This window comes from Callorhinus ursinus, unplaced genomic scaffold (genome assembly GCF_003265705.2).
Source record: "Callorhinus ursinus isolate GAN/ISIS: 27379988/994484 unplaced genomic scaffold, GSC_fseal_2.0 scaffold1, whole genome shotgun sequence".
NCBI classification, from domain to species: domain Eukaryota; kingdom Metazoa; phylum Chordata; class Mammalia; order Carnivora; family Otariidae; genus Callorhinus; species Callorhinus ursinus.
The window spans coordinates 31,962,555-32,106,733 of record NW_027397063.1 but is presented as its reverse complement, the minus strand read 5'-3'; the positions used below and the strand labels follow the sequence as shown (position 1 = coordinate 32,106,733).

At 35.9% G+C, this 144,179-nt stretch overlaps 3 protein-coding genes across 9 annotated transcripts; 1 reads left to right on the top strand and 2 right to left on the bottom strand.

The window, feature by feature from the left end:
• Positions 1-28,212: 28,212 nt before the first annotated feature.
• Positions 28,213-35,212, bottom strand: CUNH3orf38 (chromosome unknown C3orf38 homolog). Of its 2 annotated transcripts, none has more exons than XM_025873018.2 (3): positions 34,772-35,212; positions 32,061-32,299; positions 28,213-30,490 (listed from the first exon to the last, which is right to left on the bottom strand). In XM_025873018.2, the coding sequence occupies exons 1-3, from the start codon at positions 34,896-34,898 to the stop codon at positions 29,936-29,938; spliced, it is 921 nt and encodes a 306-aa protein (XP_025728803.1). In that variant the 5' UTR covers positions 34,899-35,212; the 3' UTR covers positions 28,213-29,935. The 2 variants fall into 2 exon arrangements, with proteins under 2 accessions (XP_025728803.1, XP_025728797.1); XM_025873012.2 differs by having other exon boundaries at positions 28,213-30,493; positions 34,772-35,204.
• A 4,609-nt stretch (positions 35,213-39,821) lies between these two features.
• ZNF654 (zinc finger protein 654) lies at positions 39,822-123,138 on the bottom strand. Of its 5 annotated transcripts, none has more exons than XM_073892164.1 (9): positions 122,702-123,138; positions 98,551-98,696; positions 76,090-76,171; positions 62,070-62,247; positions 59,310-59,512; positions 58,517-58,656; positions 48,704-48,845; positions 42,984-45,327; positions 39,822-42,387 (listed from the first exon to the last, which is right to left on the bottom strand). In XM_073892164.1, the coding sequence occupies exons 1-9, from the start codon at positions 122,888-122,890 to the stop codon at positions 42,380-42,382; spliced, it is 3,432 nt and encodes a 1,143-aa protein (XP_073748265.1). In that variant the 5' UTR covers positions 122,891-123,138; the 3' UTR covers positions 39,822-42,379. The 5 variants fall into 5 exon arrangements, with proteins under 5 accessions (XP_073748265.1, XP_025728780.1, XP_073748277.1 ...); XM_025872995.2 differs by having other exon boundaries at positions 62,112-62,247; XM_073892176.1 differs by lacking the exons at positions 62,070-62,247; positions 98,551-98,696; positions 122,702-123,138.
• A 104-nt stretch (positions 123,139-123,242) lies between these two features.
• CGGBP1 (CGG triplet repeat binding protein 1) lies at positions 123,243-129,764 on the top strand. Of its 2 annotated transcripts, none has more exons than XM_025873033.2 (3): positions 123,243-123,394; positions 123,999-124,202; positions 126,172-129,764. In XM_025873033.2, the coding sequence occupies exon 3, from the start codon at positions 126,190-126,192 to the stop codon at positions 126,691-126,693; it is 504 nt and encodes a 167-aa protein (XP_025728818.1). In that variant the 5' UTR covers positions 123,243-123,394; positions 123,999-124,202; positions 126,172-126,189; the 3' UTR covers positions 126,694-129,764. The 2 variants fall into 2 exon arrangements, with proteins under 2 accessions (XP_025728818.1, XP_025728826.1); XM_025873041.2 differs by lacking the exon at positions 123,243-123,394 and adding an exon at positions 123,407-123,835.
• The last annotated feature ends 14,415 nt before the right edge of the window (positions 129,765-144,179 follow it).

Below are 144,179 nucleotides of genomic sequence, written 5' to 3'. Positions count from 1 at the left end.
TATATTTTTTTATTTTCCCTTCAGTACATTTATCTTGCATGATAATATGTATTCATATATCTTTTAAATGTCACTCTATCCCAGTAGGTAGGTATCAAGTCATTTTTTCTCTCTCTGCTTATCCAGGAGGAGTGCCTGACATAGAGCAAGCACTTCAGTGTTTGTGGCATGAAGGAACAGCTAGATTTGCACATGAATTCATGAATGGTTTTTACAACAGATTTCATTCTTAGATGGAACCCGCAAACTGTGGTGGTATTTGCTATTATTTTACATGCTCTAATGGGTTTTTCAAGAGCACTACATATATTGAAATTGGTCCGTTTAGCATTACATGGATTCCTAGTTGTAGTAAGGAGGATCAGTTAAAAGCATCTTATTACGTGTGAATCTTTAAGGGTACCAGATGCACAGAAATTCTAATGTTCCCACCAAAAAGGTGTGCCACCATACTTACGAACTTAGACTGGAAAATGGAAGCACTTGTTTATGATAAGATGTTCTAAAATGAAAAGGAAAATTCATTCAGGCAGTGGAAATCCATGTTCCTATTTGAGAACTCATTTCTCTGGTATGGCAAGGTGATTCTGTGTTGCAACATCTCCACACTGTGGCCAGATCAAGAATAGCTTACTACTATGTGGGAGTGCAGGCCTTTCAGGTCTTAAGTAAGGGTGATGTACCCAAGTGTGCATTCAACACTAAATGGAACTAACTTGAATAGTTTCCTGAAAGTTAATCTTAGTCCAGAATTTTATTAGTATCCCTTAATCAGCATGGCTTAATGTCACACTGGCACAGTTAACTGTGGTTGCTTTCTAATGGTTCACTCCTCTCTTTCATGCTACACATGTCCCAAAGCAATTAAAAAAAAAAAAAAACCCTCAAATATATGATTTAGAGGGAAAACTAGAAATTACGCTATACCTTTCTCTATGTTAGCAGTAAGTTCCTTTATTAATCATTACCCCTTTCCCCAAAATTTATCTAATATACAACAACCTGGGATGCTAACCTGAGTTAAGCTTAAATTTTATGTTTTTTAAAATTTTTGTGCCATTAAATTATTTAAGATATATTGTTTTCATATCTACTCACTTCAAAGTGCCTTTGTGTACCACCCTTTCTTTCTACTATTGAATGAGAGTAAAAAATATTTCCTAAAGGAAGGAAAAAGGGAGAAAAATCTAGCTAAATTTCCCAATCCTCTTTGGTCAAGCCTTTTTGACAACAATAAAAAAAAAAAATTTTTTTTTTTGGTTGAGTAAACCCTCAAAGCAACTGGCCCTTGATAATGTGTTTGACTGCTTTCTTAAAAAAGTATATTAATCTATAAAATGCTTCGATTGGGTTTATCTGTTAGTAATTTTACCATGGAATCAAGAAAAGGCATTTTGTCAACTAAAATCATTCATTTTTCCTTCATCCAACACCAACAACTTTCTATTTTAGATTCTGTAGAAGGCACAGCAAAGATTTTCCCCAAGTAGGTACTACCTAGAAGAAAGGAACAGTCTTATCACCTCCTTTTGTTTTCTCATTAGCTCCTAATTTAGCTTGATGTCCATAGTGGACATCTAGTAATATTTAGAATGACTGAAAGATGCAAGAAATTTTTTATCACTTTATTATGTCTTGGTCCTTGTAACTGCATAATTCTGAATTGTGTATGATGTGTTAACATGCCATGTGACTCTTACCTAGTCCCCTAATTTTTCTGGGCTTTTCATTATTCTCATGTGTCAAATGATGAAGGTTGATTTTATCTAAGGCCTTTTCCACGTTTAAGATCCTATGATGACTCTGCATTTGAAAATAATAATTGAACAAATATAAATTTTTAAACCAGATGCCAAATATTTAGGATTTACTATTTATACTAAGTATAAAGAAATACTTTAAGGAGAAAGCAATTGTTGAGTCTGTAAAGATATGAATTAGGCCATACAAATATTCTAGATAAAAGACTTGAGAACATGGAATTTCAAAATTATATTTTTATATCTGAGGGACACGATATGTCATGTGTTGATAGATTGACTAGTTAAAAAGAAAAAACAAATTAATTCCCTTAATTCAATTGATGTAACTGAAATAAGTGAACATAATAAGCATTATCACTGAAATCACTACAACAAGCCATTTTTAAAACTTAAGGGCTTTGGAAGATGCCTCTGTCATTGGGAAAAATTAACCTAGACTGTTTCACTACACTTCATTTGTCCTGTAACTATTTCTGAAAACTATTGTTGGTAAATGCCCTAAAGATGAGAAAATCCTTAGAGGAGTAATAAATAGGAAGGAAAGTAAGAAATAATCAAAGAATTGGAACCAAATGTCAAAATCAATTAAAATAGCATTAGAAATTTTACGTGTTTAAAATTAAGTTATAATCAGAACTTCATTAGAGTTTTTTTCCTATACATAAATTTCCTTTTTTATTGAAGTACAGTTGACGTACAAGGTTATATTAGTTTCAGATGTATGACATAGTGATTTGACGATTCTATACATTACACAATGTTCACCATGGTAAGTATAGTTACCATCTGTCACCATACAAAGATATTAAAATACTATTGACTACATTCTCTATGCTGTACTTTTCATCCCTGTGACTTGTCCATTTTATAACTGGAAATTTGTACCTCTTAGCCTCTTCACCTATTTTGCCCATATACCCTCCTCCTCTCTGGAAACGACCAATTTATTCTCTGCATTTATGAATATGTTCCTGTTTTTGTTTGTTTGTTTTGTGTATTAGATTCTACATGTAAGTGAAATCATATGGTATTTCTCTGATTTATTTCACTTAGCATAATATGCAATAGGTCCGTTCATGTTGTGAATGGCAAGATTTCATTGTGTTTTTTTTTATGGCTGAGTAATATTCCATTGTACATATATATATACCACATCTTTACTCATTCATCTATCGATAGACACTTAGGTTGATTCAATGTCCTGGCTATTGTAAATAATGCTGTGATAAACATAGGGGTGCCTCTTATCTTTTTGAATTAATGTTTCCATTTTCTTTAGGTAAATATCCAGCAGTGGAATTACTGGATCATATAATATTTCTATTTGTAATCTTTTGAGGAACTTCCATACTATTTTGGCTGCACCAATTTACATTCCCACCAACAGTGCATGAGGGTTCCCTTTTGTCCACATTCTCACCAACGCTTGTTATTTCTTATCTTTTTGATACAAGCCATTCTGACAGGTGTGAGGTGATATCTCATTGAGGTTTTGATTTGCATTGATGATTAGTGAAGTTGAACACCTTTTCATGTGTCTGTTGGCCAACTCTATGTCTTCTTCAGACAAATGTCTATTCAGTTTCTCTGCCCATTTTTAAATCAAAGTATTTGGGGCTTTCTGGTGTGGAGTTGTAGGAGTTCTTTATATATTTTGGATATTAACTGCTTATCAGATATTCACAAATATCATCTCCCATTCAGTAGGTTGCCTTTTCATTTTGTTGATGGTTTCCTTCACCATGCAAAAGCTTTATAGTTTGGGGGTGCCTGGGTGCCTCAATCGGTTAAGCGTCTGCCTTCAGCTCAGGTCATGATCCTGGGGGTCCTGGGATCAAGCCCCACATTGTGTTCCCTGCTCAGTGGGGATTCTGCTTCTCCGTCTCCCTCTGCCCCTCCCCCCACTTATGCTCTCTCTCTCACGCTCTCTCTCTAATAAATAAAATCTTTTTTAAAAAGAGTTTTATAGTTTGATGTGGTCCCAATAGTGTATTTTTGCTTTTGTGTTTCCCTTGCAGGAGCATATCTAGTAAAAAGGTAGATGTCCAAGAGATTACTGCCTATGTTTTAGGAGTTTTACGGTTTCAGGTCTTATATTTAGGTCTTTAATTCATTATACTTTTGTATATGGAGTGAGAAAATGATCCAGTTTCATTTCACTTGCACATAGCTGTCCAGTTTTTCCAACACCATTTATGGAAGAGACTATCTTTTCCCCATTGTATATTCTTGCCTCCTTTGTCACAGATTAATTGACCATATAATTTGGGGTTTATCTGGACTTTCTCTTATGTTCTATTGATCTATGTGTCTATTTTTGTGTCAGTACCATATTGTATTGATTATTATAGCTTTGTACTATAGCTTGAAATCTGGGATTGTGAGACCTCCGGCTTTGTTCTTCTTTTCTCAAGATTGCTTTGACCATTTGGTGTCTTACATGGTTCTATACAAATTTTAGGATTATTTGTTCTAGTTGTATAAAATATACTATTGGTATTTATCTTGATAGAGATTGCATTGAATCTATAGATACTTTGGGTGATATATGAACATTTTCACAACATTAATTCTTCCAATCCATGAACATGGTATATCTTTCCATTTGTTTTTGTTGTCTTCAATTTCCTTCTTTAATGTACAGGTTTTTCACCTTGCTTAAACTTACTCCAGATACTTTACTCTTTTTTTTTTTTTTTGGTATTTTTTTTTAATGAAATTGTAGATGATATTGTTTTCTTAATTTCTCCTTCTGCTACTTTTTTATTAGTGTATAAAAACAGATACTGTATATTAATTTTGTATCCTACAACTTTGCCGAATTCATTTATTAGTTCTAAGTTTTTTGGTGGAGTCCATAGGGTTTTCTATATATGTTATCATGTCATCTGCAAATAGTGACAGTTTATCTCTTCCTTACTGATTTGTATGCTTTTTATTTCTTTGTCTCATCTGATTGCTGTGAGTAGGACTTCCAGCAGTATATTGAATAAAGGTGATGAGAGTGGACATCCTTGTTTTGTTCCTGATCTTAGAGGAAAAAATTTCAGTTTTTCATCATTTATTTTTAAACGATGTTTAAGCAAATTGTTTTTAAACAACACATTACATTTGTAGTCATTTTTTAAATTCACTTTCTCAATAGACACAAATGACCTTTGAATCATCTAATTCAGTTCTAGTTCCCTCACCACACTTCAACATGATACTGTGACCACCTACTTCTTTTTTTAGCACTCATTACACAACTCTTCCAAGTTCTCCTCTAGCATCCTAAAAATAGTCATTCCAGAAGACTGTTTCCACCAATATTTTCTTTGTTTCCTTTGGATAGAATCATAACTGCATGTCTTCTAATGTCATCATGGAGCAGATACATGCTTAGGGTGCTTAGCTGCCTTCTCAGTATCTCTATAGGAAATATGTAAAAGTCAATGTATTTAAAACTGAACTTTATTTTCAAAACCAGTACATTCTTCTGATATTTCTATTTCTATTCATGCCATAACAATACTTCCATCTAACATCAAAAGATTGCAGTTATCTGTGAATCTTCCAAGGCATCTCCACACCCCATGCTCCATCAGACTCTGAATCTTTTAATTCTTGTCTCAATATTCTTTCTCATACCCATCTTTTCTTTCCCACTTCAAGTGCCAGTGTCATAGCTATAGGTACATCTCCATCATGTCTTGCCTGGAATATTGCAGTGGTCTCTTAAATATCACCTATCAGATTCATCATTTTTACATTCTCAGTCTTGGTTTATTATGGACCATTTTAGTATTTCTAAAGCACACACCAAATTTACAGTTCCCTGCTTAAAAGCTATAAATATCTTCCCATTGTATATGAACAAAATAGAAACCCTAATGGTCAAAGATTTTTCCTGAAGCATCCTAAGTTACATTTCCTTCTGGTGTCTGTTTCCATGTTCAAGTGGAATCAAGCCATCCTCAGTTCTCTGAGTTTGCTCCCAGTTCCAGGACAGAAGCTTTCAGTGTTATCCTCCTCTGTGGTGCCCTCTTCATTTCCATCTCTGACTTTCATCCCTTTGCTTCTTTGGCTAGCTTGTTACCTTCCTTGATTGCCTCCCATCAAAGTTTTTAGTCCTTCAAAAAACACATATTTTTAAAATATTTCAAAATATAAGAAGGTATAGAGAGGAATGTAACAAATAAAAAATTAAAAACATACTTGAAGACCTCAATGTACCCTTCCCAATGGAATTCTCCCTCTTTCACAGAGGTAATAGAGGTAATCATGACCATAATTTTGTTACTTTTCATTCGTGTGCATTTTTTTTAAGATTTTATTTATTTGAGAGAAAGAGAGCAGAGTGAGAGAGCAAGAGAGAGAGAGAGAGCACGAGCAGGGGCAGGCAGACGGAGAAGCAGACTCCCTGCTGAGCAGGGATTCCCAATGAGGGGCTAGATCCCAGGACCAGGGATCATGACCTGAGCCAAAGGCAGGCACTTAAGCGACTGAGCCACCCAGGCATCCTATTCATGTGCATTCTTTATAATTTTTCTATATATGTATGTAATTCTTAACAATATATAATATAGATTTCATTTTTCAAAATGTACCGAAAAGATGTCATGCTGAATATCTTATCCTTTGACTTAAGAGTATTTGGGTGGAATATTTACAATAACATGGTTGGAGTTAGAGAGTACGACACTAAGTGAAATTAAGTCAGTCAGAAAAAGACAAATACCATATGATTTCACTCATAATGGAATTTAAGAAACAAAACAAATGAGTAAAGGGAAAAGAGAAAGAGAGAAATCAAGAAACAGACTCTTAATTATAGAGAACAAACTGATGGTTACCAGAAAGGAGGGGGGTGGGATATGTAAATAGATGATGGGGATTAAGGAGTACGCTTGTGATGAACACCGGGTGAGTTATAGAATTGTTGAATCACTATATTGTACACCTGAAATTAATATTACATGGTATGTGAACTAATTGGAATTAAAATAAAAACTTAAAAAAATTTTTTTAAAGTATTTGAATGAGGGTGCTCAATATTTAGCCTTGCTGATACATATAATTCTAATTAATTTACTGATTCAAATATTCCATGATAACATACAATTTTTAATCTATTCTACATGGTGATAGACATTTAAATTGCTTCCACTTCTTTATACTATTACAAGTGATGTCACTAAAACCACCTCCTTATACTTATATTCGAGTTTTTTCTGAATTTATGTATCTAGAAGTTAAATTACAGAGTAGTAGAATTTGTTCCAATATTTACTCCCAGCATTGTACCCATTGCTCCACATTCTCACTGAAATTTGGTATTTTCAGGGCTTTTTAATTTTTGTTAAGCTGAGAGATATGACTTGTTTCTTATTGTAGTTTTAATTTGTACTCTCCAGATTATATATGAACTTAAGTTTACTAGTCACTTGTCTTTCTTCTAAAAATTGCCTATTCATCTATTTTACCAATTTTTCAATTAAATTGTCTCTTCCTTACATATATTTTAATATACATTTTAAAATTCTGTATGCTAAAAAAATAAATAAATAAAATTCTGTATGCTAGACTTAATCACTCTTATACTTTCAAATATCTTTGCTCAATTTTGTCTTATCTTTCTAGGCTTTATGTTTTCATTAGACAAACAGAATTGTTTCCCTCATTTTGTTTATTAAACCGCATGGAAGTGACTTCTGCAGGAGGTAGAATGGTCATTTGTTTCTGTATGGATCACCAGTAGTACTAATAGCTAAAAAAGTTTTTTTTATCAAGTCTCACCATCTTTTTCTTTTAATTGGCAATTTAATCCATTTACATTTACTATGGCTACTAATATATTTGGACTTATTCCTAACATTTTATTTTAATTTTCTAATTGTCCTGCTTTTAAAATGAATTTAACTTCATTTTTCTCTTAACTTCATGTTTCCCCTTCATTTTACTGTCTAAAAATTGTAAAATTAATTGATTTTCGTGGTCACCTTTAAAATTGTAACATACATGACTGCATAAATTCTAAAGTTAATATCTCTACCCTCCTCCTAAGCAATTAAAGAATTTTAAATGTCTTGTTGGCCATATTTCCAGAAAAGAAACTCTAAATAGTACTTGCTACTTCTTTTGTAGTTTCTACCTTAAACTTCCTAAGAGTATGGTTATTTGATTACATAGTATCCAATAGATTGTAAATTCTTTTAGAATATATATATATCTTCCTCATTTTTTCTCCCCCATAGTGCCTTTGAAGAATGCTTGCATAAAGAAAATGTCCATAACACATGGCTGTTGAAGACTTACGGCTGGCTGTCCTAATTTCTCCAGGAGGATGACAAATCTGTAAAGTATCAAGCTTTGGGTGATATGAAAATAAAAGGGATTAACAGATTAGGTTGCTGTCATTAAGATATTACTTATTATAGTTACCTAGAGTAAAAGAAGTAGGAGAGTAAGATGTCATAGACTTCAAGGGAATTAAAGGTTCATGGAAATTTGCGAAAAGATATAATAAGAGGAAAAAAAACTCTAAACTTTTTTTTTAAATTTACAGTGAAAATGGTCACTGATGACCTTGTGAGAGGAATTTTTGGTGGAATAGTTTGAGCAGAAGACAACTTGTAGTAGGTTGAGAAGTAAATAGGAGATAAGGGAGAAAAGGAAACAGATACAGAATGATTTCTAGAAGTTTGGGTGTGACAGGAAAGAAATAAGGAGGTGGAATTGACAATATCTAATAGATTTATTTTTAGATGTTGAACACATGGAGTTTAGTAATCAGCATCTTTTATGGAATTCTCTGAGCAGAAAAGATAATTTGAAGTTACTTATATGCATATTATATCTGGCTTACTTGCTGTTACCATGAAAGTCATGTCTTTTCATCTTTGCAGACTCTATATATCTAACATTGATAATGTTCGATTATGTATTTGATGAGGGAACCTAGCTAGGAGGACAGTGACCTCCCCCTTACCAAATATATTCTGAGAAATGTGAGTGACAACCTGTATGAAATGCTGTAGAAGTAATTTCTGCATTACTTTTTAGGGTGGAATACATAATCTTTAAGATCTCTCCAAACTCTAAACCATATAATTATATGATGAAATGCATTATTTATATTCAATGGAATTTTAATTAAAGATATTTAAATTACCAAGATAAATTTCTCACTGAAATCACAAGTAGTAGAAAAACATAAACAAATATCTATTCATATGTAAATGCTAGACATATTTAATGTCATTAACTAAAGTCTATTTATATACTACAATTATTATATTAGAAATACAGGTTTCAAATTATTAAACCAAATCTTATAATCACTATAGTCACCACAGAGAATTTACTGCACAAAAAATCATCTTTCAATATCAGAAGCACTATATACCTGCATTACATACTGTTGAAAAATATATCCCACATTCACGGAACACAATAAAATTCATAGTGAAAACATAAAATAAATGTTATTGAATATATCGACAATATTTACAAATGCCCACTTTGTGGTTCAAGGACACGACTCTCTTTAAAGAACATAACAAGGATATTGCATTTCCCATGAAGCACAGAAAACATCTAGACCCGAGATGATGGTTGGATTTTACCTGTTTTTCTAATGCCAATTGATTAGGAATGGTGCCTGGAAAAATGTATTCAAGAATGTGTGACCTCCTTTGAGCTCAGTGGGAAAGAATGAGAAGATTGATTGCTGGTGTCTGCGATGGTTTGGTGGTGAAGGACAGAGGAGGAGTTTGGATCAAGTATTTGCCATCGCTTTTCAGAACTTTAAACATTTACATTCTGCAAACCTTTTCCCCCCACCTCCACCACCTTGACTAGCTAAAAAATCGCTACTCTTTCTTATTTAAATTGCTAGCCATTCTTCCAGAATACATCCTCTTCCAGCCAAGTAATGCTTATTTTTGGTGGGCAAAATCATTTCTGTTCAGATTTGCGTAAGACAGTGTGGCATTCCAGAATTTCCTTCCACAGAGAGCCATCATCCATCATCAGTAGAATATTAATGAAGAGGGAATGCAAGGTCAACCCAGAAAACATTAATTTGGAAAAGAGAAACCAGAATAATGTGAATAACAACAGTGCCAAAAAGAAAAAAAAAAAAAAAAGACAGAAAGAAAAAGAAAGAAAGAAAAAAGAAATGCTGATTCAGTATCCCTTCCCCGTCTGGGTCTAATGCTGCCCTCCTGAGTGGTGGGTAAAACTCTCCTTGCTGCAGTCATCAGCACAGCTATTAACTCCAAGTGCTGGCTTCCACCCCCATACCCCCCTAGTCCTTGCACACTACCCCCTGCTGGCAGTGATGATCCCCCGTCACAATCATAGTCATTCCTTATGGTGGATCTATCAGTCAAAAGAGAACATGGGAAATCTGGTTCAGAAAGACACAGCACTATGACCTCACTGATATGAGGAATTCTTAATCTCAGGAAACAAACTGAGGGTTGCTGGAGTGGTGGGGGGTGGGAAGGATGGCGTGGCTGGGTGATAGACATTGGGGAGGGTATGTGCTATGGTGAGCGCTGTGAATTGTGTAAGACTGTTGAATCACAGACCTGTAATTCTGAAACAAATAATACATTATATGTTAAAAAAAAAAAAGATGAAGATAGTAGGAAGGGAAGAATGAAGGGGAGTAAGTCAGAGGGGGAGATGAACCATGAGAGAGGTTGGACTCTGAAAAACAAACTGAGGGTTCTAGAGGGGAGGAGGGTAGGGGGATGGGTTAGCCTGGTGATGGGTATTAAAGAGGGCACGTTCTGCGTGGAGCACTGGGTGTTATGAACAAACAATGAATCATGGAACCCTACATCAAAAACTAATGATGTAATATATGATGATTAACATAACAATAAAAAATTTAAAATAAAAAAACTGATGATGTAATGTATGGTGATTAACATAACAATAAAAAATTTAAAGAAAGACACAGCACTTTATGGAAAGATTTACCACTGTGCTTCTTTAAATAAATAGATTCCTCTAGTGCACTGAACATCTTATTTTAGGGGTGCCTGGGTGGTTCAGTCGGTTAAGTATCTGCCTTTGGCTTAGGTCATGATCCCAGGGTCCTGGGATCCAGTCCCTGCTCCGCAGGAAGCCTGCTTCTCCCTCTCCCTCTGGCTGCCGCTCCTTCTGCTTGTGTTCTCTCTCTCTCTGTCAAATAAATAGATAAAATCTTTTTAAAAAATCTTTTATTTACTAATTATACACAATTCCCAGGAACTCACATTGATAAACAAGAAATTGGACAATAAGGCAATTCTTAGATGACTGTAAAAGCAAGGCCAAGGCTTTCCAAAGGAAGGTTGACTGATCCCTCAAGGCCCGTGAAGCTCTCTGTACTTAGGTAAATAGAACACCCTCTTTTGTAATTGTCCCTTTGGGCCTGTGCTATGACTGTTCTCTCTTCACACTCTTGTTTGAGTCTAACTTGAGGATTTTGCTTTCTCCGCAGCCTCCTCAAATAGAAGTTGCTTCCTCTCTCACACTTTTACCAGACGGCATGAAGGTGACCATTCTTCCTCACTCCTTCCTGAAAATACTCGGCTCTGAATCTCCTGTCATCGGATGATGCCAACCAACACCGTCCTTGTTGCAAGTATCGACAGGTCCTAGGTCACTTGGTTTCATTAAGGATTTTAAATCCTAGTTCATAGCTATTTCACTAACGTCGCTCCTGTGATTTCATAGATGATCACTTTGATAACCAAGAGCCTTGTTCTCCTCTACTCTGGGGACTGGATCCCACCCTCCCTCCTCATCTGCTATGGGCTGAGGTGTGTCCTCCACAAATTCATATGCTGAAGCACTATCCCTAAGGTGATGGTGGTATTTGGAGATGAGTCATTTAGGAGGTTATAAGGTTTAGATGAGGTCATGAAGGTGCCGCCCCATGATGGGATGGGTGCCTTTATAAGAAGACACCAGAAAGCTTGCTTCCTCTCTTTCTCCACCCACATACATCAAGGAAAGGCTGTGTGAGGACACAGCAAGAAGGTGGCCATCTGCCCTGACCCTGCTGGTACTTTGGTCTTGGACTTCCAGTTTCCAGAACTATGAGAAACAAATTTCTGCTGTTGAAGCCCCCCGAGCTGCAGTATTTTGTTTGGCGGCCGGAGCTAAGACATCATCTGCGCCCATCAGCATATTTTATTACCTAGGACTACATCCACTGCTTAATAACAATATCGGGTATCCCATTTTTCAACTACTGCCTCTTATATTTCCAACTCACTCCCTTCAATGCTGTGATTCCCCACATCCTTAGGCCTATAGTCCATAAATCCAACAACCTTTTCACTGTCAAGTTTAGTTTTTAGTCCCTTATTTTCTTCCTTGCAACTAATCGAATGTTCATTGTCTGTCACAATATAATTACTCTCTTGTGTAAATCAAGTCTCTTACCATTCCTTTCACTGTACTGTTCTAGCAAAACCCCAAACCCAATTAAATTCAACTCTATGAGCATACTCTTCACCTGCACTCAAGAAGAGGAACATGGAGGAGTAAAGTGTCACCATCTCTCACTTTGAATTTCTCTTCATGAACCTCAAGTGGGCCTAAAATGTTACCAAGAAATTCTACTGCATTTCTCTAATCTGGGTACATTTCTGCTCTCCCAGGCAACTATCCCACATCTCTTCTTCCCTCTTTTCAAAGACCTAACACTGACTTCCCTCCTAACTCCCAACTAATGACCTTGCTTCCTATTTTAATAAAAGATAAATAAATGAATAAAAGCAATCAGAAAATATTTTCATTCTCCCACTACCACCACACCCCCCATGCCTTCCGCACCTACATACTCGTACCTTCCTTCCTCTTGCTAGGACGCCAATAGCTGGCATCTACGTAGCCCTGACTGGTCGCTAGAAATTATCGTAAGCACTTTACATAAACCAACCCATGTAAACTCCATGACAACCCTATAAGTCAGGGACCATCGTTACCCTCATTTCACAAATGAGAGACCCGCGGCAGAGAGACGTAGGGGCAACTCGGCCCCTGGTCACAAAGCCAGTGACTGGACAAGCTTGTTCTCTCGTGGCCTTCACTGTGTTGCTTCCCGTGCTGCTGCATTTGTATGAATGAGTGGTCTGTGCTCCCTTCTAAGACCAAGCCTGCTCCTGTGCTGCAGATCCCATCCCCACTTGCCTATTCGGGGACATCACACCAGGAGTTAACCCCAATCTCCTGATGGCCCCTAGATCATTACCAGGAGAGAAATTTTCTCTCATCTTTAAAAACCCTCCCATAACCCCACATCACTCTCAAACTACTACCTCATGTCTGTGCTCCCTTTTAGACCATAATTCTTGTAAAAGACTGTTCATTGCTCCAATATCTTGCATTCTCTGTTGAACTCATACAATCCCGGCTCCTACCCCGTCACTAAGACTAAAAGTGGCCCTAGTCGATGACTTACCATTTAAACATTCGCTCACTCCTTCCTCCTTGAAACATTTCTTCAAGGGGCTTTAGAACATCACCCTCCTTTGGTTTTCTTAGCATTTAACTGGCTACTGTTTCTCTTTTTTTTTTTAAGATTTTATTTATTTATTTGAGAGAGAGAGAAGGAGAGAGAGAGAGCACATGAGAGGGGGAAGAGTCAGAGGGAGAAGCAGACTCCCCGCTGAGCAGGGAGCCCGATGCGGGACTCGATCCCGGGACTCCAGGATCATGACCTGAGCGGAAGGCAGTTGCTTAACCAACTGAGCCACCCAGGCGCCCATGGCCACTGTTTCTCTATTTCTCTTACTGACTCCTCATTTCTCTAACCTCTTAACATTGGAGGGACACAGAAGTCAGCCCTCAGACTTCCTCAGGACCTAAGTTCATGCCCTGATGGTCTCAGCCATTATCATGGTACTAGATAACATCGTTATGCTAATGATTTCCAAATGTATACCTTTGGTTGGAGTCTGTTCCCCAAACACAGACCTTGGGCCTTCTTGACAGCTTTCAGATGCTACTTGAGAAACTCAAGGGATATCATTATTTCATTGTCAACTGCAAACTTGATATCTCCATGTAGATCTGTAATAAACAGCTCAAATTAGCACATCCAAACACAAACTCCTAGTCTTTCTCCACATCACTCCTACCCCAGTTGTGCTCCTCTTGCAATTTCTTGTGTCTTAATTCATTGTAACTGCATCCTTCCAGGTGCTCAGGCCAGAAACTCTGGAGCCACCATTCTCTCTTCTCTTTGCCTTGCCATCAGGAAATTCTGTCAGGTCTCCCTTCCCACAAGATCTTAAGTCTGACTGGTTCTTACAGTCCCCACTGCTGCCGCCTTGGTTTAAGCTTCCATCTTCTCTCACCTGGTTTCCTGCAAAGAGCTTCCTAACTGGTCTCATTGCCTCTACCGACCCTTGTGTCCCCGCTCCTTCTCATGGCCAGGATCCTTTCAAAAATCAGATCATACTACTCTGTTCAGAATCCTCCAATGGCTTCATATTGTAATTAGTGTATAAACCGTGGTTCTTATAATGAACTAGAAGGCCCTGGCTTTGTGCCCCCTGCTACTCTAATTTTCCACTGCTCTGCCTCTCGCTCACTGATTCATTCTGGCTCTATTGGTCTCCCTGATGTTCCTCAAACCTGCTAATCACATTTCCACTTAAGACTTTTATACTTGGTGTTCTCTCTACCCAGATAGCCCCATGGGTCACTCCTGCACCACTTCCTACTCTACTTAAATGTTGCCTTCTTAGGGAAGTTTTCCCCCATCATTCTAGATTAAAAAATAACTTATTTTTTTAATAAGCTCTCCCCTTTACAACTTACTTTTCTTGCCTGTTTTTTTTTTTTTAACCAGTAGCACTTACTACCATCTAACCTTGTTATAGTTTACATGTTTCTTCCTTTACTTTCCCTACTAGAATGTAAGCTTCATGAGGACAGAAATGTTTTTGTCTCTTTTGTTCACTGCTTTCATTCACCAATAGCACTTAGAAAAAAGTTGGCACAGAATAAATTTTTAGTGAATAAAATGATTTAATAGATGAGTGAGTTAACAACATTGCATTCCAGAGGGGATTTTGTGGTTGGTTGATTAATTTCACATTTGGAGTAGCATCTTTTTGGGGGGGGATTTGTTTATTTGAGGGGGGAGCACGAGCAGGAGGGGCCCAGAGAGAGGGAGAGAGAGTCTCAAGCAGACTCCCCGTGGAGTCTGACTCAGGGCTCAATCTCATGACCCTGAGATCACGAGCCGAGCCAAAACCAAGAGTCGGATGTTTCACCGACTGAGCCATCCAGGCGCCCCTGGAGTAGCAACTTATTATGCACATGGTTCTGTATAACATGCTGGTGTCAAATCATGTTTACTGACCCTGGAATAAAGTTCGGATTAAAAGATCTTTTAAAGTCATATTGGTATTATTAATAAATATTAGAGTTAATGTTTTTTGTTCCTTTCTTTTCATTCCTAAGTCACTGCTGAGCAGGAGATACATGCTGCCTTATATATTTACCATTGCTATAATCTTCTAACTTGCTTCTCTCCCTGAGTTATTAATACCGCATTCTAATCTACTTTACATATGGCTGCCAAATTAATCTTTTTCTCTCTCTCAAATAAAATCTTTAAAAGAAAAAAAAAGATCAGGTAACAAATATTTTAGGCTTTGCGAGCGTAGGGGAAGAAAACTTTTCTTTCTTTCTAGGTACTTTTGGCCGGTCTATTAAAATAGATAAACAGGAGAAAAACAAATTTAATTGTGTATGTATGTATGAGAGCTCCATAAGAGTAGGAGACCCACAGGCATTAAAGCAATTGAGGTTTATGCGCCATCCTCGGTTCAGGAGCAGGGGGTAGAGGTCTGAGACTTCAAAGGAGAAGAGCAAATGTTTGGTAAACAACTGTGTGCCCTGCTGTGCAGAGACAGTGGGACACAGGAGAGGAAGTTGATCTCTAGGCCCTGCAGAGTTTTCCCCCAGCTTACCACACATAGCCCAAATTCTTCGTAGTTACCTCTGGTGACAGTTCTCTTCCTGGACCAGGGCTTCTGTGGTAGGGAAACTGAAGGGCTCCATACAAACCTTTTTCTCCTTTTCCTGCTTCTGTTCTTGCTAGGACCTGCATCCCCACCTTACACATGCCTTGTAGTATGTCTTACTTGGATAAATCAAGGAGTTAATGATTTCTTTAGAGTCTTCCTGCACACTAGATAACATCGAAGGAAGGACTGGGTTAGAATGACCTGTCGAGGCCTTCCTGTGGGTATTCCAAACTAGCGGAGTTAGACATCTCGACGCCAAGACCCCTGGCTCCAAGGAATAAGTGACTTATGGAAGACACCTGGACATGTGTCCTCGTTCTGGCTGGTTCCCGGATACTCGAGAGGACACATACACCAGCCCACCATCCCCAGTGAAAACCCCAGACCGCAAGCAAGGACAAAACTCTCCTTTCCTTTCTGAGGCTCCCAGACGCTCTGTACCTGCACTCTCTATATATCTTAAATAAACTCTGCTCTCATTCCTGCTGGCTCGCATTTGATTTCTATCTTGCACAGAGCCAAGGACCCCCTCTTGGTCCTCTGACCTGGCGTGTCTACATCACTTCTAAGTTCTTTCAGGCAGTGAAGGGGGAGGTAAAAATCTCTTCCTGAGTCCTTTGGGCCTTGGTTCACTTCAGCTCAATGTATACATGCTAAAGTGGGACATTTTGGGGTGGCTTGTTCTGAATCCCTTCATAGCCCATATGGTCTCTGTCATAACTACTCAACTCAGCCCTGGAGAGCAAGACCAGCTCTCTGTTTTGCACGGACCTAAGTCCTGCTCTTCGTTTACAGCTCAGGCTGTTCTGGGATCTGTGAGTGCTTCCACACTGATCGTACCAACTGTGCTGTCTTCTCATTATTAAACTTTCTTGTTTACATTAAAAAAAAAAATTGGTCATAGTCCATACTTCCGTGTAATGTCAGTGCCCAGCACAATGTCATGCAGTTAACAGACACTCAGTCTTCATTGTCTGCAGTCACTAAAGATAATAACATTGATGAATGTTAGGCACATCATATTAAACCTTGCCACATAAAAAGAACAATTTAGAACAACCTACTGTATGTATGTAGCTTATTTCTTCAATCTTAAAACACTTCCTCATTCCCCCCACCCCACCTACTCTTATTTTAACATTTCTGACATTGGCCTTGTTTTCTTTACCTCTATATAACCATTGAATATGATGCGAATTTTTAGCACCAAAAAGTAATTGAATTAGTGGTATCCTATAACCAATGGAATAATTTTAGAAAATATCACATATCTAAAGCACAAGTAAAAGTGATTTTCCTCCCATTCATGTGGTTCATGGAACTGAAGGCCAAGTTAAATGATATAAAGTCCTGCTTTTCAAACTAGTCTTGCTTACATATTCCGTAAAAGAATGTTTACAAACTATATGCCTTCACAAATGTTGAGGCAACACATCTGAAATATTTCATTATGTTATTAGTTGAAAAGAAGTAATCTCGGGTGGGGGCATGGGGTAACTGGGTGATAGGCACTAAGGAGGGCACATGATGTAATGGGCACTGGATGTTATATACAACTGATGAATTACTGAACTCTACATCTGAAACTAATGATGTATTATATGTTGGCTAATTGAATTTAAATAAACACACACACACAATTTCCATTTTTTAAAATAAAAGCATTAAATAACTCTTTAAAATGTAAGCAACTTCACTGAATTCTATACCCACAGATATCTAATTAAATATTTACAAACAAGCTCCTGTTTATAGTTAGAAATTTTACTTGTACTTCTCTGATTTGTACTTTATTCCAGTTGCCTCACAGAATTTCATCCCAATGTGATACATTTTATACTTAAAAGACTGATCACTGTAAACACTTCTATGTGACAAAAATATGATCATAATTGTTTTTAAATTTCCCTATAATGTTTCAAGTGCTAACATTTCTTCTGGGTTGAATTACCATAATTTTTAGTATTATAAAATTGATCAAAACAACACAACTAACTCACACATTTTACTGGAGACCCACAATTTACTGAGATGGGTATAAGTCAGAGTTCATCCTTAATTCTACTTCTTTTTTTTTTTTTTAGCATATAAGCATGAGAAGTCATGAATATATTAACAAGTAGAGAGGAATGAAACTATAATATCAGCCAATATTTTGGACATATTCCTAAGTAAGATCTGCACAGTTTAGTGTATGTCAATTGTATACCAAAAGGAAAAAAATCAGATGGTGATTTATTGCCAACATTTATTCTTACTAAATGACCACATAAAACTTAATTTGGTTTTCCTTTTAATTTTGTTGAAACCAAATAATTTTAAAGAAAGTTTAACAGCCACCTGACTTGCAAAACTTTTTGAAGTCTCTAGCATATTTATTTGTACAAAGTGTAAACAACATGCATATAGAGTGGCCACAGGTTTGAAACAAAGACCTTGGTGATGTAGGGCTATTGATCAAATTTAAATAGCAAGTTTGTTGTTGCCTTTGAATCAATCCAGAACTCTTTTTCAGGCTCAAAGGTGACAAGTAATGATATCAAACAAATGCTAGAGAGCATTAACAAAGTTTTTCAGATTCTTGGTCATAAAGATCTTATGGTCCACAATGAATCTGAGATTTGACATTTTTGATTACTCAGCTACCCCCGAGCAAACTGAAAACTGTCCAGTAGATCCTGAATTCCACAGGGCCTCCAGCTGGGTCTTTTCTTTCAACTTTTGCACCATCTGATTTACAAAACTTTTGTTGAATAATCATTGTGGTGATTCCCTTTTCCTACACCTTATTCCTTATGTGAATAATTCAAAATTCTCTGTGTTTAGTACCCAGGGTTTTGATACCATAGGGCAGTGCAACATAATGAGGTTCAGGAGGGCTGAGAAATAGATTTTACTTTTGTGAAGTGAAAGAATGGTAATTGTAAAAACAAAAAACAAAAAAACGTTGAAAAAAGGGAAGTGGTCTACTGCTCAGACCCACAGCCACACTCAAGTTAGTGGAGAGAGGGCAGGAGATTAAGGATAAGGAAATAGATTGCCTTAAAAGTCTTCAAGCCAGCTTAAGTTTTTCTGAGTCTTCAGGTATGTTCAGAAGTACGTGTTTTCCAGCTGGAAGTCCGCTAGTACAAAGCCGATTCTATGACATAGACTCGGAGAAAAGCCTTAGCCACAAGATGTCACTAACATTCCATGTTACACTTTCAGATGCTATTGCAAGCTTCTTTCCATCTAAAAAATCAGCAGCAGCATTTGAGATCTAAATAAAAGAAAGATAAAGTCTCTTTGATTCCTTAATTTTAAAAGAAAAAATGTGATGGGGAAAGAAAGGATGATGAAGAAAGGCAAGGTAGTTTGGCAATATTATCTCATGCTATCTGGGCCTTCACAAATTTGTTTCTAGCAAAATGTAACTCAATAAACATGTTTAAATGGAATTAACATTCAATAATTTAAAGTAGGTACTCTAAAATGGAACATGTAAAAAACATTTTGTTAAAATCCTTGGAAAATACATTTTGTGAATAAAAAAAAACTTATCCATTAAAACAAATTTACCTTAGAAAATGAAATGTACCCAAAAAAGGTACCTGTTCATTCATCCACATAGTTCTATGCAGCCTCTAAAATTTTTATAATTCAAGTTCAATTAGTCTGGAAGAAATTAGCGGTTTCTTATTCAAAAGTGATATTAAAAAAAAAAGAGTGGTATATATTTATAGTACTCACTATATTTTATGTATCTTGAGAACTTGTTTATTGGCATGCTACATTTATTATAGGTAAAAGTTAAAAACATCACTATGTAAAGTTAAGCAATTGGGACCAGAAGTATTTTAAAGGCACTTGTGTACAACTCTTGGGATTTTCCCTTATGTGCAAATCCAAGAACTTCGAAAGTTCCAGCTTTACATAGACTAACCTATAAAATAAAGACATCACAGCAAGCCAACTGAATTTAAGTATAGAAATAAGACATATTTACCCATTTAATAATTATGATAATGAACAAAAGCTTTATTTTGGCCAGAAATAAGAATATAAAAATCATTTGATGAAAATCTTGCCTCCTTCCAATATATTGTGCAAAAACATGTCTGTGCTCTACATGCTTCTGAAAGACTGTCTACTGATAAATGACATGTCTTCTTGAGAATGTAATTTATAGAACGTGAACAAAAGAAAATAGTTTCAAGTTTTTTCACTCCAGTACTGAAAATGTTTCCAACTAAGCCTTATTTGGGCGGAGAGTAAAAGGAGACAGTGGAATGATCTCTAACAAATTGCCAGAATACCAGGATTAGGAAAGGACAGAAAATAAGGGCATTGAATGGCTGCTAAAAATTAAAATCAAGGTGATGATATCAGTTAAATTGTTTGGGTGAAAAGGTGATTATTGCTTAAAAACAAAAAACAGTAAAGTCAGATCAGCACAAACTTTTAGTGTACAACGTGTACACTACATTTGTACACTCTGTAATAATGATACATATTCTAGCAGTTTTATTTTTTCCCACTATTCTGTCCTACATTCCTATGGTCATATGGAAAGAGGAAACTTGCCACTATTCTAGTATTCTAAGAATAGGTATGTGATTTAAAAAACTTGTTTTTCTTACTGATCCACATATAAAATTCGTTTTTAGTCATATACTATCACAGTAATCTTCTCACCTAGAGCCACCAAAAGAAAAATCTACCTGCAGATGGTGTTAAAGGGGTTTCTTCATCTGTCCTTCGCATTCAGCTCAGGAAAGTGTTCTTTCATGTTATGTTGCAGTATTTGGACATGGTTTTAAATATATACCCAAACATGTTTCTGCAGTAAGCCAGGAATATAAGATTGTGGTGGGGGTGGGGATGAAGCTCTTCAGAACTGAGCCATTCGCACAAGTTGTGTAATCTTAACATAAGTGAACTCCTTGCCATTATAATTCACATTATGAATCTGGAGGGATGTCTTTTCAAGACAGTGGGTAGACTGGTTGACATGCCACTTAAGGAAGGCACTGAAAATCAAAGAAATGCCCTTTCCTGACATTAACAATATCTCAAAGAAATGTTTTTAATTTCTGTTCTTATCTCAAAACCTCATGAGAACACCTTTCCTCCACACAGGAAGTATCGGAAGAAAAAAGTTTTGCAACTTCCTGCTCAGTTTTCCATACAGTATTATAAAAACAGTATAGACTGAAGCATTAAAATTTGTATTTACTCCCTTCAACACTGAATCAGCATATTGATGGTTTACCGTTGATAACTAACTGCTCTCTTAAGAAAGAGCTGATTGGCTTTTTTACAACCCTTTTATTCACCTAACACCTTCATTGCTGCCCAAATAGCTAGTGTACATTCCATCATTAAAGATCGTAATACATCCTGTCTACTTCTCACCAAAGCTTATTGCCCAGTGTAATCTTGTTTTCCATATTGATGAATTTTCAGGGATGAATAGAACAAGAAGTTGCTAAGGACTTCTCACTCCCAGGGCCCTGGGATGGAGCCCCGCCATCAGGCTCCCTGCTCAGCGGGAAGCATGCTTCTCCCTCTCCCTCTCCCACTCCCCCTGCTTGTGTTCCCTCTCTCGCTGTGTCTCTCTTTAGCAAATAAATAAATATTAAAAAAAAAAAACTAAATGAGATTTTAATTTACCTAAAAACTTGCTAAATATGTGAATTATGTGCATAAAATTTCCAAAATATATGTGATATGGAAAAAAATGTTTCAGTGCATTTTTTTTCCCCCTGTGAAACTGCCAAACTAGTTACCAAGTATCACCATCCTTTTGGGGCATTGTTCTAATCCAAAGGTTAGGACTTTACCTACAATTCAGAATAAGGACCAAAAGAAGACAATGGTTAAAGCAGTAAGTAGGGCATCAATGAGAGATCAGAGGGAAGCACTTTCTAATAAACTTTGATTACACAGTAAATGTTATTTGATGCAAGTTAAAGCGAGAAAAGCATTAAGAAACTAGAACAAATATCTTAAGTACCAAGTGTCTTCCATTAGGGTACCTGGTACATAGTAAGTGCTTGATAAGTGGTTTACCAAATTAAGAGAAGACTGTTGAAGGGAAAACACTAATACATTATTTAAAATCAACTTTTTTCTCAGTCCTAAACTCTTGCTCTAGCTTAAGGTTGATTTAGAATTAAAATTATGGCTTATTCTGCAATTCTCTTAGTTCCTATGAGTTCAATTTTATGATTGTTCTACCACTAGTTCCAGCATTAAAGCGCCTGACATGCTTACCTTTTCTACTGCTACCTTGTTTCTGTACTCTAAGCTCGTTCTATCGCAAAGCCAATCTACTGCAATCGGTACAGTCAGCACAGCAAAACCTCCTGTCTTTGCTAAACAAGGATTTTCCATTAAACTTCCTAGAACAACTTTTAATGACCTTATGAGTACACCCACCCAGGGCCATGCTTCCTACAGAAAAATCCTATCCCGCATCTGCCACTCATCTCCAATGTCACTCTTAAATGTATGTCAACTCCTATTAGTCTCTTTGAAGGAATCATCTATCTAGTACTTGATTATTTTATTAACAACTACATTTTTACTACAGGTTTTTGGCAGTCTATAATTTGGCCTTCTGTCAACCAATTGCACTTTTCAACTAAAACATGAAAATATATTTTGAACATATGTAACAAAGCAAAAAAGTTTTACACAACAGTAGTTCAAACAACTTCAGAATTTCTAGTGATTAGAAAATAGGAAACAGGGGTGCCTGGGTGGCTCAGTCGTTAAGCGTCTACCTTCGGCTCAGGCATGATGCCAGGGTCCTCGGATCGAGCCCCGCGTCAGGCCCCCTGCTTGGCGGCGAGCCTGCTTCTCCCTCTCCCACTCCCCCTGCTGTGTTCCCTCTCTCACTATGTCTCCCTCTGTCAAATAAATAAATAAATCTTTAAAAAAAAAAAAAAAACGGAAAATAGGAAATTATTTTAAAGGCTTCATACTTTTTTCTAGAAATGTGTAATATTTCATCCTGTTTTTCCCTCTGTAAATAGAAATACACACACTACACATATATTTATAAATGTGTATTTGTTAAAAAAAAGAATAAAAAGTGTTTTTCAATGAGCATAATTTATAAGGAAGCAAAATAATTTCTTCAACTTCAATGAACTACAAATTCCTTTAAAATATTGAGTTGCTAAGAAAGCATACACTCCCAAAACCATGTAACTTCAAAATAGCAGTTTAGAAATCATCAAATTGTTTATTTTTACAAGTGAAGAAAATGAGAATTAGAGTTTAAATTCTTTCACTATAAGGTAGTAGCAGTAGTCAGATTAGAAATGAAGTGCAAGAAAAAAAACAGGCTTTGTAGTTTAAAAATTAAATCATCCCTTCACCCACGCACCAGCCCCCTCCCCCCGCACGCAAAATAAAAACAAAAAAAAAAAAAAAAAGGAAAAAAATCTCCATAACAAAATTTTGTGAACTTCAGCACAGTACTTAACTTTTGGGGCCTCAGTTTCTTCATCTTTTATAAAAGCATAATAAAACTTTAATACTTCTATCTAGCAGATTATTGCTGATTGTATTAGAGCTCATATATAATATTCAGGAAGATAACTTTGGCTTTATTCATTAAACAAATATTTATGAGCACCTAATACATGCGCTAAGCACTGTCTTTAGCAAACAGGCAAAGGGCTAGGAATATAAAAGGCTCTGAAAAAGTATCATGTGTTCCCTTATTTATGTCTTTAATAAATATCAACTTGAATACCTAGTCTCTGTGCAAAGCAATGGAAAAAAATGAAAGCCAAACAGCTATAGTCTCTGCTCTCAGTTTAAAATCTAGTGGGGGAGATTAACAAGTTAGTAAATTAATATTTAAAGTGCTACGGCTGAAATAAACAGGAGCTCTGATAAATATTAAAAACGGGATCCACTTACAGAGGAGAAAACATTTAAGACAAATCCTAAAAGATAAAAATTAAGCAGCCATGCAAAAAGCTAGGAAAATTTTAGAAATATACACAAAACACCTCAAGAGAAAAAATGTTTGACTTAAAAGAAATTTCCAGTTTTTAAACCATTTCAATCATAGCCCTTTTATTTCTATATTATCAGACTGCAACAACAAAAAAAATTAAGTTTCACTATTTTATATACAGACCCACCTTGACTTACATGGGGTTACATCCCAATAACCCAACAGAAGTTGAAAATATCATTAGGTTGAAAATGCATTTAATAGGTTAGGACCTATTGAATACTTTATCTTTGCCTAGTCTACCTTAAGTGTGTTCGGAACACTTATATTAGCCTACAGTAGGGCAAAATTATCTAATACAAAACCTATTTTATAATAAATAAGGTGTCGAGTATCTCATGTAACTTACTGAATACTGTAATGAAAGTGAAAAACAGAATGACTATATGGATACCGAATGATTTTAAGTATACAGGTTGTTTATCCTTATGACTGCATGGCTGACTGGGACATGGGGCAACCTGCTGCTGACCAGCACCGAGAAGACCAAAATTCAAAGTACCATTTCTACTGGGACACCTGGCTGGCTTAGTCGGAGCATATGACTCCTGATCTTGGGGTGGTGAGTTCAAGCCCTACGTGGGGTGTAGGGATTACTTAAAACAAGTATGGTTTCTACTGAATGCATTTCAATTTCATGCCTTTGTAAAGTTGAAAAATCCTAAATCGAACCACTGTCAAGTCAGCGACTGTCTATACTTGCCAATAAAAGCAGAGAACTAAGTAAGCACAGGACAAATACTAAGACTACTTAATAGCAGATGCTGGCTGGACCAAACAATGCATGAAAACGAGTGAAATCAAACCTAGATGGTGATGAAAACCAGATCAGAAAACCTGGACTTTATTTTGGAGGTAATACAATATACCACTGAAAGTTCTGAGCATGGAAGATATGATGAAAGCTGTACTTTAAGTAAATTTTAATGTTATGTAAAAAATATTAAAGCAAAGAAATAAATTACTGAGTCAATGTTTAGGTAAAGAAATTCTAATTATAGTAGCAGCTGAAATAGAAAGCAATACTGGAGATATGTTGCATCTAGACAGGGAAGGAAATTAAATGTGTGAAACAGACTGTTTCTGAGGCTGAAAGTACAACAGGAAGGGAAGAGGACTAGTGATTGTGATGAGACACTGAGTTCAAGAAATTTCATGTAAATTTTTACATATATTTTTATATATCCCAATTACCTATATTCCTTTTTATATCATACATGAGCATTCTATCTTTTCAAGTGGTTTTAAATCACCAAGCAACTTAAGTATAATTACAAGAGGATACAGCATGCACTAACACTCCTACTCTGTATTTAGATAAACAATAGAGGTTAAAGGCATCTTTGCTTTGGAAATCAGAGCCAGCAAATGACCTTCATACTGAAGACAGTCAAAAGGATTCATCAAAAACTGGATGGGAGAAATAAGTGAAGGGGATTAAGAGTACACTTGTTGGGATGAGCACTGAGTAATGTATGGAATTGTCGAATCACTATATTGTATATCTGAAACTAATGTAACACTGTATGTTAATTATACTACAATTAAAAAAAAAATCTTTTAGAAAAGAATCACCAGGTCAAGTAATTTACCATCTACTTAGGGAGGCGGGAGTAACTTACATGTAACAATTTGAGAATTAAATAGAATACTAACCATCAGTATTTTAAGAGATGGAAAAGATTAACACAAACTTGTGAAACTAAATACTTCAAGAAAAAAGGCTTTCCTAAGTAGTTAACTGATTTTAACTTTTGTTCAGAAAACGTCAGATGAGTAACACAGTTGGCACTGTGCAGCAGGGGCTTCTTTCAATTCTTAAATTCATTAATTCAAATGTAACTAATTTCATACTTGAAATTTAGGGTGTCTAAAAACTGAGGATGAAAACTGCTAACCAAAGAACCCTCAGTAAATGACTCACTATGAAGGGCTATACTGGCCAGTACTAGGAACAGAAATTAGGAGGTACCAAATTCTAGGCCAGTGATTCTATTAACACTTCATGTCTAACACATTTCTGAAGTTTATGGTTTAATACTTTGAAGTACATTCTATCTCACAGTAAATAATACTCCATTTTAATATTAATGTTTTACTGAAGGACTACTGGAAAAGGTTCAAACTAGAAAAAAATAAAGCTAAAAAGATTTAGTGCACTCTAATACAGTTCTGAAATATTTTCCTTCCAACTCTAAATGAAGTGGTCTGTCAAAATATCTTATATTCTGCATTGATACGATCAATATGGCACAGCCAGGGTCACACAGCTATTTAAAATTTCAATTAAGTGTTCTTTTTTCCTGACCCATACGAAAAGATATAACCATACCCTAAAAAAAAGGGCCTAAAGTAGTTCTCACCCTAAGACATCTAAACTAGGAAACTGAAACTTAACAGGAAATTTAGGTAAATAACCTATTGATGTATTATTTTATCTTGTGCTTGATTCAGTCACTTAAATTGTAGATGCTCCATAAATATATGCCAAATAAACTTGAAGAGAACCCAGATGCAGAAAGTCTTATTTCCCAACACTTGCAGTGGTGCTATCTGCATTCAAACTTGAGTATGTACAAACGTTATAAATAGGGTGGGAGTGAGGGGAGTGAGAAGGAATGGTGTGAGATCACGTATACAAGGCCTTCAGAGGAAATGATCCTATGTTTAAAATCCTTCAAAAAAATGAGCAGTATACAATCATTACTAAATAAACATCTCAGGATAAAGTTTTTGTAAAGATCTACAGTTTTTTGTTTTTTGTTTTTTTAAGATTTTACTTATTTGAGAAGCAAGGGGGTTCGCCACAGGGGCAGAGGGAGAGGGAGAAAACAGGCTCCCTGCTGAGCAGGCAGACCAATGGGCTCATTTCCAGGACCCTGGGATCATGACCTGAGGAGAAGGCAGATGCTTAACCAACTGAGCCACCCAGGCGCCCTGAGAATTTTTTTGAATACTTTTTCTTTTCAGACTTTTCCCTCAGACTTTCTCTAAGGCATGTTATTGTTCATTAAATTTATCTTGCCAAAATAAAATGAATTTGGAATATTTTTGTTCCACTTAACAGTATTTCAGGTTTTGTCTTAGTATCTGATGTCTTTTGAAAAACAAAATCCACAAATTAACAACTGTCATAAACGAACAGATTTCCTATTCTTTCATTCAGAAGGAAGATTTAGTCCTCTAGCTTAGGGACTCCAGCAAGGGCACAAAATTTTCTAAAAATAATTTTAATATCGAAGAGTAGTTTGGAGGAAATATAACTATTATGGCAGGATTTTAACATGAAGTATAAGGATCCTTATAGGAGTCACATATGTGCCTTAGGAAGTCCATAAGAGCTCACTGAAATAATGCACAAATTGTAATACTATATACAAACACATTTTCTGGGGACAGAACACAGCTCTCATTTTTCAAAAAATCCATGACCACTCCCCACAGCCCAAATTAAGAACCATGAAGAAAAAGGCATCTAAGTTTGTGAATACGGATACTAATAAAAACATTAGAGTATGGTTTTTGTTCATGTTTATCATCTACTTAGCCATAAGAGCCATTTTGTTAAAACACAAAATTGCTGATTTTTTAAATTAAGCCACTATTCTTTAAGCCCTTTTTTCTGGTGCTATTACAATTTCTTACAGGCACTGGGTAACTAGCTTCCTTTAGCTTAAGGAAACACAGGAACGAAGTTTTCCTGTGTTGGCCATTTGCAAGCTGATTTTATAAAACAGAGATGGCTTTTTTCTATTATTTGGTATTTTAGTTAAGACTCATGAAACTTGTTTTTGGCATTCTAGATACTAATAAAACATCCCAATGTAACTATTACTTTAAGATATTTTTATTTTAACAAGAACAGATACTTCATGTATGCCCTATTATTAGGCTATCACAAATCAGTCTACAGTAAATAAAGCCCAGTTGCCCCCCTGGTTTGACCATTCAATCACTATGAATTATGTGTAGTGCTGTATTCTTTACTACTTTACTCCAACAACTTTAAAATACCAGTTGAGGGTGAAATGAAGCAAAAGAGACCTAAAGCTGGGGTCTCTGCCATTCCCTAACATATACAAAACAAAGGGAGGGTAGCAAAAGAGTTATCTGCAGTGTGCTTCTGGACCTTCTCAAAGACCTGACCAAGCTTTAAGCTTCGTGAATAAATCTCAATTCCTCCAGGTGTTCTTTCTCTGAACAAAAAAATATACACTTCCCCTAAAATGGTTAGAGCATTCCAGTTTATCCCATTCTGACCCTTGGGCTTTTTAAATTTAGTAAATTTTAAAAGGTTAAATTTGTTAGCTTGGAGCCTAAAAGTTTCTGTGTATCCATGTATGAAATTCAAACAGATGAAATGATCAAAAAACCCCATCACTAATAAGAACCAAAGACAAAATCCAGATGCAGAAAAGTCTTTTATACAGTATGTAAACTTCTTTTACTCATACCTTAACCCATTTAGTTAAACATTAGGTCCTACTATGTGGCCCAGCTGTAGGGATTCACAGTAAATAAAACATAGTTCCAATTCTTGAGAGAGTCTATCAGGAAGATTTCAAACTTCTAACGCTGATTAAAAGAACATGCAAACATTGCAGCCTTACTTGAGCATTACACAAATTCAAAAAGCCAATACTGAAGGTAGCCAGAGGCAATTTCTGCCCACCCTGAGCATCTGTAGTAATATTTCTGCAGTACTCGTCATCAATACCACAAAAGAAACAGATGGGAATAGTTTTTAATTTTATTCTTTACTCAGGATATTTATTGAGTACATGTTATAATGATACTCTATACTTAAAGGAGAAAATGATAACTTGCTTTAAATCTAAACAATATACTATTCTTATAGCAGACAGTAGGAATTTCCCTCCTTTATTAAGTTTTTATTTTAAGATGTATCAATTTGTACTCCTCCTAAAAGGCTGGCATTAAAATACAAAAAAGATGAGTTTTTTCCTCTTGCTTCCAAAATTCTTGTTACCCTAGATGATCACGAGAAGAGTTAAAGGTAAAAAATTAACATGTACAACACATCATCACAACTCCCAGCTGAATTTTTTCCACATGGCACTTTTGTAAATTAAAATTACTAACGAAATCAAAGATCAGCAAGTAGTTGTGAAGTGATGAAGACTTTAAACCCCAAAGCAGCTATGTAATTAATCTGGCAACTTAACTTTGTAATTCAAACCTAGTAGAGTAATTTAGAGGTAAAAAAATCCTAATAATTTTAATTTATGATGTGGGAGTATATCTATATATGTATATAGATATGACCACATTATAAATTTGTGTGTGTTTTTGGGTTTTGTTTTGTTTTTTTTGGTCACCTCTTCCAAGATCAATCAAGAGGAAAACAGTAATTCATTTAAGTTAGAACTGGGCACACCTTTTAAAAAATTTCAACAGTATGTTTCCTTTAGATGGCATTACAATAAATGTTCTATATAACTGTTAGCTGAAGCCTTAGATAAGAATAAGGTCTGTTGTGAGAACAGCATTTATCATTGCCCAAGAGTTCAGAAAATGTTGCAGATTTTAAGATATTTAGCTTGGACTACTATAGACAACTGAAAGATGTTCCTCATTTTAAAAAGGCAAAGTAAATTTACGTTATTTGACTTTTTGCGTGAGAATGTCACTCAAGTTTTCTAAAATGGTAACTCTGAGTTTACATTAAACCTTTCCGACATGAAAAGTACAGATATGAGCAGAATATTCACTAAGTAAAATGAAAATATTACCTGGTTTCTAAGGCACACCGTTAGTTATACCATCTAAAGTGGGATTTATTTGATGAACTGCATTAGCTCTCAGAACATTTGCTGCAAGTCATGTAGAAAGAGGCAAGTATTCACATAATACGTTAGTCTATTGTCAAGAAAGACACTTCAACTAAAATATGTCAATCCTCACATCTGAAATCACTTAGACATTACTGATGTGATATCTGGAAGAGTTCCTGTATAGAAGGTTTTTTAGACTGACAAACATGTTCAGTGCTTTAGAGGGCTGGGTGAACTCAGTTCTCTTTTGTTCAACAATGCCTCATCTCCACTGCATAAAGCTTGGTCTCCAGTTCCACTATCCAATGCCTGCCTTACATTAAGTTGTACTTAGTTGGTACTGCATAAAGTAACAGTGTTATAAAAGGCCTCTAGATCACAAGGTTCAAATGTAATAGCTGGTTTCATTAATGTTCCAGGAGCAAGAGAACCCTCTCCAATAATTCTCAGGTTGATAAATTTGATTTTCCACGTATTTTCTACAAAAGGGCAGCGTATGAGTCCAAAAATTTGTTCAAAAATGCCCAAACAAGTATTCCCTCGGTGGACAGTCCCAGCAACTCCAACCATAACCAGACCATGCGGAGAAGAAGCACATTTCAGTCCACGGGAATCTAGGTTGGGACTGAGAAAAAGATACTCTTCTTTCACTAGTGACAGCAGACGAAGGCTCACAATTTCTGCTCCATAATAGTCTATCACATTTTGTTCAGAGGTGTTGTAATAAAACCTAAGCTTGACATCGTGCCAGAAGTGCTGTGGCCCCCATTCATCTTGAGGTGGTCCCAGAAAAGGATTCTGAGAATTAAGAAGTTCAAAGAACCAGTGACAAAATTCTTCTCCTAATCGACGAAAATCAACTTTTTCAGTTTTATCTTCTTTTTCCTGCTAAGATAAATAAAATATAAAATATAACCAAGGTCAGTTCTCACATCTTTTTTTCTACCTCGTCTGTTTTAGAGCTAAGTTTTCATATGCTGAGTATAACAGAAGCTAAATAAACTACAAGTGAACTCACTGAACCCATCACGCACACACTGTTCTTCCAAAAAGGGGAAAAATCATTTTAGAATTTCCCACCTTAAACATCTGAAAATTCAGCTGAGATTAAGGTTTAACAAAGCCTCTCAAAATATCAGCATGAACAGTCAACAATGATTTACGTAAGTATTTTCTCTTGATTGTGTCAGTGGTTTCACAATGTCTGTCCAAGCAGCATGTATGCTTTAAATGGATACACTTCTTTGCATATAAACTACACTAAAGTTGGTAACAAATAAGAATTTTTTACTATCTTTAAACAGAGTTCTAATACGACTACGACTGAAAATACATTACTTTTTATGATTGGGATTATTTTTGTACTGTTATTTCTTTTTTACAAAGGGTAATATTATTGCAAAAATATACCTGACAAGCTTGATTTTACTCATCTATGTGAATAGATGAGAATATTCCAGAGCACAGTACCTCATTTTGATGGTAAGAATCTTTTATTGACAGAGCACCCATGATTGAGTATGTCTGGCTTTGTGCTTGGGACTTACGGACTATTTCCTTCTATCTTCAAAAGCCTATTTACACAGATACTATCATTATTGTGCCTGCTTTATAGATAAAGTAAACAGGGCTCAGGAAAGTCAAGTTACTCGCTCAAGTTCACACCTAGCACAGGGCAGGACCTATCTGAAGTCACATCTGTATGATTTCAGAGTCAACATTCTCTTTAGCATATTAGGAAAGCTCTTAGAAGATCCTTTCCTAACGTGAAAGCAAATGCCTCTTACTGTAAAACCTCACAAATTCAAAGTATGTAGTTTAAAATTTGCAAATTCATGGAAGGGGCTTCTGGAGTGGGTGGCAAATTTCTATTTCCTGACCAGCATGGTCATTACAAATGTTTTTGCTTCATGGACATTTATTAAGCTATTTATCTGATTTGAAAAGGGGGTGGTCTTTCTGTGCTTTGTTTAAAAAATAAATAAATAAATAAATAAAATTTGCAAATTACCTAGAGTTCATACAGTCAATATTTAAATATTCACAGAATACCTAAAATGTCCAGTGGATACAAAGAAATAGGAACAGACAACGTCAGCTGGAGGAAATTATTACAAGAGGATTTTTCCTAGCTTAAAAAAAAAAAATCAAATGTAAAAATTACTTAAGTTTCTCTCATAGAATTTTTACAATTTAATACCTTTAGATTAATTAATTATGTGTGTGTGTGGATTGGATTTATAGAGTGTTCCAATTTGTGTGTGTGTGTTCCACATACATACAAATTAATACCAAATTAATACCTTAATACTGGTCTTCCTTTAGAATGCAAAGGATATGATGTGAAGCTAAATTATAAAAGCCAAAATATTAGCCCTGTTCCCACAGATCTAGGATTATCTAAAGAGTTTAGACAGAACTATGATTTAGGGTATAAATATAAGATCTATTTTACCTGTTGAAATAGTCTCATGTCCTCTGTCTTAACTGGCTCTGGTGTTTCCTTCAATTTCAGATGTAACTGCTTTTTCCAGTAATCCTTTGCATGCTGAATAAGATTGTGCTTTTCAGTAGCTGGAGGTATAATAACCCCCTGTGTTGCCAAGTACTTGAATATGACTTCTCGGTGGACTTTCTTACGCTTCAAAAGTTCTTCTGCACTTTGACTGTACAATAATATTGCACGAATGGCATCTAGAAGGAAATTATAAAGATTAGTAGAAAATCACAAGTCACTTGTAAATCTGTCCAGGGTCAGCAGAAACCCTATCAAATAATATTTATAAATTCTTGTCATGGCATTACTCTTTTTGCATGAGATGGTAATTTTTAAAAACCAGAAAGTGGGTTGTCAGATTTTGGTTTTAAAAATTTTTTTCTTTATGCTTTAAACTTCCCTACATAAACTTACTTACCTCTTCCTTTCACTTCTCATAAGATAGTAAAAGTTTTGCATTTTTTTAAAAAAATGACATGTTTTGAGAAAAAAATTTGAGCCAGAGAAAAAAATTTTTTTCTAAGAAGGCCAATGGACCTAAATTCATTTATAATCCCTAACATAGGTAAAATTACAGTTATTTTAGATGTGCAAGGACGTTTAAACTCCTTACTCTATAGACAATGAAAGTTGAGAATATATGAGGTATCAATAATCATGCTTCTAAGAAGTGGCAGAATACTTGTATTCTTTTTTTAATTTAAAAAAAGGTGTTATATTAAATAACAGATCAAAGATTATTTTTTACATGCATAAAGAATACATAATAGCAAAAAAATGAACTCCCATGTATATACAACATACTTAAGACATAAGATATTACTAGTATCTTTGAGGCCCTCATTTTAACCCTCCCTACTTAATACTATTCCCTCTCTCTACTCACCCACCTTAGAGATAGCTGCTATCCTAAATGTTGTTTATCAATACCTTGCTTTTCTTTATAGTTGTACAGCATAACTATGAACTCCTAAACAATACAGTTTGGTATTTTTGGAACACTCTATAAATCCAATCCACACACACACACACACACACACACAGTCTTTCATATTCAGCTTTTCACTTAATATTGTTTCTGACATTAATCTGTGGATACATGTAGCTCTAATTTTTCGACTGTTAATTCATTTAACTGTACCACAGTAAATTATATGACTACATCACAAGGTTATCTATTCTGTTCATAGATTTTTACTGGGTGTGTCCAATTACAAACACCATCACTTTTAACATTTTCATAAATGTCTCCCAGTGCACAGAGGGGCAAGCAGCATGAGGGTCATCTGGGAGCTGAAGAAATGCTGAATTTCTGGGCTCACTCCAAAACTACTGAATCAGAATCTGCATTTTTCACAAGAATCCTGAGGGACTGATTCACAGGCACATTCAAGCTTGAGAAGCTCAGGTCCAGAATATAAACCCGGAAGTAAGCAAATAATTCCACTTAGAGATGATGTCAAACTTGTTTTCCAAAGTTCTAATTTACACTCCTCCAATTGTCAAAGACCTAAACGATCACCACGTTTAGTTTTTTGCCAATCCGGTAGACAGGAAAACACTGTGTTTCGGTTTTCATTTCATTGCTTTTTAAAGAGATTATCTTTTCATATGCTTACTATTTTCTTCCTCTCTGAGAAATGCCTTCTCCTAATCATTTAACATTTCTGTACTGGGAAGTTTCTTTTTATTTGCTTTTAGACCCACCAACAATTAAATCCAACATTTTTATCTATTACAATTTTAAACTCACACTCACAAGGACTGTTAGGTGGTGATTAGCACGTGAAATATATAAATGCTTAAGAACTATATTAAGTCTAAAACTATCTGCATTCGAAATTCTTAGGAATTTCTTCTCTTAAGTTTGAGGAAACATTAAGTTTGAAGTTTCAAATGAATGATTTTCTTAAATGGCAAAAACGTACATCCAATTTAAAAGCAGAGAAATACAGATTATGCTTTTGTAGTTATTTAAGTCATACTAACGTAGAAGTTTGGAGTTTTCACATTTTAAAGTAAGACTGTCCCGATGATATGCCAAGTGAAATACACACACAAGCTTCTTGATTACATTTTTATATGGAGTAGCTAACAATCAATATTGATTGAATATTCATAACCCTTTAAAAGTACTCTACAGAAATGTTTATTTGGCTCTGAAAACAACGTATTCCTACTACACAAAACCATCTCAGAAAAAAAATTAGATCCCAAAAGAGACATGGATTCAAACTATCTGCTCTTTTATTACAGCAGTTTTAACTACGAGGCTGAAAGTGTTTATATCCTCCCAGAGGAGTCAGTCAGCAGCTGACTCCTCAGATCCGCCGAAACTGAAAATGAAAAACACCCTGGAAATTCTGAAATCACTATTCACGTACTCTAAATTCTCGAAAAAATAAGCATTTGCCCACACATCCAGCAGATAAAACCTGGAAGCAGAGCCGTCTGCAGTGCCACCACCTCTCCCGGGGATCTGGCGCTTCAGGGCCGCCTGAAGGCGCACGGCGGCTCCCAGGCCGGGAGGCGGCGGCGGCGGCAGAGTTCCGCCCCAGCACCGTCGGGCCCCGATGCGGGGCGAGGTCTCGCACCTCCTCTACTCCCACGTTCTGGCCACCTGGGGCCCGAGGGGGCGTCCGCCCTTGGGGAGAAAAGTCAACACTTACCTTGGCGGTCCTCAGGCCGCACCAGGCGGTTGGTGATGGTGTCGCACAGGGCCATGATATCATCGTTGTCTAGTAAGCCGAGGAGGTTACGACAGCCCTCCATCTCTGGAAAGCTGAGCCCCGACATCTCGACCCCCAAAGGAGGGGGGGAAGAGGACTACCCAGTGACGCCGTCCCCGCAGGCCCACCAGGCCGGCGCCTAGGCAACATACACCGGAAGTGCCTTTCCTGTTGTTCTCAGCCAAAGGGCCTCCGGTATTCCAAACCCCTGGGCGGAAGTGATTGCCAACAAGGTCAATCAGGAAATGTGGTGCTCCGACTTGTCGTTCCGGGGTGGACAGGACGGAGGGGAATCCAACGGATCTCACTTTAGGAACTACCGCGTTTGCACCGAGAACAGCGATCTTCCACAAGGAACCTGGTTCCGGAAAGCGAAGCCCTTTACTCTGAGGAGTCCAACCTCCAAAAATGCGCCTGGGAGGGCTGCGCAGGTGCAGGTGCGTGGAAAGCGGGTGGCGGTCCCTGCGCACGGCGAGCTCCCGTGATGCCGCGGGGCCGGCCAATGGAGGCGCCTATTCCCCGCCCGTGGGTCTGACCCCCGGGAGCGCTTGAACGTCCTCTGCGGCCAGTTCTGAGTGGGGTGCACCTGTAGTTTGATGTTCTTAAATTACGCAGTACAGTATTAAAATAATTTGGTTCTGTTTAGCAATAGACTATGAAAGGTTAAAAAAAAAAAAGTCACCTATCACATGCCATGCCTTCTTGCTTTCATCTCTAACGGATCGGCTGTTGCTTGATTCCGGTCCTCTCCAGCTTGGTTTTAGACGATGCTGTATCGCGAGCAATTTAGGGCTGGGGACTCTGGAAGCCAGATTACCAGGGTTTTACTCCGCCACCATTCACTAACTGTGACCATGGACATGCTTCTTAGCCTTTTTGTCCCTCAGTTTCCTATCTCGAAATGGACCTAGTAGAGTTAGCTACCTCATAGGTTTGCGGGTGCGGGGGTGCGGGGCGGGGTGAAGGACAGTGCCTGGCACCTAGAAGGAACTCAGTGCATGTTAGCTGCTGCTGTTAGTGTGGCAGCTACTCGTATTCACCAATGGAGAAGTCATGCTGGGCTCGACCGAGAGCGATGAGGAATCAGGCTTAAACATCGTCACTTGCCTCTAGCCTCTTCCACATTTTAGGCATATTTTTGATTTGTTAACATTTAATTAGGGTATTGCCATTTTGTAACTGAAATGTACATTTCTGCAGATCCAGGTGAGCAAATTTAACGTTTTAAAAAATACCACAGCTAAATGTCAGTTTTAAAATAAACTGTAAATGTGGCGTAGGCATTCAAAGCATGCCTATACTAATTTGCCAGTGGATGTCATTTGGGGTATCATTTACTCAACAGATAAAAATCCTTTATTTTTCGGGGCGTCTAGGTGGCTCAGGTCATGATCCCAGAGTCCTGGGATCAAGCCCGCATGGGGCTCCAGCCTCGCATCGGGCTCCCTGCTCAGAGGGAGGCCTGCTTCTCCCTCTCCCACTCCCCCTGCTTGTGTTCCTTCTCTCGCTGTTTGTGTCCAATAAATAAATAAAATCTTTTTTTAAAAAAATCCTTCATTTTTCATTAAGTATTGAGTATGTACTATGCTAGGGATTGAAGAACATTCAGAGAAATGACACAGACCCTCCTTTCAAGGATCTTTTGAGAGTGCTGCAAGGGCTAACAAGTGCTCATCATGCTGGTGTGGGACCATATAGAAGGCATACCCAACCTTTTCTTTCATTCATTCCTTCATTTAAAAAGGGAAAAAAAAAGTATTTATTGAGCACCTATTTGCCAGACATTGTTCTTTGTGTTGGAACAAATACAGTTTCTTTGGAGCTTTCAGTCTAGTGAGAAGAAATAGACAGTAAACATATAAGAAACTATATACTGTACCAGGAAATGCTATTGAGAAAAATAAATCAAAAGGAGGGGGATAGAGCGGATGTTGCGTTTTTATACAGCCTGTCAAGAGAGAGTTCTCTAAGTAATATTGAAAGAAAGACCTGAGGAAAGTGAGTGAAGCACAGAAGAGTGTTGGGGGAGGAAACAATATTAGAGGTTGAAGGAAGAAGCAGAGTGCTTGGCAATGTAGGAAGGAGGCCAGAGCAGCCTGTTCAAGGAGGAGGCAGTGAGGTTAGAGTTGCAGTCAAGATTGAGCAGGGTTTCTCAGTGAGGCACTATTAACATTTTGGGCAGGATAATTCCTTGTTTGGGGGCTGTTCTATGCATTGTTCTATGCATGTTAACAGCATCCCTTGCCTCTACCCACTAGATGCCAGTAGCACCTCCTCCCCCAGGTTGTGGCTACCAAAAATATCTCCCAATTTACCAAATGTTCCCCCGGGGGGGGCAAAATCATCCCCAGTTGAGAACCACTGATACAGAACCACCTGTCCAAAAGTTCTTTGAGATAATGAAAATGTTCTGTATCTGTGTTGTTCAGTACAGTAACCATCAGCCACATGTAGCTGTTGAGCAGTTGTAATGTGGCTGGTACAATCAAGGAACCGAATTTTAAGTTTTATTTGAATTTTAGTTAAATTTTAATAGCCATATGTGGCTAGTGGCTACTGTATTGGATATTGCAGATCTAGAGCCTTGCAGGCCATTGTGAAGACTTTGGCTCTTTTACCTGTCTTCATTTTCTGTTATTTTCTCAGTCTCTTACTCCAGACTAGTCACAGTGGTCCCCTTGCTATTTGTTCCTTAAACTTGCCTCTTGCTTTTATTTACTTGAGAGAAGAGCAAGCAAGAGAGAGAGTACGAGTGGGGGTGGAAGGGGGGGGAGAGGGAGAGAAGCAGATTCCCCTCTGAGCAGGGAGCCCAAGAACAGGGGCTCCATCCCTGGACTCTAGGATCGTGACCTTAGGATCGTGACCTGTGCCAAAGGCTAATGCTTAACTGACTGAGCCACCCAGGCACCCCCCGAAATTTAGCATTTCTGAGTTCTTAGGTGATGCTAATTTTGCTGCTCCAGGGACCACACTGTAAGAATCACTGCTAATAGAAGAAAGTGAGACGTCAGCCACCTACTCGTACCAGACTTCATCCTTTGTCTCTGAAATCATTGATCCTCAGGCAGGTCTGACTCTATTTGGATATATTATAGCCACTCATGCTCTGTATTTGCAGGGAAAACTGCATGGTAGAATGAAAACTGCTTGGCATTATGGTTTTAGGAGGACACATCTGATTTTTCAATCCCACCTCTCCTTTGTGACTTCAGTCAAGCTATTTAATGTTTTTGAGCCTTGGTTTCTAAAACGCGGGGTTCCTATCTGTCTTTGAGTTTTAACAATTAGGGGTAACATATATAAATTAGCTAGTTTATAGTAATTTAGTAAAACAGGAGACATTTCTTCTCCAGTGTGTGGCACTCATAAATAAGGCATGAACCTCTCCCCCACTTTTAGTTTTAATTCCACGTAATACTGGATTGCCGCTCCATTTGACATCTTCATATACAGCAAAAACCCCTGACCCTTTTATTGGTTGATTCTTGAAGCTGGTATGAAATTTATATTAAGCTCTGAAAAGCAACCTCTTTTGTTTATCTTGGAAGCATACTTAGTAATATTGCTTTCCAGAATTCCTCAAGTCTCAGGAAAAAAAAAAGTCTAGATAACTCCAATACCTTTATCTAAATACCTCAGTACATTTAATAGTCTAAAATCATATGACCAAAAGCATAGACTGAGAATTCCAGATCTCAGCTCTAGAATGCTTGAATAACTTTCCCATTGTTTTTCAAAGCATGTTTGCTGTATGTGCAAATCACTGGACGTACCACCGTCCTTTCTTTTGCATTGCTATCATCGCATCGAACAAGGTCTTTTTCTACTTCAGCCCTCATTTTTTTCTAGTTGCAAGTGATAGCAAAGGGTATAGCGTGTTTTTCTTTGTTAGTTAACCAAAAAAGTAGGAGCCCTCATGCCCAAGGACTCACTTTTAGCTACAGATTAATTGGTTTACACGTTTTCCCACTGAAATGCTTTTTAGGAAGTCATTTTCATCAATATTTATACCTTATTTCAAAGTGACTTCCCAGTGTTTTGTTTTGTTGTTTTTGTTTTTTGAGTTCCAGCAGATGCTCTTCATCTTTTGAAGATTTACCAACACACTGTCTTTCACTTAGAGAGTTGTGATATTTTTCTACCTACAAAGTTTGCAGAGGGTACCCAAAATAACTTTAATAACCAGCATTCTGTCAACCTGTAATTCCTGCATGTAGACGTTAGTTAAAATAATGTCTAAAATGTTTTACGTAAATTTCTAGATTTTTCTATTTTAAAATGTTTTTAAAAATTAATCATCTGAATATGGTAATATTAACTGAAATAATTCATTCTCTTATGAGACATAATAGGAACTTTCTTATTTACTACATACCTTAAGCCTAATTCCTTTTGAAGCAGTGTGCTACATAAAACTGAACACTTCATTACCAACAAGGACAATGTTTTATTGAACAAGTCTATGTACAGTACAAAAAATTTCTTGAAATGAGACGCTATTGTTGAATTATTGCAGTTCAATGGCTCAGTTTTAATTTGTACTCTTATAAAATGCAAAGTAAAATAATTTAATGTTCAACAAGGAAGCACAAATTTCCTTTCTTGCTGAATCTGTAATATCTTTCACATATTAACAATTCCAAAATGCATATGCAGCATTTAGGCATTCTGAAAAGGTGTTTTACAGTACCAAATAAATTAAAAGATAAACACTATCATCCCTTTTAGGTTTTTCATCCATACAACAGTTTAAACCAAACATGAAAGGAGTACGGCTGAACCTTCAAGTGTGATTTGAAAAGAATCACAAGTTCAGTGTTATAAGTCATCTACTCATTATATAACCGGTTGTTTAAAAAAATGAATATGGCTAAAGCCCAAAGTACCAGTGTCCTTGTCCACGGAGATCCCTCTTTTCTGTAATATCTGAGCAGCAAAAATTCAGATTTGCTATTTTCTTGACCTTACTGAAATAGCAGAAAGTTTATAGTTATTGTTTTGAAGGAAATTTTTATTTAAAAAAAAAGAATTGAAACTTGGTCCATGTAAGATAAGCATATCCTCAAAACAGAAGGAATAGAAAGTAAAAAAGAAGAATCTGAAGAATAGGAAAGCTTCCTTTTCTTCTGAATCCCAAATTAGAACTGTTGGAAGTTTATGCACCCCACCAAAGCAAAATGATAGAAGCTTATGCTTTATAAGACATAAATAATGAAATGTACGCATACTTTCAGTAGCAATCATTTGAGAAGTATATAAAGAGGTTTAGAACAACATGGCCAAATAGATTTTTACAAAACATTCCTTGATTTAATTATGTATAAACCGATTTGATCTAAGTGTTTCAGAAAGTTTTCCCTTAGCAACACAAAAGTAGAAATAAAACCTCAAATTAAAGACAAAATTAACTAGTGGAATATGCTTAAAACATCTTGGTACGAACTGCAGAATGAATGAAAATAATTTGCAGAGATGGATTTGTCAATAGATACAACTTATAAAAAAATAAAAAGTTAAAAATGTGATAAAATGTTAAGTTGTAATTTTAAACTTCTGGAAAATGTACAAAGCAGAAATTATATTTCAAAAAAACTTCATTGTCCAAATGAACTAGTTTCCAAACAGACTATTACATGCTGTATTTTCTACTGAACTGAAATAGAACTCAAGTACTGTATTTTCAGTATCAGGAAGTACAGAGGTGTTTTTTTGTTTGTTTGTTTGTTTGTTTGAGTTGACCCTAAGGGATTTAAAAATCTGATTGAGTTGTTTACTTATCTGTTATTTAAATGTAAATTCCACAGCCTAATGTAGGCTACACAAACAAAACAAAAACCTTAATTTGATTGAAACGGACTTGTGACTATCAATTGCATAGTAGTGAATGAATAAATAAACTAATAAAATTGGGCTTTTTTTTTGATATCTTTCATGACCTAGAAATCCCGATTTAATAAAGTCTGGATGCTGCCTTGGAAGAAATGTCCCCTTCCTTAGTGACTTCATTCAAGAAGCTTAATATCCAAAAATTTGTAATAGTAGAATCCAGTAAGATTATCTGCTTTGAACAAAAATGTATCAGTTGGAATAACTGGAATATTTGGTTGACCATGGTACATTAGTAGCTCCACCTTTTAAGAATTTGCCTTTGCATTTTTGTTCATTTTATCCCTGCTATAGATTAATACACTGACAGGTAAAAGGTCTTTAAGCTTCCTTTTAGAGAATGTACAAGTGGAACATATCTGAGGGGGTATTTTAGAAAACATTTTGTGTTTTAACAATTCATTGCCTAATAAGTTAAAATCTTCCTTAGGAAAATTACTGGTCATCAAGGAAAATAAAAGCATCAATATATCTTAACTGTGTTCCTGCTGTGCAAATTTTTGTGTAAATATTTCCTTTTATATATAAAAATTACTATTCAGACCAAATTCATCACTAATAAATAAGAAAGCATGAGTAGTAGTATGGCTTATTTTAGAATTAACTCTCCTAACTGAATAAAACCAATGAATTCTTGACCTGATTTTAGCTGACATTTTTTTTTTTTTACAGCCAGTTATTTTTATAGGACTGTACTTAGATAACTCACATTAATGTCTAAAAGGACCTTACTATGAATCATCAAGCAATGTCCTAACACTACTCTATATACAAATAGAAATATCCCAGTGTGCTTATACCATTATTCACATTGAGTTATTTGCAATTCAGTGTTTTCCTTCCATTAGATAGCCTTTATGGTCTTAGATTCCTCCCATCTCTCCCCAAAGTTACTGATGGTACTTTTTTATTTAATGGACACTGCTGCCTTTAAATACAATTCACTGGTATTACAAAAATGGAAAGTGGAAAGTTCTATTAAGAGCTTATTAGCAAAGTGTTGTTTTGTTTTCTTTTGTTTTTTAATTTCCAATGCTGGCATAACATTCATTGAACTCTGTCCTAATCAATCATCTTGGAAACAAGTTACAATCTTTTATGGATAGCATGGTGATAAATCAAGTTTTATTTTCATGTATCAGTTTCTAAATTATAATAAACCAAATAGCAGAAGTTCTTTAAACCATGTTTGAAGAGAAGGGAGGATATAATCTGATTATGCATGACAAGAAAACAAATCTCATTTGTAGAATACTTCAAGTTGTTTATTGTAAACAATAAACCCCTCCCCTTTTTTAATAATGGATTAACTTTTCCCTTTCTGTAAGGCCATAGCTGGTTTTTCTTTCTGACTAGTTGCCTGAACATGTTTCTCACGTAAGTGAAACTGAACATGCTGCATTAAGTCATCAACTTTTTAAAGAAATGTGGTTTTCTGGATAACTGGTACTTTGGGAGTTTTGTAATAACCCTTTTGGAGTCTAAACCAGCACATCTCCTCTCTGAGTTCATTCTAGAAAATGTGCTTTGTCTTTATCTTTAGTAATCCAAGACCGCTTGAAAATTAAGGCCATCAGGAAAATAGCAAACTGATGATGCAATTTCTTGCAGTGCTTTTTTCGCACTACTGCTTGATCGACAGATCTTTCTGTAACATTTTTATCAGGCACCTGTAAAACAGAACATGTCTGTTAATTCAAATTTTATAGTTCAACTGAAATTCTAAGTCAGACTCCTGTTTATACTCTTACGCATTCAAAAAATATTGATAGTAGTAGAAAGGCAAGATCTTCCTTTGCTCAATTTTGTCTTTCAATTATTTTCTGGTTCTTTTTCACTTCTGTTTCTGGAAAAGCAGCTCAACTTCACTTGGTTTATATTCTGGCATGCAAATGAAAAACATGTCCATCACAATTACTTTGTTTCTAAAACTTTTATTACATGAAACTTGTAATGAAGAAATGTTTCAGACACAGTGAATGAGTATGATCAAAGAGTATGAAAAACCGTGTCCAAGTTCTGACTTCCACAAGTTCATAGGCTATACCTATGCAAATTACTTAACTTGTGAAATTGCAGCTGCTTGATCTATAAAACAGGAGTAGTAACATCACCTTAAATAGTGTCTATATGGATTAAAAGAAATAATGTATGGGGTGGTGCTTTATTATCTGTGCTATACAAATGTTAACTTTCTTAACCTCATAAAGATCTGTGGCATTTTCTATTTCTACAGACAGACCTATTGAGAAGATAGAAGACTTACTTTCATCATCTGAATCAAATCCAAAGAGTGTCTGACATTTCTTTTGTGCAAGGTGAGCCTCAAGTGCTTCTGCATTACAGTAGGTGGTCAGGCATTTGCCACATCTTAATCTTTTCACGGATTTTTTACAAACGTTATCTTGATCAGAACAGGCATCTACTCTATCAGTCAGAAATTTTCTGCGTTTTGGCATACTAAGGTACCGTTCATCCAGGTAACTGGGAGGCAGTGGTCTGACATATGGCTTTGTTAAAATTAAGCCATATGAAGTATGTTCACTCGTCAGATTTGGTTTGGAAGGTGCCTGAGATACTGGCAGGGTATTATGTTCTTGTGGTACAACACTAGGTAAAATGGAACCATTTTCTGTCCTGATTCTATTTGCATCAGTTTTCAAAGCAGGATCTGACGAAACTAAAGGTGTCTGCTCTATTCCACTGTGTCCATTGACTAAATCACTAATACTACAATTATTTTCAGAATTTGGCTCTATGTCAGGCATCTTTTGGTCTGTCAAGCTTATATCAGAAACAGTGTCATCAGAATGTTCATTTCCATTCTGAACTAAACCATCTGTTTTCTTTTCCATACTTTCTGTACATGTCTTTGGTTCTGTGGAATCTTTCCTTGATTTGCTAGTAGAAACTGGCAGACTAATAGTTTGTTTCTCATTACTAGATGAGTCTTTTTCCTGATGATTAGGATTTGAGTCTGTAAGAACATCCCAAAGAATTGTTTCACTTGGTTGTACAGATGATTCTGGTGTTTTACTTAAATAGTGCTGAGCCTCATGTTCATATAGCAGAGGAAGATCTTCAAAAAGCTCATGGCATTCTGGAAAACTACACTGAGCTTGAAATATCCTGTGACTTTTTGTATGCTGAGCAAGCTGGAATGGCAACTTAAACGACTCATTGCAATTAAAATGCAAACAAAAGTACACATTTGGATAGCTGTGTCTATTAAGGTGATCTATAAAATGTTGAGAATCTTCAAATTGCCTCTGACAGAATTTGCATTTTCCTTTGCTCCACTTCATTACTGTTTGCCGCACGTTTAAATCAGTTGGATGTACAGTCCTTGCGTGTTTATTTAGAAAGCCAATTCTTTTAAATATCCTGACACAACCAAGAGCAGGGCACTTAAAGTTTCCTTCTTGATCTGTAGCATATATGTCTTTTGGATGGCACACAGTTCCATTGATTTTATGAAGTACTGAAGTTTCTTGATTCAGGTCATAATCGTCATCTTCGTAATCACCTTCTTCATCCTCTTCCTCCTCGTAGTCATCCTCACAGACAGGCAAAGGCTCCGAGACATTATTTAAAGAAGTATCAGGACTTCCATTTTCAATCATGTTCTCAATAACATCTTCCGATACACTTACAGGAATTTCAATGAATTCAGCCACATGTGCAGGGATGACTTCTTTGTTTCCATCACTGGAAGCAGTAATTGTCTCTATTTCCAAATCTTTATTACCAGAATTCCCATTTTCAAATGAAATGAAAGTATCAGAACAATTTATTTCTTCCAAAGCAGGGATTTCCTGATCCTCTTGTTGAGCTGCAGCAATTTGCTGTCTTTGTATTTTCTTAACATGATTCTTTAAATGCTTCTGCATAAGTCCTCTGTTCCTAAATTTCCTACCACATATTACACATGAAAAACTACCCTTTTTCTGATGAGCCTGGGCATGCCTTACAATGTGACCACCTAGAAATTCCTTGTTACATAACATACACCGATGCCTTGGGACATTGTGATCTACTCTGGAAACATTAAGAGCCATAAGATTTTTCTTATTAATGTGACCCTTAGGTTGCACTCTAGATATATCATCAGGATCAAGCTCTCCAGTGCTCTGATCTGTAAGAGAGTCCAGCCCTTCATCTAAACCTTGCTGTTCCACCGCCTTTTTTAGATTACCTGTAGAATTTTCCAGTGTACTTTCATTTAGAAATCTAACTGCTGATTTATCACTCAATAATGCTACACAGTTTTTCTTAATCATTACGAAGTTCCAGAATTCGGGATCAAAAAACAATCCCTTTTTCAAAATCGGAAGTAATTCAAAACGAACACGATTTTGAACACTACTTGTGCCTTCGTTATATTCTTCATCTGGACGTTTGTAAAGCTCTTCAACAGTATGATAAGCTTCCAAGGAGCGCTCAAGAAAAAATATTGAGAGTGCACAAATCCTGAGGATCTCCAAATCATTTGGCAAAAAATGTGCAATTGTTTTATAAATTAAACATTTAGTTTTGGGATCATCATGAAGATCGAGTTGTAGAGCACAACCACATATTTCAACACAAATTTGTAGGCCATCTTCTTCAACCTGGAAAAGGAAAAATATTACTACTAAATACCTTTTTAAAAAAATACTATTATACTTTTATTGTTTTAAAATACAACTCTCTAGGACGTCTGGGTGGCTCAGTCGGTTAAGCGTCTGCCTTCGGCTCAGGTCATGTTCTCAGAGTCTTGGGATGGAGTCCCACATCAAGCTCCTTGCTCAGAGGGGAGCCTGCTTCTCCCTCTGCCTGCCGCTCCCCCTGCTTGTGCTCTCTCTCTCTCTCTCTCTGACAAATACATACATAAAATCTTTAAAAAATAAGTAAAATAAAATACAACTCTGAATTGAAAGCTGAATAAACATAGTATTCCAAATGTGCGGTCTTCTTCAACAGGTAGCCTTAACTCTTTTTTAATAATAAGTAAATCTTTCTTTTTTAACTTGAGAATAATCTGGAAGAGATAGCATTTTAGCTTCCAATTTACTTAATTTTCAAATTTGACAATTCCTAGTAACCACAGTACAAAATGCCTCATAACCTTATGGTGATTAAGGCTTCTTACAAATCCAGCGCCATTTATTTTAGGTACCAATCTCACATTCTGAGGCAGAAGGTTAAATTAAATGTATTTAAAGCATTTATCAATTTTAACATTTAACAATGTTAAAAAAGAACTATGTATTTTTTAAAAAACTGCTTACAGAAACTCATAAATCTGCACTAAAAATGTTACTTATTAAGTAATATTATTTATCCAAGTAAGAGGAAAAGTGTGGCCCACATGAAGAAGGCAATTAGAATCTTTCCAAATCTAATAAAAATCAGAATAATGAAACTACTTGAAAATTATCTGAAAATTATTCAAGCTTTGAAACTTGTACTGATGACTCAAAGATAACTGCACTGGGGAATTTATTGTCCACCCACCTTAACTCAAATGATAAATAGATTTGGAATGATATAAATGCTTGTTTGAATAGAAAAAGACACAATAATAGTATGTCTTTAAAAGTGTGTGTGTGTGTACTGCCTGCATCTGATATGCTATCGATGACAGGAAGGATCACTACCTTGCCAGCCTCACGTCTTTATCGTCCCTTATGTGCTGTCTAACCCTACTTACTTACAGTTCTACAAGCAGACCTTAATTTTGTACAGCATAATCCCACTTTATCTAGCTAGTAAACTCCTATCTATTTCCTATTCATTCTTTGAGGATCAGTTTTACTCTGAAAGTTTTTCTCCCCATTCATTCTGGCCCCTAGCCCTGGGGCAGAGATAAAACACTCCCTATTCTTCCCACTGAGAATAGTTTATACTTATTTATAAAAAGCACATACACAATTGTTTTGTAACTGTGTATGCCCCTACCCCCTGACTTTGAATTCTTAAATCACAGGGACAGTATCTCATTTTTTGTATCCTCCTATCATAAGCAGAGAAGTTGGCATATAGTGGCCTTTGCAAATGTGAATGGGATCAGATCTATCCTACTGACTTTAACTTCCTCCTGTAAATCCATCATTTCAGCTTGGAATCCTTTTCTGAATTCCTATTTCTTATTTCTGATTATCTGTTACAATTAGTATTTCCACCTAAATTTTCCAGATATAGTGAATTCAAAATCCATTGAGAATTCAAGAGAATCCAAGAGAATTCCTTCTCTTTCTCCTAAGTTCTATCTACAACCTCTGTGTTAACTCATGAAATTATCATGTACCCAGTTGTCCAAGTCTAAAGATTTTAAGATCATCACAAAAGCTACTTTCTTAACTGAAATCCTTCAACAATTCCAGTATATTTATAGAGCTAAGTTCTAATTTTTAGTGCAGTATGCAAGCCCCTTAAGGATTTCCAACAACCACCCCCCACTCTGTAACTTCCTGCAGTCTCTTCAATTAGCTTCATCTCCCACATACCTCCCCATATTTCTCCTACCCTATTAATGCCGACGGACAGTTGTGAGAAAAACAAGTGATATGGTGAGGCAAAAATGCTCTGTAAACTACAAAATCCTCTACATGTTAGTATTATCCTCCTCTTTCATTTAAAACCAGCTTAAAGCATCTTCCTCTGTGAAGCTTTTTCAGATATGCCATCTGTAATGTCTCATTCTTCTGAACAGCATTGTTTGTGCTGCTTTTCACAGTACTGGGGCAAATAAACGATCTACTCCATCAGTAAAGATATTTTTAGTAAAGTATAAATAGTTAAGCACATTTTTAATATTTATTTCATCTTTGAATTTTCCTCTTATATTCTCAGGTTGACTAGATGTGAAAATAAGAAAGCTTTATGATAACTGTGTGAACTTCACCTATATTGTAAACTTTTTATAACAAAAATCTTTCATCTTGTGGTGCAAATAAGAATGCTATGTAAAAAATATATACGGATACTTTTTTTTTTTAAGTTTTACAGGTGATTCTGATGCACTTCAAATGTTGAAAAGGATTCTACAGCATAGTTTGTTTCTTTTTCCCTTTTTGATGGGGGTAGAGGTTAACTTTGACAATGCATTTGAATGACATTTCACTATTTAATAATGAAGGTATGAATGCAGTTAGTAAAATAAATAGGAAATTTATAAAACTCTGAATACAATGCTGCTAACTTTAGGGATATAATCACTAACATGGTCATATATCTAATGAGTGACATGATGTGATAAATGCATAAATATATAAAAAAATTAAGATATATTATTTAATGGATGTCTCCTGTATATTTAAAAGTAACCCACATAAAGATTCAGCTAAATGGAGCTACCTAAAGTGTAGGGTAGCTTTATCTTTCTTATCTTTGTATTCAAAGTTCTGTTAATATTTGAGGGGAAAATGTTAAAGGATCTGCAGGATCCCACTTCATGTCTATGTAAGACACTTATGTAGAACTGTAACCACTTTTAAGTGACCCATGAAAAACTTACTTCAGCACTATTTTTAAAAACAGGTAATGGATTTCACTGTTACTTTAAATAAATACTCTAAAAATTTGTCCAGTTTCAAAAATGCCTCAAAATTCATCGTTCCTTTTTACCTGACCACCAGACTTAAAACTATGAACTATATTTTTCTGTGAAAGTGAGCAGTATTACCTAAGGATATACAAAATTCATTTGCAAATAAGATTCTACAAACAGGAGTTATGATAGTGTTAAATGTGACAAGCTTATTAAATTTTAAGTAACATAAATTGGCAGTTTTTCTGTCTTTTTTCAGTAATTTTCACTTATGTATACCCTTAGTACCATGTTGGGAGTTTGAGGTTGGTGGGGAGGGAAAGATGTAATATATGGAGAATGTGGCCTTAAAATCCTCCTTCCCTTCAAATAAATTTTATCATAAAAGATTCAAGTTTTGGTGAACTGTCATTTAAACTTCATTTAAAATTAAGGGATAAAGATATCCTATTTACCTCATCTTTAATGATTTTCATGAAAGGAAATATGACTCTCACATTAGTTGCTGTTCTTAAAAGCTGGTAGCATTGATCTACAAAAACTTGTTTTGAAGGATTAGACTTAAGCTGAAGTTTACTCCATATGAAAATCAACTCCCTGTAAATGAGAAAAAAAAGAGAAATATCAAAAATACAGTTTATTCAAATACAGATATTAGTTGTCTTTTGCTGATTCTTTAAGTATCCTGGCTGGGGTGTATACAAAGTGGGCGCAAATGGATATTATGTTAACCTCCAAGCTACTTTTGCTACCTGTGTGGGACTGACAGAAGCTGGAGAGAAAAGAGAGATCAGAAACTAATCTTACAGTGGTAAGGAATGAATTCCAATCATATGCTGACAAACCTAGGCACCTCTAGTACATGATAACAAATTCGAATCCCTATGTACCAATATTAATGATATTACTTTAAAAAAAATAAACTTTGGTCTTTAATACCTACTTGTAAATTTAGAAATCAGTTTTGTACACTTTCTGCAAAGAAAACGTTTATTATTTTTTCATTTTCAATCTATTAAGATACCCAAAGTACTATAGATTAAAAGTATAAGATATAGTACGGATTCTGAAATTTCATTAATTCAAAATTTCATCAAATTTTATATATTCATTAAGATGGAGTACTTTTAAACAGATAAGCTATGGACCATTTAAAGTATTTCACAGGTAGATTCTTTTCTAAAATATGGCTAACGTTGTTAGATAGACAAGGGAGGAGCAGGGGGTTTTGAGACAAAGGAAATCATAAGATATAACTGATATATTTAGATATCATATGCTAGTAAATTATAACTCTTTAAAATGCGTCAAGTGACATAAAGCACCATAATCTAAAAAGTATTAAAATAATTGATGAATTTTTTTTAAGTGATTGACTGAGTATGTACTTTGAGCCCAACACATACGGCTATTAAGTCTAAGGACAGCCTGACTAATATCATGAAGGTGCACATAGTCTACTTAGAGAGACAATACAGAAAACACAAAAGAGAAAATGACAGCAAGCAACATAGAAGAAATAAAACCAAAATTCTACTTCCATTTCCTTCTAGCTGTGTGTGGGTGTTCTTAAGTTTCAATCCACAACCCCACTTTTTTTGCATACATAAAAGCTCACCAGGTTTCACACCTTGCTCCCAAATCTCTAGCTCTGACTTCTTTTCCAATTTCTATGCCTGGATATTTCAATTTAGATTGCTGTCTATCACCAGAATCCACTCAGAACAAATAACTCTTGCAAAACTGTCTTTTCCTAGGTCAGTCAATGACACTAAACATTCCTCCAACCTTGTTTGGTTGTAATCTGTTTATTTCCCACAGCCTATGTATTTCAATTATATTTTTGCCCGCAGCCATACCATGCTTTCTCAGTGCTACTACGTTAAGTCCTCTAGTCTTACATATGTACTTCTACAGGGGTTGCTAAACTGTCTGTTTCCAGACTTTCAAATCATTTCATTCAGTATATTTCATATGTCACATAGTATTAATAGCAACAAAAAACAGGGGTTTTGGGGTCAGAAGGATAGGGTTTTAATCCTGGGCACTCTTCGAGGTTAACTGAGTTACTGAGCTTTGTTTATTCTCATTTTGTTTATGCTAATTTACGGTACTTGGAAAGTACCTCATTTCTAAGATGAGCTTATTATCAAGTACCTTCTTCATGAATGCCTTCATGAATACCCCAAACTAAAGTGGTAACTACTTCAGAACAGATCTTATCCCTCTTGTTGATTTCATGCCTTTCATATATTTCCTTGTTGATATTTGCTAATTTTGTAGGTCCTGTCCCCCCAACTATTACTACATTGTAAATCTCAGTGACACATTATATAGGTGAAATAGTGCAAGAAGAACATGAGACTGAGAATAAGAGATTTCTCAATAGGTGTGATATTACCCAGTTCACAGTGAGCCACCTTTCTCTGGAAGTAGCTCTACTACACAAGGTTGGAACCCCAATGGCCATGTTTCCTATATGAACCTCCTCACCATCCTTAAGATATTAAGTCAGGGGTATAAAACTGACCCCAGTTAGGCCAGAGTCCCTGGAATGTTCTCAACTCTAAACTATGAAGGCTGGAGACTGTTGACATTCCTTCTATCTGCAACAGGAGAGAGTGAAGTCAACTGGCAGAAAAGAGAAATCAGTGTCCCTGGTAGCAGTTATATTTGGGTACCTTATATCCCTGCCCATTTTTTTTTTTGTCATACCCCAGTATTTTTTCCATGCACAATACCTTTTCCCTAAACTAATTAGACATAGGGTGCTACCACTTGCAAACTGACTAGTATAAATCCCAACTCCATTTTGTTACTACCTATGTGGCTTTTCTCTTTTACCCAGTTTTCTTATACATAAAAAGAATTGAGAGAGGTAAGTGAAAACACCTAGGTGAAATATCTAGTATATACCAATGTTTAATAAATCATTAATTTCCTATATTCTTTATCTTTATAGTCTTAACAGTACCAAGCAGTGAGATTTATTCAATAAATATTTGGTAGTTAATAAACAGGTAAAAAAAAAAAAAAACGTATTCCTAAATGCGAAGACATTTAGAAGGAGTCTCTTGAGGATATATATTAAGGGAAATCGTAGACATAGAATGATATAAAGATGATGATGGACATTCTGAATAAGGAGTATTTTATGAACAAAGGAATGAGGTAGAAGGCAAGCAGATTAACTGTTTAAGAAGACATGCGATATCTCTGCAACAGATTTAAAGAGAAAAAAAAATGATAGGTGGAAGTTATGGGAGAGTATTTCACTGCATTCAATTTTACACAGATGAATGTTTAACATATTAGAAATGTATATATTTATTCTCCAACTTGCTCCAAAAAATAAGTTGAGACTCCTAAGACTCCTTAGAAGACGATATTATTATTTTTCTTTTTTGAAGAGAGAGATCTTATTTCCCTTTGTTTCTCTTAATTCAGGATGAAACTTGGTGAACAAAATGCAATCTCAACATCCTGATAAATTTACCAGAAAAGGGCTACCAATATGGATTTTAGTTTTCTAGCAAGCAAAGCAGAAATCTCAGGATATGGTTATGAAGCTCCATTTTGACTGAATTTACAAAAGGGTTCTAAGGTTTTACTTATACAATGGATTTTGATTGTATAAACACCCTGAAAACCAGTGATAGTCGTCTTTGCTTATGTGCAAGCACTCTTTATGAAGCTTTACATTTTCTTTTCAAACAGAGGTTCCTTCCGAAAACACAGCACCTGTATGGTGTACAAACACATTTCCCAGGTAGCTAACTACTAATAAAATCATCAAGTTGCAGAGAGTGCAGGCTATAACAGGATCTATAGCCATCCTTACAACATAGATTTATATATATATATATATATATGTATATATTTGATCTATGTATATAGTAAGTAGTATTTAATAGCAGAGGCTGTGAGTCAGGCTGCCTGGGTATGAATTCTGGCTTCATTATTTACTAGTTGCACGGTTTAGGCATAATAGTATCTATCCCATAAGATTACTGGAATAAATAAGAGAATGCATATATAAAGTATAGACTATAGAAAGCACTCAGTAGATATTAATAGCTGCTATTATTATTACTAGTAGTTGTTGTTAGCAATGGTTGAGAGAAATAGGGTTGGTAACTTGCTCCACTGGCTTCAGATAGAGCAAAACTGAACTGTGGATCAGGTTCTGTCCACACAGAGGGGAGATGAGGTTAAGCTGGTTCACAGGGAAGGCCAAAATGAAACAGACAACACAGATCTTATAGGCTGGAAAGAATCCTGCTCTTCAATTACGGTGAAAATCAGTATTTAGAAGCAAGAAAAAAGGATCCCAGCAATTCAGAAATATAGAGAGGTAGAAGAAATAAGAGAGCAGGCAATCAGAACTCCACCTACCCAGAAGGAGGGATAAAGAACAGTTAGGCAGCTGGGAGTTGCATACCCAGCTTCTATTCTTAGAGGGTGCCAGTGGCTGGGGGCAGGAAAGATAGACACTCTTCTATTTTTAAGGTCCCTCCCTAAAGAGTTAAATGGTTAGCCAAAAGAAGAAAACAGAATATCTTCTTGGTCTTTTTGTTTGTTTGTTTATACGTGAGATTCCAATTTACTTATGAGTATATTAAAATGAAAAGGCTAAAGATATCCTGTTTAAATAGCTTAATATAGCAGAAGTCAGAACATTTCTTTCCTCCTTTCCCCATAGGAAAAGATCTACTATAATAGTCATGACTATATTCTGTTTCTAACTACATATCAAGAAATGGTAATACTTTAGGGGCACCTTGGGTGGCTCAGTCGGTTAAGCACCCAACTCTTGATTTTGACCCAGGTCATGATTTCAGGGTTGTGAGATTGAGGCATGGGTTGGTGTGGAGCCTGCTTGAGATTCTCTCTCTTCCTCTCCTTCTGCCCCTCCCACCTCCCCCTACTCTTGAAAAAAAAAAAAGAAAGAAATGATAATATTTTAAAAACTATTTAAAATTATATGTCTTACCACTGTCTCCTGATCCCCTCTATTTGAAATTCCAATTTACATGGTAAACTTTTTAATACAGATTTGCATAATCTAACTAAAAGTATACTCCTTTAGAAGCCGACTAGTTTCTAGACCCAGCTCTGCTAATTAGCTATTTGACTGTATCTCTGAGTCTGAAGATTTTAATCTATAAAAAAAGAATATTAAATCATTAAATCCGTCTTCAAGCTGCTGTTTTAAATAAAGAATTTAGGTCCAAGATGGCAACATAGGGAGACCCTGAACTCAGCTTCTCCAGGGACACACCAAATCTATAACCATTTATCGAGCAGCTCCTCCCGAAGAACTGAGGACTGACTGAACAACTTCTGCACAACAAAAGATAGGAGACCACATAGAGAACAGCACGAAAGATGGAGATACGGTAATGAAGGGAGCCCCCACTCCCAACACTGTGCACTACAGTGGGGAGGGGTAGTACTGAGAGTCTGTGAGCAGATTCATCTGTCCTGAGGCGTGCACACACACACACACACACACACACACACCCACATGCAGACATACACACACACATACACAAAGCTGCAGTTTAAAAGGCCAACTAGAATATAAGGAATCTGGCCCTAGAACTCTGCCAAACGTCAGGGAGACTGCTGGAACTCTCTTTCTAAGTCAGTGGGGCTGTCAAGCACCACAGTTTACATTCCACATCCACCTTGACAGCATGGATAGGAGCATGGTCCGGGCACCGTACCGCCTCAGTGATCCCTGGTCCTCTACCCATACCAGCCCCAACTGTCCCACTGGCAGCCCCTGTGTAGTGCCCACCAGGACACCTGTAGTCAGTGTTCACTATAGCTCCAGACTACCTGACAAGGTAACACAGGTACAAAGCACCCTGAAATACTCCAGGCCCACACCGCTTTAGCTCCAGACAACTTGCCAGAGCACCCCTGGAGCAGAGCATCCCAGGGCACCATAGTCCATACCTGCTTCTGCTCCAGCTGCCCCATGAGGGCAACCCCCTACACAGAGTATCCCAGGACACCCCAGCCTGTACCCACTTTACCATCTGCTGTCACCCTCAACACAGGAGAGCCCTGAGACCAGACGGCACCCACTTCAGCTTCAGCTGTTCTGTGCCAATGTACCTTCTGTGCAGAGAATCCTAGCACCACCCCAGCCTACATCCATTTCAGCTCCGGTCTTCCCACTAGTGTGGCCCCAGTACACAGTGGGCCAGCCACAGCTTGAGCTAGCTAGCCAAAGTTACCAGGCACACACAATTTACACTGGAGATGACCATACACAAGATCATTCCTTCAAGTGCAGAAGCGGCTGTTCCACCTAATTCATAGAAACAAAAACAGAAAGTCAAGCAAATGAGGACACAGAGGAATATGCTCCAAATGAAAGAACAAGGAAAAAAAACTCAGAAAAAGAACTAAATGAAACAGGTAAGTGATCCACCTCATAAAGAGTTCAAAGTAATGGTCATAAATATGCTCACCAGACTGAGAGAAGAGTGGATGAACTCAGTGAGAATTTCATCAAAGATATAGAAAATACAAAAAAGAACCACCACAGTTGACAAGTGCAAAAATTGAAGTGAAAAATACATTAAAGGGAACCAACAGATGAGTGAATGCAGAACTGATCAGCGGTCTGAAAGACAGGGTAATGGAAAGCACCCTAGCTGAACAGCAAAAAGAAAAAAGAATTTTAAAAAACGAGGATGGGTTAGGGATTTCTTAGATAACACCAAGCAAACAAACATTTACATTATAGGGGTCCTAGAAGGAGGAGAGAGAGAAAGGGGCAGAGAACTTACATGAAGAAATAATAGCTGACAACATCCAGGTTCAGGAGGCACAGAGAGTTTGAAACAAGATGAACCCACGGAGGTCCACACCACTACACATAATAATTAAAATGTCAAAGAGGAAAGATAAAAACATACAGTTCCTTACCCAGAACTATGCAATTAAAAGCTCTGAGAGTAGGCATGAAAACCTGCATTAAATAACAAGCCCTGTGTGTGACTAACTTCATGCTCCCTAAAGCTTTTAAAGAGCTACTTGATACTAGAATGACAGATTTTAAATTCCTTAAGGCTGCCTAATGCATGTAACAATTTATAATTGTGTGTGTAGATGGTGGGGTTGAGGAGCGATGGATGGGGTAGAAGAGCGCTAAAGTATGATAGACCTGACAGTCTGGGAACTAGTTATGAAAATGACAGTTTTCTTGAGGTAGAGAGTGTGGCTATCAGGACGGTAGAGAGAAGATATATGAACAAGCACTGGTGACCGAAATGTCTTGTTTATGGTGCTTGGTGGCTGTGGTCCACTGCCTAAGTCCCTCTGTGAAATAAACCCTGTTATGGTGATAGTTTTCAAAAACTATTACGAGAAATAAACTAGACTGAAGCATATAATGTAAAACATGTGTTTAAATTTGACCGATTCCTAAAAGATAAAAATTGCTGTTTTTAGGAGTGTGGTATCCTTTTAAAGCCCAAATATCTCTTGACTCACTATTCTGGATAATTTTTATCACTATCAATCACTCTCAAACTAACATATAACTTTAACTTAACAAGCTGTAACCACCAGGTTAAACAATTTTTAAAAACTAGCAGTTTATTTTATTTCTTATATTTCTTATCTTCAGGGACATTAGTCATGGAATTTCTCTCTTCAGAAAAATAAACTTTAAATATAGACAATATATAGTGAAGGCTTTCTACTCTATTAAAACTTGCCACTGATGTTAAGCTTATCTATTAAAGAGAAAGTTTGTGAAAAATACATATTTCAGAATTTAAAATTCAAAAGTATTGATTAAAAATGCCTATACCTGGGGTGCCTGGGTGGCTCAGTAAGGGTCTGACTCTTGATTTTGGCTCAGGTCATGATCTCAGGGCTATGAGACAAAAACTACAAAACTAATGAATGAAATCAAAGAACTAAATAAATGGAGAGATATTCCATGTTTCCATGGATAGGAAAACTTAATGTTGTCATGATGTCAGTTCTTCCCAACTTGATCTGCAAATTCAATGCAATCCCAATCAAAACCCCATGAGGTTATTTTATGGATATCAACAAATTGATTCTAAGGTTTATATTGAGGCAAAAGACCCAGAACAGCCAATAGAATACTGAAGAACAAAGTTGGAGGACTGATGAGACCCCACTTTGAGACGTATTTATAAAGTGAAAGTAATAAAGACAATGTTGTGTTGGTGAAAAAAAAGACAAATATATCAAGAGGACAGAACAGAGCCCAGAAATAGACCCACATAAATATAGTCAACTGATCTTTGATAAAGGAGCTAAGACAATACAATGGAGTAAAGACAGTCTCATCAACAAATGGTGCTGCAACAACTGGACATCCACATGCAAAAAAAAAAAATTGAATCTAGATACACACATTATACCTTTCACAAAGATTAACTCAAAATGGATCACAGACCTAAATATAAAATGCAAAACTATAAAACTCCTAGAAGATAACATGGGAGAACACCTAGATGATCCTGGATATGGTGATGTCTTTTTAAAACACCATAATCATGATCCATGAAAGAAATAATTGATAAGCTAGACTTTGTTTAAAAATTAAAAACTCTGCTCTGTGAAAGATAGTATCAAGAGAATTCAAAGACAAACCATAGATTGGGAGAAAATATTTGTAAAAGACACATCTGATAAAGGGCTTCTATATATAACATACAAAGACCTTTCAAAACTCAACAAAAAGAAAACTAATAATCTGATTTAAAATGGGCCAAAAAACTTAACCAACACCTCACCAAAGAAGATATAAAAACAAGCATATGAAAAGATGCTCCACATCACACGTTATCAGGGAAATGCAAATTAAAACAGGATACCACTACACACCTATTAGAATGGCCAAATCATGAACACTGACAACAGCAAATGCTGGTGAGGATGAACACAAGAACTCTCATACATTGCTGGTGGGAATAAAAAATGATACAGCCACTTCGGAAGACAAGTCTGGCAGTTTCTTACAAAACTAAACCTACTCTTACCATACATTTCGGCAATCGTGCTCCCTGGTATTTACCCAAAGGATCTGAAAACTTATGTCCACCCAAAAACCTGCACAAGGATGTTCACAGCAGCGTTATTCATAGTTGCCAAAACTTGGAAGCAACCAAGATGTCCTTCGGTAGTTGAATGTATAAATAAACTGGTACATCCAGACAATGGAATATTATTCAACACTAAAAAGAAATGAGCTATCAAGCTACAAAAAGACATGGTGGAACCTTAAATGCATATTACTAAGTGAAAAAAGCTAATCTGAAAAGGCTATACACTGTATAATTCCAACTAGATGATACTGTGGAAAAGGCAAAACAATGACAATAGTAAAAAGGTCAGTAGTTTCCAGAGGTGAGGGAGAGGATAGGGAGATAAGAATTGAATAGGTGGAAGGGCGCCTGGGCGGCTCAGTTCTTAAGCGTCTGCCTTCGGCTCAGGTCGTGATCCCAGGGTCCTGGGATCAAGTCCCGCATCGGGCTCCCCGCTCAGCGGGAAGCCTGCTTCTCTCTCTCTCACTCCCCCTGCTTGTGTTCCCTCTCTCGCTGTGTCTCTCTCTGTCAAATAAATAAATAAAAACTTAAAAAAAAGAGAGAGAATTGAATAGGTGGAGCACAGAGGACTTTAGGGGTAGTGAAAATACTCTGTATGATATTACAATGATGTATTCCATTATACATTTATCCAAACCCATAGATTATATAACACCAATGGTGAACCCTAAGATAAACTATGGACTTTGGGTGGTTATGATATACCACTTAGGTTCATCCTTGGTTTAAAAAAAAAAAAAAATTACCGTTCTGTTGAGTAATGTTTTTTGTTTTGTTTTGAGTACTGCTGATAATGGGGGAAGCTATGCATGTATGGGGATGGGGATATAATAGGAAATGTCTGTACTTCCCTCTCAATCTTGCTGTAAACTTAAAACGGCTCTAAAAAATAAAGTCTTAAAAAACTAACACTCCACATTTAATTTAAAATACAATTGTTTCATTATAATACATACTTTAAACATTTACACTGTCAATTACTGGTAAATGGTTATTGACTTTTTTTTATATCTTACAACTTACTGTTGTTTCTTGCACAATAAATTTTTAAAAAGTGACTTAACATTTTCACATAACTTTTTGAAAAACAAAGTCCAGACTCTGCTGACCAATTCTCCTTCTGTTCCCCATCTTATCAGTTTCTGTATTGAGAACACTTACCAGATACAGTACATATCTCCATTCTGGAGCTGTGGAATAAGAAAGGATTCACAGAGTTGTAGGGCTAACATAGTCTTGCCTTCTTTTTCAGTGTTACAGATGATATCAATTCCACTCTTACAATCAGTTTTCAATAAATGCTATAAAAGGAAAAGAAAAATCAGTCCATATCATTAAAAATACCTAAAAAGCTAATTGCATTAAATGTGTAGTTAACATTCAGGAAAAAAATTAGATTTCTGGTTTTCTTCTACAAAGACAATGATGAATTATACAGAAATATTTCCATAGTTTCACTATATAAAACCTACAGTTTTATGACTACTTTTAATCTCATTAATGTCCACACCTTGTAGATAAATAGGTCCTATTAGGAAAAGATTAATTCTTTCATCTTAAAAAAAAAGCAAAATAACAAACATGAGCATTTAATTTCTTAGTATTTTATTTAAAAGGCAAAATACTTTATAAAAATGTATTTTAAAAAGTGCTAAATAATTAATTGAAATTTTTATTTAAAATGCTTCTCAGTTTTATTTAACCTCTTATCTGTCACAAGAAACTCAAGATGAATAATGCTATTGATGAATGTTTTGTTAATTTCATCATTTGTTAGTATCAGATTGTCTAATTGAACAGGAGCTTAAAGAATGGTGCCAATGAGAACACATCTAGATAATGTAATCTTAAAACTTTTGGTGTTACAGTAAAAGGACTTTAACAAGAATGGGCAACTTTTTTTATTTTTGGTAGGGTTAAAATAGTAATAGGCAAACATAATCTCAAACAATACCTCCTGGAATAGCTGATCTTCTACAGGTGACATAAACAGACATGTGAAGAGTGCTTGATGGAAGTACAAGTCTTTGCTGATTTCTGGGTGATTTATACAAGATTTAATAAGAGCCATTGCTTCAGGTATGCGTTCACAAGCAATTAGGTATCTGGCACGCAGTTCAAAGAACAGTGGATTTTCAGAACTTAAATATTTGTTCACTACATTAAAAAGAAAACAGATTCTTATTACTCTTAAGAAAAGATTCTCAAAGTTGTTTGAAACTTTACCACTAAACATGTGGTACACCTAAGGAGATTAAGTAGTTATTAAATAGCATTTCCCTTAGTAGGAGTATATTTGTCAAAGAATATTCAGTTATATGATTGGAAAAATGGAAATAAGAGCAACACCAAAACAGTGCTCAAGAACTATTGACTTCTTTTCAGTCTAAAAAGTGAAAAATAATTTAAAAAGAAAATAAAATGAAATATTCTCTTTCCAGTTCACTAATATGGTAAAATGTTTCAGATAACATGGGGTCTGGAATTTCTATGTACTTTATTTTTTTTTACTGTCCAATCTTTTCATTACTATAGGATTAAAAGGCTGACTCCTAATTTGTCATTAAAACCACATTGATTTAGATTATAGAGAAAAGTAATTTGAATTAATGAAAACATAATATATTTTATTACTTTTTAACAAAAAATTAAGTTGAAAGTAGTGCCAAATAGGACTGCTTATTAATATATGCTCATGTGTCACTAATCATAATTACTAATACTTGTTTTTACACAATTTAAAAATATATAAATACCTTTTATCTACATAAGTTTATTTAGACCTAACAACAACCTATGACAGGTATCATAGTACTTCTTTCACAGATCACGAAACTGAGTCTCAGAGAGGTCAAATGACTTGCCCAAGGACAAAGAATAAGTGGTAGAACACGAACAGGGACCCATATTTCAAATCCAAAGTGTTTTCATTAGTTGTGTATGTTTAATCAGTAGCTCCTAAAATGCCTACGAGTGATGTTTTATTTGGGCTTCAACATTTGCCCTGCAGTTCTGTTTTACTGTATATGATAAGCAGACAGTGATTTGTATAGTTAATGCAAAGATAAACTTCAGACAGGTCTTTACCCTAAAAGTCACCAACTAGAGGAGCGTCATCCATATTAATCAGACTCTAGAGCAGCTTTTCCCAAAGTGAGGTATGCTAGTGGAATATGAAAGGAGTATGTACATAAGGACTAGAGAAAGAGAGAGAGAGAGAGATGCCATCAGCCCTCACACCAACCAACAACAGATTTGTTCTAGCTCCTAGTCAGAGAAGCTTCAAAGCTCCCCTAAAAGTCCAAACTTTCTACTCCTCTGTTCTCACTCCTTTTGAAACTCTTTGTCTCGCTCCTGTCTGCTCTGGCCACATTCCCCAGTCTCCTCACAGTTTTCTTCAGTTTGTCACCCTTGCCTTCCCTATATGGACTCTTTACTTTTCCTCAATGATCCAACTCTTTCTCTTCAGTTCCAACTTCCTCCCTCTTCAGTTTTTATTCTTTCCTGAAACCCTCACATCAACTTCCAGTCTCCTTTGTATCCCCTGGGTGTTTACCACTAAACCACTGTGATATATTCCGTAGCCTTCTCATCCTACCACTTTGCACTACTTCTCCTGGTCTTCTCTATTTCTTCATCTTCTCTCACATCTCTGTCACAGTCCTCCACATTTGTATCTGGGGTTGGCTTACTCTTAAGCTGGAGAAGCATAGCCCCTTCTCCACTCAGCTGTACTCAAAGCCCACCCGCAACCCTTAACATGAGACAAATGGAAAGATCCTAACCTGATCAACATAATACATGGTATGAAGTATCCTCACCAGACCACGGTCTGAATGGTTCCAAGGCTAGGAAGTCTTGTCTTTTCCCTCTGGCCATCTTATAATTGCACTTCACGGGCTCTCCATGCTTTCAAACGTTTTCCATACTTTTTTGCCTATACTACTGCTGAGTTTACATTCTAAGTTTAATGATCCAAAATGTTCTGGGGCTCAGGAATAATAGGGCAAATATTTTTTAAAAGAATTAACTAGAAGTAATTGACAGAGCCTTTTGCCTCAAAAGGAAATTTTGGCCCACAGGAAACACTGTGGATCTAGGTTGAAGAGGAAGTAATGTCAAAGAAGTACACAGGGCATTAAGGGGAGTATCTATTAATGGATGAAGTTTGGGAAATACTGCTCCAGAGTATTTGGAATTGAAATTTACTTATTCATTCAACTAGTCACTCATTCATTTAACACATTCATCATGTGGTCATTCATTCAGTTAACAAATACTTATATTGAGGACCTACTCTGACCTAGGCACTGGGCTGGGTATAGGATATGCAGTAGTGGTGATAAAAACTGGCAGAGTTCCAGCCCTCACAGAGTTTCCTGTATAAGGGAGATTCCATGTGCTTAAGCAGGGCATTTTTTTTAAGGGTGTTTGTTCCTACTTAAATAGATTTTTAAAACATAACAAGTGGCGAAAACAAACTCTGTCAGTAACGTCTGGATAGTAAAAGTGTTAACACTCTGAATTCCCATTAGAATAAATGGGAAATTACTGGAAATAAATGTACCTAGTCTGGTGTCAAAAGTCATTCTTGGGCCAGGTTAGTATAACAATTTAAACACACTTCATGTGAAAATACATTACTCTTATTCAGTATTAAAAGATAAAGAAAAATCACTATTACTGCTCTAATTAGAAATGAAATTGCGCTTGCTTCTCACAAATGTTGGTTTTGATTTTGAGTCTCCTGAAGTACCTATCTCCTGAGATGCTGGCTGGGCTTTAAGAACAGCTTGCAACACTGGATCTTCCCATGGGCCACCATCTCTAATGATTCGAGTCACCAGTTCCAGATTCACATTTCCATATCTGCGGAGGTGATTCTGGCATTCCTAGGAGAGAAAAATCATTTTGGCTTTGTGAATTTAAAGGGGTTAAAAACTAAACTTGATCATCCTTGTCAATAAAATGACTGGTGGTCAATGAGGCAGCTATTAAATTATAAAAGAGAAAGGGTTGCTACAGTAACCTAAGTAGGGTGTCAAAACCCCATCAGTACACAAATAGGCTTTAATGCCAAAGGTTACAGAGTTTTTACATAATTGGACTTAGAAAATCCAATTATAATAGGGATGAAGTGTAACCCAAGGGAAAAACTTAAGGGATGCATCATTTCTAGGAAAAGAACCAGGTTGCAAAACCTATGGGAAAAACTTACAGATGCATCATTTCTAGGAAAAGAACCAGGTTGCAAAAATGTAAAACTTAAATGTTGAGTTAAATTTATTTGAGGGCTCATAAAACTTCTGTTAACAATGGCAAGCAAGAGCCTGACTATAAAAAGGAGGTAGAGGGGTTCCTGTGCAATACAGACTGGGGTTGGCAGACAGACACAGGTCCCTTGCTCTGATCCCAAGTGTATACTCTTAGGTTATGCTGGAAGGCTGGAAGATGGAAATTCTATTGCATTTTATTGTGTTAGCAGATTTGTAGTCTTGGGATGAAGAAATGGCAGACTGAAGGAATGAATCCAACCTATAATACGAAAACTTTGCATTCGTTTTAAGATAAAGATGTACTGATAAGTTGGGCATTAACTGATAATTTGTCTAGGCATTTTCAGGGATTTTTTTTAAAGATGTTTGAAATGTTTTTTAGAGAATCTGTTATATTAGACTCATGATAATAATATGAATTATGTAACAAGTTGTTTGTAAACAAATCTTAATATTTAGGAGAACTTGGCCGGCTGAATTTAAAAATATTATTTATTAGATTTAGATTTATAAAATTTAATTGTTTGATTATGCTTTTTTTAATTCATTATACACCTTGGTTGTTGTTTTGAAAATGATTCCAGGAATTTAATTCAATAATTTTAAAAGATTAACTGAAGGCCTAGTGAAGAGTATGACTAGATATATTTTTTTAAATGCATACACTGAGCTTACAGTCTTAAGAAAAAAATTAGATATTGAAATTGGCAATCTTAAAAATTTGAATAAACTGCACATCAATTAAAACACAAACAATAGCCAAAATTTCTTAATGTGCTCAAAAAATCCCTCAGACATTAAAAACACAGTAACAGTTGCAAAGCAAAGCTTCAGTATAAAACAATACATTACAAATCTTACTTATGACATAAATCATCAGGCTACATATTCCAAGTGTCAATAAACACTTTGCTTTTATATGCCATGTTCTTTCATCATTTGAATGTTAAAAGTGGTTATTGATATGCCACTTTTTATTCCTTGTTAAACTACATAAAAAGAGGTTTTATTTGGTTTGTAAGAGAACAAGGCAGTAGAAGTATCAGGTTTTAAGATAAAGAATCATTTAGTCAAAGAAGTCAAAGGATCATTAAGTCGTAACATGAAAATAATATCTTCTAAAAGAGTATTCCCAAATTAAAATGAGCAAGCAAGCAAACAAACAAACAAAAACTATATAAGTAATGGGCAAGTTACTTAACCTCTCTGTGCTCCTTCAGTTAACTCATCTGCAGAATAGATACTAAAAACACCTATTTCACAGGATTGTTGTGAGGTTTAAATATACAGTATTGAAAAGTGCTTAGTACAGTGCCTGGCACATAGTAAGCACTTAGTATTTCTTCTAGTATTTTTAACAATTTGGATAAATAAGTTTATCTTAGCATACCCAAATGCCTTAGCATAAAATTAATTTCTATATTTCCATGTGTCAGCATGTTATAGCATTCATAAAAATAACGTATAAAGTTTTTGATCGGCCACAATATGTTTTAAACACATGGAACATAGTAACAATCTGTGGTAACAATTTATGACTTAAAACAATCATCAATTTCAAACCTAAAGGTAAACAAACTTCTAAATTACTCTAGACACACATACTGCTACCTCTAAAATTCAACTACTGTAAACTGGCTTTTGGTCCAATAAAAGCACAAGAGATAAGGTAAGCTGGTTGCTAGCCCCTGAATCACTGGTGAGCTTTAGTTTTGCTTCTGAGCTCTTGGATAACCCATCTTTCTAGCTGTCTTACAGTAGGTAAGGTACCAATCATACAGCCATTAGCATTGTGGGACCTATAACTGGACTTAGGCCTAAGTCAAGATATGGTGCAATAGGTCTATTGCTAATTTCCTAAATATAGCTGAAAAGTAAGAAATACTTGGAGGTCTTGTTAAAAAACAGATTCCCAGGCACCAATTCAAACATACTAAATCAAAATTTCTAGAGGAAAGCCCTGATAAACTGTATATTTAATAACCCCCACCCCACAGTCAACTTTGGCATACTTTTTAATTGTACCTTCTATATTTAAAGTGTACTTTCATAAATGCTAATACTAGAAATTATATACTTGTACTCCTATCAACCCTTCTATTAAAAATTAGTCAATTACCTTAAGTTCATTTTTCTAAGATAAAGATTATAAGGTAGAGTTTTCTTGTGTGTGTGTATGTGCACTTCTTCAATCAAGTGCACCATATTTTGGAGACCACTTTTATGGGAAATAGCTCTGGACAGGAATTAGAGATGAAATGAAGATTTCATTTTGGTCTATTTAAAAAGACATGGGATGAAAGAGACCAAGTCTGTCTGTAAATATCTTTTGGCTCCCCACTCTTATGGATGATATGCAATTTAAAAGACTTGAAAGTGAAAAAGGAAGCACTTAAACCACTGTAGAATTCACAACTTATCTTTCCTATATATGCATATTATATATTTTTTAGAATGTTTACTTAATTAAAAACCTGGACCTATATATTAACTTAATCTTTAATTAAGTCATGTCTACTATAGTTGATACCCACCACACTGTGCTTAACATAATCCCCTCAGAAATTTCCATTCAACCTTGTGTTTTTGCCAAAGGTAGAGAGAAAACACAACTCCTTCCCTCACTCTTCTTTCAGAATCTATTGTGGTATGGGCTTAATATTTTGTTCAGAAGAATTTTCTTCCCTGAACCTGTTGCCTCTTTAGAACTGGCACCTATAACATGTCTGCAAAACTGCAGACCAGTTTTCTGGCCATTCTATATACTTCTTTGACAGCTTATAGAATGAAATTTTATTTTTTAAGATTTTATTTATTTATTTGACAGAGAGAGACAAAGCGAGAGAGGGAACACAAGCAGGGGGAGTGGGAGAGGGAGAAGCAAGCTTCCCCCTGAGCAGGGAGCCCAATGTGGGGCTCGATCCCAGGACCCTGGGACCATGACCTGAGCCAAAGGCAGATGCTAACAACTGAGCCACCCAGGCGCCCCATCTTTTTTTTTTAATAGCATAAAATTCTTAATGCCCCAATTTCATATTTAAGGACCTCTGGATGTACCTTCCTAACTCATTCACCTATTGTACAGGAATCCTTTCCTCCAACCTCATCTCTTCCATGTCTCTTAGATTCATCATGTACTGTCTTGCTTATGCTTTTCTCATCATTACTTTCTTTCTCCTTCAACTTCGTATAAACCTATCTAAACCTTCCCATAAACCATTCTAAATCCTTTCCTATCTTTTCATAGTCCTACTTTTCCCTGAGAAACCTCTACTAGCTACCTCAGTCCATAATAAACTTAATTCCTTCTCCTGCAGTACTGAAAATGAGTACCAGTCTACTCTTCTGGTATTTATCATGTAAGAGAAGGCCTTGTATTAAGGGTTGACATCTTACTTCTTAGGTAATTAAAAGCTTCAAACAGAGCCAAGAAAGGAAAGGTATACCAGAGAAGATAAATTCTCAGTAATTAACTTTTTAATTAAAATATGGTTTTATGGAAATCCATGTAATCGGAAGCACTATGAAGTGTCCGCCTTATTTTGAATGAAATGCAAGTTCCACAGTAAAATTATAGAACACCATGTCAAATTCATTCATAAAACAAGCTATTATAGCAAATCAAATTAAAAATATTTTTAAAAGGTCTTCAGTCTGGTCACTGACTTTCAGAGCTTCTAAAATACACAAAATCTTCTTAACAATACTTTGAAATAAGATATGATCATATCTTTTATTTATCACACTTTCTCATTGGGTATCTTATGGCAAAGCATTTCAAAAAGTTGTAAAATATAAAGATGTTACATAGTTTTCTTTTAGAAAAAGACAACATCACAGATTTGCCGTTCTTTTCTGTGGCAAGTTCCTAAGGAATATTTACCTAATGTTTTTAAAAAAAATAAGCATCCTGAGTTTGTCCATACAGGGAAGACGGTATAACAGTGAAAAGGTTACTGCTTTTCAAAAGAAAGTTCTTATGGAGAAAATGATTTAAAATGAATGTTTGGAAGTGTCTGCATTTTTACATGTTTGCTGTTGCCAAAAATCAGCATGTCAGCTATAATGTTTGTTATCGGTGCCCTTAAAAAAATTAAATTAGAATATTTTTATTGAAAAACCTTTCAACTGCAGCATTTTAATAGGTTTTCAATTCATATGTTAAAAATGGTTAGTATCAAGAAAACATTGCTTTCAGTAACAATAGAAATTTAGTAGTCAGATTTCAACAACTCTAAATTTGGTGGAAGGAATTTAAAACTAAGTATCACAGTTTAGAAGATTTTTCATTTGGATCTACCAAAGGTGTCTTTTTCACCTATGACAGCTATTAAAACCAAGTATCCAAGTAAACTGAACCTAAAATCAGACTATGAATTACTATATGACCAAGTGTTAAAATTTTTCAAAATAAAACATACTCAGTCACATTGCTGTCACTAGTTCTTCCACTGTTAAAACATTTTACTTTTATCTTTTTAAAATATTTTTTATGTTTTATAATGTATATAATATTAGTACATGTACATAAATAACAAATATACGTGTACTGATATGCACATATTTTTTTAACACCTGGATGGTTGTCCTATCAGAAGTCTAGAGATTCCTGGTTTTAGGTATTACTTGTTTTTACACTGGGTTTGGAATCAAATATAAAACTCACCGTCTTCTATTGATCCCAATTTACATCAACTTTCTTTATTATTTGATGTGTTATTTCTACTGTTTACACTCTAGTGTAGGCCTTCATCTGCTATCATTTAGATAACCACATTAATTTCTTCTTCCTCTCTCCCCCAATAAGTCTTTGGAAGGCCTCAAAATGTGAGATCACAAAGCATTTTATTAAGATAGCAGTATAAATAAAACATTTCTTTAGGGGCTCATGGCTGGCTCAGTTGGAAGAGCATGTAACCCTTGGTCTCAAGGTCATGAGTTCAAGCCTCTCTTGGGTCTAGAGATTACTTAAATAAAACTTAAAAAAAATAGGTTTAAAGAAATTTTTTTTATCTACATTACTGCAAACACATGATTATATCAATTCATAGAATAGATTAAGTGTAATACTGGTTGAAGGTAAGACTTAGGCCCTTGTCCTACTTCTATAAACCTCAACTCCATCGGAGCTTAATTTTCTGATCTGTAAAATAAGGGATTATTGGATTAAACAATTATCTCAAAATTATAAAAATCCATGAATGCCTATTAATTACATAAATTTGATTTTTAAAAATAACTAGTATCATGTACTTAGTGAGCTATTTAAGATGCCTCATTTGGGGACTTTAGAAAAAATGGCTATTTAAATATAAGTAATTGTTCCCTGTTTAATAAACATGACTACATTTTTATACATTTTAAAAATCTTAAGTAGTAAATGTAAATGTTACTTAAATTAGCAATTGGAGTCTTATCTGAAGGGGAAGCCAATCAGAAGTCCAGCAAAACTTTCAACTGAGAGCATAACCAAATTTCAGAATCGGTGATTGCCATGCTAATGAAAGCACAACCCTACCAGTAACATCTTTAATTTGGTAAGGAAATAACATGGCCAACAGTGAAATGCTATTGTTATGATTCTAACCTATAAGACAGACCTTGACACAGAATTAAGGTGTGTGCAAGATTTACTTGAGTACAGGTTCCCATACAAAAAAATAAATATAAAATCTGATTCAGCGGAAAGAGCAACAGAGTTAGTCAAGACAACAGGTCACAGTACTGGCACTGCTACAAATTGGGCAAGTTAATCTCCAATAAATATTACTGAATGGACGAATGAATGAATTTCCATGTCCTTGGTTTCATCATGTATTAAAGTTAGACTGGATTTAATGACCTTTACATTGCTTCACAGCTAAATTTTCTATGATCTAGTATATTATCTGGGAAAACATAAACTACTTCAAGCACTAATATGCTCATAATTCTAGTTATTAGGACACTATAGAATCATCTTTCAGTGATCAATAAATGCCTCAATGACCCTGATGCGCTGTCAGAGCTATTTTCAAAGTATTAATCTTATCATTGATTTTGAAGGCACTTCCATGCCTGCTCCTGACAACACAAAATTGTAAGATGCTCAGAATGTAAGATCTTTGTTTATAGTTGGATACTATGTATGAATAACTATCAATGCACAATGTTTAGTACCTGCTTTTGAGATGACTGCCGTTCCATGTGTCAGGGTATACTGGCCTTTCCTGAGATACACAACTTATTGATGCTGACAGCCTTATCTTTTGGAGGCTTGTCTTGATCCCTTGAGCTTAACTGTCTCAAGTTTATAAATTATATTATGCTTGAAATAACTCTGGCTCTTAAATTTCTTCAAAGTGATCACAGAACTTCAACAGTTGAGGTAAAATATTTCCTTCTCAGATTTTTAAAAAAAGCAAGAGAAAGTGAAAACATTTCTGAGTTGGTAATATACAAGAATTATTAATAGTAGTAACAAGTTCAGACATATAAATGACAGTGAAAAAATATCAAAGCTTTACCCATTTCAACACAAAATTTATCTAAGGAATATAATTTTTATAAAATGATTTCAGAATCTGAAATTTTAATTTTAACATCAGTCTTTTTCATTCCCAATGCTAAATATGTGGCATACTTGTTAAGCATGTTTCTTTCAGAGACAGTGAAATCTCTTCCCTTATACCTTTTTCACAATTAAGCAGACTTCAATTTCTCTTTTTTTCTACATGCTGCCAAAGTAGAATCCACAAATAAATATTCAGTGGTTTAATCCCCTGAATGCATTTGTTGATCTGTCCCCCATCTCACTGTACAGTAGTAACGAGTGGTCCATGAGGTAAATTTCAGAAAATGTACCTGTTTCTTGTTTTTTAGAGTTCAGCAATGATGATACATCTCTAAGAGGGATTTTTTTTTTTTTTAAAGAAAGAAATGCCTATGAACTTATTTATCCTTCATTTGCGTTGGCAAACATACCAATGCTAGGGGCTAAGACTACTAAGTGCTGGAGACACAGGGATGAAAGTTGCCTCTGCCCACGAGCTCTAACGGCATAGTTGGAGAGGCTTATCAAGCCACAGACAGAACACAGAGGGATTAGTGTTTCAGTAACAGTAGAAAAGCTTGTGGCGGGGTGAGTGGGGTGGCATCATATGCAGTCAAAATGGAATTAAGCAGAGAGAGGAGAGAACTTCTTTTAGAGAAGAAAAAAATATGTGAACACAAATTTTGAAACTGCTCCTCAAAATTTCTTGATATTATTAAGTTGGTATTATCATATTCTCTAAAAGCATTTTAACCAGTACTACAAAGGTGGTTTGAATACCAAGATTAGGATTTTACCAAATTAAGTCTTTGGGCAGCTTACTGCAAGTAGTCTAGGAAGGGAACACAGTCCAGAAGGTTTTAGTAGAAAGTAGGTTCTTCATATTAGGGGCACCTGGGTGGCTTAGTCAATTAAGTGTCCAACTCTTGATTTTAGCTCAGGTCATGATCTCCGAGTAGTGAGATCGAGCCCCACCACTGGGCTCCACACTCAGTGTTCAGTGGGGAGTCTGCTTGAGATTCTCTCTCTCCCTCTCCCTCTGTTCCTCTCTCCCATGTGCACTCTCTCACACATGCACTCTCTCCCTCAAATAAAATAAATAAATCTTTTAAACCATATTAGCTAAAAATAAAATCTGGGAGGTATGCTGGGTTATAATGCCACTGACTTCCATTAGGGAAAATCAACATTTGCCCCAGTGAAATAGGATGGGCATAACAACTTAAATTCCTCTCTTGTGGCTGGTTCTTTTACTTTTGATTCTTTTTGCTCTTCTTTTACAATGCTATCACAATAAAATAGTGTTGGGCCTCCTCCTGTTTGGGAGGTTGTATCCCCTATCTCTTCCCATCTGCTTCCCCCAAATATCCAAAGAAGGACAAGCAGATTGAAAAATAGGGTAGAATCTCAGGAAAGAAAGTTTAACTAAGACCTACTTCTATTCTGAACAAAAAAGACCTTTGTGACTTACACACTGACCCCAAGGGATGAGGACAGAATTTTCACTGAGGTCAGGGCAGGCTTACTAAAACAACTGCAGAGCTCTAGCAGTAAGGCTTTTAGATTATTGGTTAGCATTTTGCTGACTACTCCAGGGTCTCTCCCCCCCCCCTAAATTGGGGCTGGGGAGGCTTTATAACATCTATTTTTCTCTTGATTTATAAAAGTAATACATGTTCTTGGTTAAAAACAAACAAACAAAAAAGGCAAGAAAGATACAAATACAGACCCATCAATCTAACCATCACTGGGCATTAGTACTTGGATGTTCCAAAGATATTTAAAACTCTGTCTAGAATGGAAGTTATCTTCTTTCTATATCCTGTTCTTCCCCCTATAATCACTGCTCACTTAGTGAATGGCACTACTCTATATGGTTACATCAGCTTAAATGCCCCCAAAATATACCTGATTCTTCCCTATCTTACTTATCTCCATCCAATCAATACCATAATCTGGGATTTTAGTTCCTTATCATTATGTGTGTGCTTGTATTTTCTTTTCCCAGAATCATTTCCAACATTAAAGAATTTTCATTACAGCCATATTAATAACAGTCTACTAATTTTTACTTGTTCCCTCACATCAGTCCTATTTTTTAATTCTATAACAACTCTTATTTGTAAATTCTTTGTTTTGACCATTTCTTAAATCAGCTGGCATACTTTTTTTTTTCTGATAAAAGACTTATAGTTGCTTTGTTTTTCTAGTATTTGGACTATTTCTTTCTGTTGCCCTCTCTCATAAACTATAGGGCTTGGCAGCAGTATTATTAAAAAATATTTTTTCCCTTAAAAACTCCATAGACATTATTTATTTATTCTGGTATTTGTTACAGTGGAGAAGTTCACTGGCAGCCTGATTTTATTTTTACCTTTGTGAGAATCCTGTTTTACATGAGTCCTGCATTTGTAGGAACTTTCCTTTATCCTGAGAATTGAAGACTCCAATAAGATATGGCTGCATGTAACTATTGAGAATACATTTTTAGAGAACTGTTTCCTTCACTGATTGAGTTTTTTCTGGAGCTAATCTGCTATTGATCATCTACTTTTAATTTAGTAGTTTCATCTCCATACAATATTTTAACTCCATACATTCTCTGGGATGGTCCCTTCTTTACAATTTCACTTCCAGTTTCATGGAGAATACCCTGAACTCAACCACAGAAAGAACAAAACTGATCTTTTTTTTTTTTTTTAGCTGTCTTACCTTAACCATGTTAACTGATGATAACTGGCATTAATCTCCTTATTCATCTTTACCTAGAATATCTAGAAAGAGAGCTGTTTTACTAATGGGTAAATAAGTCTCTCTGACTCCTTTAAGCTCAACCAAGATGGAAGGGAAAAGGTTCTAAGTTTACTTTGTTAGATCAATGGCCCACGAGGCAGTAAAGAGGAAGCTACAGTGGGAGACAACCACACCTCTTTACAAAACTTTCTAATCTCTGGGTATTGGGGCAGGCTGCATTTAGTTTGGGTCATACTCTCATTTTCTCAATGGAAGGAATGCTTTCATGGAGAGCCATACATCCCATTTTTAATATTGATAGCTTAGTCATATCAGTATTCCTGTTCTGTGGGCTTGGAGGCACACCTGGCGCACTTTCAAGAAGCACCAATAAGAATGAGATTGGCCATACACCTAATGCCCCACAATCTGGAATTTTTTCTAGTCCCCACCATTACAAGCTGATAGGGGTAGGGGGCATTACTGGATAGCATTTGGAAGGCCTTCCCTCTCTTTCCCCTATTTAATCACATTCCGTTAATCAAGTATGGTTTGGCCTATCACTTGAGATGGATTCATCCCTGAGGGCTTGATATAGATCCTGATCCTAGTTTCCAACATTCATAAGGAATTTTATTCTCATGTTATTTTTATCATTGGGAATCTAAATTTAATTACATTAATGGGTTTTGGAGACCCAGTGTATGAATTCAATCACAAGCCTATGGAAAGCTTACCAATGAACAATTAAAAATAATAATAAGGTAGGCTCATCATATAAGAAATGTGTCATCTTTTTTTGAGGTAAAGAAAAATTATCAAAAGACAAAAACTAAGAAAGCAAACGTTTAGAAGCCAGCAAACAGAACATCTGGCTCTAAGAATGAAATTTCCTCTTGGAATAAGGTAGAGAAAAAATTACAGTCAGCCAATAACAAGATTTAAAATTTCTACTTGAGCAGCTCAGATTTTAGGAGATCAGAAATTCATTGAAGAAAAGAGTAACTTAAGAATAAACTTAAGGGCCAGGTTTTCGTCTTACTGTGAAAACAGAAATCCAGGTAGGAGGACTTCAGAGCCACATGCCAACAGGAGGGATAATTAACTCAAATCCAGCAAAGAAAGTTAATCCCCTGTTAACTCAGATTGTGTTCCAGGGACAAGCACCATAGCCATCACTTCTGAGCATGATAGAAATGTAGACTCTCAGGCCCCCACCACTCCAGAACTACTGAATCAATATCTGCATTTTAACAAGATCCCCAGGTACATTAAAGTATGAGCAACATTAATTTCATCCTACTTATGGTAGAGGAAGAAAGCCCAAGATCTTAAGCTGGTAGAAATCTTTATGAAAGATGAATAGTAATGAACCACTTGGGGAAATAGGGTTTGCATTAGAAAATATAAAAACATTCCAAAAAGTGACATTGGGATTATCACTGGACTATCAAAGATAAGTCAAAAGCCTGGGGAAATTACAAAGCTTAGCAAATGCAAGAGTTTAGGGAAGTGTACATGATGGACTACATGTTGGCCCTCCGTGGGTCCCTAAGGGCACAGGCCTGAAAGCACCAAATAGCAGCAGCTCAGTTCAGAAAACGGAGGACGAAAGGTGGTGAAATCTCTCCTAGGAGGCAGGAGTTAGAGGCTTGAGAAAATTCAGAGTAGGAAGAAAGAAGTTGGAAGTAGGAAGAAGCCATAGCAACAAAAGTGGCAGAAGTGGCATAGAGATTTTAAAAACAAAAGAGAACAAAAGGAGGGTTGGGCTTTAGAAATTGAGCAGAAGATAGTAAAGGGTACAAAACCAAGAACTCTTCCCTGAGGAATTATTTTGAAAACTGAATGGAAACCCTGCTCAAAAAAAAAAAGAAAAAAGAAATTTTTATCCCTTCACAGATGTTATGATTTCACACATTTAAAACATAATTGAAATATCGTCTCTCATCTACTCTACAAACACTTCAGCAGTTCCCATTATCAGTGCTCAGTTAACATCTTCATGAGGCATTTTCTGACTATTCATTTAAAACTGAAATTTCTTTCCCCAATACCACTATGCCAGCACTCCCTAGCTCCCTGGCCTGCTTCATTTTCCTGTGAGTCATTTGTCACTTTCTAAAATAATCTTAATTTTACAAAGATTTGATTTATTGTCTTTATGTCTTTTTACTGGAATTAAACTCCACAATAGGAGGGTTCTTCTGGTTTTGCTTACTACTGTTTTTCCCAGAACTTAGTGCCTAGCATATACTAGAGACTTAATAAATATTTGCCTAGTAAAAATTCAAAAATGGAATGCCAAGAACACAAGTGTCAAAGGAAAAATAGAATGGAAAATTACAAAGTTTTAAATACTGAATATAGACTTTAATTAGAGTGGGGCACCTGGCTGGTTCAGTTGGAAAAGCATAGGACTCTTGATCTCAGGGTCATGAGTTTAAGCCCCACATAGGATGTAGAGATTACTAAAAAAATAAATAAATAAACTTAAAAAAAATTTAAGCAAGTAGAATGTTTAATATAATATACCTAGTTTTACTGATTCTAAGATGCATTTTTTTCCTATTTTTACAACTCTAAAATCAGAGTATGTTTTATAGTCAACACTATCTTAGAATCCAAGCCAGCCTGGTAATGATCGCAAGGTAGTTGTCATTCTGTATCCACGGACATTCAAAGAGACAGCATGAAAACTTGCAAAAAGGTATACTGGTGACTCCGAATAAAATGCAACAGACTAGCAGAGCACTCTTAACTTGTGGGAGGCAAATGGTATGGGGAGGGCATAGGGCAATTAATGTAATTTAACAATACTCTGAAGCAGGAGTCAAAAGCTGGCTGGTTAAACAGAACCCTAAAACCAGCTTAAGCTTTGGGTGCCTGGGTGGCTCAGTCGTTAAGCGTCTGCCTTCGGCTCAGGTCATGATCCTAGGGTCCTGGGATCGAGTCCCACATCAGGCTCCCTGCCTGGCAGGAAGCCTGCTTCTCCCTCTCCCACTCCCCCTGCTTCTGTTCTTGCTCTCGCTGTCTCTGTCTCTGTGAAATAAATAAATAAAATCTTAATAAAAAAAAAACAGCTTAAGCTTTTAAAAGTCCAGTGCCAATGGCTTTTAGCTCTTTTATCAACTATTTTAGGAAATGCTACCTTCTGTGCCACTGAAGACAAAATGGTATAGAAAAACAGACAGTGACTGAGTGGAAAAACAAATCTAGAGTCAGATTCTAAAAGTGAAGAAGTTCTAGATATATCTTAGCCATTTAAGTCTGCTTCTAATTTTCCTATGTCTATGTATGCACCAGAGTGAGCAATCATAAAAATCTATTTTAATTCAGTCTAAAAGCTCTCTTTCAATAAATACAAAATAAAAATTCCAGGTGAGAGAAAGCACTGCATGACGTTTCTGTTACTATGCTGATCTCCTTCCTTAAGATGGACTCCTGGTTGACCACAAGCCTCTCTTACTAACACATAATAGGAATAAATGTAAGATGTCTGAACACTTTACCCCTAGATGGAGCTCAAAGTACATCTTCCTTTATTCCACCCTAGAGAATAATGATGAGATGACAAGGACATATTAGTGAGCCATAGCACTAGGTACTGCTTCCCAAGTAAATGGTAAAAAGATCAATGATCAAATGTTCTTGCGTCTACAGGTCTTTGGATCTTTGTCATTCCCTTCAGGATTTACTTTCTCCTCTCATATAGTACGTGCCAAAAAAAAAAAAAAAATTGCTTCCTATCTTGAGAAGGCTATTGAGAAAATAAATGAGAAAATCAGGATATAGCCAAGGGGAAAAACTGACATGGGACAGACAGCCGGCTTTTAGGCTAGACAAGAAGAGTCCTTCTTGAGTTCTACATGGGGCTTTGAAACCAAAGCCTATAGCAATAAAAAGTGTGAGTATATGTGCAAGATGTGCTTAGGAATCTACAAGGGTGGTAGCAGCAAGCTCTGGTCTAGCAAATGTGGAACTGGAATGTTAATTTGAACTGCTTTTAGTAATATAGCTAAAAGTTAATTTTAAGAACCTTATTTTTCTGCTAGTAAAATATATAGGATTCTAACCATTGCCATCTTAGTAAATATAAAAACTTAAAAGCAATAAACAATCAATATATCATTTTTAGGGGGAGAATAACGCATGTGTTAAACATAGACAAAATGTGAAAGAGTAAACTGTTTTACCTGGAATGATCCAAGAATATCCTTTAGGGGCTCTTCATAAAACTCATCTCTTCCAAAGAACAGCAGCAACTCAAAGAAGCTCCTAGAAAGAATAAGTGAATAATAACTTTCATTGCTTCTTTAATTTTTTTTTTGCCCCAATTTAAAATATTCTCAAGAGATAAAAGCTATGTAATATCAGACATTTGGTTTTAAAATAGCCAGATTTGAATCATTACATTGATCATTTAAGATTCATGTTAGGTTTTCAGTGAAATTTTAATAGAAGAGTCTTCAAAGAAAACACAAAGAAATATACTGAAGTTCTAGAACTATAGAATGAACAATTACATTACTCATGCCTACCAGTGTTCACAATGCAAAAAAAAAAACAAAAACGCAGTGGTACACCAGGTGGCAAAAATGTTGCTACACGTCAAGATGGTTTAAAATGGGTCCAGCTTCACCCTTGTACAATGGGCCCCTTAGAAAATTCAAAATCTAATTTTCTTCAGATGGATATAAAGGATGGATAAAATTAACACAAAGGTATAAGAAAATTAGTCACTGTGAAACTCTCTGCCAACATTTATGTTATAGTAGTATCACCAATTAGGTATCTAATAAACGATACATGGGTTCTCAAACTCTGGGCTTACCTTGATTATCCCACTCGTGACAGACAGCCCAAAAGTCTGTGGTTCCTCCTTTTTAAATAAACTAAATACTTCATGTGTCTTTAATAATTCATAATTTCATACAGGAAGAAATATGACTTATTTCCTAATCATGAGCATGAAAAACTATGAAAATTATTTAGTATTACTTAGCAGTCCTAAAGTAGAGCAAATGACAAATACCACAGAATCCTTAGATTTTAATTCACCTACAAGATCCTCAACTAGGAATACCCAAAGTTGTATTTTTTAATCACTTTTTGCCTTTAATCCAAATTAATCTCTAAGAATGAAGTTTTTAGAATGCAAACACAACTATGAGACTATGTAGTTTTAAAAAAATTATATAAAAGATCCAAGTATTACATAATTAAATACTTCTAAATAACCATGCCCCATAACATATTTTATAAAACTTTAACTACTTAAAGTAGTTAAAAACAATTTTTAAATGTCAACAGACCAAAATATATAAAAGAAGTCAAAGAAAATGATACATAGAGAAAGAATCTTTGTTGATTTCCTTAATTAAAAAGCTTAAACAAGTAATTTTTATTTATTTTTTAAGTAGGATCCACGCTGGGCGTGGAGCCCAATGCAGGGCTTGAACTCATGACCCTGAGATCAAGACCTGAGCTAAGATCAAGAGTCATACACAACCTAGGGCACCTGGGTGGCTCAGTCGTTAGGCTTCTGCTTTCAGCTCAGGTCACAATCCCAGGGTCCTGGGATCGAGTCCCACATTGGGCTCCCTCCTTGGGGGGAAGCCTGCTTCTCCCTCTCCCACTCCTGTTGTTTGTGTTCCTGCTCTATCTCTGTCTCTGTCAAATAAATAAAAAAGAGTCATACACAACCCAATGAGCCACCCAGACACCGCTGAAGAAAAAGTTAACAACCTGGTAAAACACTGGGAGAGGACTACCTCACAGAAAAGAAACACAAGTGAATTTTTTTTCAAATATGAAAAGATGTTCTACTTCACTCAAATAAGTAAAAATTTATGAAGATGAAATACCTTTCCTATCATATTTATGATAGGAATGAAAATGTGGACATATTCTACGATGGCTCTGATATAGAGAAATAAGCTCTGGTATCCTGTTGGAGGTGTGGTAGGAGGTACTACCACTTTTAAAGGGCAACGCAGTAACAGTCATCAGAAAATTTACAATATGCCCATAATCATTTGACTTAGCAATTCCACTTATAAAACTAAATCAGCCAAATATATACATATTAGCTCAAAGACTATATAGGGATATGCATCCACAAATGATTTGTAATAGCAAAAGAATAGAAACATACTAAATGTCTACCACAGGGGACTGGGAAAATTAATTACAATACACCCATACAATGAAATATAATACAAATGTTAATGAGAATATTAGTGAGAATACACTTAAATCTATATGAATAGACAAGGGGAAATTCCAAGATATACTGTTAAGAAAAGATGCAGAAATAGATTAATTACATTACCATTTGTGTGGAGGGAGGGAGGGGAGAGAGGGCCCATGAATACCAATGCATATTGTCAAAGTATCTAGAGGGATATGCAACAAACTGGTAAAAGCAACTGACTCCACATTAAGTAAAATAGAATTTGGGGGCCAGGAATATAAAGAATTGTCATTATTAACCCTTTTGCAATTATTTATTTTCCTATCAATGAATATGAAAAAAGTCCCATCAATGTACCTCGGAATCCTCTCTATCCCTATACCATTAAATCACATCTACATCATCTTTAAATTTCTAATAGACCCTTCCTATGCTATTCCACACTCACTCACTCCTAAGTACGTGTTTAATATAGCTGCCGTTGTTATCATCCTAAAACACAGAATGATTTGACTACTTAACAGACTTTACAAACTGCTGTTTGGATTGTACCATCTAAAAGCAAAGACATTCAGCTGACACACTTATTTTGTATGGATAAAATATTTTTAAAAAACATTTTAGTTTTTTAAAAGATTTTATTTATTTATTTGACAGAGAGAGACACAGCGAGAGAGGGAACACAAGCAGGGGGAGTGGGAGAGGGAGAAGCAGGCTTCCCGCCGAGCAGGGAGCCCGACGCGGGGCTCGATCCCAGGACCCTGGGATCATGACCTGAGCCGAAGGCAGACGCTTAACGACTGAGCCACCCAGGCGCCCCTGGATAAAATATTTTTAAAAAACATTTTAGTTGCTAATATTTAAAAACTTTGCTACTTCAGATTAAATCTAGATTTCTCTGAGCTCCTATAAAACAGGAACCCCTATAACACAGAGTTTGCATCTCTCTGTGACAAAAGCTGAGCAGCTACTGCCTTTAGACAGAACACGAACCTCCTTTCCAATTTGCCAGTCTCCGTCCACTTCTCCAACATACTAGCTGCTTAACTTATTTTTTTACTATCATTCCCTTCCCATTCTATGTAGATATTTGAGATCATTAATCTACAGCAGGAAATACAAATTCCTTATCATGATATAAAAACTTTTATGTCTGATTCAAAACTATATTTACACACATAACTTTTATCAGAAATTTCATGCTCTCCAATCACAGCAAGCTTCTCCCCATTTCCTTAACTCCTATGCTCTTATGGTCTTTGGATCTATTTTGCTTCCTCAAGACCTATTTACACAATTTTACCTAGGAATCTGGTCTCAAATTCCCTTCCTTCTCTCCAAATATATAGCTGATTCTGTACTATCACAGTATTGTACTTTACGTATATATTATAACCTGTTGAAACACAGGCATTAAGTTTGCACTGCACTAAGTTTGCACTAAGTAGAAGGGAAAGGGATTGCATCATTATGTTGAGTAGATAGTACTGACTGCTAGGGCCATTAATTAATTATATTAAAAGAGGGAGAGAGATAGCAAAGGTTTTTAGTAGAAATAAAATGTGCTATTGAGTGTATTTAGATATGAGTATGCAGATGCATGTGACCTTGTACAGAATCCAACAAATATGCAGAATTATATGATGTCTGATTTATGTGAACATGAAAGGGGAGCCAACATTACAAAGACAGAGATCTGTGCAGGCCCCACTATCGGCTACCTCAATAACGAGGCCCAACTCTATGATAATGATAATAAAATGTTAAAACTGCATGCAAAGTAACAGTAAATAAAAACAAATCTAGCTAGCTCTGTCTTAGGGTTTCAGGGAAGTAAACAAGTATTTATGTGGTAGTGAAATCACTAGGGGAAAAATCTAGATTATATATAGAAGTAGAAACTTCAGGTTTCAAACCTGTTGTATTTCCTATTGACTGGTATAAAGGATCAACTAAATGTTTAGAGATCAAGTTACCTAGCCCTCATGGAAGAAAAGTCTATATGGTGGAGGGTGAGTCCAGACTAGAACAAAGTAGGACCCCCAAAATATATGCAGCAGTCTAGAGCAGGGCTGGCAGACTACTATCCACAGGCTAAATCTGACCCAATGACAGCCTCTTGAATAATGCATGATAAGAATAGTTAGCCATATTTAAACTGTTAAAAGAAGAAGAAGAAGAAGAAGAAGAAAAGAAGAAGAAGAAGAAGAAGAAGAAGAAGAAGAAGAAGAAGAAGAAGAAGAAGAAGAAAAGAAAAACCTGGAATAACTTTTCGTGACAGGTAAAAATGATCTGAAATTCAAATATCCTGTCAATAAATGACGTATTGTAAGGAAACAACCATACCCATCCATTTACATATTGGCTATGGCTGCTTGCACACTACAATGACAGAATTGAGTAGTGGTAACAGAAAGCTTATGAGCTAAGCCTTAAATATTACTGTCTGGCCCTTTACTCACCCATGGTCTACAGCCACAGTGTTTGGGTTTCAATCTCAGCTCCACCACTTTCTTCATATGTAACCCTGGGCAAGTCACTTAATAGCTCCATGCCTCAGTTTATTTGTTTATAAAATAGAAACAATAACTATCTTTTGTAAAGCACTTAGAACAATCAATCCCTGGTTGTGCTACTGATGCGCTAATAATAAAAGTACTGTTAATTTTTATTATTAACATTGCCATCAAAGTTCCTCCTTCAATAATCTAAGAGGAAACACGAGATCTTCATAGATTTGTTCTTCTCTGCTGTGTACTGTCAATTTTGTTGAAACATAAGACATCAATTTTTCTTCACTTAAATTATGAAGCTTTTTAAGATATATGACTAAACTCATCAAAGGGTTTCTAAAAATTTATTAGTGTATGTTAATATCAGTTTTTAATTTTGAATATGTTTAATATGTTTAATCTTTGTATAATGTATATTTAATACAATATTTAATATTACCAGTCGATATACTAATCAATTTATAATTAACCTTAGTCCAAGTTATGAGTTAACTAAAGTTCATTTGCATCAATTGAAATATTTATTCAAAATAGAATTACTTAAAATGATTTCTATAAAAACATAAATTATTTATAGTGGGTTATGTACATAATAAAGAGCATGCCTTTGAATTTAAAAAATTATACCATATATAATCATACTCATTTGACTTGCATCAATCAGTATATTGCTATGAGTTATGCAAGTTTAAATAACTCGAGTACTGGTACAGTCCCTATTTATGAAACAAACTATATGCTGCCATCATTATATTTTCTCATCTATTACAAATGGTAATAAAGTACCAGACTTCCTGAAAATAAGACACACAGTAGATTGTTTGGTAGTTATGAGAATTACTATTCTTTTTTTGGGTCTCTGTAGCATATAAGTAATTTTCACCCTGAAATACAAGAATGTGAATTTGTGTATTTATCCACCATAGGAAAATTCCACTGAAGTATGATGCTTAACTATCCAAATGCAAGAAATCCACTTACTAATATAGAATACAATAGAGCAAGACAAAGAAACAGAAACCACAAGCAAGAACTGGAGATACAGGGAACGGAGTGTACATATCTAAGACGTCTAATTATACTTGCACAAAAAAAAAAAGAGAGAGATGAGGTAAAGACAAAAACAAGATAAGACTTTTTCCTAATTGATGAAAAATACCAACCCTCAGATCTAGGAAGCCCAGGAAACCCCATAAGGATTAATAAAAATAAGTCTAAACCTAGCTAATCACAGTAAACTATAAAACATCAAATATAAAAAAAACAATGTATAAACAACCACAAAAAAATAGAAACTGTTTCCAAATAGGGAATTAAATTAGCAAGAAGGATCTAAGATGCAAATCAGTGAATATATAGGCTACAAATTTTGACACCATGAAGAAATAATCTCATTTGGGCTTTAAAATACAGCAAAAATACATGACATAAATAGCATTTAAGTTGGAAGGAGAAATTTTAGCATTATTGTTCCAGTGTCCTTAGACTGGAGGAAGGTAATTTAAAATTTACATATAAATAAAAGTACCTGCATCTTTTTGTGGAGGTAGGAGAATTGATTATCTAGAAAGTTGAGTATCTAGAAAAACCATGAAACAGTAAGAGCAATGAAAAGGAGCAAGCCAGTATTAAAACATTTTGTATATATACAAAATAACTGAACATTTTGTATATATACAACTATAACTGAACCACCATTGTATTGGCATATGAACAAAGAGCCTAATGAAATGAAAAATCCAAAAATTGACCAACTGATGTGAAAAATGCATATATGACAAAAGCAGCATCTCAGATCAGTAGGGAAAAAGTTGACTTCTTTGTATTGGATAGTCAAATGTTATAAGACAAAACTGATTCACTCTAGCTTCCAAACAAGAAAATATTCAAAGTGGATCAAAAACTTAAATATAAAAAATTGGACATTACAAATATCAGAAAAAAATCCCATATAACCTGGTTATAAACAAATCATTTTTCTTTAAATCATTAACTATGATTCAAGATGCAAGAGCAATAGAGGAATACTGACAAATTTTAAATACATTTTAAAATGTCTAAAAATACAAACAACATAAGTAAAATCAAAAGATAAATGAAAAAATAATGGTTTGTAAGGATATGCAAAAAGATGTTCAACTTCACTCACAATAAGAAAAATACAAATTAAGGGGTGCCTGGATGGCTCAGTTGGTTAAGCATCAGACTCTTGGTTTTAGCTCAGCTCATGATCTCAGGGTTGTGAGATGGAGCCCCATGTCAGGCTCTGCTCAGTGTGGAGTCTGCTTGTCCCTCTCCCTCTGTTCCTCCCTCCATTCTTGCTCTCTCAAATAAATAAAAAATCTTAAAAAGAAAAGAAAATACATATTAAAACTACACTGAAGGCTGTCTGGGTGGTACAGTTGGTTGAGCATTCACCTCTTGATTTTGGCTCAGGTCCTGATCTCAGGGTCCTAAGATGGGGCCCTGCATTGGGCTCTGCACTCAGCATGGAGTCTGCTAAGAATTCTCCCTCCCTCCCTCTCTGCCCCTCCTGCTTGTGCTTTCTCTCTAAAATAAATAAATAAATAAATCTTTTTAAAAAAATACACGAAAATGCCATTACTCCTCTGTTAGATTAGCAAAAAAAATCAAAAGTTTGATAACACAAAATTGGTAAAGTTGAATGTAAACAAGGACTAATTTTGTGGGTGAGAATGCAAGATGGTATGAGCTGTTATAAAGAAAACTTTGGACTACTTAGCAAAATTACATATCTATCCATTCTTTGACACAGATTCTAGGAACCCACCCTAAAAATCTACTGGCAAAAACAAAAAAATGCATGCAAAAGGATATTAATCATAGCACTATTTATAATAGGAAAATAATAGAAACAATCCAAATATATATCATTAGCAGATATGATGGAATAAACTGGTACATCTACACAATAGAATACTATGAGGTATAAACAGAGACTTGAACTAAATCTTTATCTCCAAGGAGTACTCTCTAAGATATAATATTAAGTTAAAAAAAAAAAAAGTGTGTATCTGTTTACATAAAAAGGGCATAAGGCTATGGTTATATATCTTAGTGGATCTTGTTTTTCTATCCAACTAACCAACTTTTGTCTTTTTTAATAGGTTTAGACCATTTACATGTAATATAATTTTTGATGTGCTTAGATTAAAACCTATTCTCTCAATAGCTATTTTCTATTCTATCTGGTTCACTATTGCACTTGACCTCTTCTTCCACCTATTTTTGGATTAAGTAACTTCATAATTCCATTTTATCTCCACTTAGTCTTAATATATCCACCTCTGTATTCAATGTTTTTAGTGATTACCCTAGAATTTACAATATATATCTTTAACAAATCCCATTATGCCTTCAGATATCATGCTGCTTTAGGTATAATAATCTTTGTGCTATTCTTGTCATTCATTTTCATTTTAAACATGCTATAAACCAACAGTGCTTCACTACAATTCTTGTTGTAATCTCAGCATTTAGAAAATATGACCCATAGGCTGCCTGCCAGTTTTTGTAAAAGTTTTATTGAGACACAGCTACATGCATTCATTTGTGTATTGTCTATGGCTGCCTTGGTGCTACAAGAGCAGAGTTGAGTAGTTACAACACCCTATAGTCTGCAGGTCTAAAAAAACCTGCCCCTTTAAAACAGTATTTACCAACTTCTGCTTTAGGCAGTTATGTTTCACAGATATTAAAAATAAGAAAATTCTATTTTATATTTATCTTCAGTTTTTATCATTACCAGCTCTCTTCATTTCTTTGGGTAGATTTTCTGTCTGGCATTGTATTAGTATGGTATCTTTTGTAGTTCACGTCTTCTGGAAATGAATAATTTCAGTTTCTGATTCCCTGAAAACATCTTTAATTTCCTTCTGACTGGAGAGTTATTTTTTTTTCTTTCAGCACTTTAAAGATGTTACTTCATTTTGTTTTTTTTTTTAAAGATTTATTTATTTATTTAAGAGAATGAGAGAGAGAGAGAGTACATGAGAGGGGGGAGGGTCAGAGGGAGAAGCAGACTCCCCGCTGAGCAGGGAGCCCGATGTGGGACTCGATCCCGGGACTCCAGGATCATGACCTGAGCCGAAGGCAGTCGCTCAACCAACTGAGCCACCCAGGCGCCCCACTTCATTGTGTTCTGACTGGCATGGTTTCTGAGATGTATTCTGTGTTTCTTTAATCTTCTAAATTAGGTAATGCCTTACTCTGGTGGCCTTTAAGATTTCCTCTCTGATTTTCAGAGTTTGAATGAGATGGATCTAGGTGATCTAGGTGGTAGGTCAGGGTGTATATGTTTGAAATTATCCTGCTTCTGAGTTTCCTGGATCTGTGGTTGGATGTCTTTCTTTATAGTTGGAAAATTCATGGCCATCACTTTAGCAGTATTTCTTCAGCCTCATTTTTCTTCTCCTAGGATTCTAGTAGACATATATTATACAGTTTCATATTTCCCTAAAGCTCTTTTTTAAGTGCTCTGTTTTTTCTTCTCTTTTTCTCTTTTACTTTTAGTCTGGGTAATTTCTATTGACTTACATTCAGGTTCGTTCATTCTTTCCTCAACTGTGTCAACTCTACTGATATGCCCATCAAAGGCATTCATCATCTATTATTGTGTTTTCCATTTCCAGCATTTCCATTTGAATCGTTCTTAAAGTGTCCCATCTCTCTGCTAAAATCCCCAATATTTAACCATGTTATCAACCTTTTCCACTAAAGCATTTATACCTGAATTTAGTTCTTCTAATTGATTTTCTCTTGATAGTGTCAATAACTTTTAGCTGAAAGCTGGATTTCATGATATACAACAGCATAGACTGATGTTAATAGTATTTATACCAGGGGATAGACATGCCTTTTCTTCCATTAGGCCTTTATTATGGAAATTTAAGTAAATCTAGTCATGAATTAAGTGGGTTTGAGTTATGTTTTTGCTATCATGACCTTCAGTATACCACCAGTTTCAAATTCCTTTACTGTTTTTTTTTTTTTTAAAGATTTTTATTTGACAGAGACAGAGAGAGAGAGAGCACAAGCAGGGAGGGAGCAGCAAAGAGGGAGAAGCTGGCTCTCCACTGAGCAGGGAGCCTGACACGGGCTCGATCCCAGGACCCTGGGATCATGACCTGAGCTGAAGGCAGATGCTTAACTGAGCCACCAAGGTGCCCCTCCTCTACTGTTATATTTAGGGTGGAGGCTGGGTTGCCAGATATTTTAGGTTTGGGAGGTCATGAGATCAAGCCCCGAGTCCGGTTCCATGGTTAACAGAGAGTCTGCCTTAGATTCTTTTTCTCCCTCTCCTTCTGCCCCTCCCTCTGCGTGCTCTCTCTCTCTCTCTCTCAAATAAAATAAACCTTAGGGTGCGTGGGTGGCTCAGTTGGTTAAGTGACTGCCTTCAGCTCAGGTCATGATCCCAGGGCCCTGGGATGGAGTCCTGCATCGGGCTCCCTGCTCGACAGGGGGCCTGTTTCTCCCTCTCCCACTGCTTGTGCTCTCCTGTTCTCTCTCTGCCAAATAAATAAAATATTTAAAAATAAATTAATTAATAATAAAATAAATAAATTTTTAAAAATACAAAGACTATTCTTAGCTTGGAAACCATATTAAAAGGGAGGGGCATGGGCAGCATTTGACCCATGGGCCATAGTTTGCCAACTCCTAAGGTAAAGAATAACCATGTTAAGAAAGATATAAACAACCCAAATAAAACTTTTATAGATCAAAAAATGTATCTGAGATGAAAAATACATTACATGGGATTAATATCAAATCAGATACTGCAGAAGATAACATCAGTGAAAACAAGAGAGAGCATTCTTAAAATAAAACACACCAAAAGAAAAAGGGACTGATAAAAATGAACAGAACCATCAGTAAACTGTGGATCCTTTGTGGATTCTCTTCAAGTGTCATCCCTTAAGAAAACATAATGATGCTTTCTAAAATAATTTTTGAGGGGGGCGCCTGGGTGGCTCAGTCCGTTAAGCAACTGCCTTCGGCTCAGGTCATGATCCCAGAGTCCTGGGATCGAGCCCCACGTCAGGCTCCCTGCTCAGTGGATAGCCTGCTTCTCCCTCTCCCTCTGCCTGCCGCTCTGCCTACTTGTGTTCTCTCTCTCTCTGTCAAATAAATAAATAAAATCTTTAAAAAAATAAAATAAAATAATTTTTGAGGGTGTTTGGCTGGCTCAGTCAGTAGAGCATGCATTTCTTGATCTTAGGATTGTGGTGTGAGCCCCATGTTGGGTATAAAGATTACTCAAAAATAAAAATCTTTTTATTTTTATAAAATTTCCCAAATTTGGTTAAACTTACTAAGTCCAAAGACCCAAGAAGCTTAAGATCAAGAAACATAAAGGAAACTACACAAGGCAAATTACAATCAAATTTCTTAAAACCAACCATAAACTTCAAAAGATACCAATAAGAAAATGAAGAGAGGCTAGAGTAGAAGTATTTACTAATCACTTATCTGATACTGAATGTATAAACAGAATATATAAAAAAGTCCTAACTCAATAAGGCAAACAATCCAACTGAAAAATGAGCAGAAGATTTGAATAGACACATTACCAAAGAAGACATGCTCTAGCAAGTAAGTATACAAAAAGATGGTTGCCATCAACAGCACTGAGGAAATGCATATTAAAGCCAAAATGAGATACCACCACATAACTACTAGAATGGCTATTATAAAAAAGACAAATAATATAAAAAGTGTTAGTGATGTGGAGAAACTAAGCCCCCATCCCCAGACAGCTGGTTAGAACTTCAAATGGTATAGTTACTTTGGACAGTTTGGCAGTTCTGTGTTGAACAAATGTTAAACATAACATATAACATCCATTCCTAGGTAGCTACTCAAGAGAAATAATAACATTTGTCCACACAAGACTTAATAATACACAAATGTTCAAAGCCAAAAATTGGAAACAATCCAAATATCCATTAATTGCTGAATGCATAAACAAAATGTACTATATCCATATAATGGAATACTATTCAGCACAAAAAGGAATGAGCTCCTGATAATGATAATATATATATCACATTTTCTTTACCCATTTATCCATCGATGGGAGCTGAGGTTCTTTCCATGTCTTAGCTATTGTAAATAATACTATAATAAACATAGGGGTAACAATATCTTTGCAAGATAATGGTTTTGTTTTCTTTGGATAAATACCCAGAAGACTTATTGGATTATACTTTCAATTCTTTGAGGGTACTCCACACCTTTTTTCATAGTGGCTGCAACAATTTACATTCCCACCAACAGGGCACAAGATTTCCATTTTCTCACATCCTTGCCAACACTTATTATTTCTTGTATTTTTGATACTAGCCATTCTAACAGGTGTGAAGTGGTAACTCACGGTGATTTGATTTGCATTTCCCTGATTATTAGTAATGAGCACCTTTTCATATACCTGTTGGCCAACTGCATATCTTATTTGGGAAAATGTCCATTCAGATCTTCTGACCATTTTTTAATTAAATTGTTTGGGTTTTTAATATTGAGTTATAGGAGTTCTTTATATCTTTGGGATATTAACCACCTCATCAGATGGATGATTTGCAAATATTTTCTCCCATCTAGTAGGCTGCTTTTCATTTTGTTGAGGGTTTCCTTTGTTGTGCATAAGCTTTTTAGTTTGATGTAAGCCCCCTTGTTTATCGTGCTTTTTGATGCCTTTGCTTTGGGTGTCAAATCCAAAAATAGCACTGCCAAGACTAACATCAAGGACCTTATCACCTATGTTTTTTTCTGGGAGTTTTATGGTTTCAAGTCTTAAGTTCAAGTCTTCCACCCATTTTGAGTTGATTTTTGTGTATGGTCTAAGACAGTGGTCTAGTTCCATTCCTTTGCATGTGGCTATCCAGTTTTCCCAGCACCATTTACTAAAGAGATGGTCCATTCCCCAATATATAATCTTTGCTCCTTTGATGTAAATTAACTGACCATATATGCGTGAATTTACTTTTGGGCTCTCTATTCTGTTATATTAATCTATGTGTCTGTTTCTATGCTAATACCATACTGTTTTGATTACTACAGCTTTGTAATATAGTTTGAATTCAGGTCATATGATGCCTCCAGCTTTGTTCTTCCTTCATTACATTCAAATCGTAGGAATTATTTGTTCTATTTCTGTGAAAAATGCCATTGGAGGGCGCCTGGGTGGCTCAGTTGGTTGGGCGACTGCCTTCGGCTCAGGTCATGATCCTGGAGTCCCGGGATCGAGTCCCACATTGGGCTCCCTGCTCAGCGGGGAGTCTGCTTCTCCCTCTGACCCTCTTCCCTCTCGTGCTCTCTATCTCTCATTCTCTCTCAAATAAATAAATAAAATCTTTAAAAAAAAAAATGCCATTGGATTTTTGATAGAGACTGCACCGAATCTGTAGATTGCTTTGGGTGGTACGAACATTTTAACATTAATTCCTCCAATCCATGAGTATGGAGTATCTTTCCATTTATTTGTGTCTTCTTCAATTTCTCTTCTTTAGTGCCACATAGTGTTCAGTGTACAGGTCTTTCACTACCTTGGTGAAATTTATTTCTAGGTATTTTATTCTTTTTGATACAGTTGTAAATAGGACTGTTTTCTTAATTTCTCTGGCAGTTCATTATTAGTACACAGAAATGCAACATTTTTGTACACTGATTTTGCATCTTGCAAATTTATTAACTTTTTTTTTATTAGTTCTAACAGTTTTCTTCATAGTTTCCTATGCATAATATCACATCATCTGCCAACAGAGACAGTTTTACTTCTTTTCTGATTTGGATGACTTTTGTTTTTGCATGACTGCTCTGGCAAAGACTTCCACTACTATGTGAATAAAAGTGGCAAGAATGGGCATCCTCCTCTTAGAGGGAAAACGTTCAGCTTTTCACCACTGAGTATGAGTTAGCTGTGGGCTTGTGATATATGTGGCCTTTATGATGTTGATGTATGTTCCCTTATACCCATTTTGTTGAGAGTTTTTATCATAAATGGATATTCAATTTTCTTAAATGATTTTCTGCATCTATTGAGAGAATCATAATGATTTTTATCCTTTATTTTATTAATGCACTATATCACATTGATTTGTGAATGCTTGAACCATCCTTGCATTCCCTGGGGAAAAAACCCCACTTAATCATGGTGTGTGATCCTTTATTAATATAGGCTGTTGTATTCAGTTTGCTGATATTTTGTTGACTATTTTTGTAACTATGCTCCTCAGGGATACTGACCTGTCATTTTTCTTTTATTGTGGTATCCCTTTCTGGTTTTGGTATCCAGGTAATGCTGGCCTTGTAAAATGAGTTTGGAAACGTTCCTGCCTCCTCAGTTTTTTGAAGTAGTTTGAAAAGGACTGATATTAATTCTTCTTTGAATATTGGATGGAATTCACCAGTGAAGTCATCTTGTCCTGGACTTTTGTTTGTTGGGAAGTTTCTGATTACTGATTCAATCTCCTTTCTAGTAATTAGTCTGTTCAGATTTCTATTTCTTCATGATGCAGTCTGGCAGATCGTGCCCTCCTAGGAATTCATCCATTTCTTCTAGGTTGTCAATTTTGTTGGTGTATAACTGTTCAGTCTCTTATCCTTTGTATTTCTGTGGTATCACTTGTACTGTCTTCTTTTCATTTCTGATTTCGAGGCTTCTTTTTTTGTTGATGAATCTAGATAAAGGTTTCTCAATTTTGCTTCTCTTTTCAAAGAATCAGCTCTTAATTTCATCGATCTTTTCTTTTGGTTAGTCTCTCATTTCTATTCTGATCTTTGTTATTTATTTCCTTCTATCAGCTTTGGGCTTCATTTGTTCTTTTTTTCCTAGTTCCTTGCAATGTAAAGTTAGGTTATTTATTTGAGCTTTCTTCTTCTTAAAGTAGGCATTTATCTTTATGAACTTTCTTTTAGCACTGCTTTTGCTGCATCCTGTAAGTTTTGGTATGTTGTACATATATCCATTTTCATTTGTCTCAAGGTATTTTTTGGTTTCTCTTTGACTTCTTTTTTGACCCATTTGTTCAACAGAATGCTTTTTAATCTTCACATATTGGTAGTTTTTCCAGTTTTCTTCTTGTAATTGATTTGTTTTTATACCTCTGTGGTCAGAAAAGATGCTTAATATGATTTCATTCTTCTTAAACATATTAAGACCTTTTTGTGGCCTAATAAATGATCTATCCTGTGCACATGAGAAGAATGTATATTCTATTTCTTTTGGATAGAATATTCTGTATATGTCTGTTTAGTCCGTCAGGTCTAATGTGTTGTTTAAGGCCAATGTTTCCTTATTTTTTATCTGTATGATCTAACCATTGATGAAAGTGGGATATTAAAGTTTCCTACCATTATTATAGTACTGTCTATTTCTCCCTTTAGATCTCTTAATATTTGCTTTTATGTAATTTAGGTGCATCTAAGAGAATGTTTTTAAGATTTCTGTGTAAGGAGTAATGGGCAAAACTCTGTCATCTTTTCAACAATTTCAGAAGCATTTCTTTTTTTTTTCTTCTTCTTGTTTTATTCCACAGTGAAAGCTGACAGTATGATGTTGTGGTCCAGTTCTACAAACCAAAGCTATTAGGAGGAAGGGATGAAAAGTTAAAAGGTTCAAATCCGTAGTTTTTCAGGAATCTGGCTTAGCCCAAAATAAAGACATTCAAACTCAGAAAAATTCAAACATGTATTTATACCATTCATAATGACTCTATACATCTTCTTCTAAAGAATAATCTTCCTAATAGCAGTGAAAATAGTAACAGCTTTTAGTCTACTGCTTTTTCACTCTAGTTTTTGTGTATCTCCACTGACCAAGAATTATTAAGCCTTCCTTCAATTATATTAGAAAAGCAGTAAATACCATTTTATAAAACTATACATGTATATACCTCTAGGTTCTGATATATATCAACATGGATGGGAATAGGGTATGTCATCACCTGATCACTTTTCATCTCTGTCAACACAAATATACCAGTTAATAATCCCTCTCTCTTTGTCAATAAAATGACTACTAAATGCCAATAAAATGAAGTCTCAATTGCTTCACCCCAAAATTAATAAATGGAACAATAAAGGCCAAAATTATAAGGAAAAAAATTCTAGGCACTACTAGCACCAAATGAAATGATGAGTTTCTAAACATAGCCAGTATAAACAAATGCATGCAGGTTTGTCTAATGTTGACTTTAGCTACAACAAATCCTGAAAACAAAATATTCTAATTTAATGGTAAAGAAAAACAAAGCAATGCTGAGAGAATTTAATATGGGAATTAAATTAAGATCACCAATCGCCTCAAAAAGGAAATCATTTCTTTTTTTAAATTAATTAATTAAGGTCTAAGTAGGCTCCATGCCCAATGTGGGGCTTGAACTCATGACCCTGAGACTGAGTCACATCCTCTACCTACTGAGCCAGCCAGGCGCTCCAGAAATCATTTCTTTAAAGAGAGAAAACAAAGAAATAGCAGGCTAGATAGCCTAGATTTCTCTATAAAATAAATGAGATCACCTGCCACAAATGATTTGTAAAGATAATAGAGATAAAATTGGAGAAGGTTTTGAATATGTGTTGGTCAAAAAATTAAAAAATCAAGAAGCAGTAAGTGCTCCATGTTGAAGGAAGGACATACAGATTGGGGCCATAAGACAAACACCTTTTGTGGGATCTGGCCCCACCCCAAAAAACAGCCCTTTATAATTATCCTTTCTTCCTTTAATTTGTAGGCTATTTCCTATGTTAGTTGAAGCCTAGACCTAAGTTATAAATACAACCAAATAAAACTTGGTTGAATAGAAGTTGGGTACAAAATATGTTTGAAATATAATTACATTTAGCAACATAGTCAGAAAGGGTTACTGATCTATCATTACAGGTGTGGCCTAACACATGAATGTCTAGCCAATCTAAATAAGACACTGATTATACCATTTAATTCCATGAAAGAGATGGCCTTTTGGTCTTTTCTTCTAGGCAACTTGGCATTATTAGGGTATACATTTTTAGTATTTGCCACTACACATATAAATACTACTAGCTGAACTAGTTCCCTCTCCAGTGGATCATATAGATCAACCTTAAATGGCTGCCAGGCAAATAGGTACTGTCCATCATGGAACCCTGTGTGGAATGCTAAAATCTATGAACATTTACTTTCTGTTGGGCTAAAGGTGGCTGGGAAGGCAGCATTAAAGTTTGCTTTTATTTTATATAAAACTGGTAAAGTCTAAGTTCTCTGCCTAAAGATCCACTTAATTTCAGGGTGTTTGGCTTTGTAAAACAGAAGTCAGTGTTTAACCAATCTAAAACAAGAAAACAATAGGAAAAAAAACAAAACACTTAACTCAGACTTGCAAAAGTCCCCTACACTTTTCAGGCCTGAGTTTTCTTATCTATAGAAGAGATTTAACCTGAGGTCCTTTTTAGTGCAAATACAGACATACATACACACGCAGCTAAATCTTCATTTCTTTAGAAAATACGCTTACAGAAAGAGTCAACCTAGGTAAAATCGTAATTAGTCAATTTAAAACAATTCTCTACATGACTATATTCATTGCCACAAAATTAAAAAAAAAAAACAAACTCAAGTATGAATAAAAACAGAATACACCATCCTTCCCTGTAAAGACCTTCACAAAACTGTAGTTTTTGTAGTCTCCCAGTCTACAGAAGGCACATCTTCACATATGTATAATTTACAAGATGGAACAGGCTTTTATGAAGGTGGACATATGGACCAGATAATACTGCCACAGAATAAAGTAACTTATATGTTTAACATATTATATATATATATATACACACACACACACACACATACTTATATATATATTTATATAAAACAAAATCTCATAGATATTACTTAACTCTTTAGCTCACCTATAATTTTTTAGTATGTCGAGTAAGTAACGTTAAGTACATGATATGGACCACAAACAAGAATTCAACAAAGATATGAATTATAATGAAATTCATTACATTAATATCCTGACATCCTATCCAGTCACCTTGCACTCTTCTGCTCCTTCATCTAATTGTTACCATTCATTCAGAGCTCAGCTCAAGTGTTAGCTCATCCAGCAAATTTTCCCTGACCTCCCAGACCAAGTCAAGTCCCCTGTTATACTCTCTCATGGTACCCTGTAATTCTTTCATAATTATAATTACATAATACTGTGACTGCTTATTTAATATGTTTTAGGCTTTGTAAGGTCTTTGAGAACAAGGACTTATCTCTCTTATTTTCTATTTTAGCCTAGAACCAAGCACAAGAGATTTACTGAATGAATGAATGAATGAATGATTATGGAATTAAAAGAATTTTCTGGTTTATATATTTATTAAAATAAACTGAACACTTACAGACTCTTTATTCTTTAAATAGTATCACCATGTCGCTATTTCCTCATTTTTCTTCTGGTATTAAAAATACAATTAACTTTTCTGTTGAAGTAAATTCAAATAATGCAGGGAGTTTTCCTTATAAGAAACATTACTCTTTGACAAACCATTAAGATAGTTTACTTTCTTTTGTCTAACACTGTACAAAAATTTGCTTCTGCTTAATACATTATTTTTTTCATTAGCAGTAGTAAAAAAGATAGCAAGCAATGAAACAGAAACTAACAAATGAGTTAAATTAAAAAAAAAAGTACTTCTGAAAACCTTAAAAGCATTTCCCATTATAACAGGAATGTTAACAAAGATTATATAGGTGAAAGGTGGGGGAAAAATCCAAACAGGCACTGAAACAAGAATAATACTTCTTTGCTCACAAATAATGTATTTCTTTTGATACTTATTTTCTTTTCCTCAGAAATCAGTAGAAAATAACTAAAACTGTTTCAGTAGTTTTCAAAATGACACATAAAATTATTCTTTGTAGTGGACATCTGTTATGTTTATTTACCTAGCAGCTCTCACACACCCTCATTTACTTCTTGAGGGAACTTGCTTACCCCTCCAACATTTCTATGGTTCTGATTGGCCTGTAAATGTAGTATCCTCATTCCCCCAGCCTGGGGTGAGCTGATCATCAGACTGAGCCAAAAATCTTACTATACTCTCCTAAACACAGCTATTAGTCAAAGCAGGAGGCACTTAAGTTGGCTGAGCTCAAGTTCCCAAAAATATTTTGAGGATTACAAATGTGGGGGGAGGGAGGTTCTTCTCTCTTGGTTAATAAACTAAGCTTCATCGCAGAACTGTCAGGAGCCCTGAGTGAATGAAGACAAAAAAGGGAAGACAGAAAGGAGGAGAACAGTTCTAGATGATATTTTATTCTCTGGATTCAGAAAATCCTGAAACTAGTTCTAGTCCTTGCTTTTCCATGGTGTAGTCATCTAATAAATCCCCCCACACCCTTCTTTTTTGCTTAAGCTAGCTTGAGCACGTTTGCCAATTATAATCAGAAAGTCCTGCTACATCTCCCATATTCATTTGGGCATCATAAAAAAAAATAAAAGGAATATATATTTTTAAATAATATAGCTTTCTTTACACTGCGTTGCTCTTACAAATCTATAAGGTTATATTCTAAACTCTTTCCTCCTACAACTTTTTTTCAGCTTCACTGGGGTATAATTGACAGAAATTATATATATTTAAGGTATACAACTTGATGTTTTGATATACATATACACAGTGAAATTATCACCATAATCAAGCTAGTTAACATATCCATCACCTCACACAGTTCTCATATAATTTTAAATATCTACAAATAAACTTTTAAAGAAACACAATGTACATGTACTCTTTTAAATTTTATATACATATATAAAGCAAAAAGACCATATACTTCATATATATGAAATTAATACATCTTCAAGATTTAAAAATGCTAACTGTACAGAAAGAATTCAGTCTTCTCTCTCACTAGTCCAATGGCCTAGAATTAACAACTTTCAAAATTTTTAATAGCTGTTGATAATAAGCTTTGTCAGTATTTCTTTATTTACCAATTTTAAAATGTTACCTTTTGATTTCCTGCTGTGGGAGAAGAGAATTTAACTCCTCACACAACCAATTCCACATTCCCATTGGTTATTATTTCTTCTATTATTGATCTTTGTAACTTTACTTAAACATTTATTTATGGTTTCATGTACTACTGATACTCCATTTTGTAAAATAAGAATAGAAGGATATTTTTTAGTGCCCTTATTCTTCACTTTAACTTGTAACTTCCATCAAATAATCTTATATTGAATGGTTAATAATTTCCTTCTGTTCTGTAACTATGATTATTTTTGTACTCTATAAAGTTTAAAGTCAGTAAACATCATTTACATTAAGAAAACTATGTAGGGGTACCTGGGTGGCTCAGTCATTAAGCATCTGCCTTCGGCTCAGGTCATGATCCCAGGCTCCTGGGATCAAGCCCCGCATCAGGCTCCCTGCTCCGCGGGAAGCCTGCTTCTCCCTCTCTCTCCCAACTCCCTCTGCTTGTGTTCCCTCTCTTGCTGTGTCTTTGTTAAATAAATAAAATCTTAAAAAAAAAAAACTATGTAAATAACACTCAGTACATATTGAAGTAGTTTGCTATAATTCTGTGTTTTTTCCTGTTCAGATTACTTTTAATTTTCCTGGAGTATCTAATTCCCTTTTTATTTTGCCTTTTTTTTATCAATACCTTAAATGGTTCTAAATTTTTTAGATTACTCTCAAATCTCCAGTTTTACTGAATATTACCTCTTCAAGGTGATCTGTGAGACCTACTACTCAACAGTGATCCTAGGACTTCTCTTCCCTCTATCTCAAGTAAAAAAGCCACTATTTTCTAAATCCACTGTCATTTTCTGGAATACATTCTCTAATAACTTCCTAAAAGAAAGGGTATGTCGACAAGTCAATCTTCTACATCCTTACATACCTGGAAATGTTCTAACTCTCACACTTCACTTACAGTTTGGATGAGTATAAAATCCTATATTGAAAATAATTTCTCCTCAAATTTTTCAAGACACTGATTCATTATAGTCTACCACCCATTGTTAGTTGTATGAGTTGTATGAAGACTGATAGCAATTTGATGTTTGTCCCTTTGTAGGTAACCTAGTTTTTCCTCTCTACAAGATGTTCAAATCTGTTTTTTCATTCTTGGTATTTTGAAATCACAAATGGTATATTTAACAGAGTGTCTCTTATATTTACTGTCCTAAGCACTTCTTGAGTTCTTTCAGTCTGGAAGTTCATGACTTTCAGTTCTGGAAAATTCTTTTATTTTTTCTTTAAAATTTTCCTCCAATATATTTTCTTTAAGTTCTTTTTCTGGAACTCCAACTAGTTAGATAATGAACCTCCTGCATAAAGGCACCATATCATTTTTTTTTTTCTTCTGACACATTCCTTCTCTTTGGTACTGTTTTACATCCTAGATTATTTCTCCAACTTTACCCTCCAAATTTCCTCCTACAGACTTTAAATTGTAACCATCATTAGATTTCCTTAATTTAAACAGACTCATTTTTGGTATCTCATTATTCCATTCACACAGCATATGTTGATGTTTTAATGTTACACATATTAACTCTCTCTGAAAATATACATTATAGATTTTATATTTTTCTTAATTTTTTTCTTCAAAGTTTTTGTTTTTCACTGTATTTTTTTCATGTTGAAGGCATTCCTCAACTGTCTGAGGATTCCTGAATCCCTATTAATATTTAAGAATAAGGCCATAAACAGATTAATTGGGAGCTCAGTGAGCATGTCTAGACTTTGGTGACTGACAAGTTTTTCTTTAGGGTAATTAAGTGATTAGCTAGTTGTCTCAAAGAGGAAACTTTAACTTCCAGAATGCAAAGGTCATTGCTCCAAAGTCATTTAATTCTTTAGAGGGGGGAAAAAAGGTAGCAATTCTGTTTCCCTACCCCAACTTGGCCCTAAGGTTTGGTGATTGGCCTGAATGGAAAAATTGCAATTAACTCCTTTATCTGCATTCTCCCAAAGTATCTCATTCCCTACTCTATTTCACACCTTGCATTCAAATTCTACACCTCTCTAGGATTCTGGGGGTAAGGGGGCAAGACAAGCTAGACCTTTTATAAGGCAGAAGATAATTCTGTTTTAACTGCTACAGTTTTTTAAAATGTTTTACAAATAATCAAGTGTACACACATACATAAAAATAAATATATAAAACAAGAATATCACTAAATAATACTGATCCTACAAGACATTCTCTGATATTTTCTCTTGTATTTTCTAATGTTGATAAATGATTTTACATGTTACTGTGATGTGTGATCTGAGGTGCATGCACATGCGCAAAACAAAGTGAAGTTGTGACTTGTTCTGTCATGTTTCAGTGACCACTCTTCTCTGTTCTCTCTAGAAAATTTTTGAAATCTTTCATTCACTGATGGCTCTTCTCTACTTTCTTTTCACTGTATTCCTCCCTTTAAGTCTTTACTATAACTTTAGTAGGATCTACCAGAGCAAAAAGAATAAACACAAGTGCTCAGGTTTGTGATCTTTGACTTGAATTCCTCTACAAGTATTTTTAAAAACCAGGAGTTTCCTAAGCTCTTTCTGGCCTGATTTAAGGTCCCTCTGCTAACTATGATGGCCTCAATTGCTGTATTTTGGGACTTACCATTAGTGCTAGGGAATTAAAAAAGGAAAATGATGGCAATGACCATAAGAACCTATGCAAAAATTCCAATTAACTCTAAAACTAAAAGTAAAATTATGGCTATATGTTCAAAGTTAAGCCTAAATATTTATTGAAGAAATGGAAATTGCTTTTCTTTCTTTCTTTTTTTTTTTTTTTTTTTTAACAGTCCAGGGTTTTAGAAATTTCTTTTTGGGGGAAGACTTTAGGAAAGGCTACTTCCACAGAGAAAATAATCAAAACCCAATTCTCAGATATGTCAAGAAAAATAACACTTTTATAAGAAGTAAAGCATACTTACAAAGCAAGGCTACTCAAAACATACTGTACGTGCTCACATTCATCCGGGAATGATGCACTGGCTGATGTAAAACAGCAAAGTGCAGTCTGAAGAACCTGAAGCTGTGGCAAAGGGACCTGCCATCTTCCAGCATAATCTTCAACCACCTGATAGAGAAATAATCCAAAAAGTACATTATTATAGAAAATGTTCTCAACATCTTGAGTTTAAAAATTATGATGAAACTACTAGATAAATGAAAGCATTAGTTAGCATGAATACAAATGATTTAGGGGGAAAAAGATTATCGTTTATTTTCATAGTGTATATCTGAAAATAAAAATAACTAATTATCTTTGAAAATGTGGAAAAGAAATATAGTATATGAATAATTATACTGTCCAACTGCCAAATCTTTAATAAACGTCCTTCACCTCCCATATCCAGCCTTTGTCAAAACATCAATTATCAAAGATTAAAATAGCTAGACAGTAGAATGTAGTAATAAAGAAAATTATAAATGAACATGATTATTATCATTACTATTTATTAAAGACTAAATTCTAAGCATTCTGGCACCAATGGGTATTAAAAAGATATAGTGGCATGAAGCTCCGATTATAAAAGTTTAAGCTGTACAATAAGATGGAGAAGAGTCCAGAATATATTTAGTCTTGGCTCTGTCACTTTACTAGCTTTATGAATTTGGATATGTCATCTTCCTTCTCTATGCATTAGTTTCCTCACTATAAAACAGAAATAAAAATGGTTATCTTACAGGTTTACTATGAAGCTAAATTAGGATAATTTATGAGAAAGCATTTTAAGAACTATCAATTGCTATAAATGTTAATTATGATTTCTCATATATAAGACTGCTATACTAAAACAATGTATTATATTTTTAAAATACATCATATAATACAGGTTGGCAAACTACGGCCTGCAGGCCAAATGTGGCCTGCCACCTGTTTTTGTATGACCCACAAGCTAAGAATGGATGTTACATTTTTAAACGGTTGAAAAAAATATTTTGTGATGTCTAAAAATCATATGAAATTCAAATTTCAATGTCCATAGAGCTTTACTGGAACATAACCAGATTCATCCATTTACATACTCTCTATGGCTGTTTTCCTGCTATAACAACCAGTTATATAGTTAGGACAGAGATCATAGGGCTCACAAAGCCTAAAATATTTAATATCTGCCCCACTACAGAGAAAGTTTGCCAACTCTGTTTTAAAAGCTGGAAAAAACAGAACAGAGTACAAAAGCCAAGAACAGTCAGAGCTCAAGGACTTTTCACACTCATCACTTCCTCTTAGGAGACAATTTTCCATGGGTCTCTTATATTTCTACAGTTTTTCAAAAAAGGGTCCGACTGCTTTCATCTTTTCAAAGATATTCATAGGCAACAGCCTTGAAAAATAGAGATGATGTCTCCCTCCACAGCAGTGAGCCTGTTTACTATTTAGCATAATTACAATGTCATCTCCCTCTGGAGCAAGAGCCAGGCAGACACACTTGTAGACCATTATAAAAGATTAGGGTTCCCTAAGCTTGGGGCTCCTCAGCTATGATGAAAACTCACTGCGAGTGCAGGATCCGCCTATGCCACTTACATCACCTTTATGAGCATTGAAGGGCAAGGGGAACCACCATGAGCATGAAGCTCATGCTGCTTGCTGTGCCATGAGTAATAAAGTCCATTATCTCTGACCCAGGAGTTTCATGTTTTCTTCCAGTATCCATGAAACTGTGGCAGGCTAACTTAGATAAAATCTTACACCCTTCATGGTTCTCTGACAATTCCAAATTGTACTACCAGAAAGTTAACTGGGAAGTAAAAATTACTACTATGATGACCCCAAATAGGACACACTTTTCTAAACTACCAAAGGCAAAAAAAAAAAAAAAAAAAAAAGTTGGCTAAACTGTGGTTACCCACCTTTAAATTTTCTCTTCACTAAGAGTGTTTGACCAGTTTTATTAACCTCTTTTTGGCCACCATAACCCATTCCAATGCCACATTAAATATAGATAACTGAGAGGCTCATATTTTCCTGTCCTCCATCTCAAACAGTTTGCCCTAATCCTTATCTACTTATAACCTCATTCACTTCCTATTTATGGGATGAGTTTATCTCCTTAAAAGAGAAACTTTCTATTTTCTCCACTTCTTTTCTTATTATAGCTTCCCTCATTCAGCAAGATTCTGCTACTAATATACTGCCTGATCTAGCTGAGCCCAAACGTAACACAATAAAAGTCCTTGTGGGCAACACCTCCAATAGGTTTGTTAGAATACCTATGAAGGGATAGAAACAAAATTACTGAAATTTACTATCATTCTTATACTGTTCAATATCATGCCAGACACTGCTAATACAATGTAACATCAACCTCACACTTTAAGACTTACTATAACACTATTTCTCTTTTAAATATTTTCCTTAAAACATGTGAAATTGTACATTACATTTCCCTTTTATTGGAAATTTTTCTCCGGTGCTATCATAAGCACTCAGCTAATGAAAGTGTTCAACATAACATCATAATCTGAAGGTGCTCTACCAGACCAAAGTACAGCAAGCAACACCTCTTCCATTTTTCTTTTTCTTTTGCATTCTAATAAGTAACAGTCTCAACATAATGGCCAAAATAATGTTGAAGCTGCTGCAAACAAAGGAAAAGTATTTACCTGAATCTTTAAAATCAACCATTGCTACACTTCTAAATTCTTCAAGAAAATGGTCTAAGAAACAGGATCAAGATCAATAGCCCATTAGAGATTGGTAAAATTTTTTTTTTCATTTTGAAGAGCATAACAAACATACTGCAATGCAATTTACTGTAATTTATAGAAACTATATGAATACTGTTGAAAGAAGTTACAGCTAAAGCCAAAGCATGCCGTGATATAAGGAGAGTTCAAGAGAAGGGCAGAGCTACTGCCAAAGAAAGATGCTGGAATTGTGCAATGATCCTGCAGCACTTTTTCAGCACTCCCATTTACAGGAGCATATATCCTGATCTAAAAGGCATATAGTATATGCCATATACTACCATATCTTAATTTACCAAGGCAAATTATTGTGAAAATGAGCACAGATTCATTCTCTGGCACAACTGTCAGAAGACAGACTTATTGTAAACCCATTCAGTTAAAATTACATTCACTGTTTAAGAACATTAAGATACATCATCCAAATCACTATGGACTGAAAAGTGTCCCCCTAAAATTCATATGCAATCTATGCTCTGAATGAATTTGCTAACTTTCTAAATACCTAAAGTAAACATTATAATAGACATTTAGTCTTTTCCCCAGCCCCTTCAGTATGATTATGTTATTCATTTGTAACATAGCTACTATATATATAAACAATCCCCCAGCTCTGTCTACTGAGAAGGTGTTAAGAGCAGTAACACCCCAGTAGCAATATATACCTTAGGGACCAAATCTTGGTTTCTAAACACTATTCTCCAAAAAAGAAACTTGGACTCCTCAAGGCCTCCTCCAGCAGGCCTAAAGCAGGGAAAACACAAGATGAGACTAGAACATTTTGTGGTGCCAGAAAGTAATGAAATGCTGAAAAAATGATGGGGTATAAAAACACAGGAGCCAACCTGAAGGAGCTCCTAAGTGCTAAAGTTGGAACAATTTAAGCCACAAAATAAACGATAGTATTAGACTTTAATTCATAGAACAAGATAAATATCCAGGAGTCCATAGTGATACAAACAATCAGATAAATAAATGTTAGAGATAAGACAGCACTTCCTCACAGTAAAATCCCAATTAATAAACACAGAAGAAAAGAGAGATATAGAGAATCAGCATTAGGCAAATACACAGTAATGAATGCTGCAGACAAGATCCATAGATCAATGCTAATATTTGTGGGTAAAAGTTTGAGGCAAGGGCACTGGGCGGCTCAGTCGGTTAAGCTGCTGCCTTTGGCTCAGGTCATGATCCCAGAGTCTTGGGATGGAGCCCCACGTTGGGCTCCCTGCTTCTCCTTCTCCCTCTGCTCCTCCCCCAGGCTGATGTGCTCTCTCTATAATAAATAAAACCTTAAAAAAAAAAAAAAGTTTGAGGCAATGCAGGATTTGCAGTCTCAAATTATCTTCCCCAAGACATTTATCAACTAAAAATAAAAAGATAGTAACTTAAAAGAGTGTAGAAACCCCACAGACACAAACTTAACCAAATCATCAAAGTAAATGTCACCAGTAAGTAATACAACATATTATCATAAATCTCTTCATATGGCATACCAAGAAAGAAACAATGGCATTTTTGTGGTACTTTTGCCAAAAATGTCTAACCTCATTCCAATCATGAAAAATCATCAGACAAACCCAAACTGAGGGATGTTTTACAAAAAAACTAGTCAATATTCTTCAAATGTGTCAAGGTCATGAAAGATAAGAAAAAACTGAAGAACTGTTACACACTGGAAGAGACTAAGGGTAAATAACAACTAAATACAATGTGAGATCCAGAAATAACATCCTGGAACTCATCAGTGGGAAATCATCAGTGGAAAAACTTAAATTTCTAATAAGGTCTGTAATTTAGTGGTTATTACACCAATATTACTTTTCTGTTCCTGATAATTATACTATATTTTCAGTAAGTATGAAATAAGTTCAGCTTTTAAAACTTTAAAAAGTTTTTTCTGTTTTCACATTTTCCCTCAAATTTCAATGTTTTAATTTATTTTCTAGAGGCTATTTTACAACGTAAGTACAATTATACATTTACTTTCCCTACTTTGTTACCTAACTACACATCAAGATTTAACCTTGCCTATGGGCATTTTTTTAGGGTCAGATGGAAAAATAGGTAGATTGGCAGCATTGTAGAAAGAGTATAGGTTTTAGAATCAGATAGACCTGGCTTTGTCATTTATTAGCTGTGTAAACTTAGCAAAATTATTATACTTCTCAGTCTAAGTTTCCTATAAAATGAATTTAGTATCACCTTAATCACAAGGCGATGAGAGAAGAGAATATATTAAAATCTAGGATAATTCCTGGCACATACCAGTACACTCTAAGAAAATAGCAAAGGTAAGCTTACTTTTCGACTATTTCATTGCATCAATGTTAACTGATTAATTATAGGTTTCCAAGTATGATGAATTACAACAAATTTTATGCACTTTAAGCAAGCAGACAGGCCACTCCCAAATAAAATCTAGTCAAAAGCTACTGCTGAGTTTCAACTATTTAGTTCAATACTCACTGACAAACAGATGCACATCCTAGATATAGCAATACAAAAAGAATGCTTCATTCCTGAACAGACACCTGAGGATTCTTTTTTATTTTTTACCAGTTTTCCATTGAGAATAAAAAAGATAAAGAAAAGTTCTATTCAAAACAAGAGTCACTGTCATTTGACTTTTTCTATCAGGATAATCATGTAAAGAAAATCTAAAATTAAAGTCATATTTTAAAAACCCACCAAAATGGTTTAGAAATAGATCCTAATAAGTTAAAATTTGTTTGGAATCTACAAAGGACATAATCTTCAGTAACAGACAACCTAAAACCCAGTTCTTTGGGGGGCTCAATTAAGCACACTGTTTATTCAGCTCACCACTCCTTAAAAAGGTATTTCTGCAACATTAATATTTTAAATAGTGAAATGTGATTAAGAATCAACTGTTTACAAAATGGAAAATGGAGTAAGCACCTCTAAATCTTAATGTCCCATACAATCTTTTTTTTAAGATTTGAGAGAGAGAGAGAGAGAGAGAGTGTGTGTGTGTGCACGTGCATATGGGGGATGGGGCAGAGGGAAAGGGGGAGAGAGAATCTCAAGCAGACTCCACGCTGAGCACTGAGCCCAACGTGGGGCCCAATCTCAGAACCCAGAGATCATGACCTGAACTGAAATCAAGAGTCAGATGCTCAACCAACTGAGCACCACTTAATATTCCACACAATCTTACTATTAACAGGAATCCTCATGATTATCTAGTCAAAGCTACAAACCAAAGCAAGAATATCCATTACAATATCACTCCCAGAAGGCTCTCATCTCCTTCTTGAGTTTTCTGCTTCCATATCATATGAGACAAGCCAGAGTCCTCCATGTGGTTGCCTGAATATCTGCTTAAAGACTCAACTTTCCAAAAGAATAAATAAATAAAGACCGAACTTTTTTCTTATGTTGACCCAAAGAAGAAATAGGCTCATTTTAAATATTCTAGACAAATTTTGATCCCTGTCAATTTTTCATTTGATTCCAAACTCACTAGGAAGAATAATATACTGAATGCTCCCTCATAAACATTAAAACTGTCAAATAAACAAGTGAACCCCAAAATATATGCACACAAAAATGTATATGAACATCAAATCAGAATGTAGGATGCCAGTGGTATACACAGATGTGTGTGCACATAATAATGACTTAACTAGCTTGGGCTAAGCAGAGCTCTGCATCTGACTTCAATTCAGCATGACCTAGCCAGAGACGGTATTGCAGGTATGGCTCAGGCACTGATTTTATTAATGCTTTTTTTAAATGTCCTTTAGTCATATAGGGGTTTTAGACATTAATAGGTGAGAATGAAAAATAATGAAATCTTGCTATTTGCAATGACATGGATGGAGCTAGAGAGTATAATGCCAAGCAAAATCAGTCAGTCAGAGAAAGATAAATACCATATGATTTCACTCATATGTGGAATTTAAGAAACACGAAAAAAATGCACAAAGGGAAAAGAGAGAGAAAAAAAAAAACAAGAAAAAGACTCTTTATTATAAAGAACAAACTGATGGTTACCAAAGGGGAGAGGGTTAGAAGGATGTGTTAAACAGGTGATGGGGATTAAAGCATGCACACTTGCTGTGATGAGCACCAGGTGAGGTATGGAACTGTCAAATCACATATATTGTACATCTGAAACTAATATAACTAATGTAACACTGTATGTTAAAAAACAAAAATTTCTTAATTTGATAAAAACTGAAAAATAGTTAGTCCTCGATCAGTTGAACTAAACTCTGTCCCTCTCCCTCTTAATTTTGTTCTCAAAAAACAGCTCTTAGATTCATGTGACTTGTCCAAAGGCTTCTAAACTCAGTGTCACAACATGGTCTCAAGTAGCTTCTGGAATTTATAAGTTCATAAATCTAATCAAGGCTGTAGATGTGAAGATTTTATCTGAGTTCAACAAAGATGGCCAGATTTTATGAAGTGAACAGATGAAGAAGAGTAAGATTCCTTATTATATAGGACATAAATCACTTTCTTAGGCTGGGACAGAAAAAAAAATTCAATGGAATTATTACAAATTCAAAGGCCAAAAGAGAAATTTAAAAGGTCCATGCATCAAACACTAACTTTAGGTACCAGGTTTGCTCAGTCTCAAGAACTAAATTTGTTTAAAAATGATACACTTATAATTAAAATAACAGTGGGAGAGTTAAAAAATAAAAGGAAGTCATGTTGATAAAGATGGAAGAGAGGTACTACCTTAAATATAAGTTTACCCTTAGAATTAAGGATAGATAGGGGCACCTGGGCGGCTCAGTCAGGTAAGCAGTCTGACTCTTGATTTCTGCTCAGGTCATGATCTCAGAGTTATGAGATCGAGCCCCGCATTAGGTTCTGTGCTCAGTGGAGAGTCTGTTTGAGATTCTCTCCCTCTCCTTGTCCCTCTGCCCCTTCCCTTACTCCCCCTCTCTCTTTCTCAAATAAATAAATCTTTCAAAAAAAATTAGACAGATTGGAAAAAAGAAAAAGGAAATACATATATATCAGAACTATGTGCTCTTAAAAGTAGAATTAAGGGGAAAAGGTATTTTAGTTGTTCCTCATTAGAAAGGAAGGGTGACTAGATCCAAAGGTATGTAACAGAGGAATGGAAGGTAACTTTGGATGGAAATCTCAGAGTGAACCAGACTAGAAATCCAACTATGGTAAGACGTTCTTTTAAAGAAATAGAAAGTCCATAATAAGAGCAAGTGAAAAACCACATCTTGAAGACCATTATATAAGGTAACATAAAATCTGTACAGATTTGAAGCTTAAAAAAAAAAAAAAAAGACTGGGAGATTACCTTAAAATACCAGAAGCATTTCATGGACATTTCAAATTACTCGTTATTATGGAGGGTAATGTATGGTATGGCATGGTGCCACAATGGAAAGTGCACGAGGAACTCAAAGTTGGGCATCAGAGAGTGAAATAAGTAAAACAACACTGAAGAAAAAATAAGAGGTCAGTCCTAGGTCTGAGGTTGAGCTGATAAAATTTTCTTTAAGTCAGGGAGATGAGAGTGGGCAAAATCTGTTTGATAATGAATGCTTTTTAATGAGCTCAGAATTCCTTGACTCTCATCTATGACATTATGGGAGATCTTACAAGAGGTAAATTGTAGAACATTCAAACCTGGGCCCAAAGGCAAAGAGAAAGGAAAAGGAAGACAAGAAAAGCCAACTTAAAAACAGGCTAAAATGTAAACAAAAACAAAAACCAGCTATGTTTATCTGAAATAGCATAACCTATAATTGCTGAAAAGAATGTGACAAAAAGGAATGTTTACACTACCAATGAAGTAGAACAAATGATGCATGGCCCAGAACAGTTAAAAGCAGAGTAAAGAAAAGGTCTAGAGGAAGAAGTGGCTAAAGAGATATTGTCTTCACTGGGCTCCTTTCAAGCACAAACATCAGAAACATCAAAAGCAGCTTCATTCCTGGTACCTGTTTATGGTTATTATCCAAATAATACAAATAGGGGCACAACAGGAGTTCTTTTATGGTTTTAGCTCAACAGGCCTAAGAATTTCAGGAAAGATGGTAATAGCCAAGGTAGCACAGGACTAAAAATGTCCTGGCACAAGGTTGGGGACAAAGAAATCCAGAGATAAGGATAGAACACTGGGGCTTTGGAAACTGCAGGACTGGAGTCTTGTGAAGATCGTGCCTTGAACTTTACACACTACAAGTAAGTGATACACTATTTTCAAGAGATGGTATAGAAGCTGTGCCACTAAACAGAATGCACACTTATTACAGCACAGGAATACCAGGACTACACAGAAGAAATGGAAATTAAAAGTTTTTAATATGAAAAAAATCAAAGGAGAAAACATCAAACACATTCTAGTGCCCTGGGCTGCCTTCCACAGAAATTTGCAAGTCAGAAATTCAGATACACTTTCAAGGAAGTAGAAATGTTCAGATTAAGTGCTCCCACTGCCCCCTAAAATAAGGTAAACATACAGTGGCACAATCAATCACCTGATGAATTTTCCCAGTAAAACTTAGGTACACGTTCTAGACTCTGGCAGTTGGCACAACTGACTGGCACCCTAGTGAGGTTGAAACCAAAACTGACTTGATACCCTGTTTCCTGTGCACCCATCTTCCCTGTGATATCACTAAAGTCTACTGGCAAAAGTAATGCGAATCAACTGGACTATGTACTAAGTTGAAGGAATTACTGTTCTAATGGGTACTGGACTGGGTGGAGTAATAAATTTTTGCCCTACTGACCTTCTGGATTCTTTAAAAAGTTAAGACACAAAAGAAATTGGGAGTTAAATAATTCTCTTTTAGAGAAGTGAAAAAAGCTACTCCCAATCAGAGAAAGACAACCCAAGCTACAGCTCTTGAAAAATCCCCACCTCTAACCATAGGGGCACATGAAAGACCCACTGGCTCAGATTAAGCAAAATTCTGGAAGGGAAGAATTTGGGATCTTAACCTCTTTGGATTCTTTGTGAACCTCATGATGGGAGACAAATCATTTCATCTAATTTATTAGATGTGTTGACATTTGGTCCCCTGTTCCCAAATTAAAACCTGAAAGGAAATTTTAAACTTAAAAACAATCACAGGTAAGTTAACTCTCAAACACAGAAGGCTCTTCTTTTAAAAAGCCTTTACTCCAAGTACTAAAGTATTACTAAAAAGAGAAAAGAAATTATGAGTTCTGTATTTCAATAAACTTTATCATCGGTTACCTGAAAAGGCCTTGTTCTTAAATGGAAATGCGTATCCTCAACATTAAAAAAAAGTCCATTCTGCCTAATGATTAACAATTTCCGTTCCATTTTTTTTTTTTTTTAGAATGCACTAACTCTTCAAACCCAGTAGTCAAACTGTACTGTTCACTCAGATCCCTTAATTTTTCCTTCTACCATTTACCATTAATACTACCACCATATTCCTAGACATTTCAACTAGAAACCCAATGCAAATTCATAAAATTCTTTGTTCCTGTCTCCACATTTAACCAGATGCTAAATACTTTATTTCCCTATTTCCTGAAATTGTTCCTGTCTCTCCATTTTCATTGCCACTATCCAGTCAGTCCCTCAATCAGTCCTTTTCCAAAATACTCCAATAGCTTCCTTGTCTAGGCTTTCATTCATTATTTATCAAGTCTGTTTTAAAACAATATTTTAAGATTAATAATGGTACTGTTGTGCCTTTAAACCTAAAATTCAAATTCCTAAGCAAAGATCTAGACCAATCCATGTTTTCCAATCTTGATATGTACCAATACTTTTCTGAATATATGTTCTAGTCCAGTGGTTCTCAAACTTTAGTATGCATCAGAATCATCTGGAGGCTTGTGAAAAACACAGACTGCTGGGCCCCAGCCCAAGTTTCAAGATTCCGTAGGTCTGGGGTAGGGCCGAGAATTTGCATTGCTAATAGTGTTCACACTCTATTGCAGGTCTAGGGAATCACACTTTTAAGAATGACAGCCCTACACAATTAACTACCCCCATTCATAAATACATCATATCTACCTTTCACAAATTATCTGCTCTATTTATAATTTCCTCCTACTCATACCACTTCCTTTTTCATGTCTACATTTTAATACTAACAATTTTTTATGACTCAATTCGAATGTTATCTCGTCCACTAAAACTTTCTCAAATCACGACTATTAGAAATAGTCTCTCCAGTATATGTTGTGTTAGTGGGACTAGCCACGATTTCGCTGTTTTACGTTTATTTATATTTACTCATTCATTTATTCTAAGCTTATTGAGTGCTTACTGTGTACCAAGTACCCTAATGCTTTCATTTTTAGTGGAAGGAAAATTGGTACACAAATATGTTAGATAGTGTTAAGTACCTTGGAAAACAAAACACAAGGTAAACGGAAAAGAGAATGCTAGAGATGTGATGCTACTTTATACTTTATGTGGGATGTTCAAGGAAGGCTTCCATCTCTCTTATAAAAGGATATTTGAGCTGGGTCCTAGAGCAAACCATATAGAAATCCAAATGAAAAGTGTTTCTGGCAGACAAAACAAAAGCCAAGTGCAAAGGCCAAGGGCAGGGGCATACAAGTTGAAGGAAGGGCAAAAATGCTAGTGCAGCTGAAGGTAATTAGTGGAGGCAAAGAGTACTATGGGACTAGTCAAAGAGATAGACAAGAGCCTTATCATGAAGCACTAGAGTCCACTGTAAGAATTCTGGCTTTGATTCTGAGAAAGAAAAGCATGGAAGGTTTAGAAGAGATCTCACATGTCTTTAAAAGGATCACTTTGGCTGTATGGAGAATAAACAGAAGAACTGAAAGCAGAGAGAGAAAATAATCCAGGGAAAAGATAACTGTGGTTTGGATCAAGATCATAACAGTGAATGCAGTAGTCGGATACGTCTTTTCTCTCTTACCAAATGATTCAGTTCCTTGAAGGCAGAAGTTGTGACTTTTTCCTCCTTAAATCCCCTATAATCATTAAAATGAAGCTTTTCACATAGTTTACAGCCAATTTTTTTTTTCTTTTAGGAATACTTTCTACAACATTTTTATGATACTTAATGCATCTAGAGCTATGCCTAAAATAATTAAGGATAATTCAACTAATATTAAGAAAAAGTTAAGTTATATACTGTTGGACAGACACATATGTAGCATTTTAAGAGCACCTTTATTAAATTATGAGCATTTAATACTTGAAGGTAACTTCAAAGTATAAAAGAGAGAACAAAGAATCTCAAGAGCTTAAGAACAAAATGACTTCAGTTAATATAGAAAATTAAGAAACTATACATACAATAATTTTTTTCATAAAATAAAGAAGTTAAGGAGCTGCGTATTAAGACTTAAGTGCCAAGAAGGGAATTCCACATCCACTCTAAGTATATAAACACAGAATGACACATAGGAAATCAAAATAATAAAAGGATAAATGAATTTTAAGATTCTCACAACTTAGTTCTATTTTTTTACAACTTTCTCCTCTCTAGATCATAAGTTATATATGCTCACTGTAGTAAATTTGGATTATATATGAAAACAAAATCATCCATCATTGTACTTGCCCAAATACAACCACTGTTAACATCTTGCTATATTTCCCTTTTCAAGCTGTGTGACTTGGGGTTAGTTGCTTAACCTCTCTGAGTCTCAGCTGCACTATTCATAAAATGAAGATAAAAATAGCATCTATCTCACAGGGTTGTTGCAAAGAATAAATGAGAATCTAGGACAGGGGCTGACATACTTTTCCTTAAAGAGCCAAAAAGCAGCTTATGGACCATACATCCTTTATCCCAACTACTCAGCCCTGCCTTTGTATCATGAAAGCAGCCATAGAAAATGTAAAAATGAATGTGCATACTCCAATAAAGTTTTATTTATAAAAACAGGCAATACTGCTTATGTCACAATGGCTTACAGTAAAGTTTCATAACTTTTTGGTGTGTTTGGAATGTTGTTGGGTTGTGTTTGTTTTTTTAGCAAGTTTTGAAATTCTTTTTTTTTTTTTAAGATTTTATTTATTTATTCATGAGAGCCAGAGAGAGAGGCACAGGCAGAGGGAGAAGCAGGCTCCCCACTGAGCAGGGAGCCTGACGCAGGACTCGATCCCAGGACCCCGGGATCATGACCTGAGCCGAAGGCAGAGATGCTTAACCATCTGAGCCACCCAGGTGCCTAAGTCTTGAAATTCTTAAAGAGAATCTGACAAACAAAAAACAGACCAAAAAAAACCTCAGACCTACTCAACAAGGAAATGGCAAATACAACTTTTTGCAAATAATTTCAGAGAGTTTACAGACTCTGAAGTATACGAATGGCTCCTATATTCTATCATCAGAAAATCTGATTTCTAATGAATCGGCTCATTTGACTTATCTTCACACTTTCCTTTTCTAAAATCCACATGTGAGCACAGTGAGACTACACCAGCCTACATTCAAACTATATAATCCTGCTACCAATTTTCCACCTCAATTTTTTTGTATTATTAGATTTTCCTAAGTCATTACATAGTCATTGAACACATCATTTTTTAAGGCTAAATAATAGTTTATGAGGGTTGAGAAGTTTTCAACTATTTTAGATGTTCTGGTTGCTTTTCCATTTTCAACTTATTACTTTCATTAATTACAATTAATGTTATGATGAATAGCTTTCTATCTAAATTTACACTTCCTCAAAAGTTAATGCTTTAAGGAAAATTACTAAGCCAAAAGGTAAAAATTATTTTTAATGTTTGTCATATATTTTGATGAACAGTGGTCCAGAAAGGTTGTGGTGATTTTTACTCCCACCAGCTGAAAATGAGCTATCCATTTCACGACCCCCTCGTGAGCATGGAATATAAATTTTAGACTTTACTTTTACTTGAGAGATCTTTAGGCAAGAGTTTTTCAAAGCATGGTAAAAGGATAGGTAATTAAGTCGAAAAATGAATATCCACTATCCCCTGGATTAGTACGAATTCCACATCTATGCAAGGTTATATCTAAGTAATATGGAAATAAACTTTAAAATCACTTAATATCTAAAACATATCCCATACTCTCCTGTCTTCAAAACACAGGAGTGTGTGTTTTGAAGACAGGATGTTTTTAATCATTATTTCTACTCCGTCCACAACTGCTTTATCAAATACATATTCACAAATGCTACAATAGATACCAAATGCATATTCCTAGGTACAGTATAATGTATGTGTATACTAAAATGGCTAAGTACACACACAGGCTCTTGACAATCCGGCTGGCCAGATTCCAATCCGACAATCACATACTAGCTACAGTGCCTTAGTCAAGCCATTTACTCTCTTGGTCTTAGTTTCCTTATCTCTAAAATGGAAACAGTGGCACATAACCTGTAGGGTAATGGATTAAATGATAAAACACATGAAAGGACATTGCAGCACCTGATACTTGGAAAACACACAAAATATGACTTATATATACATATATAGAACATTCCAAAGAAATAAACCTTTCAGATATTAAAAATATAAAATACACACATCTAATCAGTTACAGTAGTGATTAGTGAGTATTTAGAACATTTCAATCTCAAAATAGACAATGGTTAGTTTTAGTAAACTCCAGTTACAGAAATATGTATTAATAAACTGGGTATAGGGCGCCTGGGTGGCTCAGTTGGTTAAGCGACTGCCTTCGGCTCAGGTCATGATCCTGAAGTCCCGGGATCGAGTCCCACATCGGGCTCCCTGCTCAGCAGGGAGTCAGCTTCTCCCTCTGACCCTCCCCCCTCTCATGCTCTATCTCATTCTCTCTCTCAAATAAATAAAATCTTTAAAAATAAAATAAACTGGGTATACATTTTATTGGAACATTATATATACCCACTTATATACATATACATATTCTCATTGTATATAGAGCAATGTTGTACACCTATTAATATCTACAGTAGTCCCCCCTTATCTTCAGGGGATACATTCCAAGTCCTCCAGGGGATACCTGAAACCACAGATAGTACCAAACCCTATATATACTATGTTTCTTTCTATACGTAAATATCTATAATGAAGTTTATTTTATAAATTAGGCACAAAAAGAGGTTAACAATAATAACTAATTATAACACAGAACAATTATAACAATTTCCTAAAACAAAAGTTATGAGAATGTGGTATCTCTCTCTCTCAAAAATACCTTATTGTACTGTGCTCACCCTTCTTCTAACGATGATGTGAGATGATAAAATGCCTACATCATGAAATGAAGTGAGATGAATGACACAGGCAATGTGACATAGTGTTAGGCTACTACTGACCTTTTGACAGTATGTCAAAAGGAGGATCATCTGCTTCTGGACCACAGATGACCTCGGGTAACTGAAATTGCAGAAAACGAAACCGTGAATAAAGGGGCTACTGTACTGACAGAACCGCTTCTCTTACCTTCTCTCTTTCCACCTTTCACTTCTCTGTACCATGTTTTACCACAAATGGAGCCAGAAAAATAAGCTTGTGCCCTTCTTTCTCAAAGTTAATTAACTGATCAATTACAACATAATGAATTATCTAATCATATAACTAATCATGCCTTTACCTATGCAGATAAGCACTGCTGAACAAAAGTACAGACTAGCGGTTACTCTACATTCATTATCAGCAAATTCAAACGTTCTGTAGGCCAATTCAACCTACCTCTCTAAGAAGCTACCATTTTAGATCTCCATTTACCTTCAATCTCCAACCAGCGTCATGTACTCTCAACAGATGAACTTTCCTGTTACCCCAAAGCTCCTATATAAAGCAACCCCTCCATTTGTGCTTTGAATCTTAACCTTCCTTCCCTTTTTGGCATCTTATATTATAGATTATCCCTTCTTTCTTTTGTAGATTTATGTCATCCGTTCAAATGAATCATTTTCATCAGATTTTAAACATGCCAAATTCTCACCGCTCTATTTTTTTAAATACTCACCTTTAAACCACAAGCTCTCCAGCTTGTACCCATATCATTTCCTCTCCTTTGTAAGTTATCTATACTTACTGTCTCTCTTTCTTTGCCTCTCACTCCTCAAACTACTCCAGTCTGACTCCTGCTCCCATCACCACATCAAAACAGCTCTGCTTAAGGTCACCAAAGACCTCTCCATGTTAATTCAATGGTTGGATCTCAATAGTTCTCAACGTCAAGTATCATTCACTCCATCCTGAAACATTCTCTTCCATTGACTTCTCTGACACCATAGTTACTTGGTATTCTTCAACCTCTTTAACTAATCCTTCTCAGATTTCATTTGAAGACTCAATCTTTTCTATCAGGAAATTTAACTATGGAGTTGCTAAAGTTTCATTTCTAAGTCCTCCTTCTTTTACCATTCCATTATTATCTCCCTATGTTAACTTATTCATACACATGGCTTCAAATACCATCCATCCACACAGCTAGGATGACCAGACCTCACTTCTACACTCTGGATTCTGTAAATCCAGCTATCTTTAAGATCTCTCCTTGGCTGAGGAAAGGCATCTTAAATTTAACATGTTCAAACTAAACCAAAAAATCTCAGCAGACTTCAACTTGCCCAAGAATCCAAAAATAGGCAAGCCTCTTATTAGGCCCTATTTTTATAGTATTGTATACCTATTCTTCATAGAACGTATCAAAGTTATAACTGTACACAAAAACAAGGACAATGTTTGCTTACTACTAAATACCCAATGCCTTATATAACTGACAAACTTCAACTATAGTATCAATGTCTTTTTTTCCTAATGCCTAGATGGAAAGCCTTTCAGCTATTTTCATATTCACTTCTGCTTTGAAGAGTTGAGTGTACCTAGTGCTTGGTACAGAGTGTCAGTGTACTAGACTTTAGGATCTTACGTAACAAATCATACAGACATAACTCCTCTCGTGTTGAGTTTGCCACCAGTATTCCACCATGACTCTAACCAGGTGACATTGATTGGGCCTCATACTAGGAACAGACCCATAGTGAATACAGTATACTGCTGAAAAAATGAGCTGACCTGTCAGAGAAATAGGGAGCTTAGAAATCAATGAGATATATACTATATGAAAGTTAAAGGTTACCTATCTAGAATTAGATTTATTGGAAATTATGGAACTTAAAAATAATCTCTAATTTAGACTAGGTACTAATATAAATGATTTACAATGTAATGAGAATTAATATTTAGCTAAGCAAATTACCTTAGACTTTAAATGTTCCACTATCCTTACCATTACATATTAATATACATTTAAAATGGTATACCAATTAACCATATTTTACTGATCTTATTTAAGTTTTCAAATAACTTACCAGACACCGATTTTACCATAGCTTTCTTGAATTTCATTTAAAGTTCTCTTTTCTGCTTTTGTTTGTAATTTCTAAGGTATAGTTTAGTACTTTTTGGCAGAAAAATCAAGATTCAGTGCCAACAATAATAGTACAACTGGTGCCTCACTTCTGTTTGGCAGAACTGCAAAATGATGGTATCATTAAAATACTTAAAAGCAATGAACTTCACTTAAAAATATTTTCTGCTACAATTTTATCTACAAAATTAAAATTGAGATTGATTTTTTTTAAGCCAGTATGATGGGTGGTTATTAGAAAGCAATATGGACATATTTTTAATGCAAGATTATGTATAAAGAAGTTATTTAAATTTAGGGTTTCATTGGTTAACCTAAAATGACCTTTATAAGTTCACTTAACCAATTCATTTTTTAAAAATTTACATATTCTTAGGAAACAAGGAGTTAACATTTTATCATACTCAAGTAATCTGGCATTTACTGCATTTATTCACAGAAAATAAGGAAGGTAGGAAGAGTAAAAAATAAAATGTGTTTTTTATACTTTATTTTTCCTCTGATTAGAAAGGTAGTTGGTTTAATCCAGAAAATATAAAAAAATTAGTAAGTGTAAAGAAAATAATCAATTCATCTATAAACTTATCACTAAGAAGTTATCCACTATTAACAATTTGGTGTATTTCTTTTCAATCTTTTTTATTTACAAAAGTGACATTACCTGCTTCCTGTGTGTTTTCAGTAGATATTATACCATGAACAGTTTTCCATATGAACAAATATTTAAAAATATGACTGTCAGGAGAACATAGTATTCTACTATATGTAACAACTCCCCTAACTTTTGTCATTAAGGTTATTTTCAAGGATTTGCTATCATAAATAATGTCATAAGGAACAATTAGTACCATTCAATTCTGAAAGTCAACCTAAAATGCATTAAACAACATCAACAAAGCATTTAGCTCCCCAAATATAGCCATCAAGATCTAGGGTTCATTTTATTTTGTTTTTCCTAATTATAATAAATTAATGTGTTTCCATGGAAATCACCTTTTATGAACACTGGAAATGTGCCAAATGTGTCAAATTTTGAAAACCATTTTTAAAAAGCTAAAATTTTAATTTGCAATTTAGTAATAAAAATTATTTTGCCAAAAGGAACACACAAAGTAAATCTGTGTGATGAAATTATTTCTAGCTCTGAATATTCACTACAGAGTACATCAAGAAGTAGGATATTCTTTTTCCCAAAAGTAAATAAATCACTCTGAATTAGTTTCAGTTCTTTTCCTTTTCATCATCTTTCATGTCTCTTATTCTTTATTGAGCTGAAAAACTAATTTGAGACTTCTAGTTAAATGTGGCAGATTGAACACTCATTTATTTCTGCTCCCACTTGAAAACTCCACTGAAATAACAGTAAAAATATTTTTGTATTAAAAGACCTAAACCCACAAGGAGGAAAACAGTGAAAAGAGAAAGATGACAACATTCAAATAGCTATTATTTAGCTGGGGGGAGAATTCAGGAACAAGTTAATTTGTCCTGAAGAACACCAGAAAATCTCAGGAATCTGAAATACCACCTATCTCCAAAAGTGGAGGTGAGAGTGAGAAACAGATCTGTTCAAAGTCTCCCCTAGATCCCTTCAACTCCTAGATCAATGGAAACTGGATTCTCTGAAGAGGCTGAACTGTAAGAGACTCAGAAATGACAGGGCAGTGGAGGAAGGGGTTAGAAGGAAGGGAAGCAATATAGAGGAAAGCAGGGAGGGGTGGTAAAATCAAAGTGTACAAACTGATCAGTGAGTCGGTAAGGTACTCCCTACTTTCTCCACCAACTAGGCTAACTGATCATATCTATAACGAGAAAAAAAAATTATAAACATAGAGGTAAAAATCATAAGCGCTATAAGAGTTGCAAGTGATTGTCTCCAGGGAATATGTGGGTTAAGAAGGGGACAGAGTATTACTGCTGCTTTTTATGATAAGCTGTGTGGGGGGATAAAAAGAAAAAAACTGGTTGCCTCTCTAACATCTATTCTTCTTTTCTTCTCCCTTACTAGCAGAATCACAGACATGTGTTTATCAGGAAAAATAATACAAAAAAAAAAAAAATACCAAAAAGTCCTAACATTGTTTTTCAGATGGGGATAGCTAACAAGATGGAAATGGAAGTCACTGAGTAGGATTTGGGCAGTATATGTTTGGCTTACCCCAGACACACCCTGTTCCTGCTACTTAGAACTCCCGATGTGATGACTGGAACTCCAGAAACTATCTTGAGTCATGAGGCAAACTTGAGATAAGACAAGGATGACTGATAAGAAAAAGCAAATGATGGTACTACGATGATAAAGCCACCATATCATTCCAATACTACTCATTCAAGACTTTTCACATAAAAAATAAATGTATACAACTGTTTAAGCTCTTTAAGTCAAGTCTCTATTAGAAGCAAAATGCAATTCCTGATATTTAAGTCCTGTAGGATCTTTTAAAATAAATACATATGAAACATTTATAAAAATTCAAATAAATTAAAAAATAATTCCAATTAATAGCAAGAATTGTTAATAATGTATTCTTATATCCTAAGAAACTACTCAAAGAACTATAAACACTATGTAAATTCTATATTAAGACTAAAAAATAAAGACTATATTTTCCAAAAACAATTAAATTTTAATTTCTCTAGGGGCACCTGGCTGGCTCAGTTGGAAGAGCATGTAACCCTTGATCTCAGGGTCATGAGTTCAAGCCCCACGTTGGGTGTAGAGATTACTTAAATAAATAAGACTTAAAAAAAAAAAAGCTTAAATTTTAATTTCTCTAAAGTAAGAGACATTAACATGTATTTTAAAAAATACATGTTTGCCATTTGTATCAGTATTACAGACATAAAGTATCCACTGAGTTCCAAAGTAAGGGTATAGTGGGGTTTCTCAACTTTGGCACTATTGATATTTTGGGCCAGATAATTTTTTGTTGTTGGGGCTGCCCTGTGCATGTTCAACAGCCTTCCTAGCCTCTACACACAATATGCCAATAGCAACCCCCCAATGAAGACAATCAAAAATATCTCCAGACTTAATGAAGGTCCCCTGAAGGAAACAAAATCTCTGAGAAATGTAGTTGTTTTTGCACATCATTTAGTACTTCATCAGGGTCTTCTATTAAATAACAGAATTTTAGAAATGTAACATTCCTAAATTTTCTCTAAATTTCATTGTGGGAGAAAAACTATAAGTGACCTACAGATTAGATTATCTCTAGTGTCCGTCTTAAACCTTCAGAGGATTTCACATGACAGAAATATTAATAGCTTCTATCTATTTAATCTTACCTATGTGCTAGGTATAGTACTGAGCACTTCAGGTTCATTCTCTCCTTTTCTACTCATGACATCCTCATGGGATGGCTATTAACCATATTGTAGTAAAAAACAATTTAAAATCTATTTTAATCAACATATCAAAATATTTCCAGAAATACTTCTTTATCATTCACTATATTCTTTCTGGCACTAAACTAAGAACAAAAGTACCTTAACTTGCTAGTATACAATTTATGATGAAAACATTTCAATATACCTAGCTGCAAGGTAAGCTGAATTATTACAACCTTGGAAGTTTGGAGAAATAGTTCACAGTACCAAAGAAGTCAGAGAAATAATAATTATCTGACTATTTCTTGAAATATTTTTTATACTGTGGCATAATGAAAGAGTACTTTTAAAATTTTTCATCCTTGATTCCTGAGTACTTCCAGTAACTACTTTTCCCTTTCACACAACTTGCCAGAAAAAGTTCATTTTATAATTATTTGAGGATTTTTTTTTTTAAGATTTTATTTACTTATTTGACAGAGAGAGAGCACAAGCAGGGGGAGCAGCAGTGGGAGAGGGAGAAGCCAAGCTAGGAGCCTGATGCTGGGCTCGGTCATGACCCGAGCCAAAAGCAGACACTCAAGCGACTGAGCCACCAAGGCTCCCCTAATTATTTGAGGATTTATTTGTAATTTCAATCTGCCTTTCAGTAAAAATTGAAGGCTGGGTTCAAATCCCAGCTTGCCCACCTACTGGAACTGAAGACAAGTTAACTTTTTCAGGCCTCAACTTCAGTTATGTAACTTGCATAATAAGACCAATATGAAGGCCTTAATAGTAGGCCCTCAATAAAAATTATTTTTCCCCCTCCTTTCCTCCTTAAAGCAAATGAAATGTCAGTTAAGGGCCAATTCTATTTAAGCATTTGTTCAGAGTCTACTAGTAAGAGCCAAGGAAGGATGTGACAGAAGCAGTTAGTCCAACATTAGACCATGTAACCAACACTTTCAATCTCTCAAATTCATCATCTCAAAAACTAGCTGAAACCTCAGGAGCTATTCCCTTAGTTTAAGATTTTTATAATTACTGGTATTGCTTCTCAAATAAAAAAGTATACCATCAAAGTATTGAGTGTAGGCATAATTTATTACGTACATTACCTACTGTCTTCTGTTTTACTTTTCCTTGTGGTAAAAGACACAAGAAGCTCTCTTCAAGTGTTCCTTCCTCTTTCCCTTCACCCACACAACTAACTGCCAAGAAATTTTGATTCATATTTCTTTCTAAAAGGAAGATAAATAGGAGCCTTTCTTCTCAACACCACAAGGCTCCGTGTATAATTCATATATTTAGTTAACTGTCACACACCCAAGTGTATATTATCCATTTTATCGATAACCCATGATTAAGTAATTTCCTAATGAATGTACATTACTTAATATTATTCTTAGTAAATATTAGGAAACCAAATGCTTAAAAAGAAACAATCTTTGGGAATTAGTTATACGAACCAATGCTTCCCTTACTGGCAAATAAAACAGTACTATACAAGAATTATATTAAACAATGGATAAAATTCAACTTAATAAAGATAATCCTTTATTCCATCTTAAAGTTTTATACAAAAAAGAACTTCCCAAAGCTCACCTGCAAGGCAGAACTAGGACAGGAGCCCTAGAACAGATCTACTGGTAATCTAGAGTATATAAAATATGTAATGAGGTTTCAGGTGAAAGTTGGTAACATCAAAGTATGTCAGTATAACTTAACTCATAACTTAGCAATATAAAATAAAAGTTCGTTAAGTATTTCCTGTTTAGTTTGTTTTCTTGGATATTTAGGAGGTAGTGGAGTTTTATAGAACCATCAACTTCATTTGTTCTTAAAATAATTTACTGTCACTATTCAGATGCTGTATTTCACAAGCTAAATTTACTCATTTGTTCTTAAAACAGATTTCAAGATATAGAAGAGCAGTTAAAAGTTCTACAGAAATGTTCTGGCCCTCAAAATTTCAAATTCTACAGCAGTTACAAGTTACCTGATTAAGTAAATTAACAAAGCTAAATGTAACCAAAACCAAGTTGCTCATTAATAATATAAAAAGCAAAACATAGAAAAAATGAAAACATTTTCTGCCATTGACTATATTAAAGAAATCAATTGTAACCTTATTTTCAGAAATTTAAAATTACCGTAGATACAAAGTCTACCTATAACATGGTTTCTACATATAAAACATAGCTAGAATATAAGTACTGTAAAGACACTAATCTCTAAATCCAGTGAATGCCAATACCAAAAAAAAAATTTTTTTTTCAATAAAGTCACTTAATAGCAACGCCAAAGAAAACTGACACACTTTATACCAAGACAATTTCCACCTTCAAACCAACTTATCTATGGAAGTGGGAGGAGGAAGTTAAAAAACAATTTATTTAACCTAAAATGCTAAAAACTTACCTGAAAATGTCAACTCCATCCTTTTTCTTTCAATGCTTGCCAAGGCATAAAAATCAAATTTCAGGAAACACAATGCTCACTTCTTGTTAACTTTATTCCTACTTGTTACCACAATGAAATTAATAGCTAAGTTCAATTAATATGTAAAAGATTCAAATCCTTTACATACTCTCTCATTTAATTACTCTCCCTATTTGGCAGGAGAGGAAAGGAAGGCACAAAGAGATTAAGTAACTTGTAGGTTACTTAGGTTACAAGGTAACACAACTAGGAAGTGGTGGAGCCATGATTTGAACCCTATACATCCAAGATAATAAACAAATAAAAAAAGAAACGGAGTGTTAAAGGAGTGTTAAAAAAAAAAATCCAAAACAGTTCTCAAAACAAGAGTGTTGTGAATGAGAATGAAATGTTTAAACTATAAATACACGTAGATGTGAATGTAAATTACACAAATTTTACCCCTAGACAAGTACTTTGTTGCCCTAATATTTGATTATGGTCAAACACTTTAAACTACATCAAATTGTAGTGGCAGACGACCAAGAAAATAATTTACCGTCACCGTTCGGACACTGCATTTTACAGTCTACATAAAATACACCGTAATTTAAAACATGGAAGGGGGGGTGAGGTAACCAGAGCAATAGTTTAAGGAAAACTACTTTCTCCATCAGCAGTTCATTAGAAAAGAGAGTACGTGTGTCGAGGAACCAGGGTAAGAAAAGGAAAGATGACAATCACACTGCCTTAACCCCACCTCCCAAAAAAGTAACTGGAGAACTGGCCCACTGGGATCTCAGGAGGGGATGACAGGAGACCCTAGCAGAGGGGGAGGGGTGGCGATGACAGGAGAGGGGGCGGTAGAGAGAGGGCATGCCACCCATCTCCGAAAAAGGGGAGAATACGGGGGGCAAGGGGCGGAGAAGGGAAGGCAGGAAATGTTGCCAGAGATTCCAAATGAGGTGAGAAGGAACAGGGTAGGAAACCCAAGAAGGCGGGACCCTCGGGCAGAAAGGGGTCTGTTTGGAGGAGAGGAGGCATGTCAGTACACAGCCTTCCTGCCAGCTGACCCTCCTTCCCTCCAGCCCCTCCACCCCTGACAAACTCTCACTTTCTCAGCAACCCTAAACCCGCGGGTCATCCCAGTCCCGCTCCCTGCCCCCCACCCCAAGCGGGATAGGTGGAGAAGGGAGCTTCACTCTCTCCTTGTTGGGCTGGGGGAGCGAACACCGGACACAGCCCTGATTCGAGAACGAGAAGGCCAGGAGACGCAGGGAGGCCCAAGACCCGGGTGACAAGTCCGGGAGGCCGACGGGCGCCTCACCTGACAGAAGCGTCGGCAGTAATCCCGACTGCTGATCCCAAAGCCGCCGACACCGCAGCTGCCGCCGCCAGCGCCACCTCTGCCGTCGCCCGCAGCTCTAAACCCAACAGGGCCTGGCGGGGACTCCACAATGGCCACGAGCTCTTCTCCGAGGCGTTCGGCCTCTTGATCGCTCTCTTCCTCCGCCATGAGGCTCTCGCCGCCCAGCGCGTACCAGCCCCTACGCCGCCGCCGCTGTAGCTGCCTCGGCTAACCTCCTCCTCCTCTAGTTCCCTCCCCCTTCCCTCCGCCCCAGCCGGACAGGGGCCTCTCGGCTGGCTCTACTTCCGGCTCCGCCCACCCACGCCCCCAGTTTTCATTGGAGAAGTCTAGCCGCCAATCATACACATGCCCACCCTTCCACTCCCATTGGCCAAATCAGCCGTCTGTTTGATAGACTCGCGGTCTGTTGGTCAATGCTGCTCGGCGGTTGCTGGGGACCGCCTACGAGCTTTGCCGTAGGCGGCGCAAGAGGACGGGGCGCGGCGGGGGACACGGCGGCCGCCGCGGGGCTCGATCGGGCAACGGCGACGACGGCGGCGGCGGCGACGGGTCTTCTTCCTCCCTCACTCCCTTGCTCCTTTTTTTCTTTCTCCTCCTTTCCCTTCCGGCCGGGTCTCGTCCACTTCCCCTAACGGCGGCCCCGATCCTACGGTACCGAGGAGCTAGGGAGGCCGAGGGTGGGCCCGGCCGTTGGTGCGGGCTTTGGGCCCGGGGCCTTCCGTCCTGAAGCGGGAGCCGGGGGCGGGGCCGGGACGCCGTTGTCGGCGGGAGGAAGAGGGAGGAGACGGGAAGCCTGACAGCAGACGCCTCCGCCAGGCGCCTGCCGCCTCCTCCCCCGAGACTGCCGCCAACTCCGCTGTGGAGTTCCCGGGCCCACGGCCGGCAGCTGGGTCTCGGCCCTGCCCAGCTAGCGGGGCAGAGGTTGTGGGGCGCCAGCGTGCTGAGCTTGACGCGGGAGGAGGGAGTCTAGACGCCGGGAACGTCCCGCGCCCCGCCTTTCCCTCCCCCTCCCGAACCCTGGGGCCTGGGGCGCGCGAGGAGGTGCAAAGCGGGGCGGACAACTGAGAAAGGACTGGGTTGAGGAGTGTTGAGGTAAACGTTGGGATCCGGATTTGTTGTGTGGAGTTAACCTAAAGGGAGCGGTTTTAAAGACACCTCCGTGGTGGCTGTGTCGTTCTTGTTCGTCTTTTTATCTACCCTTCGTTCCCTCCCCCTCCCCCATTTTTTCTTTCCATTTGTTTTTCATGTTTTACAGTAAAGGCATGACTTCCCGGCACCACAGGGAAAATAGGGTGCAAGCCCAGAAACTATTTCCCCATCACCACTTGTTGAAAAACTGATTTGAAGGCATCTCCGGGTTTGAACAAACGAAAGTGCCAGGATTTCAAGCGTCTTTGGTTTTGCGCTGGAGACCCTTCACTACTAACTATCAAGACGAAAAAAACTGGAAAGTGATCGGGTAAACACTTAAACTTGAAAACTTCTGAGTTTTATTTCGATCTAGTAAATAATTTGCTTCTTCGTTTTTGTTGGCTAATTCCTGCTCTTAACTTTTTAACTTCCTCGTTTAAAATATCTTTACCTTCTGTTGAAAACACTTTTGTTATTCGGGTCTCTGTAAAGTCGAGCATCCTCTACTGGGTGGTTATTTGCCTCTACAGTAACACAAACAGATTTTTGAAAGTTACAAGACATTGGAATGTTTAGGCCTTTCACGTTAGCACAAACTGAGCATTTTACGCTTCAGAGAATAATGAACATGTTTATTGTTTTAAAGTTTGAAATCCAAATATTTAAAGACAGAAGACTTTCACAGCGCAAGATTTAGGTATTCCTGGGCACAGATATTTAATGTTTTTCATAACTAGCTTAGAACAAAATTAATCATAATTTTGACTGATTTTCTATGGGAGTAAAAAATACGTACCATTGACTTAAAGTACCAACATGTGTAATGGAATTCATTGCTAACTGTTTTGGGGGCAGGAATCCTATCGGTCTTGTCTGCCATTGAAAACCTATAGCCTAATACAGTATTTGGCACATGAGGGTCAAGCATTGAACAGTTTGTTAATGGAAAGAAAATAGAATCAAGTGTATTAAAACTTTATCATATTTTGCCGAATTTCTGTGAAACGTTAAGTTTGCCTCTGAGTTTATGTCCACAGGTGTCTAACACATTGGCAATTTAGAGTTCTTTCGAGAAAGATTTTCTAGAACCCAATTACGAATTCTCTAGTATGGGTTCAGAGAATACTCCGTTATTGCTGATTACACTTTTAAAGCATTGTTGTTGAGAATGTACTTAGGAATTTTTCTTTAATGTATTAATAGAGACCAGAATTCCATCTTGAATTGTATCAAATTCATTTTAATTTCTTATATATAAGCTAATGTGAGAGCTTAGCCCAAAGGCATGGCTCCAGAGAACAAATGGTTGTCACTGACAACATTTGTTCAGTATTTCAAGTTTTTAGTGTCTGTAATGTAATGTCATGATTTTGGCAAAGATCATAAAAATTTGTTATTAGGGTAAATTGAGAAATTATTAAGCTGCTTCTGAGTTAAATACTTAGAAAAATAGTAAAGATAGTCATTTACTTATTCCATCAACAAATTGTGATTGAGCACCTATCATATTTACTAGGCACTGTGTTAACTTCTTAGATTTGTTCTAACTTACTAGTTAATAAGTGAAATAAGTAATTAACAAACGTATTAGTCTTTAATGGAAAAAAGAGGGGAAAAGTGTTAGAAAAAGCACTTTGCATATCTTGATTATCACGCTCTAGAAAACTCAGTGGAGGTATATATGCATTAAAAAATGACTTACGTTGAGCTCTGTACCTTGGCTTTAACATTTAATGTCATTGTTGCTGCTGTTGATTGCAGTTGGTCTGTTTATTTTTCAGTTTTTGCTTTTTTTCTTCTCAGAACAAATCTTCATATAGAATTAGGCCAGTTTAGTGGCCCACCTGTTTGAACAAACTTTGTACACAATTGCCTACAATTGTGTTCCTAAAATCAGTTGTCCCAGAACTGTGAAGGTAAAAGAAACTCTTTTAAACTTCAGCACACATCTAAATTGAATGAGAGTAACATAATTAATACCCTAAATATTGACATCAGATTAGGTTTTCCTAAAAGATAGTGACATCTGGGTTAGTTGGAGTTCTTTTTTCATAGTTCTAATTTATTTGAATTTCATCAAATTCAAGGAAAGGACCCAGTTGTTACTAGTAACTTGCTCTGGTTTTGCCTTCCCTTACACATTTCAGGTAAGACTTAATGGACACACAGTCTATTAATTTAAATTAAGTTTTCTGAAGTCTTTAAGTCTTGAAATGTTTATACCTGCTTTTTATTGTTAATTACTTCCCGAATGAGTTTTGTTGTAACAGTTATTTTTGTTTCTCTTGTTTTGAAAGAACCTATTCAGAGTCAGAATGGAAAGATTTGTAGTGACAGCACCACCTGCCCGAAACCGTTCTAAGACTGCTTTGTATGTGACTCCCCTGGATCGAGTCACTGAGTTTGGAGGTGAGCTGCACGAAGATGGAGGAAAACTCTTCTGCACTTCTTGCAATGTTGTTCTGAATCATGTTCGCAAGTCTGCCATTAGTGACCACCTTAAGTCAAAGACTCATACCAAGAGGAAGGCAGAATTTGAAGAGCAGAATGTGAGAAAGAAGCAGAGGCCCCTAACTGCATCCCTTCAGTGCAACAGTACTGCGCAAACAGAGAAAGTCAGTGTTATCCAGGACTTTGTGAAAATGTGCCTGGAAGCCAACATCCCACTTGAGAAGGCTGATCACCCAGCAGTCCGTGCTTTCCTGTCTCGCCATGTGAAGAATGGAGGCTCCATACCTAAGTCAGACCAGCTGAGGAGAGCATATCTTCCTGATGGATATGAGAATGAGAATCAACTCCTCAACTCACAAGATTGTTGACAAGGAGGTTACCACCATTGTGATCAAGATAAATGTGGAGTATTAAAGTTATGTGTTGATTGTGTGGTTCATTTTTATATTTATTTCATTTAAAATCATGTGATGCAGAATAGTTTTGCAATGTGTATATAGTTGCAGGCAAAAAAAAACAAAAACAAAAAAAAAAAACCTCACTGCAAAACTTGTTAATTTTAGTCACCAACGGTGTAAAGCAAAACTTAGGGTTTAGAGTGTGCTAGGATACCTGAAACCTGATGGTTATCTTTAAAATTGATGGTTTTTCTCCTGAAATGTTTGTGCATGGAAGAACTGCCCTGCTTTTTTACCCTGTTGCCATATATGATTATTCCTTGTGAGATTACTTAATTACTTGGATTGAACACTAGCCTAGGAAATTGAAGCTGCTGCCAGGCAACACCACTCACAGTAACTTAAAGGAATTATTTCTGAGAGGATCCTCTTCAAAAAGGAAGGGATGGTGGGAAATTGTTCTTATATCTTCAGATCCCTCGAAGAAATGACTGTCTTTTTTTTCAAACTATGCGTGTATATGATGTAGTTACCTTATCTATCTTTCAGTTCCTCACTTTTTTCACCCTTTTTAAAGGCTTATTGTATTTAGCAGCTTCAAGTGACCAAAAGACTAAAATCTTTCAGTGTCAGTGCCAAAAGCCCTGGGGAATTTTGCAGTGACATGATTTTAGTCTCTTACTATAAACAAATTTTTGAACCATAACTCATTTCAAGCATCCTCTTGAATTTGCAAGCTTTTTTTTTTTTTTTTTTAATGTCTTGATGTTAAAAGATTTCAAGATTGGCATTTTAATTTAAACAGACATTTTATGATTGAGTTTCCTGTTTTTACAGAAAACTAGTAATTTTTGGCTGACATAAGATAATAAGGAAATTACTTTCTATACATTAATTTTTCCATATGATTTATAAGACTTTAGGTAAATAGACTAGAAACAAGTTTACTTATTTTCACTTTTATGTGCTTTGCCTCTGGTGGTACAAGGTTTTTAAACATGGATGGTAAACAATTGTCTAGAAAGACGGGCAAGATTTTTGTAGTGGAGATGTGGCAGTATCCTGCATAACTGTTTGGGTGAGGAAATAATCAGTTCTGTTAAAGGTCAACCATGTTCAGGAAATGATCTCTATGTGAACCTCACTCCTGTAATGTCATCAAAGTAGCTTAGCCCAGTTATGTCCTCTCCATTGGAGACCCAAATTATATTTTTTAAAAACTAAACAGCTGAAGACTTGGACTAGAGCTTTAAAAAAGAATCTTAAATTCCTTGAAAACATTCAAGTTTAAAATATATATTTCTATTACAAAGCACTGACATGAATGCCCTATGTGACTTGGAATTTTCTTTGAGGTAATTTTACCACAAATCTTCATTAAAAAAAAAGCCAAAGTGAATAAGAAAAGGTTCTATTTTTCAGAAACAGCTTCCCATGTCTAAGTTTCTTTCACAGACTTAAGTTCCTAGTTCAGGTTGTTAAAGATGCCCAACTGATTTTTAGATTTTAAGTGGGTTTTTGTTTTCATTTTAAAATAAGCCTGCCACCAAAAAAAAAATTTCTTGTCAAAATTTGAACTATGAGTTTTTCTCATGTTTAGTTATGTAAACTAGCACAATAAATGCCTGGAGTAGTGCTGTCATTGCTAAGCACATACATGAGACCAGCGGCAAAACCAAAATGTACTTTGCTTTTACTTCCCCTAGTAAAGAATTTGCAGGCAACCATGTTTAATTTGAATTATCTAAGATGGTAGAAGATCTAAGAAGCTAGGAAAATAATTGAGTTTTAAAGCATTTTCAGAATACAAAAATGAGGTTAGATATACAATCATTCTAATTTTTCAAAATTCCATGTGATTCAGACTGCTCCCTATTTCATTATTAATTTGCACTAACAGCAAACATAGTGGCAAAACAGTTTTGAGTAGTCCTAAGCAGTAAACTGGATAATGTTGCACAAGAAAAGTCAATAATTCACATTTGAGTTTCTAGTACTTATTAATGATTTGATGATCATTTAGGTCCCATATGTCTTAATGTATTTCTCCAGGCTCCTAACTATTCCCACATACACCTTATCTAGGGGCATAATCCATCCTTCTGTTAGGATTATATCATGTCCTGAGAAGCATTTTCCATCCGTAGTGGAGGTTGGTTTGTTTACTGATTATGAAACTTTTTGTTCCCTGAAACTGGTTAACTTTGTCTCATAGTCAATTGATAAGGCAGAATGATTGTTTAGCCTGCTCAAACTGGTACAAATCCGTGAAACCATGGTTGGCATATGTTGGATAACAAATGAAAATGTCTAAGGCGTATGCGGCTGTGGAGGTGTAGTGGACGTGTGTACAGAAGCTTTCGATCTTAACTATATAGTGTTAGTGTGATGCTATACTATTGGAAAAATAGCAATTTTTTCTATTTTATAAGTTGTATGCATAAACATAAGATTTGTAATGTTTCATTTATAAACTGCCTTCTTCAACACATGCTTACCTGTTGATAGTGTTTTCTTGAAGTATGGTAGTATGTCTTCCAGAACTTCACTATATGCTTACAGTAAATAGTTACTAGCTTGTTGAAATGTTAAATTCCTTGTTGTTTTGTTTTGTTTTGTTTTATTCTGTGGGGCATATAGCAAACCTGAAGGACATTGTAATCATTTCTTACAGGGTGAAAATTTGGAAAGATTGTGTATGAGAGCCTAAATAGTTATTTTATTCATTATCATTGTTAAGACTTTTTTTTAAACAAATGCTACTTCCAGTTAATGCATTTGGCCCTACTGAATTTTGGGGGACCAGAAAACTTTGAAGAAAAAGCTCTGCATCTTACAATTGTAACCAATTAAGTAGCCGCTTGGGATTGTTCTGAAGTATTCATTGCTTAAAAACTATTGTAAGTAACAGTTGGCAAGATCTCCAAGCCGAAAGTTCCATGTTAAAACTTTTGCCTGAAAGAATTTGTATGTGAATGTTAATGGAAAACACATTTAAACAAAATAAAATTTAAAGTGGCCCAAAACGAAAGCCACAAACATTTCGTCATTTGGTGCTTAGTCTTTGTGAGGGCTCTCTGTGGTTTGACTTGCCCCAACTGCCTTTAAATGAGTGCAGATCACCTTAAAACATATTCATTAAATAGAAGATTCATCCTATAATTTCGCTGAAAATCTTAACCTAAAATATAAATTGCTTTAGTTTCTGGTCAGCACTGATTAACTTGTGAATAGTGAGGTGGCTGTCCTAAACCATTTATCTGAATCCATACTACCCTAGACTTCTAAGGTAAATACAATTCTTACCTAGTGGTATTCTACTTGTATCCACAATACTGTATTCATTAAAATTTTACTATGTTTATTTTTGTATTCCCGTGCTTGCTTTTTTTGCTCACGCATGTATCCTTAGTAAAAATGTGTCACGTTTAAAGTTTTGTCTCTGTGACTTTTAGAAATAAATTTCAAAAAAATTGTCTCAGAAGTTTTGAAAGCATTTTGTGAGTCAGTAACATCTATATATTTTTTAATTATTTATTTTAAGTAATTTCTGCACCCAACGTGGAGCTCAAACTCATGGTCCCAAGATCAAGAGTCACATGCTCTGCCAATTGAGCCAGCCAAGCGCCCTGTATTTCATTTTTCTAAGTAACATATTTTGTAGTTCCAAAATAGCAACAGAATTTTACTAATTTGAGTTTTATTTTTCTCCTACTTATATCTCTATAGGATTATTAGCCCTTATGACCAATGTAAAAGTATATATTTTGTCAAATCAGATACACATCATGGCTACAAACAGCTCTTTTCCTTAAAAATTACGTAGGTAATAGTTAACCTAATAAGCACATTTAATTGGAAACATTTTAATTTTCTACTTCTAGAAATACTATTTATGAAAGACAAGGGCCTAATTTGCACTTCATATGTTTTATTGGGTTTTTCAAAGATTTGCTATATTCTTACCATGGGGGGTAAAAAAAAAATGCAAAAAAGTTGAAAATTGTCTTGCCTTTTAGTAGTTTTACATAGTTTTGAGGGCATATATTTCTCCTAGTCACTTCTGTCTGTCAAAGAATTAATGAATTTATAAAGTATATTACCTGGGATCAAAATGGTAGAAAGGACCTTAAAAAATCAGTCAATACGTCTGCTTCCAGTTTAATATCAACAAACCATGAAAGATCTGTCTTCACTTTTCCTAAAGAATCTTATCAAAATTTTTATCAAATGTAAACCAATTGAATATATGTGCTTCTGGGTCTCAGAACAGTTCCTATTTTTTTTTCTGTCTATGTATAAGTTGAGTTGTATTATGTACCTGTAATAAAGTATGTCATCACGCAAAGATGCTCCTGGGATCAGAGTAACTAACCTAGCCCTGTGAAAGCTAAAACTAGGTGGTAGAATAGGACTACTTGTGATCTGATGCATTTGATAATGTAGGGCATGATTTCCATCTGACTACCTCTCAGTATGTTACTTGATTTCAATTGTTTTATATGCATACTATGTACAGTCAATGTCTCCTTACCTCTCTCTTGTTTAAATGTTGGAATCAGATCATTTAAAAGCCTGTGTCCTCAAGTTCTTGGTTAAATTTGAATTAATATGCAATCAACTAGTATTTGTTGAGTCCCTATCCTACACCTAATACTACCCCAGCTACTGGGACACATCAGAGAAATTTATGCCTTCAAGCAGCATACATTCTAGTGATAATACAGTATCATAATTCATTGTCATAACACTGTGATGGGGCGGAGGGGACATATTGTTGTCTTTTCTAAGCAGCTCCTTTAAGCATTGTCATAAGACTAGTTAGCCAAACTGTCATCACTGGTTTTGTTTTGATTCTCAAAGTCTTATTTTGTACAAGAAGAGCAGTAAAAACTGAAAATTTGTGTACTAAATGGTCTGCATATCCTTTGAAAATCTGGTAATTTTTGTAATTCACAAAATACATATTTTCAGATTAAAATCTATTCAGCAATGGAATTGATCAATTTAAATACCAGTAAAATACAAACCTGCCACACATTTTAATGCAATGTGCATGGTAAATCAAGAGCTCCACTGAATATTGAATATCGATAATCAGTGGAACTAGTTAATCCAATGCCCTGGGCTGGTATGTATATTAGATGACAGATTCTCCAAACTTTTCTTTTTAAGCATCAAATGAATCAATGTGTAATGGAAAACATTGTTTTTATATTCATTTTTCCTCTCTGAATTTCTTCTTATGTTGCTCATATAGTACCTATTCAATAATAATAATTTTAGGTATTCTTTTTAATCAAGCAAATTCCACTTTTATGACTATATCCTATGAAACATAATAGTCCATATGTAAAGGTATATGAAAAGGAAGTTAATTTTAATATTATAATAGTAAACAACTGCAAATACTATGAATGTCCAGCAATAGGGGAATGGTCCAAAAATCATGACACATCCATATTACAGAGCTATTCAAGTGACCTAAAAGTATGGATCAGAAGAGATATCCACAATATTAACTAAAAATTATAAAGTGTACTTTCTCACTTCTGAGAAAAAAAAATACTGCTGTAGAAGTGCACTATGTATGAGTTGATCAGCACACACCATATGCCAAGATTACTGACGTGGTGATACTGAATGCAGTGAGAGAGAATACTTGCTTTTTGTACATCCCTGTGTATTGACTTATTTACAACAAGCAAAGTTATCTTTGTCACACACATATATGTGTGTAGAAATATGAAGTAGACTTTTATTGAAACCTGCGAACACAGTAGTTGTATCCAACTGTAAAGAATAGCAATATCATGATTCATTTACACTATTAATGAGAATATTGAATAAATATTTTAAAACATCTTTTTTTGTTGAATTCTTTAAAATTTACTTTCATAACATTTAGTTGCACATTTACAAAGTTAAGTCATCTTTCTTTTTCCCAAGTTATTCATTACTAAGTACGTACTGGGGAGTTAATTTCAAAGCTACAACTTTAATATCCCTGTATTCTTCTTCTATAAATAGCCTAAACTTTCTGTTGTTCACAGAAGTTGTATACATTACTTCACTGTGTTTCAATAATGCCTATAATAAATTTAATCACTGCTAAAACCGCAGCAATGTGTTTCAAAATCTGTCAGTTAATGGGAATAAGAGGAATGTCATAATATATCATCAGGTAGTTCTTTATAACTTATGTCTGTGAAATGCTTTAACTTTCTATTTCAGAAAACCAGCACTAAATCAGGATTGAAACTCCATGTCCGGTTACTGTCATTTAACTCTATTCCTCTCCATGAAGGTAGTTATTCTGGAATCCACCGTCTTTTGAAAACTCTTTCTAGTGGGGGATTGCCTAGCATCCCCTTGCTTACTGGCACAACAGTAATTTCTTTACTATGCAGTATCACAGTGAAATAGAACAATCAAGGTGCAATCTTTCCATATACCAATGGCCATCTGTTCTTAATCTTTCTGTCTTATCAGATTTCCTTCTTTCTTCTCTAATGCTTCTTCATCTCTTCCTCTTGTAGATTCTGAATGCTGCAACTTTGGCTAATACAAAATATTATCAACTTGCTTACATCACAGGAGTCTTAAGTAGGAAATTCATGTCTACAATCCATGTAGTTATTAATCCACATTTTTAGGTATCCCCATAAGATGGAGCAGATTTTTGTAATTCAAATTGCAAATACTGGGGCACCTGGCAGGCTCACTCGGTAGAGCATGTGACTCTTGATCTCAGGGTCGTGAGTACAAGCCCCATGTTGGGTGGAGATTATAAATAAATAAACTTTAAAAAATGGTTAAAATGGTAAATTAAAAAAATTTAAGAATACTGCCAGAATGCTGCAACCAGGATCCGCATGGATATTTTATTTATTTATTATATTATACATAAACATGACTAGATTCTACATTTCTATAGGTTTTACAATAAAATTCTCTGCCTTTGCAATTAACCTTAAACTCATTAGGTGTATATAAATGTGCCCATCACGTTGACTTTTGTGTTTGTTAACTTGTGTCAACAATGAAGCTAATAATATATATATCTGATCAACCTAATTGTTTTCTTAGGGCTGTATGTAGAGTACCAGTCATCATACCACATCTGGGAAAGACAAAACATTTACAAATAGGTTTTCAAATTATGATCAGCATATTTTGGTATCTTCTTTGCTTCTGTATTCTTTCTTTTTTTAATTTGTTATTTTCTTCAAAATAATGCATACATATAGATTTAAAACTCCGAGAATGTAAATGATTTATAATCAGTAATCCCTACTTCACGCTCTCACCTTTGCCTATTCTTCACTGCTCCCATCACCTACCTTGAACTCGTTTACCTGTTTCTTCTTCTACTTCCAATATAATATGCTTATGCTACAATTTTGATTTATCAATTTTAGGCATGATTGTTAAAAATGAACATTTTGTTGTTTTCCACTATCATCATTCCACACTTTCTCTCACCACAGGATTTTTATGTAGTTAAAATTAACAAAAAAAAGTTTCCATTTTTATGCCCATGTACATGACTGTTCACCACTGAACTGAATAGTGTACTGTGATTATTTCCTTTCTCAAACAATTTTTTTACTTTTTAAAAATTTTTCATTTTATATCATTTTTCCTTTTGCTTATGTTCCCTTTTCTCCCAAATGCACCAGGAGATATGACGAATAGTCATATACTTATTTATAGCAGATACTTTTATAATGCAAAAATATGTCAAATAAACTATTAATCCTATTTATTTTCCTAGAGAACTTTCTTCTCAGCCTTGTTTCCTCCTGCTCAAATTTGAATCTGCCTTTTTTTTTAAGATTTTATTTATTTATTTAATTGACAGAGAGAGGCAGTGAGAGAGGGAACACAAGCAGGTGGAGTGGGAAAGCGAGAAGCAAGCTTCCCACGGAGCAGGGAGCCCAATGCGGGGCTCAATGAAGAGATCAATGCAGGGCTCAATCCCAGGACCCTGGGATCATGACCTGAGCCGAAGGCAGACGCTTAACCAACTGAGCCACCCAGGTGCCCCTGAATCTAATTTTTTTTTTAGGTCCAAAACAGTGGTCATCCTGAAATGTCTCCTTGCTTTGCTGCTTGTCTGGCTAGATTCTTCCTTTCTTGCAGTCCACAACCTATGCTTTGCATAATCCATTACTTGGCTTAAGCATGATGACCCAAAAGATTCCCAAGAAAGAATGTAGAGAAGATTTATTTCTTGATATGTTGTGTGACTAAAAATAACTTCATCATTGCCTCACAATTAAAATTTTGGCCAAGAAGATTGAAAATAATTTTCTTTGATAATTTGAAGTCATTGCTTCCTTGTCTTTTATTTCTAAGTCTAGAGCTTTTTTCAAACTTGTTTCTTAGTTTATAAGGTGGTTTTATATTATTTTTAGATTGTAAATACTTATTTCCAGAAAAGCAGTGAAGAGACATCCCAGGATAACTACTGTATTGGACCTTGAGAAACACAGGTTGAGAGTAGAGCAAGAGGAAAAAGGGTTGAGAAGGAAGGTCTCCAGGGAAATAAATGGAATATATGTATAATTCACATATAATTCATGTATATGTATTTTCATATATTCATATGTGTTTCATTGTATATGTTTCATATTATATTTTTATTATTTCTTTGATAATCTACTCTCCTTCATTTATTCTACCCTGTTTTTGATTTCTAAGACCTCTTTCTTTTTTTGTAAACCTTTCCTTTTCATCACATCCCATTATAAATTTATGATTGCAGGGGCTCCTCCTAGCTGGTTCAGTCGGTAGAGCATATGACTCTTGATCTCGGGGTCATGTATTTGAATCCCATGTTAGGGTAGAGTTTACTTAAAAAAAAAAGATAAATTTATGATTGCAGTATTTTATCCCTCTGTGATAATTTTTTAAAAAGCTTTCTTCTGATCCTGCATTGTGTCTGTTTCCTCCAGGCCTTTCTATTTCTGACTGTTTCAATCTGTCTCTTCCTTATTGGAAAGATTATTTAGGTATCTAGTGATTCTAGGAGGCTCATTCATATTTAAGAACTAAGATGCTGATTGCAATCTCTGTACACATGGGTGAAACTTGACAACAGGTAGAATAATCAGAAGCAAAATACAGTCTTTGAAGAACTTCAAATGTCAGTTTCTTTAAATCTTTTATCTAGTTTCATTTTTTTCAAACACACAGATAGAGGGGTGACAAAGATGTGTATAGAATACCCAATTACTGGAATTCTGAGAATAGGATGAGTAAGGGAACTATTATGGATTGAATTATGTACCCCCAGATTCAAATGTTGAAGTCTTAAACCCCAGTACCTCGGAATATGACCTTATTTGGAAATAGGGTCATTGAAGATGTAGCTCCTTAAGATAAGATCATACTGGAGGGGTGCCTAGGTGGCTCAGTCGTTAAGTGTCTGCTTTCAGCTCAGTCATGATCCCAGGGTCCTGGGATCAAGCCCCGCATCGAGCCCCGCATTGGGCTCCCTGCTCAGCGGGAAGCCTGCTTCTCCCTCTCCCACTCCCCCTGCTTGTGTTCCCTCGCGCTCTCTTTCTCTGTCAAATAAATAAATCTTAAAAAAAAAAAACAAAACAATAAGGTCATACTGGAAGAGGATGAACCCCCAATTCAATATGATGGTCCCTTGTGAAAAGGGGAAGTTTGAATACAGACACGCACTCATAGAAAGAATGCCCCATAAAGATAAAGGCAGAAATTGGAGTGATGCAGCAGAAGCCAAGGCACATCAAAGGCTGCCAGCGAACCACCAGAGGCTCAGAGAGAGATGAACAGATTCTCACTCACGGCACTCAGAGGGAACCAATCCTGCCTAAATTTTGATCTGGGACTTTTAGCCTATAGAGCTATGAGACAATACATTTCTGCTCTTTAAGCCACAGACTTATGGTTTGCGGTACTTTGTTACAGCAGCGCAAGGAACCTAATACAGGAGTTTATGGCTCAATACATAATAATTCTTTTAACCCCATGTTTTTAGCCCCTTGCCTCACTACTACCCTCTATTTGACTGACTTTCCCGAATCTAGAGTTTCTCGGGCTCACATTTTCCAGAGAACAACCTTCTGGCCCTTTGACTGGTGAGGGGTGGAGATGCATGAGTGGGGAAGTGGTTACCTACTTGTGTGGTCTAGGGAAGTGGGACTGCAGCATGCTCAGAGCCTCATTTCAGCTTTTAAGTGCTGAGCCTCTGAGGGGTTCTATAGAGTGAATGACTTGGGCACTTCCTCCACTCCAGGCAGTCACTTATTGCCCGCCCAACCACACTCTAGCTTTTAAAAGTCGGCATGGGGCGCCTGGGTGGCTCAGTCGGTTAAGCATCCGACTCTTGATTTTGGCTCAGGTCATGATCTCAGGGTTATGAGATTGAGCTCGGTGCTGAATGTGGAACCTGCTTAAGATTCTCTCTCTCCCTCTTCCTCTGCTCCTCCCACTCTCTCTCCCTCCCTCTCTTAAAAAAAAAAAGTTGGCAAAATTTATCATATATTATGTGTCCTTTTCCATTTCATTTGTCCTTGTGTTTTATACACATGTACACACACACACTTTTAATTTATGTATTTTTATTTTAGTGAAGTTTTATGAGACACAGGAGATAAAAACATCCTAATTCACCTTTTTTAAATAAAGACTTGGACAAGGGTTTTTTTTTTTTTTAAATAACTATTTCTTGATTTTTTAAAAAAATATTCTTATTTACTTTTTTAAAGTAAGCTCTACACCCAATGTAGGGCTTAAACTCACAACTGAAAGGTCAAGCGTTGCATGCTGTACTGAATGAGCCAAACAGACACTCCACTAATTCACCATTTTTAACCAGAAGTCCTTTGTTTCTGGTCTCAATATGTGACACTTAAACATCGAAGCCAGAGAGTGGATAGATATAACAAGCCAAACACATATATTTGCTTCCCTTTATGTCTCAAACCCCATAAAATCTGAGAAGGAATTCATAGTAGTATTAGAAAATAAGAAAGGTTTTCATGAGCACCTAAGACATCTTAAGGAATCTCTGGATAATGGAAAGATTGAATTATATGGATGATGAAAAGTAGATTGTATTAGATCGATTGAGAAGTGAGACAGTGAGAAAAAACAAAGCCCAAATGCTTTGAAGAAAACCACTGAAGAATTCAGAACGGATCCAGAAAAATGGCAAGCTCAAAGTGAATGAATACAAAGAGAAGGAGATGTTGTCTCTGAGTAATCAGCAGGGTGAATGGCTAATAAGGTTAGCTAGATGGCAATACCTTACAGGGCTGGGGAAGGTTCTCCAGAAGGCTATATATACCCTGAATCAGCATCCAATATATTGTACTGTTTCTCCCACAAGCAGTGCAGGAATCAAGGAATAGAAATGGGTGTGGTGCCACTTACTATTACCCCTTGGTGACCCACTAGCAAAATATTTGCTTCCTGTTCTCATGACTTTATGCCCTGCTGGCCTAGAGGTCTTAGTTCCAAAGGGAGGAATGCTTCCACCAGGAGACACAACTGTGATGTTCTATTAAACTGGAAGTTGAGACAACAACTCAGCCACTTTGGGCTTCTCACGTCTCTGCATCAATAGCCAAGGAAGGGAGTTACTGTGCTGGCTGGGGTAATTGAGCCTGACTGCCAAGGGGAAATTGGACTGCTACTCCACAATGAAGTTAAGGAAGAGTATGTATGGAATACAGAGATCCCTTAGGGTATCTCTTAGTATTGCCATGCCCTGTGATTAAGGTCAATGGAAAACTTTGACAACTTCATCCAGGCAGGGCAACAAAGGGCCCAAACCCTTCAGAAATGAAGGTTTGGGCCCCCCAACCAGGTAACATGCCCAGATGAGGTATTTCCTGAGGGTAAAGAGAATACAGAGTGGACAGTGAAAGAAGATAGTTATAAATACCAGCAATGACCACAAAACCAATCACAGAAATGAAGACTGTAATTGTCACTGAGTATTCCCTCTTTTTTTTTTTTTTTTGCTACAAATACATTTGTGTGTTTATGTATCTATATCTATTTCTTTGTTTTCTTTCTTTTCCTATTCCCTTATCATGGTACATAAGTGTATTGCCTTTATATCATACTATTTATGTATTAATTTTACATAATAGAACTTAAGTTAAAGGATATTAAAGAGAAGAGTAAACCTCACATCAAGACCTAGCCTTTTGTTCTAAGGAAGCGTTATATGTTTCTGGTTGTACACAGGATAGTTGTGCCATGTTAGGTGGAATTATGACCTTATTATTGTCTTTATTTGAAGATTAAGTATGGTTTAAGGAGATGTGTATGGGTACCAAGTTGACCAGGGGCAGATTTGTGATGGTCAATTTAATGTGTCAACTTGACTGGGTCATGGAGTGCCCAGATATTTAGTCAAACAGTATTCTGGATGTGTCTGCGAGGGTGTTTTTGGAAGAGATTAACTTTTGAATCGGTAGACTGAATAAAAGAGATTGTCCTCTCACCCAATCAGTGGAAGGCCTGAATAGAACAAAAGAGCTAACACTCCCTTAAGTGAGGGGAAATTTCTTCTTGCCTGGCTCCTCTGAGCTGGGACATCAGCTTTTCCTGGGTCTCAAGCCTGCCAATATGCACACTGGAACTGCAACGTTGGCTCTCGGGTCTCTCGCTTACCAACTGCAGTTCTTGGGACTTGTCAGCCTCCATAATCATACGAGCCAATTCCTTGTAATAATCTTCATATATATATATGTATGTATGTTTATGTATGTATATGAATGCACATATACATGAAAACAGAAATGTATTCTCTCACAGTTTTGGATGCTACACATTTGAACTCAAGCCTATCAGCGAGGCCATATTCCCTCTGAAGTCTATAGGGGAGAATCCTTCCTCGCCTCTTCCCAGCTTCTGGTGGCTTATAGGCCGTCTCTGACTTGCAGCGGCAGCACTGCAATCTCTGCCTCTGTTGTCACATTCTGGCATTCTCCCAGTGTGCCTATACTTAAATTTCCCTCTTTTTTTTTTCTTTTTAAGAGGAGGGAGGGGCAGGGAGAAGGAGAGAGAATCTAAGCAGGTTCCACACCCAGCACAGAGCCCTATGCAGGGGCTGGATTTCAGGACTGTGAGATCATGACCTGAGCCAAAATCAAGAGCCAGACACTTAACCTACTGAGCCACCCAGGAACCCCTAAGTTTCCCTCTTATAAGGACACAGTCATATTGGGTTAGGGCCTATGCTAGTGATCTCATCTGAAATTGATTACATCTGCAAAGACTCTATTAACTCTATTCCCACATAAAGTCACATTCACAGGTACTGGGGTTAGGGCTTCAATGTGTCTTTTTAAAGAACACAATTCAACCCCATAATACCAACTTACTCATTAACTTAGTGCATCCAGTCAAAAAGTTTACCAGGTATTTGACAGAACCAAAGGCATTAAATAACATTGACTAAGATGACCCATCAGATGATTCAAAACACCAAAAAGAGAACATTTAAAAAACTGAACTATCTTCAAATTGGATATCATACAAGAGAACACTGTATTCACAAAACTATAGGTTGCAACAAAAAGACTGCAATCAGAGGAAAACATAGTTCCTCCAAATGAAAAATAATAAAATTTAATAAATGGACAATCAGCACTAAATGATTTGGGAGATAAAGTTATAGAACTCTCCACAATTGAAGGGCAAAAGGCAAGGAGCAGGAAAGAGTAGGTGAGCATGTATGTTGTCTATCAAATAAAAGTTCCAGAAAGACAGAAAAAGAGAATCTGAAGGGGACAAATAACCAAATATGCAACAAAGGGAAATTTTCCACCATGCCCAAAACCACAAATGTTGAGATTTACAAGAGTGCTCTGAATGTTTTTTTTTTTCAAATGTTAACACAATAAAAATCTTTGCCTTAGACAATTACTTGTGAAATTTCAGAACTCTTAGGACTCAGAAAAATTGCTGAAACCTCCCCAAAAGGAAAACTACTATTCAAACAGGAAATGATGCTTTGCAAACTCTAGGGGCACCATGACATTCCCTGAGATTGTGTCCCAAGGTCAGAAAATGCCTCCAGGAGGGTGCCTGGGTGGCTCAGATGGTTGGGCATCTGCCTTCAGCTCAGGTCATTGTATTAGATCCCAGGGTCCTGGGATCGAGTCCCACATTGGGCTCCCTGCTAGGCAGGGAGCCTGCTTCTCCCTCTGCCTCTGCCTCTCTCTCTCTCTCTCTCTGACTCTCATGAATAAACAAATAAAAAACATTAAAAAAAAAGAATTTAAGTAAATGCCTCCAAGAGCTGGACAGTACTTTAGTACTGAATAATACTAAACACTGGGTAACAGAAGTCAATAGATCAATACTGTGGTATAGTAAGAAATGTATTTGGTCTTTATCCCTGGTTCATAGCACAGAGCTCCTAAAACTATAATATCCTAAGAGATAGGTGTGTCTTTTGTTCTTCATGGCTAATTCTTTCAAACACACCTGAGTTTATGCTAATGAGCTTGATGAGCTTCCAGGTTGGTGAAGGCATCCACATACTGAGGGTGCTGCATCCCAGTTCCATAGGGACAGAAGCTCCAGCCCTTAAGGGCCCTCTGGACCTCACCTATGTACCTCTTCATCTAGCTATTTATCAATATCTTTTATAATAAACTGATAAATGTAAGTAAATGTTTCTCTGACTTTTGTGAACTCCTCTAGCAAATTAAAAAAACTGAGGAGAGGATCATGGGAACCCCCCATTTATAACCAGTCTGTCAGAAGCACAAGTGATAGCTTGAACTTGTGATTGGCATCCGATATGAGGTCAGTCTTGCAGGACTGAGTCCTTAACTGGTGGGATCTAATGCTATCTCCAGGTAGTGTCATAATTGAGTTACATTTGTAGGACACCCAGTTGGTGTCCACTGAGAATTGAAGAATCACTTGGTAGTTGTTGGAAAATACTCCAGAAATACCTTCCAAATGCTGAGTATGAATTATTCTGAAATTACAAGTATTTACCTATCCAACTAGAATTTATTTATTTATTTATTTATTTATTTATTTATTTATTTATTTATTTAAAGTAATCTCTAGGGGCGCCTGGGTGGCCCAGTTGTTAAGCGTCTGCCTTCGGCTCGGGTCATGATCCCGGGGTCCTGGGATGGAGCCCCACATCGGGCTCCCTGCTCAGCGGGGAGCCTGCTTCTCCCTCTCCCACTCCCCCTGCTTGTGTTCCCTCTCTCGCTGTGTCTCTCTCTGTCAAATAAATAAATAAAATCTTAAAAAAAAATAATAAAGTAATCTCTACATCCAACACAGGGCTTGAACTCACAACCTTGAGCTCAAGAGTCACATGCTTACTGACTGAGCCAGCCAGGCACTCATATCCAAACTAGAATTTAAATGTAAGATCAAAAAGAATGTTCTGACCTGCAAAGCCTCCAAAAGTTATCACCCACAGAACCTCTTTAATATAATTACATGACAATACATAACAAAAAGTGTTAAATGAATATAACAGAAGATGTGATATACAAGAGCAGCATAAGAATACACAGTTAGACTTTAATATTGTTGATGTATAATGCTTAAAAACAGTGAAAAATATGGTCCTAAAATTCTTGATGACAACGTTTAGAGACTGGGATACAGGTTTAGAGTAAAAACCAAAGTAAATAAAACCTAAAACCATGCTAAGATCAACCTTAATTATTGCTAAAATTACAACTTTTAGATGTTGATATAATTGACTATAGATATTACTAAAAATATAAATGTGCATCTTAATGAAAGAACAGGAACTGTATGTGTAATTCCCAATCCCATTAATGGGAATGAAATTTAGAAAAAGAAAATTATTCAAACAAATCAAGAAAGGAATAAAACAAAAAGAAAGCAGTGTAAAAGACAAAACATGAGGTGGCAGGAATGAATCCAAATATATCTGTCATTATCATATAGAAAAGTTTGCTATTGAAAGAATATTGGATTTTTAAAAAGTAACTTAGAACTGTACTTCAAACTGCATCAAAAGTTTGAAAATGGTATATTAGTGAGAGGCTAGGAAAACTACAACAGTTTTGACAATATTACAGTCAAGAACAAATAGAATTTGGGCACGTGGATGCCTCAGTGGTTAAGCGCCTGCCTTAAGTTCAGGTCATGATCCCAGGACCCTGGGATCGAGTCCTATGTCATCAGGCTCCCTGCCCAGCGGGGAGTCTGCTTCTCCCTCTCTCCTTGCTCCTACCCCCTGCTCATGCTCTCTCTCTCTCTGTGTCAAATAAATAAATAAAATCTTTTTAAAAAAAGAACAAATAGAATTTACAACTGTAAAATGGAAAAAGAATACTTTAATAGACACTTTGCCTCTTTCTAGCCCTCTACTCTCCATTTTCATCAAAGAAAGAGCCAGCCTCAGCTCAGAGGCTTAGAATTTATAACACTGTTTTGTTTTTAGTACATCAGTTTTTATAGTTAAGTTCTATTTATGGATATTTCACTTTGGTTTTCCAATTATAGTTTTGCTAGGTTTCTTCTAAAATAAGTCCTTAAGTATAAAAAATAAGTGAATGTAAAACATACCAAATAAATAATAGCATATATGAGACTTGGGTAGAGCAAAATACTCCAAGGCACCGTGTGACGCCACACAGATATGACAAAACCCCAAAGGCCAAGTGGCACAGAATGACTAGCTGCTCCTCAAACTTGCATACAGCTGGATTGTATCCCCCAGTCTCCTTCTCTCAGGTCATAGTGTGCTAGCTGGTGGAATGTGAGTGGAAGTCAAATGTGAACTGTAGAGGCTGCTTTTAGGCAACAGGCTTGAACAATGGAATTAGAAAGGGCCCACAGTGACCCGAGCCCCCTGGCTGAATACAGACAGGCCCATCAGGAGACCCACCTCAAAATATTGATACGCCCTAGCTGACCAATGGGTTACTTACACCTGGACACAGGTACCAAAAAAGGAAAATTCCATATGCTCCCATACCTCCTCACCTTCCCCCTTTAATTATAGCCCCCACCCATTGCCTTGTGGCAGAGGCTTCTCCTTTGCTGTCCTGCCCTTGCAGTGTGTTCAATAAACGTCTATCTCGTTTGTTCTGCCTCGGGTGAATTCTTTCATTGCCCAAGCTATCAGCTTCCACCCAATCCGGTCGCCCCACATTTGGGGGCCCCCATCCAATCCGGAGAGACACCACATTAACCTCTTTCATTCTTTTTCCCCTCTGCTGGCTGAACTCCAGGCTCTAAAGGAAGAACTGACAAAACAAAAAGCTTGGGAAGTTGCACTGTGTGGTAACATCAAATGTTGACACTGCCTTGTCATCAAGGAAGGTCACCCTCTAGAAGGTCATCAGAACAGTGAACTTTTTCTTTGCTTCAGCTGGGTTGTGGTATCATGGAGAGACAAGCACACAGATACACACCAACTCACTCCACACAGTTATGCCTTGTATTAT

Coding starts and splice junctions, on each gene's coding strand:
- ZNF654 (XM_073892164.1), bottom strand. CDS start 122,890: ATGGCGGAGGAAGAGAGCGATCAAGAGGCCGAACGCCTCGGAGAAGAG. Junction 59,513..62,069: donor AAAACCAACATTTGTGAGAA/GCAAGCGCAATT, acceptor TTTTTAATGTAG/TGAACAAATATTTAAGTTCT. Junction 48,846..58,516: donor GGAGATATGTACTGTATCTG/GTAAGTGTTCTC, acceptor TCTCATTTACAG/GGAGTTGATTTTCATATGGA.
- CUNH3orf38 (XM_025873012.2), bottom strand. CDS start 34,898: ATGTCGGGGCTCAGCTTTCCAGAGATGGAGGGCTGTCGTAACCTCCTC. Junction 32,300..34,771: donor GCGGCCTGAGGACCGCCAAG/GTAAGTGTTGAC, acceptor ATTTCCTTCTAG/ATGCCATTCGTGCAATATTA. Junction 30,494..32,060: donor ACATGAGACTATTTCAACAG/GTAAAATAGATC, acceptor TATTTATCTTAG/CAGGAAAAAGAAGATAAAAC.
- CGGBP1 (XM_025873033.2), top strand. CDS start 126,190: ATGGAAAGATTTGTAGTGACAGCACCACCTGCCCGAAACCGTTCTAAG.